General features: G+C 52.7%; 8 protein-coding genes and 2 long non-coding RNA genes across 10 annotated transcripts; all 10 read right to left on the bottom strand.

The window, feature by feature from the left end:
* Nucleotides 1-1,631: 1,631 nt before the first annotated feature.
* LOC149995204 (sialic acid-binding Ig-like lectin 13) lies at nucleotides 1,632-7,594 on the bottom strand. Its single transcript, XM_090259150.1, is given in 9 exon segments — nucleotides 1,632-2,960; nucleotides 3,785-3,839; nucleotides 4,181-4,277; nucleotides 4,579-4,869; nucleotides 4,956-5,207; nucleotides 6,355-6,468; nucleotides 6,614-6,895; nucleotides 7,103-7,486; nucleotides 7,554-7,594. Coding segments are annotated over 9 exon segments (1,677 nt in total). The 5' UTR covers nucleotides 7,588-7,594; the 3' UTR covers nucleotides 1,632-2,792.
* An 8,554-nt stretch (nucleotides 7,595-16,148) lies between these two features.
* Nucleotides 16,149-21,208, bottom strand: LOC149995203 (sialic acid-binding Ig-like lectin 13). The gene is made up of 8 exons (XM_090260345.1): nucleotides 21,175-21,208; nucleotides 20,724-21,107; nucleotides 20,237-20,518; nucleotides 18,570-18,863; nucleotides 18,183-18,483; nucleotides 17,796-17,888; nucleotides 17,391-17,445; nucleotides 16,149-16,354 (listed from the first exon to the last, which is right to left on the bottom strand). The coding sequence occupies exons 1-8, from the start codon at nucleotides 21,206-21,208 to the stop codon at nucleotides 16,190-16,192; spliced, it is 1,608 nt and encodes a 535-aa protein (XP_090116471.1). The 3' UTR covers nucleotides 16,149-16,189.
* A 7,534-nt stretch (nucleotides 21,209-28,742) lies between these two features.
* LOC149995202 (uncharacterized) lies at nucleotides 28,743-30,938 on the bottom strand. Its single transcript, XR_016507664.1, has 4 exons — nucleotides 30,808-30,938; nucleotides 30,410-30,506; nucleotides 30,005-30,065; nucleotides 28,743-29,198 (listed from the first exon to the last, which is right to left on the bottom strand). It is a non-coding gene; the product is annotated as an uncharacterized LOC149995202 (long non-coding RNA).
* An 88-nt stretch (nucleotides 30,939-31,026) lies between these two features.
* Nucleotides 31,027-33,639, bottom strand: LOC149995201 (sialic acid-binding Ig-like lectin 13). Its single transcript, XM_090259149.1, has 5 exons — nucleotides 33,329-33,639; nucleotides 32,845-33,120; nucleotides 32,585-32,629; nucleotides 31,175-31,434; nucleotides 31,027-31,098 (listed from the first exon to the last, which is right to left on the bottom strand). Exons 2-5 carry the CDS (start codon nucleotides 33,044-33,046, stop codon nucleotides 31,027-31,029), a joined length of 579 nt encoding a protein of 192 aa, XP_090115275.1. The 5' UTR covers nucleotides 33,047-33,120; nucleotides 33,329-33,639.
* A 7,396-nt stretch (nucleotides 33,640-41,035) lies between these two features.
* LOC149995200 (sialic acid-binding Ig-like lectin 13) lies at nucleotides 41,036-45,887 on the bottom strand. Its single transcript, XM_090259881.1, has 9 exons — nucleotides 45,806-45,887; nucleotides 45,297-45,738; nucleotides 44,865-45,151; nucleotides 44,602-44,649; nucleotides 43,194-43,445; nucleotides 42,805-43,107; nucleotides 42,408-42,504; nucleotides 42,003-42,063; nucleotides 41,036-41,244 (listed from the first exon to the last, which is right to left on the bottom strand). Exons 1-9 carry the CDS (start codon nucleotides 45,837-45,839, stop codon nucleotides 41,080-41,082), a joined length of 1,689 nt encoding a protein of 562 aa, XP_090116007.1. The 5' UTR covers nucleotides 45,840-45,887; the 3' UTR covers nucleotides 41,036-41,079.
* A 7,395-nt stretch (nucleotides 45,888-53,282) lies between these two features.
* LOC149995199 (uncharacterized) lies at nucleotides 53,283-54,766 on the bottom strand. Its single transcript, XR_016507908.1, has 2 exons — nucleotides 54,547-54,766; nucleotides 53,283-53,740 (listed from the first exon to the last, which is right to left on the bottom strand). It is a non-coding gene; the product is annotated as an uncharacterized LOC149995199 (long non-coding RNA).
* A 658-nt stretch (nucleotides 54,767-55,424) lies between these two features.
* On the bottom strand, nucleotides 55,425-58,355 carry LOC149995198 (sialic acid-binding Ig-like lectin 13). The gene is made up of 6 exons (XM_090259147.1): nucleotides 58,322-58,355; nucleotides 57,871-58,254; nucleotides 57,387-57,662; nucleotides 57,128-57,172; nucleotides 55,726-55,977; nucleotides 55,425-55,639 (listed from the first exon to the last, which is right to left on the bottom strand). Exons 1-6 carry the CDS (start codon nucleotides 58,353-58,355, stop codon nucleotides 55,425-55,427), a joined length of 1,206 nt encoding a protein of 401 aa, XP_090115273.1.
* A 7,059-nt stretch (nucleotides 58,356-65,414) lies between these two features.
* LOC149995196 (sialic acid-binding Ig-like lectin 5) lies at nucleotides 65,415-82,555 on the bottom strand. Its single transcript, XM_090259145.1, has 9 exons — nucleotides 82,494-82,555; nucleotides 82,043-82,426; nucleotides 81,556-81,645; nucleotides 81,303-81,347; nucleotides 79,901-80,152; nucleotides 79,514-79,814; nucleotides 78,718-78,778; nucleotides 77,643-77,917; nucleotides 65,415-65,621 (listed from the first exon to the last, which is right to left on the bottom strand). The coding sequence occupies exons 1-8, from the start codon at nucleotides 82,525-82,527 to the stop codon at nucleotides 77,753-77,755; spliced, it is 1,332 nt and encodes a 443-aa protein (XP_090115271.1). The 5' UTR covers nucleotides 82,528-82,555; the 3' UTR covers nucleotides 65,415-65,621; nucleotides 77,643-77,752.
* Nucleotides 65,732-70,514, bottom strand: LOC149995197 (sialic acid-binding Ig-like lectin 13). The gene is made up of 9 exons (XM_090259146.1): nucleotides 70,463-70,514; nucleotides 70,012-70,395; nucleotides 69,522-69,803; nucleotides 69,262-69,306; nucleotides 67,853-68,104; nucleotides 67,477-67,695; nucleotides 67,079-67,175; nucleotides 66,684-66,744; nucleotides 65,732-65,872 (listed from the first exon to the last, which is right to left on the bottom strand). The coding sequence occupies exons 1-9, from the start codon at nucleotides 70,494-70,496 to the stop codon at nucleotides 65,732-65,734; spliced, it is 1,515 nt and encodes a 504-aa protein (XP_090115272.1). The 5' UTR covers nucleotides 70,497-70,514.
* Nucleotides 82,556-89,906: 7,351 nt separating the features above from the next.
* On the bottom strand, nucleotides 89,907-94,698 carry LOC149995195 (sialic acid-binding Ig-like lectin 5). Its single transcript, XM_090259144.1, has 9 exons — nucleotides 94,622-94,698; nucleotides 94,171-94,554; nucleotides 93,690-93,965; nucleotides 93,433-93,477; nucleotides 92,030-92,281; nucleotides 91,653-91,943; nucleotides 91,260-91,350; nucleotides 90,854-90,914; nucleotides 89,907-90,047 (listed from the first exon to the last, which is right to left on the bottom strand). The coding sequence occupies exons 1-9, from the start codon at nucleotides 94,653-94,655 to the stop codon at nucleotides 89,907-89,909; spliced, it is 1,575 nt and encodes a 524-aa protein (XP_090115270.1). The 5' UTR covers nucleotides 94,656-94,698.
* Between the last annotated feature and the right edge of the window lie 8,273 nt (nucleotides 94,699-102,971).

The raw sequence follows: 102,971 nt of genomic DNA, 5'->3' as shown, positions 1-102,971 counted from the left end.
CAGAGTGGGTGCATCTGCAGACATTCTAGGACCATGGGGGCCGTTTAAACAAGCAGACAGGCAGTTTCTGCCTGCACCCCAACCCCCGCTGGTCTGCGCAGTCAGAAGCAATGAGGCTTGCTTTTCCCCGGTGCTGTGATCATGAGCTGCGAGGTCCCATGAGGAACTGGGAACGCTCCCCAGGTGTTCCTCCTGACTTTTTAAAACGTGCGACAACGCTTCTCGCTGCCCTGCCACTGCTGCCACTGCTGCAGCCACCACAGCATGTCCTCTCTGCCTCGGGTCCACCCTCCTACCTGTCTGGATGAGTATTTCTTCTTCATATCTTTATTTGCTGGACTTCCATGCACGTTCATTTTCTGGAACTTCTGGTTGTTTCTAGTTTTGAAGTAGTTGTATTCCTTCTTAGTTTTGGAGGGAGACACAGCATGTCTGTCTATGCCTCCATCTTGGCTGGAAGATTTGAAGAGTTTAAAAGATTGTTTTAAATAAAGGGGAAATACAATGGGCTAAACAAACAAATGAGCAAAATGGAACCAGAGGCGTGGGAACAAGGAACAGACTGACAGTGACCACAATGATGGGGGGGAAGGATAAGGAGGGAAAGAAGGGGAAGGGCCTAATCAAGGAACTGTATACAGGACCCAAGGGCATGGCCAACAGGGTGGGGACTGACTGTGGGGGCTGGGGAGGGGCAGGGGAGAGCAATGGGGCAAAATGGAGACACCTGTAAGTGCCCAAAAAGAGTAATAAAAAAACAGTAGCGCTTCTCTCTAAAAGAGCACAAATCACAAGTATTTTACTAAAATATGTTTAATAGAGTCCTGACTGGATGGCTCTGTTTTGTTGGTGCATCACCTGGCACGCCTAAATGTTCTGGGTTTGATTTCCAGTCAGGGCACATACCTGGGTTGCAGGTTCAGTCTTGTTGTATGGGAGGAAACTGATTGGTGTTTCTGACTCATATCGACGTTTCTCTCTCTCTCTCTCTCTCTCTCTCTCTCTCTCTCTCTCTCTCTCTCTCTCCCTTCCTCTCTAAAAATCAATAAGCAGATCTTCAGGTGAGGATAAAAATAAATAAATAAAATGTTTCATAAAGTGAATACATATGAGCAATCAGTGCCTAGATCAAGAAACAGATCCTTATCAGAACCCCTAGAAAGTCCCCACTAACCCCTTCCAGTTTTATCTGTTTCCGAACCTCATATCGATGGTATCACATAGTACATACTCATTGTGTCTGGGCTTTTACTCAACATAATGTTTGCAGGATTCACATACATTGTGCGGAGTTTTTATTTGCTTTTTCCGTTGCATAAATAATCTGCCATATATTGACCTGTTGTTGGGAATTTGGGGAGGTTCCATTGTTCAGCCATCACGAGAAGTGCTGCTGGGGACATCCTTGTATAGGTTTCATGGGCATTTGCACTTATTTCTGTTGGGGACGCCCCTGTGGAGTGGAAATGCTGGCTCCTGTGCTCAGTGTTTTCCAAGTGGTGGCCCGATTCTCCTTCCCACCAGCAGTGTCTCAGAATTCCAGTTGCTCCACATTCTAACCTACACTTGATTGTCTTTAAAAAACAATTATTGATATAAAGCATACACAACATAAAACTTACTCTCTTAACTATTTTTTAAAAGACTTTGTTCATTTATTTTCAGAGAGAGGGGATGGGAGAAAGAAAGAGAGGGAGAGAAACATAAACCTGTGGTTGCCTCTCACACGCCCCCAACCAGGGACCTGGCCCACAACCCAGACATGTGCCCTGAGTGGGAATCAAACCCGTGACCCTTTACTTCACAAGCCCATGCTCAATCCACTGAGCCAGACCAGCCAAGACCCTTTCTGCCCCTTTTAATACCACTACTAAAAAGTTTTAAGATATATATGTTGTTCGTATCGTATTTCTGTTTGACTCGCTGATCTAAATGGTGGGGAGCATAATAGCTGTTTGGGGACTCTTGGGGGAGGAGAGATGAGTCAGTGACCCCAGAGAGACAGCATTTGTCTTTTTGTGACTGGCTGTTTTCACTGACTGCAATGTTCTCAACACTTGATATTCTTAATTTTTTTTTTTATTATTTTCAACAGTATACTATAGCATTGCAAGTTTTATTTGCATTTCCCTGACAGCTACAGAAGCCTGCCACCTCTCTGTGTGCTTAGTGGCCCTTATTGGGTTGTCCGCCTCTTTTCCTCAAAGATTTTTGGAAGATCTTTATATAGTCTTTGTAAACTCAGGGTACGTCCTTTGTTAGGTACATGCATTGGGAAATATCTTCTCCTGCCAAAGAGTTTTATTTAGAGATAGAAATATTTTAAACTGTTTTTATTAAAATATTTTAAAATGTTTCCCCTCCCCCCAAATGAAAATAATACATATTCTTAAAAATAGTCAAGCAGACTAGAAGGTAGTCGTAGATCCAAAACAGACATCTCTCTCCCTGCTGACGTAAAGTCAATACACAACAATATATTTAGCGCCAATGGTTTATGTTTTCTTACTTAACAGTGTACCTAATCAAATTGTCCCCCATGTTACAGAGGAAGAAACTGAGGCACATAGAGGTAAAGTGACTTGCTTGATATAACACCCTCAGTAAGTCGCTGAGCCTGGCTTTGAACCCAGGAATCTCTGTGACGTCAGCCACTCTAAGGAACTTCATGTTTCCATTTATGACCTTCGGCTCAGAGGGCTGTGAACTGTTTAAGAATCGGTCCCTGACACACCTTTCTTTTCGAAGATGCCTTTTCTGGGCTCCAGCCAGCTCCTGCGGGCGGGAGTGCATCATCTTTTCTGGATCTTGATCTCAGAGTATGTGGTGGCCTCCTCGGCCTGAGGGTTGTGTGGCTTCATGTTGTGGAAACTGAGCCCAGCGTAATGGAGCTCGTCCTCTGACGTGGGGGCGGCTGCTGCTGGGGGCAGGTGGCTGCAGGAGGATTTGTTCAGGTGACTCTGAGTGGGACGAGAGGAGGGTGTCAGCGCCGGCCTTTGGGGTCTGGAGAGGGGAACTTGGGGGCTTGAGAGGGTCCTATTCATCTATTGAATTTCACACCAATTTCCTGAGGATTCACGCACTCCCTCCCTCACTCACTCATTCACTCCCTCTCTCCCTCCCTCGTAATAGCTTCTTCTTATTACTCATCTCACTTAATCCCTATGACCTCTCTCCATGGATATAACTGTTATCTGTGTGGTAGGAAAGCTGATCTCATGTTCCTTTATACTTTTATTTTTAAGAGAGGGAAAGAAACATCGATGTGTGGTTGCCTCTCACATGCCCCAACAGGGGACCTGGCCCGCATCCCAGGCATGTGCCCTGACTGGGAATCGAACTGGCGCCCCTTTGGTTTGCAGGCTGGAGCTCCATCCACTGAGCCACACCTGCCAAGGACCTTTCTGCTTTTTTTTATTGCCACTACTGGAAAGTTTTAAGGTACATATGTTGTGCGTATCGTATTTCTGTTAGACTTGCTGATCTAAAGGGTGGGGAGCATGCTGCTGTTTGGGGAATGTTTAGGGAAGGAGAGATGGAGTCAGTCACTCCAGAGCGACAGTGAGGGCCCAACTGGAAAGGAACAAATGGAGAAAAGCTTTGCTACAAGGGAAATGGGACAGGACTTGGTCAATTACTGGCTATGGAAGATGGAGGGGAGGATAATTCTCAGATCTGAGAGACTGTGCTGGGAATCCGGGGAAGGACCACGTTTGGGGCGGAGATGAGGAACTCATATTTTCACCACAGGGACACTGGATGGATCACTGCCCACAACACTCACTTGGGAGATGTCTTCCTGGCTCTCTGCCTTCTCTGCCCATTTCTTCCTGTAGGTCCTTCCTCTGAGGAGAGAGACGGGGCCTTTCAGCCCAGCTGGCTGGCAGCTGGGAGCCCGGAAGGCCTTACTGGGGCAGGGCACGTGGGCTGCTGTCTCGGTGCAGGGGCTGTGACGGGAACATACGTCCCTCCTCGCAGACAGCGGGAACCAGATGTTGGGAACACACTCAACACCTGGCCAATAGTCAGGAAGCTAACTTCCTGATGCCGCCTCACCTTGTCCTTTTCCTGGTTTTATCACGTATCAGGGCTCTGGGCTTTCAATTTGTGAGATTCTTTGAGTCCCCGCCCACACACACCACCGATGCCTTCGCCCAGGCTGGGGCTGCCCCTCACTCACATGATGAGGCCGAGGCTGAGGCAGACAGCGAGCAGGGCTGTGACACCAGCTCCTCCGATGGCCCCCTGAATCACACCTGTCATGTCTCCTGGTCTCCCTGCAGACATGAGACACACTGGGGTGAGCTCCTGTTTCCCTAGGCAGGCACCAGAGCACCCCACCTTCTGGGATCCGTGCCGACGAGAGTGCCCATTCGATCCAGGACGCCTCTGCCCCCCACCCCTTCACATGGTTGCAGCCTCCAGGGCCCCAGCCCCCTCCCCAGCCAAAAGGCTCAGGGGCCTGGACTCCATTCCACCTTCGCCGCAAGTCAGGCCTCTGTCTCTCCCACTCCGTGTCTTCTAGGACCCAGGCGTGTGCACCCCCTTCCCTGGGCACCGCCCCTCACGCCCCCTGACCTGGCAGCCACAGGACAGTCACTGTTCGTTCCCCGTGGGCATTCTGGGCCTCACATGCGAGCCTGAGGCTGGAGCTAAGGTCCCCGCTGAGGCTCAGGGAGCTGTGGGCCCAGGGCCCCGCTGAATGGAAGGCGACCGTGTGGGCGTGGGAGGTGTCGCTGTGGTTTCCCTCCAGCAGCCGCTCCCCCAGCCGCCAGCGCAGCGAGGGGCCCGGCTGGGCTTGGAAGGAGCAGTTGCAGCGCAGACTCTTGCCCTCCCAGGAGCAGGTGGGTCCCAGCAGCTGTGGGGGGTCTGCGGGGAGAAACAGGAGAGGAATCAGAGGAGCCTCCCTCCTCCCCAAGACCCACGGGTCCTGCCCCAGGTGTGTTCCAACTCACCTTTCACAAGGAGGGTCAGGGAGGCTTCCAGGGAGGCCCCCCGATGCTGCTGAGCTCGGCAGACGTATTCCCCATGGTCCCCCAGTTCCACCCGCGGCAGCTGCAGGACCCCAGGCTCCGGGGGGCTCAGGTCCAGGCTCCCCCGGATCCACCTTACTCTGCTGGGGGGGTTGCTGTCGGCCTTACAGACAAGGCGCAGCCCCTGGCCCTCCTGGGCTCGGAGAGATGAGCCGTTGGGCAGAAGTTCACGTCCTGGCAAGACAGACAGAGTTCGGCCCCAGCTCCCAAGGTGCCCCTGCTCCCCCGTCTGTGCGTCTGTCCCTCTGCAGCTCTAGCTCTCCCTTCACCGCCCGGGCTCTCTGCCTGTCAGCCTATCTCTCTTGGTCTACATGTGTCTGTCTCTCCTTCCCTCCTCCCTTCTTACATTACATAGAACAGTTTCTTCTCTTCCATGATCTGATGGGCATATTCTGTGTAGGCTCAGACCCAAAGGGATGGGGGTAGGAGCAGACATTACGGCCTCTCCAGGAGGTGTCCCAGCATTTGTCTGAACTCCCTGGTCCCCATTCCTCCTGCCTTGGCCAACACTGCCCGTGCAGATCCCGGAGTTTTCTGTACAAGCCTTGCCATCTTTGCCTGTCCATAATGATTCCCTAAGACCTGTCTAATTCAGCTGTGACCGAGAGCTCACAGTCTCATGGACGAGACACCCCAAAGCAGGTGCTCACAGAGCCAGAAGACGTGTTTTGTGACGGGATGTTCATTGGGTTGAGGGAGCCCTGAGGACAGGACTTCAGTGAGACTATCAGGGCAGGGAGGGCTTCCTGGAGGAGGAGAGGCTTAAGCCGACCATGAGAACGGGGTGGGGGAGGAGCTGGCCAGGGGATGGTGCTGGCATGGAGGGACCTTGTGGGAGGAAGGACAGAGAGCAGCTACAGCTGGGGTGTCGTCCGGCCTGGCCTGCTCCATGAGAAGCTAACAGGCCTTGAGGCCCGAGTGAGTGGCCATTTTTTTGGAGGTGCTGTTGACATGAGGCTACTACTAGGAGAAATTAAGGGAGATTTTAAAAGTAATATTACACATTGGCAGTTATAATATTGTAATAACTGTGGATGGTGCCGGGTGGGGACCAGACTTATCGAGAAGATTGCGTTGTAAGTTCTATAAATGTCTACCTACTATGCTGTACCCCTGAAACTAATCAAGTATTGAATGTCACGCGGTTTCCCGTGGGAGGGTCAGGATGGGGGAGGCCAGTTTGTAGGCTGAGGAGTAAGGCCTCTCAGCTGGCCTCAGTCTGTCTCCGAGCTGATGCCTGAAACCCCAGCTCTGCTCTGAAGGGCACAGGGAGACAGACCCCACCTCCTCCACCTCCCGGACCGGAGAGGTTGCACCCTACCTCTGCCTTCTCTGGACACGCTGATGGTCAGGTTCCGGAGTGCATCAGCACAGGGAGACATAATTGTTCCCTTTTCAGCGGCAGAGAGGCAGGTGTTGATCCTTCCACCCAAAACTTAAACACAGGAAGGGGGTGAAACCAAGTATCCTCTTGTCTTCCTCCACCGCTCCGGCTTGCAGGGCCCATCACCCAGTTTCCCAGGCCCTACGCCCCCAACTCCCACCGCCTGAGGGACCCGGTGTCCTGCCTGGACACTCACAGGACACGTTGAGCTGGATGGTCTTCTCCACAATCACAGCATCTCGCAAGGTCACTCGACAGGTGAGGTTGGTGCCGTGGTGCTGGGGCCCTGGGGTGAAGGTGACTGTGGAGGAGTTGGGGGTCCTGAGACCCAATAAGCTGTCTGTGACCCCAATCCAGGAGAAGATGGGTGGTGCCTCTGTGTCACAGGCCCATGACACTGTACAGGTAATGTTCTTGGGGTGGCCAGATTCTAGGGTCCCCTGGACGTGGACATCAGGTGTTGGTTTTGAAGTCAGAGCTGCAGAGGAGAGAGACAGAGACCCAGGCCCTGGAGGTGGGGTCCTGAGTGCACCCCTAACTGCAGCCTCTGTGCCAAGCCAGCCCCAAGGTCTAGTCCCCATTGATCCCCTTGAGTCCTTCTGAGAATGAGAAGAAGGAGGTTCAGTCCCAGCCCGGGAGCCCTCAGGACCCGTCCATGTGTCCTCTCCTTGACCCCATTCCTTACCTGTCACACGTAGAGAGAGCTGGTTCTGTCGGTAATTATATCTCACATAGGACCCTCGCTCGATCCTAAAGAAGTATCTCCCCGTGTCCCTTTTCTATGCGTCTCTGATGAACAGGGAGCAGTTGAAGGTTGTGGGGCTCCCAACGAGGTGGAATCGGCCCTGGGTCTCCTTCTTCACTTTACGATCGGGGTTGTTCGTGGCCACTGGAGCATCCTGGTTTGTATTGGCCCCTTCCCGGAACCAGTAGCCATGAGCTGGGGTAGAGTCGGTCCAGCCGACCTGGGGGTAGGACACAGTGCAGGGCACGGAGACACACTGGCCCTCCTGCACTGTCACGGACTCCTGCACTTGCAGCTGGAATCCGTCATCCTGGGCCAGGGACCCTGTGGGAAAAGGTGAGTCAGCCGCAGCTGCCACCCCAGCCCACAGGCTCTCCCCTCGGGCACTCACCTGCCCACAGCAGGGCCAGCAGCAGCCGCAGCATCTTTGGGGTACGTTTCGGTGACCTCGGTGTCACAGGACTGAGAGGAAGCCCAACAGGAAGCCAGAGTGAAGTGAGGAAAATGATGATCACGGAGGAGGAAGTGGGCGGCCATGTGGTGGAGCTGGCCTGGCCCTTTGAGAACAAGTGCTTCCACTTTCCAGATGGGGTCCTGGTGAGGGCCCCCCACGCTTGGGAGGACCCGACCCCCCTTCTGGCTCCCTGTCCTCTCTTTTCCCTCGGGCACTACTGCCCGCACAGGAAAGCAAGCACTGCCTGGCCAGTCACAGCTTCTATATGGTGCAGAGGATCAGTCCCTCGAGTGCGGGACTCAGGAGGGGCTGCTGGGGGACCGGCAAGGCAGCAAATCTGATGTAGGTCCTCGAGGTGGACCGGTGGGGATGAACAAATGAATAAACTCACAGCCCACCAGTTAGAGCACCTACTCCCTCAAGCGTGTGGGATCCAAGGGGAGACTGTGGCCGGCTTTGTCCCTGTCCCTGAGAATGTCCCTAATGCCATAGGAGGAGGCAGAGGGGCCCAGGCCATTCCAGCTGCCTGTGGTCCAGGGTGTGAGGGTCGATCACAGGCAGGAGCTTATAGGAAACCTGGCTGCTCTGGGCAGGAGACGGTGAGTTCCCAGGTATGAATGGCCAGAGCAGGTGGGACCAGGAGACCGAGGGCGTCACCAGCATTGACACTGCAGGAGATCCTGGGCTTCCTGGCTTGCTCTAAGCCCCCCGGCCCAGGCGTCGCTGGTGTTGATTCAGAGGAAGACATTAGGAGGAAGTCCAGTTTTGGAGTCAGGTGAGCCTGGCTCTCCTGCCCTCCAAGCCTCGGTTTCCTCATCTGTCACAGGGAGGCATCACGATTCTCAGCCCTCGTCTGTGGGAGACTCCTCTGTAAGCTCAGGTGCCTGGCCCTGCCCACCCCTCAGGGGTCATTCTGAGCCCAGCCTTTGGGGAAAAGCTCCTGGTGGCTCCTGGTGGCCGGCTCTGCCCTGCGGCTTCCTCGTGGGAGGCCTCCGATGCGGGGTCAGGGGCGGGGACTCTGCAGCCAGACAGCCCCAGGCTCCAGCTCACGGTGCTTCCTCGGGAAGGGGCATAACCACCCTGGACTTAGTCGGGTGCCAATGCTCACAAGGTGTTGAGAACTGAATGGTGTCCCCCCCAAAATTCACATGTTCATGTCCTAACGCCCAGTGCTTCCAAATGTGACCGGTTTACAAGACGGCATCTTTTAAGGGTGATGAAGGTAGCACGAGGTCGTTAGGTTGGGCCGTGATCCGACGGGACTGGTGTGCTTATAAGAAGACACGAGGACGCAGGCGCCCACAGAGAAGAGACCGCAGGGGAAGGGCCGTCTTCAGAGGAAGGAGAGAGGCCGCAGAAGGAACCAGTCCCACCAGCACCTTGATGCTGAGCTTCCAGCCTCCAGAGTCCTGAGAACACGACTTTCCGATGCGTGAGCCCCCTGGCGGCGGCCCTTGGCTATGACAGCCCGAGCGCGCGCGCCCGTGGGGCTGCCGAGGAGACGGGCAGGTTCATGCGAGTCAAGTGCGCAGAGCGCCCGGCCCGGCCCACCGCGGACACAGCCCACACGGTGGCTGGTCTGCGGGACGCGGCCACCTGCGGATGGGAGGAGGGGAAGGGGGAAGGATGTGCTCACTGGCCGAGACCTCCACTGTCCTAGACACCGGCTCTGTGCTCTGCAGCGCTGTCACCCCAGCCTGGCCTCGCTTCTCCTGCTCTCCCAGGACAGGACAAGCCCCACGGCCTCTGCTCAGGCTGCTCCCTCGGCTGGATGAGCCCATCGGTGCATCTGACGCTGGGCACCTGCCTCCCATCTGCTGAGCGGGGTGTTCTGGGGGCTGCGCTGGGCTGAGGTGAGGCAGACCCCGCGGGACTGGAGGAGTGGGGGGCAGAGCCGCAGTCCCAGCCTGGCTGGTCAGGGCCGATGCAGTGGGGAGGGCAGGGCTGGGGGAGTCCCAAGGGGAGTGAGGGCGGGGCTGGAGGATGGGGCAGGAGAGCCCGGATGTGAAAGGTTTGCAGCGTGTATGGGAGGCAAGGTCAGCCCCGTTCACAGAGCAGGGCCTGAGAACCAGGCCTGAGACTTCCCAGGGCCACGCTCCCGTGCGAGGGCCCAGGTGGCTGCTGACCGTTGTGTGTACGTGTGTGTCCTTCACAAGGTGTGCACATTTGTGGTATGTGCGTCTGTATTTGTGTGTGTGTGTCTGAGTCTAGGTGTGTGTCAGGTGTGTGTGTGTGTATGTCTGTGGGTGTTTGTGTGCACACCTGAGTTGTGTGTCTGAGTCTCTGTGTGTCTGTGTTTTGGTCTCTGTGCCAGGTGTTTTTTTCTGTGTGTGTATTTGAAGTATGTATGTGTTCATATATATTTGTGTGCATGTATATGTGTGTGTATATGGTCTCTACGTTTGTGTCTGAGGTGTGTGTGTGTATCTGGTACGTGCATGTCTCTTTTCTGTGTTATGTCTGAGGTTTCTGTGTGTGTGTGTTTTCAGGTGTGTGTGTACGTGAGTGTGGGGCATCTCTGTACATGTGTATGTATGTGTGTATATGTGTGTCTGTGGTCTCTGTGTATGCATGTGCATATCTGAATTGTGCGTGTGTCTGTGAAGCACCGTGTGTGTATATGTGTGCGTACTCAAAGGTTGGTTTCTTAATGACTATGTTCACACACAACACAGTGAGAAAATATAATCTATTCGATATTTTCTATATGCCTTTCCTTCTTTGTTTTTCTCAAGACTCTTTATCCCCAATCAATATACCATATAATCTACTGAATTATTCTTTGTCTGTCTTTTCTGCCATTAAATGTAAGGGTCTTGTATTTCTTCTTACTGCTGAATCCACATGCTTAGAAACATGCTTGGCATATATGAGGTGATCGATAAACATTTGCTTTCATAATTGTAAGGAAATTTAGAACAGACAAATATGAGATTACAGGCAGTCTGCAATGGAAAGTATGCAATCTTTTCTTTTTTTAAGATTTTTTTAAAAGTATAGTTTATTGATTTTGTTGTTACAGTAGTTTCAATTTATCCCCCTTTTTCCCCTCTGCCCAGTACCCCCCTTAGCTCCAGCAATCCCACCACACTTAGTTCATGTCCATGGGTCGTGCATGTAAGTTCTTTGGCTTCACCTTTTCCTATGTTATTCTCAACTTTCCCCTGTCTATTTAGTACCAACCGATTATGCTTCTTAGTCCCTGCACCATTTCCCCATTTTCCCCCTCTACCTCCCAACTGATACCCTCGTCAGCAGCCGTCCGTCTCGAGAGACGATGGTGTAGCTTCTTAAGAGTCTATCTGCACCGCCGAGAATGGTTGTGCAGTCCGACTCGGGAGTGACACGGTATCTGTCTCCTCCCGTGTTGAATCGACATCTTGCGATGACGCTGGAGTGTCCTCTCCAGTGAAGCTGAAGCTACAGAGCCTGGGCAGGGTGATATGGAGGGTCTGCTGTTGCCCATGCAGCAGACCCCCCCTCTCTTCGCAGCTGAAGGGCCCAAGGGAAAGACGGAGTCAATACAGCTTGGCTTCAGGTGCGTCGCAGGAGTTGCCGGTGTTGACTACAACGTCAAACCGCCTTAGGGACTCGGGCTCCGGATTTTCTGTCGGGGTTTACTCCCTTAGCCTTTCCCCTGAAGAGGTATGCCGCAAGGCAGCGGAGGTTTTTTGGAATCAGAGTTTTCCTTCTCTGTCCCAACTGATAACCCTCCAAATAATCTCCATACTTATGATTCTGTTCCTATTCTGGTTTGCTTAGTTGGATTTTGGTTTTATTTTTTAGATTCAGTTGTTGATAGTTGTGAGTCTGTTGTCATTTTAGTGTTCATAGTTTTGATCTTCTTTTTCTTAAGTAAGTCCCTTTGACATTTCATATAATAATGGCTTGGTAATGATGAACTCCTTTAGTTTCACCTTGTCTGGGAAGACTTCATCTGCCCTTCCATTCCAAATGATAGCTTTGCTGGATAGAGTAGTCCTGGTTGCAGGTTGCCTTTCATCACATTGAATACTGCTTGCCAGTTCCTTCCTGCCTGCAAAGTGTCCTCTGAGAAATCAGCTGATAGTCCTACAGGCACCCCCGTGTAGGCAACTCCCTGCCTCTCCATGCTGCTTCCAGGACTCTGTCTTTGTCTTTCGCCTTTGGCATCTCAGTCATGATGTGTCCTGGTGTGGTCCCCTCTGGGTCCAGCTCGCCTGGGACCCTCCATGTTTCCCGGACCTGTATGTCCATCTCCTTCAGAAAATTTGGGAAGTTTTCCTCCTCTTTTTCAATTCTTGCTTCCTCATTCTGCTCTGGCTGATTGTATTTTTATCCCTTATGTTCCAAATCATTGATTTGAACCCCAGTTTTCTTCCCTTTACCATGGGTTTTTTGTGGATTTTCCTTCATTTCACTTAGCATAGCCTTCACTTCTCTTATGCGCTTGCCATACCCAAGCATATCTGTCAAACCTGTGAGCACCTTTATCACCAGTGTTTTCAATACTGCGTCTGTTAGGTTGTCTGGCTCCTCATCTGTTAGGTTGGCTACCTCCTCGTCGCTTAGTTCTCCCACTGGAACCTTGATCTGTTCCCCCTTTTGAGCCATACTTCTCTGTCTCCTCATTCTGACAGGCTCCTGTGTTTGTTTGTTTCTGTCTTAGGTAGAGCTGTTCCACCTGTTATGTTGTAAGGGGCGGAGCCTTAGGGAATCGTCAGTACAGGGTGATTATTTAAACACGTTGTGGTGCTGTATGGGGGAGAGGTCCAAGAGGGAACAATGCCACTTGCTCAGCACTCATCCCTGTTCCAGGAACCTCTCCCACTTCCACACCACACCTCTAGCTGCTGCCCTGGCCATTGTTCCCAGAGTGGGTGCATCTGCAGACATTCTAGGACCGTGGGGGCCCTTTAAACAAGTGAACTCTGCTGTGAGACCAGTAGTTTCTGCCTCTGCCCCAAACCCCACTGGTCTGCAAGTCAGAAGCTATGAGGCTTGATGTTCCCCTGTGCTGGGACCATGAGCTGCAAGGTCCCGTGAGGAGCTAGGATCGCTCCCCAGGTGTCCCTCCTGAGTTTTTAAATGTGTGACTGTGCTTTACGATGGCCTTCTGCTGCTGCCACTGCTGCCGCCGCCACCACACTGCATCCTCTCTGCCCCGGCTCTGCCCCTCCTACCTGTCTGGATGAGTATTTCTTCTTAATATCTTTGTTTGATGGACTTCCATGCACTTTCATTTTCTGGAACTTCTGGTTGTTTCTAGTTTTGAGGTAGTTGTATTCCTTCTTAACTGTGGAGGGAGACGCAGCATGTCTGTCTATGCCTCCATCTTGGCCGGAAGACTTGAAGAGTTTAAATGATTGTTTTAAATAAAGGGGAAATACAATGCGCTAAACAAACAAATGATCAAATTAGAACCAGTGGCATGGAAAGAAGGAACAGACTGACAGTGACCAGAGTGGTGGTGGGGAGGGATAAGGAGAGAAAAAAGGGGAAGGGCCTAATCAAGGAACTGTATACAGGACCCAAGGGCACGGCCAACAGGGTGGGGACTGACTGTGGGGGCTGGGGAGGGGCAGGGAGAGCAATGGGGCAAAATGGAGACACCTGTAAAGGCCCAAAAAGAGTAATAAAAAAACAGTAACATTTCTCTGTAAAAGGGCACAAATCACAAGTATTTTACTAAAATATGTTTCATGGAGCCCTGACTGGCTGGCTCAGTTTGTTGGGTACATCAGAGAAGGAAAACTCTGACTCCAAAAAACCTCCGCTGCCTTGCGGCATACCTCTTCAGGGGAAAGGCTAAGGGAGTAAACCCCGACAGAAAATCCGGAGCCCGAGTCCCTAAGGCGGTTTGACGTTGTAGTCAACACCGGCAACTCCTGCGGCGCACCTGAAGCCAAGCTGTATTGACTCCGTCTTTCCCTTGGACCCTTCAGCTGCGAAGAGAGGGGGGGGTCTGCTGCATGGGCAACAGCAGACCCTCCATATCACCCTGCCCAGGCTCTGTAGCTTCAGCTTCACTGGAGAGGACACTCCAGCGTCATCGCAAGATGTCGATTCAACACGGGAGGAGACAGATACCGTGTCACTCCCGAGTCGGACTGCACAGCCATTCTCAGCGGTGCAGATAGACTCTTAAGAAGCTACACCATCGTCTCTCGAGACGGACGGCTGGCGACGATGACCCGGTACTCCTAAATGTTGCAGGTTTGATCCCCTGTCAGAGCACATACTTGCGTTGCAGGTTCAGTCTTGGTGTATGGGAGGCAACTGATTGATGTTTCTCTCTCTCTCTTTCTCTCTCTCTCTCTCTCTCTCTCTCTCTTTCTCTCTTCCTCTCTAAAAATCAAGAAGCAGATCTTCAGGTGAGGATAGAAGTAAATAAATAAAATATCTCATAGAGTGAGTACATACGAGCCATCAGTGCCTAGATCAAGAAACAGATCCTTATCAGAACCCCCAGAAGGTCCCCACTAACCCCTTCGAGTCCCTCCCCCCTGAGGATGACCAGTATCCAGATTTCTGATACCAAAGATTAGTTTTATCTGTTTCCGAACCTCATATCGATGGTATCACATAGTACATACTTGTTGTGTCTGGGCTCTTACTCAACATAATGTTTGCAGGATTCACATACATTGTGCGGAGTTGTTATTTGCTTTTTCCGTTGCATAAATAATCTGCCATATATTGACCTGTTGTTGGGAATTTGGGGAGGTTCCATTGTTCAGCCATCACGAGAAGTGCTGCTGGGGACATCCTTGTTGCAGGAAGACAGATCTCTGGGTAGGGGCATTCTCATGCCCCACCACCCAGGTGATATCCCATGACTCAGGAGACGATGAGCAACTCTCGTCTCCGCCTTCGGCTTTAGGCTGTCGAGGCCACTGAGTCGTGGAATCCTGGGTAGAACAGGTTCTGTTGTGTACTCCGTCTGCTTCCTTGTTAATGAAGTCTTGATATGGAGCTGGCTTTGAAGATTAGAGTGTCTGCCTTGCTTCCCTGATAGGTGCTAGACATATCAATGATAGTATCACTTGTAAAATTCTCCTGTTGTTGGCTGTAAAGCTCATACCCCCTGTTCTATTTTTAGTAACTTTTGAAACCCTAATAAAAGGAGGATGAGGCTTCCCGCTCTCCGCTGATGGTCTGAGCAAGCCACAGCCCTCCGTTCGTTACTGGCCAATCATCCTGCCTGCCGGATTTATTTCAGCGTCCGAAATCACAACCAACGCAACACATCCTTGTATAGGTTTCATGGGCATTTGCACGTATTTCTGTTGGGGACGCCCCCGTGGAGTGGAAATGCTGGGTCCTGTGCTCAGTGTTTTCCAAGTGGTGGTCCGATTCTCCTTCCCACCAGCAGTGTCTCAGAATTCCAGTTGCTCCACATCCTAACCAACACTTGATTGTCTTTAAAAAACAATTATTGATATAAAGCATACGCAATATAAAATTTACTCTCTTAACTATTTTTTAAAAAGACTTTATTTATTTGTTTTCAGAGAGAGGGGAAGACAGGGAGAGAATCATTAATGTGTGGTTGCCTCTCACACGCCCCCAACCAGGGACCTGGCCCACAACCCAGGCATGTGCCCTGACTGGGAATCAAATCCGTGACCCTTTACTTCACAAGCCCATGCTCAACCCACTGAGCCAGACCAGTCAAGACCCTCCCTGCCCCTTTTAATACCACTACTAAGAAGTTTTAAGGTATATACGTTGTTCGTATTGTATCTCTGTTCGACCTTCTGATCTAAATGGTGGGGAGCATAATAGCTGTTTGGGGACTCTTGGGGGAGGAGAGATGAGTCAGTGACCCCAGAGAGACAGCATTTGTCTTTTTGTGACTGGCTGTTTTCACTGACTGCAATGTTCTCAACACTTAATATTCTTAATTTTTTAAAAATTATTTTCACCAGAGTGGTATAGCATTGCAAGTTTTATTTGCATTTCCATGTCAGCTACGGAAGCCTCCCACCTCTCTATGTGCTTAGTGGCCCTTATTGGGTTGTCCGCCTCTTTCCCTCATTGATTTTTGGAAGATCTTTATATAGTCTTGATAAACTCTGGGTAAGTCTTTTGTTAGGTACACACATTGGGAAATATCTTCTCCTGCCAAAGAATTTCATTTAAAATATTTAAAAATGTTCCCCCCCAAATGAAAATAATACATGTTCTTCAAAATAGTCAGGCAGATAGAAGGTAGTGGTAGAACCAAACCTGACAGCTCTCTCCCTGCTGAGGTAAAGTCAATACACAACAATATATTTAGCGCCAATGGTTCATGTTTTCTCACTTAACAGTGTACCTAATCAAATTGTCCCCCATTTTACAGAGGAGGAAATTGAGGCACATAGAGGTAAAGTGACTTGCTTGATATAACACCCTCAGTAAGTCACTGAGCCTCGATTTGAACCCAGGCATCTCTGTGACGTCAGCCACTTCAAGGAACTTCATGTTTCCATTCATGACCTTCAGCTCAGAGGACTGTGAACTTTTTAGTAATCGGTCCCTGACACACCTTTGTTTTCGAAGATGCCCTTTCTGGGCTCCAGCCAGCTCCTGCGGGCGGGGGTGCGTCATCATTTCTGGATCTTGATCTCAGAGTATGTGGTGGCCTCCTCGGCCTGAGGGTTGTGTGGCTTCATGTTGTGGAAACTGAGCCCAGCGTAATGGAGCTCGTCCTCTGACGTGGGGGTGGCCGCTGCTGGGGGCAGGTGGCTGCAGGAGGATTCGTTCAGGTGACTCTGAGTGGGACGAGAGGAGAGTGTCAGCGCCGGCCTTTGCGGTCTGGAGAGGGGAACTTGGGGCTTGAGGGCGTCCTATTCATCTATCAAATTTCACACCAATTTCCTGAGGATTCACTCACTCCCTCACTCCCTCGTAGTAAGTTCTTCTTCCTTTTTTTAAAATTAATTAACTTGTTTATTTGTTTATTTATATTTAGAGAGCGTGGAAAGGAGAAAGAGAGGGAGAGAAACATTACTGTGTGGTTGCCTCTCACTCGCGCCCCCGACGGGGGACCTGACATGCAACCTAGTCATGTGCCCTGACTGGGAATCAAACCAGCGACACTTGTATCGCAGGCTGACGCTCAATCCACTGAGCCACAGCAGCCAGGGCTCAAGAGCTTCTTCTTATTACTCATCTCACTTAATCCTTATGACCTCTCTCCATGGATATAACTGTTACCATTGTGGTAGGAAAGCTGATCTCATGTTCCTTTATACTTTTATTTTTTTAGAGAGGGAGAGAAACATCGATGTGTGGTTGCCTCTCACATGCCCCCAACTGGGGACCTGGCCTGCAACCCAGGCATGTGCCCTGACTGGGAATCAAACTGGCACCCCTTTGGTTGCAGGCTGGAGCTCCATCCACTGAGCCACACCAGCCAGGCCCTTTCTGCTTTTTTTTAATGCCACTACGGGAAACTTTTGAGGTACATGTGATGTGCGTATCATATTTCTGTTACACTTGGTGATCTAAAGGGTGGGGAGCACACTACTGTTTGGGGAATGTTTAGGGGAGGAGAGATGGAGTCAGTTGCCCCAGGGAGACAGTGAGAGCCCAACTAGAAAGGAACAAATGGAGAAAAGCTTAGCTACAAGGGAAATGGGACAGGACTTGGTCAATTACTGGCTATGGGGGACGGAGGAGAAGGCAGTTCTCAGATCTGAGAGACTGTGCTGGGAATCTGGGGAAGGACCAAGTTTGGGGGCGGAGATGAGGAACTCAGTTTTTCACCACAGGGACACTGGATGGAACTCTGCCCATGACACTCACCTGGGAGATGTCTTCCTGACTCTCTGCCTTCTCTGCCCATTTCTTCCTGTAGGTCCTCCCTCTGAGGAGAGAGACGGGGCCTTTCAGCCCAGCTGGCTGGCAGCTGGGAGCCGGGAAGGGCTTACTGGGGCAGGGCACGGGGGCTGCTGTCTGGCTGCGGGGGCTGTGACGGGAACATACGTCCCTCCTCGCAGACAATGGGAACCAGATATTGGGAACACACTCAACACCTGGCCAAGAGGTCAGGTGCTAACTTCCTGATGCCGCCTCACCTTGTCCTTTTCCTGGGTTTATCACGTGTCAGGGCTCTGGGCTTTCAGTTTTGGAGATTCTTTGGGTCCCCGCCCACACACACAACGGCCGCCTCCTGAGCCTTCGCCCGGACTGGGGCTGCCCCTCACTCACATGACGAGGCCCACACCAAGGCAGACAGCGAGCAGGGCTGTGACAGCAGCTCCCCTGATGGCTCCCTGAATCACACCTGTCATGTCTCCTGGTCTCCCTGCAGACATGAGACACCCTGGGGTGAGCTCCTGTTTCCCTAGGCAGGCTCCTGAGCACCCCACCTTCTGGGATCTATGCCGACGAGTGTGCCCATTCCATCCAGGGTGCCTCTGCCCCCCACCCCTTCACATGATTGCAGCCTCCAGGGCACCAGCCCCCTCCCCAGCCAAATGGCTCAGGGGCCTGGACTCCATTCTGCCTTTGCCCCAAGTCAGCCTCTGTCTCTCCCACTCCGTGTCTTCTAGGACCCAGGCGTGTGCGCCCCCTTCCCTGGGCACCGCCCCTCACACCCCCTGACCTGGCAGCCACAGGACAGTCACTGTTCGTTCCCCGTGGGCATTCTGGGCCTCACACGCGAGCCTGCGGCTGGAGCTAAGGTCCCCGCTGAGGCTCAGGGAGCTGTTGGCCCAGGGCCCCGCTGAATGGAAGGCGACCGTGTGGGCGTGGGAGGCGTCGCTGTGGTTTCCCTCCAGCAGCTGCTCCCCCAGCCGCCAGCGCAGCGAGGGGCCCGGCTGGGCTAGGAAGGAGCAGTTGCAGCGCAGACTCCTGCCCTCCCAGGAGCAGGCGGGTCCCAGCAGCTGTGGGGGGTCTGCGGGGAGAAACAGGAGAGGAATCGGAGGAGCCTCCCTCCTCCCCAGGACCCGACGGTCCTGCCCCAGGTGTGTTCCAACTCACCTTTCACAAGGAGGGTCAGGGTGGCTTCCAGGGAGGCCCCCCGATGCTGCTCAGCTCGGCAGACGTATTCCCCATGGTCCCCCAGTTCCACCCGCGGCAGCTGCAAGACCCCGGGCTCCGAGGGGCTCAGGTCCAGGCTCCCCCGGGTCCACCTTACTCTGCTGGGGGGGTTGCTGTCGGCCTTACAGACAAGGCGCAGCCCCTGGCCCTCCTGGGCTCGGAGAGATGAGCCGTTGGGCAGAAGTTCAGGTCCTGGCAAGACAGACAGAGTGAGGCCCCAGCTCCGAGGCGCCCCTGCTCCCCCATCTGTACGTCTGTCCCTCTGCAGCTCTAGCTCTCCCTGCACCGCCCGGGCTCTCTGTCTGTCAGCCTCTCTCTCTTGGTCTACATGAGTCTGTCTCTCTCTCCTCCCCTCCTCCTTTCTTACATCACGTAGAACAGTTTCTTCTCTTCCATAATCTGATGGGCATATTCTGTGTGGGCTCAGACCGAAAGGGACGGGCGTGGGAGCAGACACTACGGCCTCTCCAGGAGGTGTCCCAGCATTTGGTTGAACTCCCTGGTCCCCATTCCTCCTGCCTTGGCCAACACTGCCCGTGCGGATCCCGGAGTTTTCTGTTCAAGCCTTGCCATCTTTGCCTGTCCATAACGATTCCCTAACACTTGTCTAATTCAGCTGTGACCGAGAGCTCACAGTCTCATGGACGAGACACCCCAAAGCAGGTGCTCACAGAGCCAGAAGACGTGTTTTGTGACGGGGTGTTCGTTGGGTTGAGGGAGCCCTGAGGACAGGACTCCAGTGAGACTCTCAAGGCAGAGAGGGCTTCCTGGAGGAGGAGAGGCTTAAGCAGAACATGAGAACGGGGTGGGGGAGGAGCTGGCCAGGGGATGGTGCTGGCATGGAGGGACCATGTGAGAGGAAGGAACAGAGAGCAGCTACAGCTGGGGTGTGGTCTGGCTTGGCCGGCTCCGTGGGAAGCTAACAGTCCTTGAGGCCCGAGCGAGTGGCCATTTTTTTGGAGGTGCTGTTGACATGAAGCTACTACTAGGAGAAATTAAGGGAGATTTTAAAAGTAATATTACACATTGGCAGTTATAAAAACAATATTGTAATAACTGTGGATGGTGCCAGGTGGGGACCAGACTTATCTATGGGGATCGCGTTGTAAGTTCTATAAATGTCTACCCACTATGCTGTACCCCTGAAACTAATCAAGTATTGGATGTCACGCGGTTTCCCGTGGGAGGGTCGTGGTGGGGGAGGCCAGTTTGTAGGCTGAGGAGTAAGGCCTCTCAGCTGGCCTCAGTCTGTCTCCGAGCTGAGCCCTGAAACCCCAGCTCTGCTCTGAAGGGCACAGGGAGACAGACCTCACCTCCACCTTCCGGGTCGGAGAGGTTGCATCCTACCTCTGCCTTCTCTGGACACGCTGATGGTCAGGTTCCAGAGTGCATCTGCACAGGTAGACATAGTTGTTCCCTTTTCAGCAGCAGAAAGGTGGGTGTTGACCCATTCCACCCAAAACTTAAACACAGGAAGGGGGTGAAACCAAGTGTCCTCTTGCCTTCCTCCCCCGCTGCGGCTTGCAGGGCCCAGCACCCAGTATCCCAGGCCCTATGCCCCCAACTCCCACCGCCTGAGGGACCCGGTGTCCTGACCGGGCACTCACAGGACACGTTGAGCTGGATGGTCTTCTCCACGATCCCAGCATCTCGAAAGGTCACTCGACAGGTGAGGTTGGTGCCGTGGTGCTGAGGCCCTGGGGTGAAGGTGACCGTGGAGGAGTTGGGGGTCCTGGGACCCAGTGAGCTGTCTGTGACCCCAATCCAGGAGAAGATGGGTGGTGCCTCTGTGTCACAGGCCAGTGGCACTGTACAGGTAATGTTCTTGGGGTGGCCAGATTCTAGGGTCCCCTGGATGTGGACATCAGGTGTCGGTTTCGAAGTCAGAGCTGCAGAGGAGAGAGACAGAGACCCAGGCCCTGGAGGTGGGGTCCCTGAGTGCACCCCTAACTGCAGCCTCTGTGCCAGGCCAGCCCCAGGGTCCAGTCCCCATTGATCCCCGTGAGTCCTTCCCAGAATGAGAAGGAGGTTCCGTCCCAGCCCGGGAGCCCTCAGGACCCGTCCATGCGTCCTCTCCTTGGCCCCATTCCTTACCTGTCACACGTAGAGAGAGCTGGTTCTGTAGGTAATTATATCTCACAAAGGACCCTCGCTCGATCCTAAAGAAGTATGTCCCCGTGTCCTTTTTCTTTGCGTCTCTGATGAACAGGGAGCAGTCGGAGGTTGTGGGGTTCCCAACGAGGTGGAATCGATGCTGGGTCTCCTCCTTCACTTTCCTACTATGCTTGTTCGTGGCCACTGGAGCATCCTTGTCTGTATTGGCCTCTCCCCGGAACCAGTAGCCATGAGCTGGGGTAGAGTCGGTCCAGCCATCCTGGGGGTAGGACAGAGTGCAGGGCACGGAGACGCAGAGGCCCTCCTGCACCGTCACGGACTCTGGCACTTGCAGCTGGAATCTGTCATCCTGGGCCAGGGACCCTGTGGGAAAAGGTGAGTCAGCCGCAGCTGCCACCCCAGCCCACTGGCTCTTCCTTCGGGCACTCACCTGCCCACAGCAGGGCCAGCAGCAGCCGCAGCATCTTTGGGGTCCGTGTCGGTGACCTCGGTGTCACAGGACTGAGAAGAAGCCCAACAGGAAGCCAGAGTCGAGTGAGGAAGATGATGATCACGGAGGAGGAAGTGGGCGGCCATGTGGTGGAGCTGGCCTGGCCCTTGGAGAACAAGCGCTTCCACTTTCCAGATGGGGTCCCGGTGAGGGCCCCCCACACTTGTGTGGACCTGAACCCACCCCTTCTGGCTCCCTGTCCTCTTGTCCCTCAGGCACTACTGCCCGCACAGGAAAGCAAGCACTGCCTGGCCAGTCACAGCTTCTGTATGGTGCAGAGGATCAGTCCCTCGAGTGTGGGACTCAGGAGGGGCTGCTGGGGGACCGGCAAGGCAGCAAATATGACGTAGGTCCTCCAGGTGGACCGGTGGGGATGAACGAATGAATGAACACATAGCCCACCAGTCAGAGCACCTACTCCCTCAGGCGTGTGGGGTCCAAGGGGAGACTGTGGCAGGCTTTGTCCCTGTCCCTGAGAATGTCCTTAACACCATTGGAGGAGGCAGAGGGACCCAGGACATTCCAGCTGACGATAGTCCAGGGTGTGAGGATGGGAGCTTATAGGAAACCTGGCTGCTCTGGACAGGAGACGGTGAGTTACCAGGTACAAATGGCCAGAGCAGGTGGGACCAGATGTCCGAGGGGGTCACCAGCATGTGACCCCGAAAGTGGTCTTGGGCTCCCTGGCCTGCTCTAAGCTCCCCAGCCCAGGCATCGCTGGTGTTGATTCAGAGCAAGATGTTGGGAGGAGGTCAAGCTTTGGAGTCATGTGGGCCTGCTCTTCTTCCCTCCAAGCCTCGGTTTCCTCATCTGTCACAGGGAGGCATCACGATTCTCAGCCTTCGTCTGTGGGAGAATCCTCTGTAAGCTCAGGTGCCTGGCCCTCCCCACCCCTCAGGGGTCATTCTGAGCCCAGCCCTTGGGGAAAAGCTCCTGGTGGCTCCTGGTGGCCGGCTCTGCCCTGCGGCTTCCTCGTGGGAGGCCTCCGATGCGGGGTCAGGGGCGGGGGCTCTGCAGCCAGACAGCCCCAGGCTCCAGCTCACGGTGCTGCCTCGGGAAGGGGCGTAACCACCCTGGACTTAGTCGGGTGCCAATGCTCACAAGGTGTTGAGAACTGAATGGTGTCACCCCCAAAATCCACATGTTCATGTCCTAACGCCCAGTGCTTCCAAATGTGACCGGTTTAGGAGACGGCGTCTTTAAGGGTGATGAAGGTAGCACGAGGTCGTTAGGTTGGGCCGTGATCCGACGGGACTGGTGTGCTTATAAGAAGACACGAGGACGCAGGCGCCCACAGAGAAGAGACCGCAGGGGAAGGGCCGTCTTCAAAGGAAGGAGAGAGGCCGCAGAAGGAACCAATCCCACCAACACCTTGATGCTGAGCTTCCAGCCTCCAGAGTCCTGAGAACACGACTTTCCGATGCGTGAGCCCCCTGGCGGCGGCCCTTGGCTATGACAGTCCGAGCGCGCGCGCCCGTGGGGCTGCCGAGGAGACGGGCAGGTTCATGCAAGTCAAGTGCGCAGAGCGCCCGGCCCGGCCCACCGCGGACACAGCCCACACGGTGGCTGGTCTGCGGGACGCGGCCACCTGCGGATGGGAGGAGGGGAAGGGGGGAAGGATGTGCTCACTGGCCGAGACCTCCAGTCTCCTCGGCCACCGGCTCTGCGTTCTGCAGGGCTGTCACCCCAGCCTGGCCTCGCTTCTCCTGCTCTCCCAGGACAGGACAAGCCCCACGGCCTCTGCTCTGGCTGCTCCCTCGGCTGGATGAGCCCATCGGTGCACCTGACGCTGGGCACCTGCCTCCCATCTGCTGAGCGGGGTGTTCTGGGGGCTGCTCTGGGCTGAGGTGAGGCAGACCCTGCGGGACTGGAGGAGTGGGGGGCAGAGCCACAGTCCCAGCCTGGCTGGTCAGGGCGGATGCAGTGGGGAGGGCGGGCTGGGGGAGCCCCAATGGGAGTGAAGGCGGGGCTGGAGGATGGGGCAGGTGAGCCCGGATGTGAAAGGTGAGCAGGGTGTATGGGAGGCAAGGTCAGCCCCGTTCACAGAGCATGACCTGAGAACCAGGCCTGACTCTTCCTAGGGCCATGCTCCCGTGCGAGGGCCCAGGTGGCTGCTGCCTGTTGTGTATACGTGTGTGTCCTTCACAAGGTGTGCACATCTGTGGTGTGTGTGTCTGTATGTGTGCGTGTGTGTGTGTGTCTTAGTCTAGGTGTGTGTCAGGTGTGTCTGTGTGTATGTCTGTGAGTCTGTGTGCACACCTGAGTTGTGTGTGTGTGTATGTGTGTGTCCTGCACAAGGTGTGCACATTTGTGGTGTGTGTGTCTGTATGTGTGCGTGTGTGTGTGTGTCTTAGTCTAGCTGTGTGTCAGGTGTGTCTGTGTGTATGTCTGTGAGTCTGTGTGCACACCTGAGTTGTGTGTGTGTGTATGTGTGTGTGTGTCCTGCACAAGGTGTGCACATTTGTGGTGTGTGTGTCTGTATGTGTGCGTGTGTGTGTGTGTCTTAGTCTAGGTGTGGGTCAGGTGTGTCTGTGTGTATGTCTGTGAGTCTGTGTGCACACCTGAGTTGTGTGTGTGTGTATGTGTGTGTCCTGCACAAGGTGTGCACATTTGTGGTGTGTGTGTCTGTATGTGTGCGTGTGTGTGTGTGTCTTAGTCTAGGTGTGTCAGGTGTGTCTGTGTGTATGTCTGTGAGTCTGTGTGCACACCTGAGTTGTGTGTGTGTGTATGTGTGTGTGTGTCCTGCACAAGGTGTGCACATTTGTGGTGTGTGTGTCTGTATGTGTGCGTGTGTGTGTGTGTCTTAGTCTAGGTGTGTGTCAGGTGTGTCTGTGTGTATGTCTGTGAGTGTTTGTGTGCACACCTGAGTTGTGTGTCTGTGTGTCTGAGTCTCTGTGTGTCTGTGTTTTGGTCTGTGCCACGTGTTTGTGTTGTGGGCGTATTTGAAGTATGTATGTGTCCATATATCTTTGTGTGCATGTAGATGTGTGTGTATGGTCTCTATGTATGTGTCTGAGGTGTGTGTATGTGTGTGTCTGGTACATGCATGTTTCTCTTCTGTGTGTATGTCTGAGGTGTCTGTGTGTGTTTTCAGGTGTGTGTGTACATGAGTGTGGGGGATATCTGTACATGTGTATGTATGTGTGTATATGTGTGTCTGTGATCCCTGTGTGTATGCATGTGCATATCTGAATGGTGCGTGTGTCTGTGAAGCACTGCGTGTGTATATGTGTGCGTACTCAAAGGTCGGTTTCTTAATGACTACATGCACACACAACACAATGAAGAATATAATCCAGTCCATATTTTCTATATGCCTTTCCTGCTTTGTTTTTCTCCAGACTCCTTATCCCCAATCAATATAACATATAATCTACTGAATTATTCTTTGTGTGTCTTTTCTGCCATTAAAATGTAAGGGTCTTGTAGTTTTTCCTGCTGAGCCCACATGCTTAGAAACATGCTTGGCAGATATGAGGTGATCCATAAACATTTGCTTTCATAATTGTAAGGAAATTTAGAATAGACTAAGATGAGATTACTGGCTGCCTGCAATGGGAAGTGTGCATTCTTTTTATTTTTTAAAGATATTTTAAAAGTATATTTTATTGATTATGTTGTTACAGTAGTTCCAATATTTTCACCTTTGCTCCCCTCTGCCCAGTACCCCCGTTACCTCCAGCAATCCCACCACACTTAGTTCATGTCCATGGGTTGTGCATATAAGGTCTTTGGCTTCACTCTTTCCTATATTATTCTCAACTCCCCCTGTCTATTTTGTAACAACCGATTATGCTTCTTAGTCCCTGTACTATACCCCCCTTCCCCCCTCCCAGCTGATAACCCTCCAAATAATCCCCATACCTATGATTCTGTTTCTTTTCTTGTTTGTTTAGTTGAATTTTGGTTTTATTTTTTAGATTCAGTTGTTGATAGTTGTGAGTCTGTTGTCATTTTAGTGTTCATAGTTTTGATCTTCTTTTTCTTAAGTAAGTCCCTTTGACATTTCATATAATAATGGCCTGATGATGATGAATTCCTTTAGCTTCACCTTGTCTGGGAAGCACTTCATCTGCCCTTCCATTCCAAATGATAGCTTTGCTGGATAGAGTAGTCCTGGTTGCAGGTTGCGTTTCATCGCATTGAATACTGCTTGCCAGTCCCTTACTGCCTGCAAGGTGTCCTCTGAGAAATCAGCTTGATAGTCCTATAGGCACCCCCCTGTAGGCATCTCTCCACCTCTCCCTTGTTGCCCCCAGGACTCTGTCTTTGTCTTTCACCTTTGGCATCTCAATCGTGATGTGTTCTGGTGTGGTCCCCTCTGGGTCCAGCTCGCCTGGGACCCTCCGTGCTTCCCGGACCTGTATGTCCATCTCCTTTGCAAAATTTGGGAGGTTTTCCTCATGTTATTCAATTCTTGCTTCCTGATTCTGCTCTGGTTGATCGGTTATTTTTTTCCATTTGTTTCAAATCATTGATTTGAACACCGGTTTCCTTCCCTTCACCATTGGTTTTGTGTGGATTTTCCTTCATTTCACTTAGCATAGCCTTCACTTCTTCTCTTATGCGCTTGCCATACTCAAGCATATCTGTCAAGCCTGTGAGCATCTTTATCACCAGTGTTTTCAGTACTACGTCTGTTAGGTTGTCTGGCTCCTCATCTGTTAGGTTGGCTACCTCCTCGTCGCTTAGTTCTCCCACTGGAACCTTGATCTGTTCCCCCTTTTGGGCCATACTTCTCTGTCTCCTCATTCTGACAGGCTCCTGTGTTTGTTTGTTTCTGTCTTAGGTAGAGCTGTTCCACCAGTTATGTTGTAAGGGGCGGAGCCTTAGGGAATCGTCAGTACAGGGTGATCCATTTAACCACTGTTGTGGCGCTGTATGTGGGGGAGAGGTCCAAGAAGGAACAATGCCACTTGCTCAGCACTCACCCCTGTTCCAGGCACTTCTCCCACTTCCACACCAGATTGGTGCCCCTCTAGCTGCTGTCCTGGCCGTCATTCCCAGAGTGGGTGCATCTGCGAACATTCTAGGACCATGGGGACCCTTTAAACAAGGGGACTCTGCTGAGAGACTGGGAGTTCTGCCTCCGCCCAGACCCCCACTGGTCTGCACAGTCAGAAGCAATGAGACTTGATTTTCTCCGGTGCTGGGACCATGAGCTGCAAATTCTGGTGAGGAGCTGGTAACGCCCCCCAGGTGTCCCTCCTGACTTTTTAAAATGTGTGAGTGTGCTTTCTGCTGGCCCGCCTCTGCCACCGCTGCTGCCGCCACCACACTGAATTTTCTCTGCCCCGGCTCCACCCTTCCTGCCATTCTGGATGAGTATTTTTTCCTTATATCTTTGTTTGCTGGACTTCCATGCACTGTCATTTTCTGAAACTTCTGGTTGTTTTTAGTTTTGAGGTAGTTGTATTCCTTCTTAATTGTGGAGGGACACACAGCATGTCTGTCTACGCCTCCATCTTGGCCAGAAGACTTGAAGAGTTTAAATGATTTTTTTAAAGAAAGGGGAAATACAATGGGCTAAACAAACAAATGAGCAAATTAGAACCAGAGGCATGGAAAGAAGCAACAGACTGACAGTGACCAGAGTGTGGGGGGAAAGGATAAGAAGAGAAATAAGGGGAAGGGCCTAATCAAGGAACTGTATACAGGACCCAAGGGCATGGCCAACAGGGTGGGGACTGACTGTGGGGCTGGGGAGGGGCAGGGGAGAGCAATGGGGCAAAATGGAGACACCTGTAAAGGCACAAAAAGAGTAATAAAAAAACAGTAGCGTTTCTCTCTAAAAGAGCACAAATCACAAGTATTTTACTAAAATATGTTTATAGAGCCCTGTCTGGGTAGCTCTGTTTTGTTGGTGCATCACCTGGCGCACCTAAATGTTGCAGGTTTGATCCCCAATTAGGGCACATACCTGGGTTGCAGGTTCAGTCTTGTTGTATGGGATGAAACTGATTGATGTCTCTCTCTCTCTCTCTCTCTCTCTCTCTCTCTCTCTTTCTCTTTCTCCCTTCCTCTCTAAAAATCAGTAAGCACATCTTCACATGAGGATAAAAATAAATAAACAAAGTGTTTCATAGAGTGAATACATATGAGCAATCAGTGCCTAGATCAAGAAACAGATCCTTATCAGAACCCCTAGAAAGCCCCCACTAACCCCTTCCAGTCCCTTCCCCCTGAGGGTGACCAGTATCCAGATTTCTGATACCAAAGATTAGTTTTATCTGTTTCCGAATCTCATATCGATGGTATCACATAGTACATACTCATTGTGTCTGGGCTCTTACTCAACATAATGTTTGCAGGATTCACATACATTGTGCGGAGTTGTTATTTGCTTTTTCCGTTGCATAAATAATCTGCCATATATTGACCTGTTGTTGGGAATTTGGGGAGGTTCCATTGTTCAGCCATCACGAGAAGTGCTGCTGGGGACATCCTTGTATAGGTTTCATGGGCATTTGCACGTATTTCTGTTGGGGACGCCCCTGTGGAGTGGAAATGCTGGGTCCTGTGCTCAGTGTTTTCCAAGTGGTGGCCCGATTCTCCTTCCCACCAGCAGTGTCTCAGAATTCCAGTTGCTCCACATCCTAACCAACAGTTGATTGTCTTTAAAAAACAATTATTGATACAAAGCATACACAATATAAAACTTACTCTCTTAACTATTTTTTAAAGACTTTATTTATTTGTTTTCAGAGAGAGGGGAAGACAGGGAGAGAATCATTAATGTGTGGTTGCCTCTCACATTCCCCCAACCAGGGACCTGGCCCACAACCCAGACATGTGCCCTGAGTGGGAATCAAACCCGTGACCCTTTACTTCACAAGCCCATGCTCAATCCACTGAGCCAGACCAGCCAAGACCTTCCCTGCCCCTTTTAATACCACTACTAAAAAGTTTTAAGCTATGTACATTTTTTGTATCGTATTTCTGTTGGACTCACTGATCTAAATGGTGGGGAGCATAATAGCTGTTTGGGGGCTCTTGGGGGACGAGAGATGAGTCAGTGACCCCAAAGAGACAGAATTTGTCTTTTCGTGACTGGCTGTTTTCACTGACTGCAATGTTCTCAACACTTGATATTCTTAAAATTTTTTATTATTATTTTCACCAGAGTGGTATAGCATTGCAAGTTTTATTTGCATTTCCCTGACAGTTACGGAAGTCTGCCACCTCTCTATGTGCTTAGTGGCCCTTATTGGGTTGTCTGCCTCTTTTTCTCATTGATTTTTGGAAGATCTTTATATAGTCTTGATAAACTCTGGGTAAGTCCTTTGTTAGGTACACACATCGGGAAATATCTTCTCCTGCCAAAGGGTTTCATTTATAAATAGAAATATTTTAAACTATTTCTATTAAAATATTTTAAAATGTTCCCCTCCCTCCCCAAATGATAATAATACATGTTCTTCAAAATAGTCAAGCAGATAGAAGGTAGTGGTAGAACCAAACCTGACAGCTCTCTCCCTGCTGAGGTAAAGTCAATACAGAACAATATATTTAGCGCCAATGGTTCATGTTTTCTCACTTAACAGTGTACCTAATCAAATTGTCCCCCATGTTACAGGGGAGGAACCTGAGACACAAAGCGGTAACGTGCCTTGCTTGATATAACACCCTCAGTAAGTCGCTGAGCCTGGCTTTGAACCCAGGAATCCCTGTGACATCAGCCACTCCAAGGAACTTCATGTTTCCATTGATGACCTTGGGTTCAGAGGGCTGTGAACTGTTTAAGAATCGGTCCCTGACACACCTTTCTTTTCGAAGATGCCTTTTCTGGGCTCCAGCCAGCTCCTGCGGGCGGGAGTGCATCATCATTTCTGGATCTTGATCTCAGAGTATGTGGTGGCCTCCTGCGTCTGAGGGTTGAGCGCCGCATAAAGGAGCTCATCCTCTGATGTGGGGGCGGCCACTGCTGGGGGCCTGTGGCTGAAGGACGATTTATTCAGGTGACACTGAGTGGGACGAGAGGAGGGTATCAGAGTCAGCCTTTGGCGTCTGGAGAGGGGAACTTGGGGCATGAAGCGGTCTTACCCATGTATCGATTTTCACACCCATTTCCTGAGGTTCATTCACTAACTCACTCTTTCCCTCCCTCATAATAGCTTCTTCTTATTACTCATCTCACTGAATCCTTATGACATCTCTCCATGCATATAACTGTTATCCGTGTGGTAGAAAAGCTGATCTCCTGTTTCTTTCTACTATTTTTTTTTTTTAAGAGAGGGAGAGAGACATTGATGTGTGGTTGCCTCTCACACACCCCCCAACTGGGACCTGGCCCGCATCCCAGGCATGTGCCCTGACTGAGAATTGAACCAGCGCCCCTTTGGTTTGCAGGCTAGAGCTCCATCCACTGAGCCAACCAGCCAAGACCCTTTCTCCTTCTTTTTATTGCCACTACTGGAGAGTTTTAAGGTACGTATGTTGTGCGTATCGTATTTCTCTTGGACTTGCTGATCTAAAGGGTGGGGAGCACGTTGCTGTTTGGGGAGTGTTTAGGGGAGGAGAGATGGAGTCAGTGACCCCAGAGAGACAGTGAGGGCCCAACTGGAAAGGAACAAATGGAGAAAAGCTTTGCTACAAGGGAAATGGGACAGGACTTGTTCAATTACTCGCTATGGGGGACGGAGGAGAAGACAGTTCTCAGATCTGAGAGACTGTGCTGGGAATCCGGGGAAGGATAAAGTTTGGAGGGGAGATGAGGAACTCAGGTTTTCACCACAGGGACACTGGATGGAACTCTGCCCATGACACTCACCTGGGAGATGTCTTCCTCGTTCTCTGCCTTCTCTGCCCATTTCTTCCTGTAGGTCCTCCCTCTGAGGAGAGAGACGGGGCCTTTCAGCCCAGCTGGCTGGCAGCTGGGAGCCGGGAAGGCCTTACTGGGGCAGGGCACGGGGGCTGCTGTCTGGCTGCGGGGGCTGTGACGGGAACATACGTCCCTCCTCCCAGACAGCGGGAACCAGATGTTGGGAACACACTCAACACCTGGCCAATAGTGAGGAGGCTAACTTCCTGATGTCGCCTCACCTTGTCCTTTTATTGGGTTTATCATGTGTCAGGGCTCTGGGCTTTCAATTTGTGAGATTCTTTGGGTTCCTGCCCACACACACCATGGCCTCCTCCTGAGCCTTCGCCCAGGCTGGGGCTGCCCCTCACTCACATGACGAGGCCCACACCAAGGCAGACAGCGAGCAGGGCTGTGACACCAGCTCCCCTGATGGCCCCCTGAATCACACCTGTCAGGTCTCCTGGTCTCCCTGCAGACATGAGACACCCTGGCGTGAGGTCCTGTTTCCCTAGGCAGGCACCTGAGCACCCCACTTTCTGGGATCCATGCCGACAAGTGTGCCCATTCCATCCAGGGTGCCTTTGCTCCCCACCCCTTCACATGATTGCAGCCTCCAGGGCCCCAGCCCCCTCCCCAGCCAAATGGCTCAGGGGCCTGGACTCCATTCTGCCTTTGCCCTAAGTCAAGCCTCTGTCTCTCCCACTCCGTGTCTTCTAGGACGCAGGCGTGTGCGCCCCCTTCCCTGGGCACCGCCCCTCACACCCCCTGACCTGGCAGCCACAGGACAGTCACTGTTCGTTCCCCGTGGGCATTCTGGGCCTCACACGTGAGCCTGAGGCTGGAGCTAAGGTCCCCGCTGAGGCTCAGGGAGCTGTGGGCCCAGGGCCCCGCTGAATGGAAGGCGACCCTGTGGGCGTGGGAGGCGTCGCTGTGGTTTCCCTCCAGTATCCGCTCCCCCAGCCGCCAGCGCAGCGAGGGGCCCGGCTGGGTTAGGAAGGAGCAGTTGCAGCGCAGACTCTTGCCCTCCCAGGAGCAGGCGGGTCCCAGCAGCTGTGGGGCGTCTGCGGGAAAAACAGGAGAGGAATCAGAGGAGCCTCCCTCCTCCCCAAGACCAAGGGTCCTTCCCCAAGTGTGTGCCAACTCACCTTTCACAAGGAGGGTCAGGGAGGCTTCCAGGGAGGCCCCCCGATGCTGCTCAGCTCGGCAGACGTATTCCCCATGGTCCCCCAGTTCCACCCTCGGCAGCTGCAGGACCCCAGGCTCCGGGGGGCTCAGGTCCAGGCTCCCCCGGGTCCACCTTACTCTGCTGGGGGGGTTGCTGTCGGCCTTACAGACAAGGCGCAGCCCCTGGCCCTCCTGGGCTCGGAGACATGAGCCGTTGGGCAGAAGTTCAGGTCCTGGCAAGACAGACAGAGTGAGGCCCCAGCTCCGAGGTGCCCCTGCTGCCCCGTCTGTACGTCTGTCCCTCTGCAGCTCTAGCTCTCCCTGCACCGCCCGTGCTCTCTGCCTGTCAGCCTCTCTCTCTTGGTCTACATGAGTCTGTCTCTCTCTCCTCCCCTCCTCCCTTCTTACATTACATAGAACAGTTTCTTCTCTTCCATAATATGATGGGCATATTCTGTCTGGGCTCAGACCCAAAGGGTCAGGGGTGGGAGCAGACACTCCGGCCTCTCCAGGAGGTGTCCGAGCGTTTGTCTGAACTCCCTGGTCTCCACGCCTCCTGCCTTGGCCAACACTGCCCGTGCGGATCCCGGAGTTTTCTGTTCAAACCTTGCCATCTTCGCCTGTCCAGAATGATTCCCTAAGACCTGTCTAATTCAGCTGTGACCGAGAGCTCACAGTCTCATGGACGAGACACCCCAAAGCAGGTGCTCACAGAGCCAGGAGACGTGTTTTGTGACGGGGTGTTCGTTGGGTTGAGGCTGCCCTGAGGACAGGACTTCAGTGAGACTGTAAAGGCAGAGAGGGCTTCCTGGAGGAGGAGAGGCTTAAGCAGACCATGAGAACGGGGTGGGGGAGGAGCTGGCCAGGGGATGGTGCTGGCATGGAGGGGCCTTGTGAGAGGAAGGACAGAGAGCAGCTACAGCTGGGGTGTGGTCTGGCTTGGCCGGCTCCATGAGAAGCTAACAGTCCTTGAGGCCCGAGCTAGTGGCCATTTTTTTGGAGGTGCTGTTGACATGAGGCTACTACTAGGAGAAATTAAGGGAGATTTTAAAAGTAATATTACACATTGGCAGTTATAATATTCTAATAACTGTGGATGGTGCCGGGTGGGGACCAGACTTATCGAGGGGATCACGTTGTAAGTTCTATATATGTCTACCTACTATGCTGTACCCCTGAAATTAACCAACTATTGGATGTCACGCGGTTTCCCGTGGGAGGGTCGGGGTGGGGGAGGCCACTTTGTAGGCTGAGGAGTAAGGCCTCTCAGCTGGCCTCAGTCTGTCTCCGAGCTGAGCCCTGAAACCCCAGCTCTGCTCTGAAGGGCACAGGGAGACAGACACCACCTCCTCCACCTCCCGGGCCGGAGAGGTTGCACCCTACCTCTGCCTTCTCTGGACACGCTGATGGTCAGGTTCCGGAGTGCATCTGCACAGGCAGGCATAGTTGTTCCCTTTTCAGCAGTAGAAAGTTGAGTGTTGACCCATTCCACCCAAAACTTAAACACAGGAAGGGGGTGAAACCAAGTGTCCTCTTGCCTTCCTCCCCCGGTCCAGCTTGCAGGGCCCAGCACCCAGTATCCCAGGTCCTATACCCCCAACCCACACTGCCCGAGGGACCCGGTGTCCTGACCGGGCACTCACAGGACACGTTGAGCTGGATGGTCTTCTCCACGATCCCAGCATCTCGCAAGGTCACTCGACAGGTGAGGTTGGTGCCGTGGTGCTGGGGCCCTGGGGTGAAGGTGACCGTGGAGGAGTTGGGGGTCCTGGCACCCAGTGAGCTGTCTGTGACCGCAATCCAGGAGAAGATGGGTGGTGCCTCTCTCTCACAGGCCCATGACATTGTACAGGTAATGTTCTTGGGGTGGCCAGATTCTAGGGCCCCCTGGATGTGGATGTCAGGTGTCGGTGTCAGAGCTGCAGAGGAGAGAGACAGAGACCCAGGCCCTGGAGGTGGGGTCCCTGAGTGCACCCCTAAGTGCAGCCTCTGTGCCAGGCCAGCCCCAGGGTCCAGTCCCCATTGATCCCCGTGAGTCCTTCCCAGAATGAGAAGAAGGAGGTTCCTTCCCAGCCCGGGAGCCCTCAGGTCCCGTCCATGCGTCCTCTCTTTGGCCCCATTCCTTACCTGTCACACGTAGAGAGAGCTTGTTCTGTAGGTAATTATATCTCACATAGGGCCATCGCTCGATCCTAAAGAAATATCTCCCCGTGTCCTTTTTCTTTGCGTCTCTGATGAACAGGGAGCAGTCGGAGGTTGTGGGGTTCCCAACGAGGTGGAATCGACCCTGGGTCTCCTCCTTCACTTTCCTACTATGGTTGTTCGTGGCCACTGGAGCATCCTGGTTTGTATTGGCCCCTTCCCGGAACCAGTAGCCATGAGCTGGGGTAGAGTCGGTCCAGCCGTCCTGGGGGTAGGACAGAGTGCAGGGCACGGAGACTCACTGGCCCTCCTGCACCGTCACGGACTCCGGCACTTGCAGCTGGAATCTGTCATCCTGGGCCAGGGACCCTGCGGGAAAAGGTGAGTCAGCCGCAGCTGCCACCCCAGCCCACAGGCTCTCCCCTGGGGCACTCACCTGCCCACAGCAGGGCCAGCAGCAGCTGCAGCATCTTTGGAGTCCGTGTCGGTGACCTTGGTGTCACAGGACTGAGAGGAAGCCCAACAGGAAGCCAGAGTGAATTGAGGAAGATGATGATCACGGAGGAGGAAGTGGGCGGCCATGTGGTGGAGCTGGCCTGGCCCTTGGAGAACAAGCGCTTCCGCTTTCCAGATGGGGTCCCGGTGAGGGCCCCCCGCGCTTGGGAGGACCCGACCCCCCCTTCTGGCTCCCTGTCCTCTCTTGTCCCTCGGGCACTACTGCCCGCACAGGAAAGCAAGCACTGCCTGGCCAGTCACAGCTTCTGTATGGTGCAGAGGATCAGTCCCTCGAGTGTGGGACTCAGGAGGGGCTGCTGGGGGACCGGCAAGGCAGCAAATATGACGTAGGTCCTCCAGGTGGACCGGTGGGGATGAACGAATGAATGTACACACAGCCCACCAGTCAGAGCACCGACTCCCTCAGGCGTGTGGGGTCCAAGGGGAGACTGTGGCAGGCTTTGTCCCTGTCCCTGAGAATGTCCTTAACACCATTGGAGGAGGCAGAGGGACCCAGGACATTCCAGCTGACTATAGTCCAGGGTGTGAGGATGGGAGCTTATAGGAAACCTGGCTGCTCTGGACAGGAGACGGTGAGTTCCCAGGTACAAATGGCCAGAGAAGGTGAAACCAGGAGTCTGAGGGGATCACCAGCATGTGACCCAGCAGCAGGTCCTGGGCTTCCTGGCTTCCTCAAAGCCCACCAGCCCAGGCGTCGCTGGTGTTGATTCAGAGCAAGACATTAGGAGGAAGTCCAGCTTTGGAGTCAGGTGGGCCTGCTCTTCTTCCCTCCAAGCCTCAGTTTCCTCATCTGTCACAGGGAGGCGTCACGATTCTCAACCCTCATCTATGGGAGAATCCTCTGTAAGCTCAGGTGCCTGGCTCTGCCCACCCCTCAGGGGTCATTCTGAGCCCAGCCCTTGGGGAAAAGCTCCTGATGGCTCCTGGTGGCCGCTCTGCCCAGCGGCTTCCCCGTGGGAGGCCTCCGATGCGGGGTCAGGGGCGGGGGCTCTGCAGCCAGACAGCCCCAGGCTCCAGCTCACGGTGCTGCCTCGGGAAGTGGCGTAACCACCCTGGACTTAGTCGGGTGCCAATGCTCACAAGGTGTTGAGAACTGAATGGTGTCACCCCCAAAATTCACATGTTCATGTCCTAACCCCCAGTGCTTCCAAATGTGACCGGTTTTGGAGACGGCGTCTTTAAGGGTGATGAAGGTAGCATGAGGTCGTTAGGGTGGGCCGTGATCCGATGGGACTGGTGTGCTTATAAGAAGACACGAGGACGCAGGCGCCCACAGAGAAGAGACCGCAGGGGAAGGGCCGTCTTCAGAGGAAGGAGAGAGGCCGCAGAAGGAACCAGTCCCACCAACACCTTGATGCTGAGCTTCCAGCCTCCAGAGTCCTGAGAACACGACTTTCCGATGCGTGAGCCCCCTGGCGGCGGCCCTTGGCTATGACAGCCCGAGCGCGCGCGCCCGTGGGGCTGCCGAGGAGACGGGCAGGTTCATGCAAGTCAAGTGCGCAGAGCGCCCGGCCTGGCCCACCGCGGACACAGCCCACACGGTGGCTGGTCTGCGGGACGCGGCCCCTCTGCGGATGGGAGGAGGGGAAGGGGGGAAGGATGTGCTCACTGGCCGAGACCTCCACGCTCCTCAGCCACCGGCTCTGCGTTCTGCAGCGCTGTCACCCCAGCCTGGCCTCGCTTCTCCTGCTCTCCCAGGACAGGACAAGCCCCACGGCCTCTGCTCAGGCTGCTCCCTCGGCTGGATGAGCCCATCGGTGCACCTGACGCTGGGCACCTGCCTCCCATCTGCTGAGCGGGGTGTTCTGGGGGCTGCGCTGGGCTGAGGTGAGGCAGACCCTGCGGGACTGGAGGAGTGGGGGGCAGAGCCGCAGTCCCAGCCTGGTTGGTCAGGGCTGATGCAGTGGGGAGGGCAGGGCTGGGGGAGTCCCAAGGGGAGTGAGGGCGGGGCTGGAGGATGGGGCAGGTGAGCTGGGACGTGAAAGGTGAGCAGGGTGTATGGGAGGCAAGGTCAGCCCCGTTCACAGAGCAGGACCTGAGAACCCAGCCTGAGACTTCCCAGGGCCTCGCTCCCGTGCGAGGACCCAGGTGGCTGCTGCCTGTTGTGTGTACCTGTGTGTGTCCTTCACAAGGTGTGCATATTTGTGGTGTGTGCATCTGTATATGTGTGTGTCTGAGTCTAGGTGTGTGTCAGATATGTCTGTGTGTATGTCTGTGAGTCTTTGTGTGCACACCTGAGTTGTGTGTCTGTGTGTCTGAATCCCTGTGTGTCTGTGTTTTGGTCTGTGCCACGTGTTTGTGTCTGTGTGCGTATTTGAAGTATGTATGTGTCCATATATCTTTGTGTGCATGTAGATGTGTGTGTATGGTCTCTATGTATGTGTCTGAGGTGTGTGTGTGTATCTGGTACATGCATGTCTCTCTTCTGTGTGTATGTCTGAGGTGTCTGTGTGTGTTTTCAGGTGTGTGTACATGAGTGTGGGGAATCTCTGTACATGTGTATGTATGTGTGTATATGTGTGTCTGTGATCCCTGTGTGTATGCATGTGCATATCTGAATGGTGCGTGTGTCCGTGAAGCACTGCGTGTGTATATGTGTGCGTACTCAAAGGTCGGTTTCTTAATGACTACATGCACACACAACACAATGAAGAATATAATCGAGTCCATATTTTCTATATGCCTTTCCTGCTTTGTTTTTCTCCAGACTCCTTATCCCCAATCAATATAACATATAATCTACCGAATTATTCTTTGTCTGCCTTTTCTGCCATTAAAATGTAAGGGTCTTCTAGTTCTTACTGCTGAGTCCACATGCTTAGAAACATGCTTGGCAGATATGAGGTGATCAATAAACATTTGCTTTCATAATTGTAAGGAAATTTAGAATAGACTAAGATGAGATTACTGGCTGTCTGCAATGGGAAGTGTGCATTCTTTTTATTTTTTAAAGATATTTTAAAAGTATATTTTATTGATTATGTTGTTACAGTAGTTCCAATTTTTTCACCTTTGCTCCCCTCTGCCCAGTAACCCCCTTCCCTCCAGCAATCCCACCACACTTAGTTCATGTCCATGGGTTGTGCATATAAGGTCTTTGGCTTCACTCTTTCCTATATTATTCTCAACTCCCCCTGTCTATTTTGTACCAACCAATTATGCTTCTTAGTCCCTGCACTATATCCCCCCTTCTCCCCTCCCAGCTGATAACCCTCCAAATAATCCCCATACCTATGATTCTGTTCCTTTTCTTGTTTGTTTAGTTGAATTTTGGTTTTATTTTTTAGATTCAGTTGTTGATAGCTGTGAGTCTATTGTCATTTTAGTGTTCATAGTTTTGATCTTCTTTTTCTTAAGTAAGTCCCTTTGACATTTCATATAATAATGGCCTGATGATGATGAATTCCTTTAGTTTCACCTTGTCTGGGAAGCACTTCATCTGCCCTTCCATTCCAAATGGCAGCTTTGCTGGATAGAGTAGTCCTGGTTGCAGGTTGCGTTTCATCGCATTGAATACTGCTTGCCAGTCCCTTCCTGCCTGCAAGGTGTCCTCTGAGAAATCAGCTTGATAGTCCTATAGGCACCCCCTGTAGGCATCTCTCCACCTCTCCCTTGTTGCCCCCAGGACTCTGTCTTTGTCTTTCACCTTTGGCATCTCAATCGTGATGTGTCCTGGTGTGGTCCCCTCTGGGTGCAGCTCCCCTGGGACCCTCTGTGCTTCCTGGGCCTGTATGTCCATCTCCTTTGCAAACTTTGGGAAGTTTTCCTCCTCTTTTTCAATTCTTGCTTCCTCATTCTGCTCTGGTTGATTGTTTTTTTTTCTTCCATTTGTTCCAAGTCATTGATTTGAACACCGGTTTCCTTCCCTTCACCATGGGTTTTGTGTGGATTTTCCTTCATTTCAATTAGCATAGCCTTCACTTCTCTTATGCGCTTGCCATACTCAAGCATATCTGTCAAGCCTGTGAGCATCTTTATCACCAGTGTTTTCAGTACTACGTCTGTTAGGTTGTCTGGCTCCTCATCTGTTAGGTTGGCTACCTCCTCGTCGCTTAGTTCTCCCACTGGAACCTTGATCTGTTCCCCCTTTTGGGCCATACTTCTCTGTCTCCTCATTCTGACAGGCTCCTGTGTTTGTTTGTTTCTGTCTTAGGTAGAGCTGTTCCACCTGTTATGTTGTAAGGGGCAGAGCCTTAGTGATTCGTCAGTACAGGTGATCCATTTAAGCAGTGTTGTGGCACTGTATGTGGGGGAGAGGTCCAAGAAGGAACAATGCCACTTGCTCAGCACTCACCCCTGTTCCAGGCACTTCTCCCTCTTCCACACCAGATTGTTGCCCGTCTAGCTGCTGTCCTGGCCGTCATTCCCAGAGTGGGTGCGTCTGCAGACATTCTAGGACCATGGGGACCCTTAAAACAAGGGGACTCTGCTGAGAGACTGGGAGTTCCTGCCTCCGCCCAGGCCCCCACTGGTCTGCACAGTCAGAAGCAATGAGGCTTCATTTTCTCTGGTGCTGGGACCATGAGCTGCAAATTCTGGTGAGGAGCTGGGAACGCCCCCGAGGTGTCCCTCCTGACTTTTTAAAATGTGTGACTGTGCTTTCTGCTGGCCCGCCTCTGCCACCGCTGCTGCCGCCACCACACTGAATTTTCTCTGCCCCGGCTCCACCCTTCCTGCCATTCTGGATGAGTATTTCTTCTTTATATCTTTGTTTGCTGGACTTCCATGCACTTTCATTTTCTGAAATTTCTGGTTGTTTCTAGTTTTGAGGTAGTTGTATTCCTTCTTAATTGTGAAGGGACACACAGCATGTCTGTCTACGCCTCCATCTTGGCCAGAAGACTTGAAGTGTTTAAGTGATTGTTTTAAATAAAGGGGAAATACAATGGGCTAAACAAACAAATGAGCAAATTAGAACCAGAGGCATGGAAAGAAGGAACAGACTGACAGTGACCAGAGTGGTGGTGGGGAGGGATACGGAGGGAAAGAAGGGGAAGGGCCTAATCAAGGAACTGTATACAGGACCCAAGGGCATGGCCAACAGGGTGGGGACTGACTGTGGGGGCTGGGGAGGGGCAGGGAGAGCAACGGGGCAAAATGGAGACACCTGTAAAGGCCCAAAAAGAGTAATAAAAAAACAGTAGCATTTCTCTCTTAAAGAGCACAAATCACAAGTATTTTACTAAAATAAGTTTCATGGAGCCCTGACTGGGTGGCTCTGCTTTGTTGGTGCATCACCTGGTACTCCTAAATGTTGCAGGTTTGATCCCCAATCAGGGCACATACCTGGGTTGCAGGTTCAGTCTTGTTGTATGGGAGGAAACTGATTGATGTCTCTGACTCATATCGATGGTTCTCTCTCTCTCTCTCTCTCTCTCTCTCTCTCTCTCTCTCTCTCTCTCTCTTTCTCTCTCTCCCTTCTTCTCTAAAAATCAGTAAGCAGATCTTCAGGTGAGGATAAAAATAAATAAACCAAGTGTTTCATAGAGTGAATACATTTGAGCAATCAGTGCCTAGATCAAGAAACAGATCCTTATCAGAACCCCTAGAAAGTCCCCACGAACCCCTTCCAGTCCCTTCTCCCTGAGGGTGACCAGTACCCGGATTTCTGATACCAAAGATTAGTTTATCTGTTTCTGAACCTCATATCAATGGTATCACATAGTACATACTCATTGTGTCTGGGCTCTTACTCAACATAATGTTTGCAGGATTCACATACATTGTGCGGAGTTGTTATTTGTTTTTTCCGTTGCATAAATAATCTGCCATATATTGATCTGTTGTTGGGAATTTGGGGAGGTTCCATTGTTCAGCCATCACGAGAAGTGCTGCTGGGGACATCCTTGTATAGGTTTCATGGGCATTTGCACGTATTTCTGTTGGGGACGCCCCTGTGGAGTGGAAATGCTGGGTCCTGTGCTCGGTGTTTTCCAAGTGGTGGCCCGATTCTCCTTCCCACCAGCAGTGTCTCAGAATTCCAGGTGCTCCACATCCTAACCAACACTTGATTGTCTTTAAAAAACAATAATTGATATAAAGCATACGCAATATAAAATTTACTCTCTTAACTATTTTTTAAAAAGACTTTACTTGTTTTCAGAGAGAGGGGAAGACAGGAAGAGAATCATTAATGTGTGGTTGCCTCTCACACGCCCCCAACCAGGGACCTGGCCCACAACCCAGACATGTGCCCTGAGTGGGAATCAAACCCGTGACCCTTTACTTCACAAGCCCATGCTCAATTCACTGAGCCAGACCAGCCAAGACCCTTTATGCCCCTTTTAATACCACTACTAAAAAGTTTTAAGATATATACTTTGTTCCTATTGTATCTCTGTTAGACCTGCTGATCTAAATGTTGGGGAGCATAATAGCTGTTTGGGGACTCTTGGGGGAGGAGAGATGAGTCCGTGACCCCAGAGAGACAGTATTTGTCTCTTTGTGACTGGCTGTTTTCACTGACTGCAATGTTCTCAACACTTGATATTCTTATTTTTTTAAAAATTATTTTCACCAGAGTGGTATAGCATTGCAAGTTTTATTTGCATTTCCCTGACAGTTACGGAAGTCTGCCACCTCTCTATGTGCTTAGTGGCCCTTATTGGGTTGTCTGCCTCTTTTTCTCATTGATTTTTGGAAGATCTTTATATAGTCTTGATAAACTCTGGGTAAGTACTTTGTTAGGTACACACATCGGGAAATATCTTCTCCTTCCAAAGGGTTTCGTTTATAAATAGAAATATTTTAAACTATTTCTATTAAAATATTTTAAAATGTTCCCCTCCCTCCCCAAATGATAATAATACATGTTCTTCAAAATAGTCAAGCAGATAGAAGGTAGTGGTAGAACCAAACCTGACAGCTCTCTCCCTGCTGAGGTAAAGTCAATACACAACAATATATTTAGTGCCAATGGTTCATGTTTTCTCACTTAACAGTGTACCTAATCAAATTGTCCCCCATTTTACAGAGGAGGAAATTGAGGCACATAGAGGTAAACTAACTTGCTTGATATAACACCCTCAGTAAGTCGCTGAGCCTGGATTTGAACCCAGGCATCTCTGTGACGTCAGCCACTTCAAGGAACTTCATGTTTCCATTCATGACCTTCAGCTCAGAGGGCTGTGAACTGTTTAAGAATCGGTCTCTGCCACACCCTTCTTTTTGAAGATGCCCTTTCTGGGCTCCAGCCAGCTCCTGCGGGCGGGGGTGCGTCATCATTTCTGGATCTTGATCTCAGAGTATGTGGTGGCCTCCTTGGCCTGAGGGTTGTGTGGCTTCATGTTGTGGAAACTGAGCCCAGCATAATGGAACTCATCCTCTGACGTGGGGGCGGCCGCTGCTGGGGGCAGGTGGCTGCAGGAGGATTTGTTCAGGTGACTCTGAGTGGGACGAGAGGAGGGTGTCAGCGCCGGCCTTTGCGGTTTGGAGAGGGGAACTTGGGGCTTGAGGGCATCCTATTCATCTATCAAATTTCACACCAATTTCCTGAGGATTCACTCACTCCCTCACTCCCTCGTAGTAAGTTCTTCTTCCTTTTTTCAAAATTAATTAGCTTGTTTGTTTATTTGTTTATTTATATTTAGAGAGCGTGGAAAGGAGAAAGAGAGGGAGAGAAACATCACTGTGCAGTTGCCTCTCACTCGTGCCCCCAACGGGTGACCTGACGTGCAACCTAGTCATGTGCCCTGACTGGGAATCGAACCGGCACCCTTTAGGTTTGCAGGCTGGAGCTCCATCAACTGAGCCATACCAGTGAAGGCCCTTTCTGCTTTTTTTAAAATGCCACTACTGGGAAGTTTTAAGGTACGTATGTTGTGTGTATCGTTATTTCTCTTGGACTTGCTGATCTAAAGGTTGGGGAGCACGCTGCTGTTTGGGGAGTGTTTAGGGGAGGAGAGTTGCCCCAGAGAGACAGTGAGAGCCCAACTAGAAAGGAACAAATGGAGAAAAGCTTTGCTACAAGAGAAATGGGACAGGACTTGGTCAATTACTGGCTATGGGGGACGGAGGAGAAGGCAGTTCTCAGATCTGAGAGACTGTGCTGGGAATCCGGGGAAGGACCACGTTTGGGGCGGAGATGAGGAACTCAGGTTTTCACCACAGGGACACTGGATGGAACTCTGCCCATGACACTCACCTGGGAGATGTCTTCCTGGCTCTCTTCCTTCTCTGCCCATTTCTTCCTGTAGGTCCTCCCTCTGAGGAGAGAGACGGGGCCTTTCAGCCCAGCTGGCTGGCAGCTGGGAGCCGGGAAGGCCTTACTGGGGCAGGGCACGGGGGCTGCTGTCTGGCTGCGGGGGCTGTGACGGGAACATACGTCCCTCCTCGCAGACAATGGGAACCAGATATTGGGAACACACTCAACACCTGGCCAAGAGGTCAGGTGCTAACTTCCTGATGCCGCCTCACCTTGTCCTTTTCCTGGGTTTATCACGTGTCAGGGCTCTGGGCTTTCAGTTTTGGAGATTCTTTGGGTCCCCGCCCACACACACAACGGCCGCCTCCTGAGCCTTCGCCCGGACTGGGGCTGCCCCTCACTCACATGACGAGGCCCACACCAAGGCAGACAGCGAGCAGGGCTGTGACACCAGCTCCCCTGATGGCCCCCTGAATCACACCTGTCATGTATCCTGGTCTCCCTGCAGATATGAGACACCGTGGGGTGAGCTCCTGTTTCCCTAGGCAGGCTCCTGAGCACCCCACCTTCTGGGATCCATGCCGACGAGTGTGCCCATTCCATCCAGGACGCCTCTGCCCCCCACCCCTTCACATGATTGCAGCCTCCAGGGCACCAGCCCCCTCCCCAGCCAAATGGCTCAGGGGCCTGGACTCCATTCTGCCTTTGCCCCAAGTCAGCCTCTGTCTCTCCCACTCCATGTCTTCTAGGACCCAGGGATGTGCACCCCCTTCCCTGGGCACCGCCCCTCACACCCCCTGACCTGGCAGCCACAGGACAGTCACTGTTCGTTCCCCGTGGGCATTCTGGGCCTCACACGCGAGCCTGAGGCTGGAGCTAAGGTCCCCGCTGAGGGTCAGGGAGGTGTTGGCCCAGGGCCCCGCTGAATGGAAGGCGACCGTGTGGGCGTGGGAGGCGTTGCTGTGGTTTCCCTCCAGCAGCCGCTCCCGCAGCTGCTCCCCCAGCCGCCAGCACAGCGAGGGGCCCGTCTGGGCTTGGGAGGAGCAGTTGCAGCGCAGACTCCTGCCCTCCCAGGAGCAGGCGGGTCCCAGCAGCTGCGGGGGGTCTGCGGGGAGAAACAGGAGAGGAATCAGAGGAGCCTCCCTCCTCTCCAGGACCCGAGGGTCCTGCCCCAGGTGTGTTCCAACTCACCTTTCACAAGGAGGGTCAGGGTGGCTTCCAGGGAGGCCCCCCAATGCTGCTGAGCTCGGCAGACGTATTTCCCATGGTCCCCCAGTTCCACCCGCGGCAGCTGCAGGACCCCAGGCTCCGAGGGGCTCAGGTCCAGGCTCCCCCGGGTCCACCTTACTCTGCTGGGGGGGTTGCTGTTGGCCTTACACACAAGGCGCAGCCCCTGGCCCTCCTGGGCTCGGAGAGATGAGCCGTTGGGCAGAAGTTCAGGTCCTGGCAAGACAGACAGAGTGAGGCCCCAGCTCCGAGGTGCCCCTGCTGCCCCGTCTGTACGTCTGTCCCTCTGCAGCTCTAGCTCTCCCTGCACCGCCCGGGCCCTCTGTCTGTCAGCCTCTCTCTCTTGGTCTACATGAGTCTGTCTCTCTCTCCTCCCCTCCTCCCTTCTTACATTACATAGAACAGTTTCTTCTCTTCCATAATCTGATGGGCATATTCTGTGTGGGCTCAGACCCAAAGGGACGGGGGTGGGAGCAGACACTACGGCCTCTCCAGGAGGCGTCCGAGCGTTTGTCTGAACTCCCTGGTCTCCACGCCGCCTGCCTTGGCCAACACTGCCCGTGCGGATCCCGGAGTTTTCTGTTCAAGCCTTCCCGTCTTTGCCTGGCAATAATGATTCCCTAACACTTGTCTAATTCAGCTGTGACCGAGAACTCAGAGTCTCATGGATGAGACACCCCAAAGCAGGTGCTCACAGAGCCAGGAGACGTGTTTTGTGACGGGGTGTTCGTTGGGTTGAGGGAGCCCTCAGGACAGGACTTCAGTGAGACTGTCAGGCAGGGAGGGCTTCCTGGAGGAAGGGAGGCTTAAGCAGAACATGAGAACGGGGTGGGGGAGGAGCTGGCCAGGGGATGGTGCTGGCATGGAGGGGCCTTGTGAGAGGAAGGAACAGAGAGCAGCTACAGCTGGGGTGTGGTCTGGCTTGGCCGGCTCCATGAGAAGCTAACAGTCCTTGAGGCCCGAGTGAGTGGCCATTTTTTTGGAGGTGCTGTTGACATGAGGCTACTACTAGGAGAAATCAAGGGAGATTTTAAAAGTAATATTACACATTGGCAGTTATAAAAACAATATTGTAATAACTGTGGATGGTGCCGGGTGGGGACCAGACTTATCGAGGGGATCACGTTGTAAGTTCTATAAATGTCTACCCACTATGCTGTACCCCTGAAACTAATCAACTATTGGATGTCACGCGGTTTCCCGTGGGAGTGTCGGGATGGGGATGGCCAGTTTGTAGGCTGAGGAGTAAGGCCTCTCAGGTGGCCTCAGTCTGTCTCCGAGCTGAGCCCTGAAAGCCCAGCTCTGCTCTCAAGGGCACAGGGAGACAGACCCCACCTCCTCCACCTCCCGGGCCGGAGAGGTTGCACCCTACCTCTGCCTTCTTCCCCAGAAACGCTGATGGTCAAGTTCCGGAGTGCATCTGAACAGGCAGACATAATTGTTCCCTTTTCAGCAGTAGAAAGTTGGGTGTTGACCCATTCCACCCAAAACTTAAACACAGGAAGGGGGTGAAACCAAGTGTCCTCTTGCCTTCCTCCCCCGCTGCGGCTTGCAGGGCCCAGCACCCAGTATCCCAGGCCCTAAACCCCCAACCCCCACTGTCCAAGGGACCCGGTGTCCTGCTTGGAAACTCACAGGACACGTAGAGCTGGATGGTCTTCTCCACGATCCCAGCATCTCGCAGGGTCACTCGACAGGTGAGGTTGGTGCCGTGGTGCTGGGGCCCTGGGGTGATGGTGACCGTGGAGGAGTTGGGGGTCTTGGCACCCAGTGAGCTGTCTGTGACCCCAATCCAGGAGAAGATGGGTGGTGCCTCTGTGTCACAGGCCAGTGGCACTGTACAGGTAATGTTCTTGGGGTGGCCAGATTCTAGGGTCCCCTGGATGTGGACATCAGGTGTCGGTTTCGAAGTCAGAGCTGCAGAGGAGAGAGACAGAGACCCAGGTTCTGGAGGTGGGGTCCCTGAGTGCACCCCTAAGTGCAGCCTCTGTGCCAGGCCAGCCCCCGGGTCCAGTCCTCATTGATCCCCCTGAGTCCTTCCCAGAATGAGAAGAAGGAGGTTCCGTCCCAGCCCGGGAGCCCTCAGGACCCGTCCATGCGTCCTCTCCTTGGCCCCATTCCTTACCTGTCACATTTACAGAGAGCTTGTTCAGTAGGTAATTATGTCTCACATAGGACCCTCGCTCGATCCTAAAGAAGTATGTCCCCGTGTCCTTTTTCTTTGCGTCTCTGATGAACAGGGAGCAGTCGGAGGTTGTGGGGCTCCCAACGAGGTGGAATCGGCCCTGGGTCTCCTCCTTCACTTTCCTACTATGGTTGTTCGTGGCCACTGGAGCAACCTGGTTTGTATTGGCCCCTTCCCGGAACCAGTAGCCATGAGCTGGGGTAGAGTTAGTCCAGCCGACCTGGGGGTAGGACACAGTGCAGGGCACGGAGACACACTGGCCTTCCTGCACCGTCACGGACTCCGGCACTTGCAGCTGGAATCTGTCATCCTGGGCCAGGGACCCTGTGGGAAAAGGTGAGTCAGCTGCAGCTGCCACCCTAGCCCACAGCATCTCCCCCCGGGCACTCACCTGCCCACAGCAGGGCCAGCAGCAGCCGCAGCATCTTTGGGGTACGTGTCGGTGACCTCGGTGTCACAGGACTGAGAGGAAGCCCAACAGGAAGCCAGAGTGAAGTGAGGAAGATGATGATCATGGAGGAGGAAGTGGGCGGCCATGTGGTGGAGCTGGCCTGGCCCTTGGAGAACAAGTGCTTCCACTTTCCAGATGGGGTCCTGGTGAGGGCCCCCCATGCCTGGGAGGACCCAACCCCCCCTTCTGGCTCCCTGTCCTCTCTTGTCCCTCGGGCACTACTGCCCGCACAGGAAAGCAAGCACTGCCTGGCCAGTCACAGCTTCTATATGGTGCAGAGGATCAGTCCCTCGAGTGTGGGACTCAGGAGGGGCTGCTGGGGGACCGGCAAGGCAGCAAATATGACGTAGGTCCTCCAGGTGGACAGGTGGGGATGAACGAATGAATGTACACACAGGCCACCAGTCAGAGCACCTACTCCCTCAGGGGTGTGGGGTCCAAGGGGAGACTGTGGCAGGCTTTGTCCCTGTCCCTGAGAATGTCCCTAACGCTGTTGGAGGAGGCAAAGGGGCCCCGGCCATTCCAGCTGCCTGTGGTCCAGGGTGTGAGGGTGGGAGCACAGGCAGGAGCTTATAGGAAACCTGGCTGCTCTGGGCAGGAGACGGTGAGTTCCCAGGTACAAATGGCCAGAGAAGGTGAAACCAGGAGTCTGAGGGCGTCACCAGCATGTGACCCCGCAGGCGTTCCTGGGCTTTTTGGCTTCCTCAAAGCCCACCAGCCCAGGCGTCGCTGGTGTTGATTCAGAGCAAGACATTAGGAGGAAGTCCAGCTGTGGAGTCAGGTGAGCCTGGCTCTCCTGCCCTCCAAGCCTCGGTTTCCTCATCTGTCACAGGGAGGCATCACGATTCTCAGCCCTCGTCTGTGGGAGAATCCTCTGTAAGCTCAGGTGCCTGGCCCTGCCCACCCCTCAGGGGTCATTCTGAGCCCAGCCCTTGGGGAAAAGCTCCTGATGGCTCCTGGTGGCCGGCTCTGCCCTGCGGCTTCCTCGTGGGAGCCCTGCGATGCGGGGTCAGGGGCGGGGGCTCTGCAGCCAGACAACCCCAGGCTCCAGCTCACGGTGCTGCCTCGGGAAGGGGCGTAACCACCCTGGACTTAGTCGGGTGCCAATGCTCACAAGGTGTTGAGAACTGAATGGTGTCACCCCCAAAATTCACATGTTCATGTCCTAACGCCCAGTGCTTCCAAATGTGACCGGTTTTGGAGACGGCATCTTTTAAGGGTGATGAAGGTAGCACGAGGTCGTTAGGTTGGGCCGTGATCCGACGGGACTGGTGTGCTTATAAGAAGACACGAGGACGCAGGCGCCCACAGAGAAGAGACCGCAGGGGAAGGGCCGTCTTCAGAGGAAGGAGAGAGGCCGCAGAAGGAACCAGTCCCACCAGCACCTTGATGCTGAGCTTCCAGCCTCCAGAGTCCTGAGAACACGACTTTCCGATGCGTGAGCCCCCTGGCGGCGGCCCTTGGCTATGACAGCCCGAGCGCGCGCGCCCGTGGGGCTGCCGAGGAGACGGACAGGTTCACGCAAGTCAAGTGCGCAGAGCGCCCGGCCCGGCCCACCGCGGACACAGCCCACACGGTGGCTGCTCTGCGGGACGCGGCCCCTCTGCGGATGGGAGGAGGGGAAGGGGGGAAGGATGTGCTCACTGGCCGAGACCTCCACGCTCCTCAGCCACCGACTCTGCGTTCTGCAGCGCTGTCACCCCAGCCTGGCCTCGCTTCTCCTGCTCTCCCAGGACAGGACAAGCCCCAGGGCCTCTGCTCAGGCTGCTCCCTCGGCTGGATGAGCCCATCGGTGCACCTGACGCTGTGCACCTACCTCCCATCTGCTGAGCAGGGTGTTCTGGGGGCTGCGCTGGGCTGAGGTGAGGCAGACCCTGCGGGACTGGAGGAGTGGGGGGCAGAGCCACAGTCCCAGCCTGGCTGGTCAGGGCCCATGCAGTCGGGAGGGCAGGGCTGGGGGAACCCCAAGGGGGTGTGAGGGTGGGACTGGTGGATGGGGCAGGTAAGCCTGGATGTGAAAGGTGAGCAGGGTGTATGGGAGGCAAGGTCAGCCCCTTTCACAAAGCATGACCTGAGAACCAGGCCTGAGACTTCCCAGGGCCACGCTCCCGTGCGAGGGCCCAGGTGGCTGCTGCCTGTTGTGTGTACGTGTGTGTCCTTTCAAGGTGTGCACATTTGTGGTGTGTGTGTCTGTATGTGTGCGTGTGTGTGTGTCTTAGTCTAGGTGTGTGTCAGGTGTGTCTGTGTGTATGTCTGTGAGTGTTTGTGTGCACACCTGAGTTGTGTGTCTGTGTGTCTGAGTCCCTGTGCGTCTGTGTTTTGGTCTGTGCCACGTGTTTGTGTTGTGGGCGTATTTGAAGTATGTATGTTTCCATATATCTTTTGTGTGCATGTAGATGTGTGTGTATGGTCTCTATGTGTCTGAGGTGTGTGTATGTGTGTATCTGGTACATGCATGTCTCTCTTCTGTGTGTATGTCTGAGGTGTCTGTGTGTGTTTTCAGGTGTGTGTGTACATGAGTGTGAGGGATCTCTGTACATGTGTATGTATGTGTGTATATGTGTGTCTGTGATCCCTGTGTGTATGCATGTGCATATCTGAATGGTGCATGTGTCTGTGAAGCACTGCGTGTGTATATGTGTGTACTCAAGGGTCGGTTTCTTAATGACTATATTCACACACAACACAATGAAGAATATAATCCAGTCCATATTTTCTATATGCCTTTCCTGCTTTGTTTTTCTCCAGACTCCTTATCCCCAATCAACATAACATATAATCTACCGAATTATTCTTTGTGTGTCTTTTCTGCCATTAAAACGTAAGGGTCTTGTAGTTCTTCCTGCTGAGTCCACATGCTTAGAAACATGCTTGGCAGATATGAGGTGATCAATAAACATTTGCTTTCATAATTGTAAGGAAATTTAGAATAGACTAAGATGAGATTACTGGCTGCCTGCAATGGGAAGTGTGCATTCTTTTTATTTTTTAAAGATATTTTAAAAGTATATTTTATTGATTATGTTGTTACAGTAGTTCCAATTTTTTCACCTTTGCTCCCCTCTGCCCAGTACCCCCGTTACCTCCAGCAATCCCACCACACTTAGTTCATGTCCATGGGTTGTGCATATAAGGTCTTTGGCTTCACTCTTTCCTATATTATTCTCAACTCCCCCTGTCTATTTTGTACCAACCGATAATGCTTCTTAGTCCCTGCACTATATCCCCCCTTCCCCCCTCCCAGCTGATAACCGTCCAAATAATCCCCATACCTATGATTCTGTTCCTTTTCTTGTTTGTTTAGTTGAATTTTGGTTTTATTTTTTAGATTCAGTTGTTGATAGTTGTGAGTCTGTTGTCATTTTAGTGTTCATAGTTTTGATCTTTTTCTTAAGTAAGTCCCTTTGACATTTCATATAATAATGGCTTGATGATGATGAATTCCTTTAGTTTCACCTTGTCTGGGAAGCACTTCATCTGCCCTTACATTTCAAATGATAGCTTTGCTGGATAGAGTAGTCCTGGTTGCAGGTTGCGTTTCATCGCATTGAATACTGCTTGCCAGTCCCTTCCTGCCTGCAAAGTGTCCTCTGAGAAATCAGCTTGATAGTCCTATAGGCACCCCCCTGTAGGCAGCTCTCCGCCTCTCCCTTGTTGCCCCTAGGACTCTGTCTTTGTCTTTCACCTTTGGCATCTCAATCATGATGTGTTCTGGTGTGGTCCCCTCTGGGTCCAGCTCGCCTGGGACCCTCTGTGCTTCCCGGGCCTGTATGTCCATCTCCTTTGCAAAATTTGGGAGGTTTTCCTCATGTTATTCAATTCTTGCTTCCTGATTCTGCTCTGGTTGATCGGTTATTTTTTTCCATTTGTTCCAAATCATTGATTTGAACACCGGTTTCCTTCCCTTCACCATTGGTTTTGTGTGGATTTTCCTTCATTTCACTTAGCATAGCCTTCACTTCTTCTCTTATGCGCTTGCCATACTCAAGCATATCTGTCAAGCCTGTGAGCATCTTTATCACCAGTGTTTTTAATACTGCGTCTGTTAGGTTGTCTGGCTCCTCATCTGTTAGGTTGGCTACCTCCTCATCGCTTAGTTCTCCCACTGGAACCTTGATCTTTTCTCCCTTTTGGGCTATACTTCTCTGTCTCCTCATTCTGACAGGCTCCTGTGTTTGTTTGTTTCTGTCTTAGGTAGAGCTGTTCCACCTGTTATGTTGTAAGGGGCGGAGCCTTAGGGAATCGTCAGTACAGGGTGATCCATTTAACCACTGTTGTGATGCTGTATGTGGGGGAGAGGTCCAAGAGGGAACAATGCCACTTGCTCAGCACTCACCCCTGTTCCAGGCACTTCTCCCACTTCCACACCAGACTGGTGCCTCTCTAGCTGCTGCCCTGGCCGTCGTTCCCAGAGTGGGTGCGTCTGCAGACATTCTAGGACCATGGGGACTCTTTAAACAAGGGGACTCTGCTGAGAGACTGGGAGTTCCTGCCTCCGCCGAGGCCCCCACTGGTCTGCACAGTCAGAAGCAATGAGGCTTGATTTTCTCCGGTACTGGGACCATGAGCTGCAAATTCTGGTGAGGAGCTGGGAACGCCCCCGAGGTGTCCCTCCTGACTTTTTAAAATGTGTGACTGTGCTTTCTGCCGGCCCGCCTCTGCCACCGCTGCTGCCGCCACCACACCGAATTTTCTCTGCCCCGGCTCCACCCCTCCTACCTGTCTGGATGAGTATTTCTTCTTTATATCTTTGTTTGCTGGACTTCCATGCACTTTCATTTTCTGAAACTTCTGGTTGTTTTTAGTTTTGAGGTAGTTGTATTCCTTTTTAATTGTGGAGGGACATACAGCATGTCTGTCTACGCCTCCATCTTGGCCAGAAGACTTGAAGGGTTTAAATGATTTTTTAAATAAAGGGGAAATACAATGGGCTAAACAAACAAATGAGCAAATTAGAACCAGAGGCATGGAAAGAAGGAACAGACTGACAGTGACCACAGTGGTGGTGGGGAGGGATAAGGAGAGAAAGAAGGGGAAGGGCCTAATCAAGGAACTGTATACAGGACCCAAGGGCATGGCCAACAGGGTGGGGACTGACTGTGGGGGCTGGGGAGGGGCAGGGAGAGCAACGGGGAAAAATGGAGACACCTGTAAAGGCCCAAAAAGAGTAATAAAAAAACAGTAGCGTTTCTCTCTAAAAGAGCACAAATCACAAGTATTTTACTAAAATATGTTTCATGGAGCCCTGACTGGGTGGCTCTGTTTTGTTGGTGCATCACCTGGTACTCCTAAATGTTGCAGGTTTGATCCCCAATTAGGGCACATACCTGGGTTGCAGGTTCAGTCTTGTTGTATGGGAGGAAACTGATTGGTGTTTCTGACTCATATCGATGGTTCTCTCTCTCTCTCTCTCTCTCTCTCTCTCTCTCTCTCTCTCTCTCTCTCTCTCTCTTTCTCTTTCTCCCTTCCTCTCTAAAAATCAGTAAGCAGATCTTCAGGTGAGGATAGAAGTAAATAAATAAAATATCTCATAGAGTGAGTACATATGAGCAATCAGTGCCTAGACCAAGAAATAGATCCTTATCAGAACCCCTAGAAAGTCCCCACTAACCCCTTCCAGTCCCTTCTCCCTGAGGGTGACCAGTACCCGGATTTCTGATACCAAAGATTAGTTTTATCTGTTTCCGAATCTCATATCGATGGTATCACATCGTACATACTCGTTGTGTCTGGGCTCTTACTCAACATAATGTTTGCAGGATTCACATACATTGTGCAGAGTTGTTATTTGTTTTTTCCGTTGCATAAATAATCTGCCATATATTGACCTGTTGTTGGGAATTTGGGGAGGTTCCATTGTTCAGCCATCACGAGAAGTGCTGCTGGGGACATCCTTGTATAGGTTTCATGGGCATTTGCACGTATTTCTGTTGGGGACGCCCCTGTGGAGTGGAAATGCTGGGTCCTGTGCTCGGTGTTTTCCAAGCGGTGGCCCGATTCTCCTTCCCACCAGCAGTGTCTCAGAATTCCAGTTGCTCCACATTTTAACCAACACTTGATTGTCTTTAAAAAACAATTATTGATATAAAGCATACGCAATATAAAATTTACTCTCTTAACTATTTTTTTAAAGACTTTATTTATTTGTTTTCAGAGAGAGGGGAAGACAGGGAGAGAATCATTAATGTGTGGTTGCCTCTCACATTCCCCCAACCAGGGACCTGGCCCAAAATCCAGACATGTGCCCTGAGTGAGAATCAAACCCATGACCCTTTACTTCACAAGCCAGTGCTCAATTCACTGAGCCAGACCAGCCAAGACCTTCCCTGCCCCTTTTAATACCACTACTAAAATGTTTTAAGCTTTGTACATTTTTTTTTTTTTTTTTTTTGGTCAGAGAAGGAAAACTCTGACTCCAAAAAACCTCCGCTGCCTTGTGGCATACCTCTTCAGGGGAAAGGCTAAGGGAGTAAACCCCGACAGAAAATCCGGAGCCGGAGTCCCTAAGGCGGTTTGACGTTGTAGTCAACACCGGCAACTCCTGCGGCGCACCTGAAACCAAGCTGTATTGACTCCGTCTTTCCCTTGGACCCTTCAGCTGCGAAGAGAGGGGGGGTCTGCTGCATGGGCAACAGCAGACCCTCCATATTACCCTGCCCAGGCTCTGTAGCTTCAGCGTCATCTCAAGATGTCGATTCAACACGGGAGGAGACAGATACCATGTCACTCCCGAGTCGGACTGCACAGCCATTCTCGGCGGTGCAGATAGACTCTTAAGAAGCTACACCATCGTCTCTCGAGATGGACGGCTGCCGCCGACGCCGACGCCGACATTTTTTGTATCGTATTTCTGTTGGACTCGCTGATCTAAATGGTGGGGAGCATAATAGCTGTTTGGGGACTCTTGGGGGAGGAGAGATGAGTCAGTGACCCCAGAGAGACAGTATTTGTCTTTTTGTGACTGGCTGTTTTCACTTACTGCAATGTTCTCAACACTTGATATTCTTAAATATTTTTATTATTATTTTCACCAGAGTGGTATAGCATTGCAAGTTTTATTTGCATTTCCCTGACAGCTACGGAAGCCTGCCACCTTTCTGTGTGCTTAGTGGCCCTTATTGGGATGTCTGGCTCTTTTTCTCATTGATTTTTGGAAGATTTTTATATAGTCTTGATAAACTCTGGGTAAGTCCTTTGTTAGGTACACACATCGGGAAATATCTTCCCCTGCCAAAGGGTTTCATTTATAAATAGAAATATTTTAAACTATTTCTATTAAAATATTTTAAAATGTTCCCCTCCCTCCCCAAATGATAATAATACATGTTCTTCAAAATAGTCAAGCAGATAGAAGGTAGTGGTAGAACCAAACCTGACAGCTCTCTCCCTGCTGAAGTAAAGTCAATACACAACAATATATTTAGCGCCAATGGTTCATGTTTTCTCACTTAACAGTGTACCTAATCAAATTGTCCCCCATGTTACAGGGGAGGAACCTGAGACACACAGCGGTAATGTGACTTGCTTGATACAACACCCTCAGTAAGTCGCTGAGCCTGGCTTTGAACCCAGGAATCCCTGTGACATCAGCCACTCCAAGGAACTTCATGTTTCCATTGATGACCTTCGGTTCAGAGGGCTGTGAACTGTTTAAGAATCGGTCCCTGACACACCTTTCTTTTCAAAGATGCCTTTTCTGGGCTCCAGCCAGCTCCTGCGGGCGGGAGTGCATCATCATTTCTGGATCTTGATCTCAGAGTATGTGGTGGCCTCCTGAGTATGAGGGTTGAGCGCAGCATAAAGGAGCTCATCCTCTGATGTGGGGGTGGCCACTGCTGGGGGCCGGTGGCTGAAGGACGATTTATTCAGGTGACACTGAGTGGGACGAGAGGAGGGTATCAGAGCCAGCCTTTGGCGTCTGGAGAGGGGAACTTGGGGCATGAAGGGGTCTTACCCATTTATCGATTTTCACACCCATTTCCTGAGGTTCATTCACTAACTCACTCTTTCCCTCCCTCATAATAGCTTCTTCTTATTACTCATCTAACTGAATCCTTATGACATCTCTCCATGCATATAACTGTTATCCGTGTGGTAGAAAAGCTGATCTCCTGTTTCTTTCTACTATTTTTTTTTTTTAAGAGAGGGAGAGAGACATTGATGTGTGGTTGCCTCTCACACACCCCCCAACTGGGACCTGGCCCACATCCCAGGCATGTGCCCTGACTGGGAATTGAACCAGCGCCCCTTTGGTTTGCAGGCTGGAGCTCCATCCACTGAGCCAACCAGCCAAGACCCTTTCTGCTTCTTTTTATTGCCACTACTGGAAAGTTTTAAGGTACGTATGTTGTGTGTATCGTATTTCTCTTGGACTTGCTGATCTAAAGGTTGGGGAGCACACTGCTGTTTGGGGAGTGTTTAGGGGAGGGGAGATGGAGTCAGTCGTCCCAGAGCGACAGTGAGGGCCCAACTGGAAAGGAACAAATGGAGAAAAGCTTTGCTACAAGGGAAATGGGACAGGACTTGGTCAATTACTCGCTATGGGGGATGGAGGAGAAGACAGTTCTCAGATCTGAGAGACTGTGCTTGGAATCTGGGGAAGGACCACGTTCGGGGCAGAGATGAGGAACTCAGGTTTTCACCACAGGGACACTGGATGGAACTCTGCCCATGACACTCACCTGGGAGATGTCTTCCTGGCTCTCTGCCTTCTCTTCCCATTTCTTCCTGTAGGTCCTCCCTCTGAGGAGAGAGACGGGGCCTTTCAGCCCAGCTGGCTGGCAGCTGGGAGCCAGGAAGGCCTTACTGGGGCAGGGCACGGGGGCTGCTGTCTGGCTGCGGGGGCTGTGACGGGAACATACGTCCCTCCTCGCAGACAGCGGGAACCAGATGTTGGGAACACACTCAACACTTGGCCAAGAGGTCAGGAGGTTAACTTCCTGATGCCGCCTCACCTTGTCCTTTTCCTGGGTTTATCTCGTGTCAGGGCTCTGGGCTTTCAATTTGTGACATTCTTTGGGTTCCCGCCCACACATACCACGTCCACCTCCTGAGCCTTCGCCCAGGCTGGGGCTGCCCCTCACTCACATGATGAAGCCGAGGGCGAGGCAGACAGCGAGCAGGGCTGTGACACAAGCTCCCCTGATGACCCCCGGAATCACACTTGTCATGTCTCCTGGTCTCCCTGCAGACATGAGACACCCTGGGGTGAGCTCCTGTTTCCCTAGGCAGGCTCCTGAGCACCCCACCTTCTGGGATCCGTGCCGACGAGTGTGCCCATTCCATCCAGGACGCCTCTGCCCCCCACCCCTTCATATGATTGCAGCCTCCAGGGCCCCAGCCCCCTCGCCAGCCAAATGGCTCAGGGGCCTGGACTCCATTCTGCCTTTGCCCTAAGTCAGGCCTGTGTCTCTCCCACTCCGTGTCTTCTAGGACCCAGGCGTGTGCACCCCCTTCCCTGGGCACCGCCCCTCACGCCCCCTGACCTGGCAGCCACAGGACAGTCACTGTTCGTTCCCCGTGGGCATTCTGGGCCTCACACGCGAGCCTGAGGCTGGAGCTAAGGTCCCCGCTGAGGCTCAGGGAGCTGTGGGCCCAGGGCCCCGCTGAATGGAAGGCGACCGTGGGCGTGGGAGGCGTCGCTGTGGTTTCCCTCCAGCAGCCGCTCCCCCAGCCGCCAGCGCAGCGAGGGGCCCGGCTGGGCTAGGAAGGAGCAGTTGCAGCGCAGACTCTTGCCCTCCCAGGAGCAGGCGGGTCCCAGCAGCTGTGGGAGGCCTGCGGGGAGAAACAGGAGAGGAATCGGAGGAGCCTCCCTCCTCCCCAGGACCCGAGGGTCCTGCCCCAGGTGTGTTCCAACTCACCTTTCACAAGGAGGGTCAGGGAGGCTTCCAGGGACGCCCCCCGATGCTGCTCAGCTCGGCAGATGTATTTCCCATGGTCCCCCAGTTCAACCCGCGGCAGCTGCAGGACCCCAGGCCCCGAGGGGCTCAGGTCCAGGCTCCCCCGGGTCCACCTTACTCTGCTGGGGGGGTTGCTGTCGGCCTTACAGACAAGGCTCAGCCCCTGGCCCTCCTGGGCTCGGAGAGATGAGCCGTTGGGCAGAAGTTCAGGTCCTGGCAAGACAGACAGAGTGAGGCCCCAGCTCCGAGGTGCCCCTGCTGCCTGTCTGTACGTCTGTCCCTCTGCAGCTCTAGCTCTCCCTGCACCGCCCGGGCCCTCTGTCTGTCAGCCTCTCTCTCTTGGTCTACATGAGTCTGTCTCTCTCTCCTCCCCTCCTCCCTTCTTACATTACATAGAACAGTTTCTTCTCTTCCATAATCTGATGGGCATATTCTGTGTGGGCTCAGACCCAAAGGGACGGGGGTGGGAGCAGACACTACAGCCTCTCCAAGAGGTGTCTGAGCGTTTGTCTGAACTCCCTGGTCCCCATTCCTCCTGCCTTGGCCAACACTGCCCGTGCGGATCCCGGAGTTTTCTATTCAAGCCTTGCCATCTTTCATGTCCATAACGATTCCCTAAGACCTGTCTAATTCGGCTGTGACCGAGAGCTCACAGTCTCATGGACGAGACACCCCAAAGCAGGTGCTCACAGAGCCAGGAGACGTGTTTTGTGACGGGGTGTTCGTTGGGTTGAGGGAGCCCTGAGGACAGGACTTCAGTGAGACTGTCAGGGCAGGGAGGGCTTCCTGGAGGAGGAGAGGCTTAAGCAGAACATGAGAACGGGGTTGGGGAGGAGCTGGCCAGGGAATGGTGCTGGCATGGAGGGACCATGTGAGAGGAAGGACAGAGAGCAGCTACAGCTGGGGTGTGGTCTGGCTTGGCCGGATCTGTTTGAAGCTAACAGTCCTTGATGCCCGAGCGAGTGGCCATTTTTTGGAGGTTCTGTTGACATGAGGCTACTACTAGAAGAAATTAAAGATTTTAAAAGTAATATTATACATTGGCAGTTATAAAAACAATATTGTAATAACTGTGGGTGGTGCCAGGTGGGGACCAGACTTATCAAGGGGATCACGTTGTAAGTTCTATAAATGTCTACCCACTATGCTGTACCCCTGAAACTAATCAACTATTGGATGTCACGCGGTTTCCCGTGGGAGGGTCGGAGTGGGGGACGCCAGTTTGTAAGCTGAGGAGTAAGGCCTCTCAGCTGGCCTCAGTCTGTCTCCGAGCTGAGCCCTGAAACCCCAGCTCTGCTCTGAAGGGCACAGGGAGACAGACCCCACCTCCTCCACCTCCCGGGCCGGAGAGGTTGCATCCTACCTCTGCCTTCTCTGGACACGCTGATGGTCAGGTTCCGGAGTGCATCTGCACAGGCAGACATAATTGTTCCCTTTTCAGCAGCAGAAAGGCGGGTGTTGATCCTTCCACCCAAAACTTAAACACAGGAAGGGGGTGAAACCAAGTGTCCTCTAGCCTTCCTCCCCCGCTCCGGCTTGCAGGTCCCTGCACCCAGTATCCCAGGCCCTATGCCCCCAACCCCCACCGCCCGAGGGACCCGGTGTCCTGACCGGGCACTCACAGGACACGTTGAGCTGGATGGTCTTCTCCACGATCACAGCATCTCGCAAGGTCACTCGACAGGTGAGGTTGGTGCCGTGGTGCTGAGGCCCTGGGGTGAAGGTGACCATGGAGGAGTTGGGGGTCCTGGGACCCAGTGAGCTGTCTGTGACCCCAATCCAGGAGAAGATGGGTGGTGCCTCTGTGTCACAGGCCCATGGCACTGTACAGGTAATGTTCTTGGGGTGGCCAGATTCTAGGGTCCCCTGGAAGTGGATGTCAGGTGTCGGTGTCAGAGCTGTAGAGGAGAGAGACAGAGACCCAGGCCCTGGAGGTGGGGTCCCTGAGTGCACCCCTAACTGCAGCCTCTGTGCCAAGCCAGGTCCAAGGTCCAGTCCCCATTGGTCCCCCTGAGTCCTTCCCAGAATGAGAAGAAGGAGGTTCCTTCCCAGCCCGGGAGACCTCAGGACCCGTCCATGCGTCCTCTCCTTGGCCCCACTCCTTACCTGTCACACGTAGAGAGAGCTGGTTCTGTAGGTAATTATATTTCACATAGGACTCTCGCTCTATCTTAAAGAAGTATCTCCCTGTGTCCCTTTTCTGTGCGTCTCTGATGAACAGGGAGCAGTCGAAGGTTGTGGGGCTCCCAACGAGGTGGAATCGGCCCTGGGTCTCCTCCTTCACTTTACGATCGGGGTTGTTCGTGGCCACTGGAGCATCCTTGTCTGTATTGGCCCCTTCCCGGAACCAGTAGCCATGAGCTGGGGTAGAGTCGGTCCAGCCATCCTGAGCGTAGGACACAGTGCAGGGCACGGAGACGCACAGGCCTTCCTGCACCGTCACGGACTCTGGCACTTGCAGCTGGAATCCATCATCCTGGGCCAGGGACCCTGTCGGAAAAGGTGAGTCAGCCGCAGCTGCCACCCCAGCCCACTGGCTCTCCCCTCAGGCACCCACCTGCCCACAGCAGGGCCAGCAGCAGCCGCAGCATCTTTGGGGTACATGTCGGTGACCTCGGTGTCACAGGACTGAGAGGAAGCCCAACAGGAAGCCAGAGTGAATTGAGGAAGATGATGATCACGGAGGAGGAAGTGGGCGGCCATGTGGTGGAGCTGGCCTGGCCCTTGGAGAACAAGCGCTTTCGCTTTCCAGATGGGGTCCCGGTGAGGGCCCCCCGTGCTTGTGTGGACCTGAACCCACCCCTTCTGGCTCCCTGTCCTCTCTTGTCCCTCAGGCACTACTGCCCGCACAGGAAAGCAAGCACTGCCTGGCCAGTCACAGCTTCTATATGGTGCAGAGGATCAGTCCCTCGAGTGTGGGACTCAGGAGGGTATGCCCGGGGACCGGCAAGGCAGCAAATATGACGTAGGTTCCCCAGGTGGACAGGTGGGGATGAACGAATGAATGAACACACAGCCCACCAGTCAGAGCACCTACTCCCGCAGGCGTGTGGGGTCCAAGGGGAGACTGTGGCAGGCTTTGTCCCTGTCCCTGAGAATGTCCCTAACGCTGTTGGAGGAGGCAGAGGGGCCCAGGCCATTCCAGCTGCCTGTGGTCCAGGCTGTGAGGGTGGGAGCTTATAGGAAACCTGGCTGCTCTGGGCAGGAGATGGTGAGTTCCCAGGTATGAATGGCCAGAGCAGGTGGGACCAGGAGTCTGAGGGGGTCACCAGCATGTGACCCCGCAGGAGATCCTGGGCTTCCTGGCTTGCTCAAAGCTCCCCGGCCCAGGCATTGCTGGTGTTGTTTCAGAGCAAGATGTTGGAGGAGGTCCAGTTTTGGAGTCATGTGGGCCTGCTCTTCTTCCCTCCAAGCCTCAGTTTCCTCATCTGTCACAGGGAGGCATCACGACTCTCAGCCCTCGTCTGTGGGAGAATCCTCTGTAAGCTCAGGTGCCTGGCCCTGCCCACACCTCAGGGGTCATTCTGAGTCTGGCTCTTGGGGAAAAGCTCCTGATGGCTCCTGGTGGCCGGCTCTGCCCTGCGGCTTCCTCGTGGGAGGCCTCCGATGCGGGGTCAGGGGCGGGCTCTGCAGCCAGACAGCCCCAGGCTCCAGCTCACGGTGCTGCCTCGGGAAGGGGCATAACCACCCTGTGCTTAGTCGGGTGCCAATGCTCACAAGGTGTTGAGAACTGAATTGTGTCACCCCCAAAATTCACATGTTCATGTCCTAACCCCCAGTGCTTCCAAATGTGACCGGTTTAGGAGACGGCGTCTTTAAGGGTGATGAAGGTAGCACGAGGTCGTTAGGTAGGGCCGTGATCCGATGGGACTGATGTGCTTATAAGAAGACACGAGGACGCAGGCGCCCACAGAGAAGAGACCGCAGGGGAAGGGCCGTCTTCAGAGGAAGGAGAGAGGCCGCAGAAGGAACCAGTCCCACCAACACCTTGATGCTGAGCTTCCAGCCTCCAGAGTCCTGAGAACACGACTTTCCGATGCGGGAGCCCCCTGGCGGCGGCCCTTGGCTATGACAGCCCGAGCGCGCGCGCCCGTGGGGCTGCCGAGGAGACGGGCAGGTTCATGCAAGTCAAGTGCGCAGAGCGCCCGGCCCGGCCCACCGCGGACACAGCCCACACGGTGGCTGGTCTGCGGGACGCGGCCACCTGCGGATGGGAGGAGGGGAAGGGGGGAAGGATGTGCTCACTGGCCGAGACCTCCAGTCTCCTCGGCCACCGGCTCTGCGCTCTGCAGGTCTGTCACCCCAGCCTGGCCTCGCTTCTCCTGCTCTCCCAGGACAGGACAAGCCCCACGGCCTCTGCTCTAGCTGCTCCCTCGGCTGGATGAGCCCATCGGTGCACCTGACGCTGGGCACCTGCCTCCCATCTGCTGAGCGGGGTGTTCTGGGGGCTGCGCTGGGCTGAGGTGAGGCAGACCCTGCGGGACTGGAGGAGTGGGGGGCAGAGCCACAGTCCCAGCCTGGCTGGTCAGGCCGATGCAGTGGGGAGGGCAGGGCTGGGGGAGCCCCAAGGGGAGTGAGGGCGGGGCTGGAGGATGGGGCAGGTGACCCTAGATGTGAAAGGTGAGCAGGGTGTATGGGAGGCAAGGTCAGCCCCGTTCACAGAGCAGGGCCTGAGAACCAGGCCTGAGACTTCCCAGGGCCACGCTCCCCATGTGAGGACCCAGGTGGCTGCTTCCTGTTGTGTGTACGTGTGTGTCCTTCACAAGGTGTGCACATTTGTGGTGTGTGTGTCTGTATGTGTGCGTGTGTGTGTGTGTCTTAGTCTAGGTGTGTGTCAGGTGTGTCTGTGTGTATGTCTGTGAGTCTGTGTGCACACCTGAGTTGTGTGTGTTTGTGTATGTGTGTGTGTGTGTCCTTCACAAGGTGTGCACATTTGTGGTGTGTGTGTCTGTATGTGTGCGTGTGTGTGTGTGTGTCTGAGTCTAGGTGTGTGTCAGGTGTGTGTGTGTGTATGTCTGTGGGTGTTTGTGTGTGCACCTGAGTTGTGTGTCTGAGTCTCTGTGTGTCTGTGTTTTGGTCTCTGTGCCAGGTGTTTGTGTCTGTGTGTGTATTTGAAGTATGTATGTGTTCATATATATTTGTGTGCATGTATATGTGTGTGTATATGGTCTCTACGTTTGTGTCTGAGGTGTGTGTGTGTACCTGGTACGTGCATGTCTCTTTTCTGTGTTATGTCTGAGGTTTCTGTGTGTGTGTGTTTTCAGGTGTGTGTACGTGAGTGTGCGGCATCTCTGTACATGTGTATGTATGTGTGTATATGTGTGTCTGTGGTCTCTGTGTATGCATGTACATATCTGAATTGTGCGTGTGTCTGTGAAGCACCGTGTGTGTATATGTGTGCGTACTCAAAGGTTGGTTTCTTAATGACTATGTTCACACACAACACAGTGAGAAATATAATCTATTCGATATTTTCTATATGCCTTTCCTTCTTTGTTTTTCTCAAGACTCCTTATCCCCAATCAATATGACATATAATCTACTGAATTATTCTTTGTCTATCTTTTCTGCCATTAAATGTAAGGGCCTTGTATTTCTTCTTACTGCTGAATCCACATGCTTAGAAACATGCTTGGCATATATGAGGTGATCGATAAACATTTGCTTTCATAATTGTAAGGAAATTTAGAACAGACAAATATGAGATTACAGGCAGTCTGCAATGGAAAGTATGCAATCTTTTCTTTTTTTAAGATTTTTTAAAAGTATACTTTATTGATTTTGTTGTTACAGTAGTTCCAATTTATCCCCCTTTTTCCCCTCTGCCCAGTACCCCCCTTAGCTCCAGCAATCCCACCACACTTAGTTCATGTCCATGGGTCGTGCATGTAAGTTCTTTGGCTTCACCTTTTCCTATGTTATTCTCAACTTCCCCCTGTCTATTTTGTACCAACTGATTATGCTTCTTAGTCCCTGCACCATTTCCCCATTTTTCCCCTCCACCTCCCAACTGATAACCCTCCAAATAATCTCCATACCTCTGATTCTGTTCCTATTCTGGTTTGCTTAGTTGGATTTTGGTTTTATTTTTTAGATTCAGTTGTTGATAGTTGTGAGTCTGTTGTCATTTTAGTGTTCCTAGTTTTGATCTTCTTTTTCTTAAGTAAGTCCCATTGACATTTCATATAATAATGGCCTGGTGATGATGAACTCCTTTAGTTTCACCTTGTCTGGGAAGAACTTCATCTGCCCTTCCATTCCCAATAATAGCTTTGCTGGGTAGAGTAATCCTGGTTGCAGATTGCCTTTCATCACATTGAATACTGCTTGCCAGTTCCTTCCTGCCTGCAAGGTGTCCTCTGAGAAATCAGCTTGATAGTCCTACAGGCACCCCTGTGTAGGCAACTCCCTGCCTCTCGATGCTGCCCCCAGGACTCTGTCTTTGTCTTTCGCCTTTGGCATCTCAGTCATGATGTGTCCTGGTGTGGTCCCCTATGGGTCCAGCTCGCCTAGGACCCTTCATGTTTCCCGGACCTGTATGTCCATCTCCTTCGGAAAATTGGGGAAGTTTTTCTCCTCTTTTTCAATTCTTGCTTCCTCATTCTGCTCTAGTTGATTGTTTTTTTATTCCTTATGTTCCAAATCATTGATTTGAACACCAGTTTCCTTCCCTTTACCATAGGTTTTGTGTGGATTTTCCTTCATTTCACTTAGCATAGCCTTCACTTCTCTTATGCGCTTGCCATACCCAAGCATATCTGTCAAACCTGTGAGCATCTTTATCACCAGTGTTTTGAATTATTTGTCTGTTAGGTTGTCTGGCTCCTCCTCATCTGTTAGGTTGGCTACCTCCTCGTCGCTTAGTTCTCCCTCTGGAACCTTGATCTGTTCCCCCTTTTGGGCCATACTTCTCTGTCTCCTCATTCTGACAGGCTCCTGTGTTTGTTTGTTTCTGTGTTAGGTAGAGCTGTTTCACCTGTTATGTTGTAAGGGGCGGAGCCTTAGGGAATCGTCAGTACAGGGTGACTATTTAAACACGTTGTGGCGCTGTATGGGGGAGAGGTCCAAGAGGGAACAATGCCACTTGCTCGGCACTCATCCCTGTTCCAGGAACCTCTCCCACTTCCACACCACACCTCTAGCTGCTGCCCTGGCCATTGTTCCCAGAGTGGGTGCATCTGCAGACATTCTAGGACTCTGGGGGCCCTTTAAACAAGTGAACTCTGCTGTGAGACCAGTAGTTTCTGCCTCTGCCCCAAACCCCACTGGTCTGCACAGTCAGAAGCTATGAGGCTTGATTTTCCCCTGTGCTGGGACCATGAGCTGCAAGGTCCCGTGAGGAGCTAGGATCGCTCACCAGGTGTCCCTCCTGAGTTTTTAAATGTGTGACTGTGCCTTCTGCTGCTGCCAGTGCTGCTGCCACCACACTGTATCCTCTCTGCCCCGGCTCTGCCCCTCCTACATGTCTGGATGAGTATTTCTTCTTAATATCTTTGTTTGATGGACTTCCATGCCCTTTCATTTTCTGGAACTTCTGGTTGTTTTTAGTTTTGACGTAGTTGTATTCCTTCTTAACTGTGGAGGGAGACGCAGCATGTCTGTCTATGCCTCCATCTGGGCCGGAAGACTTGAAGAGTTTAAATGATTGTTTTAAATAAGGGAAATACAATGGGCTAAACAAACAAATGAGCAAATTAGAACCAGAGGCATGGAAAGAAGGAACAGACTGACAGTGACCAGAGTCGTGGTGGGGGGGGATAAGGAGAGAAAGAAGGGGAAAGGCCTAATCAAGGAACTGTATACAGGACCCAAGGGCATGGCCAACAGGGTGGGGACTGACTGTGGGGGCTGGGGAGGGGCAGGGAGAGCAACGGGGCAAAATGGAGACACCTGTAAATGCCCAAAAAGAGTAATAAAAAAACAGTAGCGTTTCTCTCTAAAAGAGCACAAATCACAAGTATTTTACTAAAATATGTTTCATGGAGCCCTGACTGGGTGGCTCTGTTTTGTTGGTGCATCACCTGGCGCACCTAAATGTTGCAGGTTCGATCCCCAGTCAGGGCACATACCTGGGTTGCAGGTTCAGTCTTGGTGTATGGGAGGAAACTGATTGATGTTTCTGACTCATATCGATGGTTCTCTCTCTCTCTCTTTCTCTTTCTCCCTTCCTCTCTAAAAATCAGTAAGCAGATCTTCAGGTGAGGATAAAAATAAATAAACAAAGTGTTTCATAGAGTGAATACATTTGAGCAATCAGTGCCTAGATCAAGAAACAGATCCTTATCAGAACCCCTAGAAAGTCCCCACTAACCCCTTCCAGCCCCTTCCCCCTGAGGATGACCAGTACCCAGATTTCTGATACCAAAGATTAGTTTATCTGTTTCCGAACCTCATATCGATGGTATCACATAGTACATACTCGTTGTGTCTGGGCTCTTACTCAACATAATGTTTTCAGGATTCACATACATTGTGCGGAGTTGTTATTTGCTTTTTCCATTGCATAAATAATCTGCCATATATTGACCTGTTGGTGGGAATTTGGGGAGGTTCCATTGTTCAGCCATCACGAGAAGTGCTACTGGGGACATCCTTGTATAGGTTTCATGGGCATTTGCACGTATTTCTGTTGGGGACGCCCCTGTGGAGTGGAAATGCTGGGTCCTGTGCTCAGTGTTTTCCAAGCGGTGGCCCGATTCTCCTTCCCACCAGCAGTGTCTCAGAATTCCAGTTGCTCCACATCCTAACCTACACTTGATTGTCTTTAAAAAACAATTATTGATATAAAGCATACGCAACATAAAACTTACTCTCTTAACTATTTTTTAAAAAGACTTTATTTGTTTTCAGAGAGAGCGGAAGACAGAGAGAGAATCATAAATGTGTGGTTGCCTCTCACACGCCCCCAACCAGGGACCTGGCCCACAACCCAAGCATGTGCCCTGACTGGGAATCAAACCCGTGACCCTTTACTTCACAAGCCAGTGCTCAATCCACTGAGCCAGACCAGCCAAGACTCTTTATGCCCCTTTTAATACCACTACTAAGAAGTTTTAAGGTATATACGTTGTTCGTATCGTATTTCTGTTGGACTCGCTGATCTAAATGGTGGGGAGCATAATAGCTGTTTGGGGGCTCTTGAGGGAGGAGAGATGAGTCAGTGACCCCAAAGAGACAGAATTTGTCTTTTTGTGACTGGCTGTTTTCACTTACTGCAATGTTCTCAACACCTGACATTCTTAAAAATTTTATTATTATTTTCACCAGAGTGGTATAGCATTGCAAGTTTTATTTGCATTTCCCTGAGAGCTACGGAAGTCTGCCACCTGTCTATGTGTTTAGTGGCCCTTATTGGGTTGTCTGCCTCTTTTTCTCATTGATTTTTGGAAGATCTTTATATAGTCTTGATAAACTCTGGGTAAGTCCTTTGTTAGGTACACACATTGGGAAATATCTTCTCCTGCAAAAGGGTTTCATTTATAAATAGAAATATTTTAAACTATTTCTATTAAAATATTTTAAAATGTTCTCCTCCCCCCCAAAATGATAATAATACATGTTCTTCAAAATAATCAAGCAGATAGAAGGTAGTGGTAGAACCAAACCTGACAGCTCTCTCCCTGCTGAGGTAAAGTCAATACAGAACAATATATTTAGCGCCAATGGTTCATGTTTTCTCACTTAACAGTGTACCTAATCAAATTGTCCCCCATGTTACAGGGGAGGAACCTGAGACACACAGCGGTAACGTGACTTGCTTGATATAACACCCTCAGTAAGTCGCTGAGCCTGGTTTTGAACCCAGGAATCCCTGTGACATCAGCCACTCCAAGGAACTTCATGTTTCCATTCATGACCTTGGGTTCAAAGGGCTGTGAACTGTTTAAGAATCGGTCCCTGACACACCTTTCTTTTCAAAGATGCCTTTTCTGGGCTCCAGCCAGCTCCTGTGGGCGGGAGTGCATCATCATTTCTGGATCTTGATCTCAGAGTATGTGGTGGCCTCCTGCGTCTGAGGGTTGAGTGCAGCATAAAGGAGCTCATCCTCTGATGTGGGGGCGGCCACTGCTGGGGGCCGGTGGCTGGAGGAGGATTTGTTCAGGTGACACTGAGTGGGACGAGAGGAGGGTATCAGAGCCAGTCTTTGGCGTCAGGAGAGGGGAACTTGGGGCATGAAGGGGTCTTACCCATTTATCGATTTTCACACCCATTTCCTGAGGTTCATTCACTAACTCACTCTCTCCCTCCCTCATAATAGCTTCTTCTTATTACTCATCTCACTGAATCCTTATGACATCTCTCCATGCATATAACTGTTATCCGTTTGGTAGAAAAGCTGATCTCCTGTTTCTTTCTACTATTTTTTTTTTAAGAGAAGGAGAGAGACATTGATGTGTGGTTGCCTCTCACACACCCCCCAACTGGGACCTGGCCCGCATCCCAGGCATGTGCCCTGACTGGGAATTGAACCAGCGCCCCTTTGGTTTGCAGGCTGGAGCTCCATCCACTGAGCCAACCAGCCAAGACCCTTTCTGCTTCTTTTTATTGCCACTACTGGAAAGTTTTAAGGTACGTATGTTGTGCGTATCGTATTTCTCTTGGACTTGCTGATCTAAAGGTTGGGGAGCATGTTGCTGTTTGGGGAGTGTTTAGGGGAGGAGAGACGGGGTCAGTTGCCCCAGAGAGACAGTGAGAGCCCAACTGGAAAGGAACAAGTGGAGAAAAGCTTTGCTACAAGGGAAATGGGACAGGACTTGGTCAATTACTCGCTATCGGGGACGGAGGAGAAGACAGTTCTCAGATCTGAGAGACTGTGCTGGGAATCCGGGGAAGGACCACGTTTGGGGATGGGCGTGGAGATGAGGAACTCAGGATTTCACCACAGGGACACTGGATGGAACTCTGCCCATGACACTCACCTGGGAGATGTCTTCCTCGTTCTCTGCCTTCTCTGCCCATTCCTTCCTGTAGGTCCTCCCTCTGAGGAGAGAGACGGGGCCTTTCAGCCCAGCTGGCTGGCAGCTGGGAGCCAGGAAGGCCTTACTGGGGCAGGGCACGGGGGCTGCTGTCTGGCTGCGGGGCTGTGAAGGGAACATACGTCCCTCCTCGCAGACAGCGGGAACCAGATGTTGGGAACACACTCAACACCTGGCCAATAGTCAGGAGGCTAACCTCCTGATGCCGCCTCACCTTGTCCTTTTCCTGGTTTTATCACGTGTCAGGGCTCTGTGCTTTCAATTTGTGAGATTCTTTGGGTCCCCGCCCACACACACCACCGATGCCTTCGCCCAGGCTGGGGCTGCCCCTCACTCACATGACGAGGCCCACACCAAGGCAGACAGCGAGCAGGGCTGTGACACCAGCTCCCCTGATGGCCCCCTGAATCACACCTGTCAGGTCTCCTGGTCTCCCTGCAGACACGAGACACTCTGGGGTGAGCTCCTGTTTCCCTAGGCAGGCACCTGAGCACCCCACCTTCTGGGATCCATGCCGACGAGTGTGCCCATTCCATCCAGGACGCTTCTGCCCCCCACCCCTTCACATGATTGCAGCCTCCAGGGCCCCAGCCCCCTCCCCAGCCAAATGGCTCAGGGGCCTGGACTTCATTCCGCCTTTGCCCCAAGTCAGGCCTCTGTCTCTCCCACTCCGCGTCTTCTAGGACCCAGGCGTGTGCGCCCCCTTCCCTGGGCACCGCCCCTCATGGCCCCTGACCTGGCAGCCACAGGACAGTCACTGTTCGTTCCCCGTGGGCATTCTGGGCCTCACACGCGAGCCTGAGGCTGGAGCTAAGGTCCCCGCTGAGGATCAGGGAGCTGTGGGCCCAGGGCCCCGCTGAATGGAAGGCGACCGTGTGGGCGTGGGAGGTGTCGCTGTGGTTTCCCTCCAGCAGCTGCTCCCCCAGCCGCCAGCGCAGCGAGGGGCCCGGCTGGGCTAGGAAGGAGCAGTTGCAGCGCAGACTCCTGCCCTCCCAGGAGCAGGCGGGGCCCAGCAGCTGCGGGGGTCTGCGGGGAGAAACAGGAGAGGAATCGGAGGAGCCTCCCTCCTCCCCAGGACCCGAGGGTCCTGCCCCAGGTGTGTTCCAACTCACCTTTCACAAGGAGGGTCAGGGAGGCTTCCAGGGAGGACCCCCGATGCTGCTGAGCTCGGCAGACGTATTCCCCATGGTCCCCCAGTTCCACCCGCGGCAGCTGCAGGACCCCGGGCTCCGAGGGGCTCAGGTCCAGGCTCCCCCGGGTCCACCTTACTCTGCTGGGGGGGTTGCTGTCGGCCTTACAGACAAGGCGCAGCCCCTGGCCCTCCTGGGCTCGGAGAGATGAGCCGTTGGGCAGAAGTTCAGGTCCTGGCAAGACAGACAGAGTGAGGCCCCAGCTCTTGAGGTGCCCCTGCTCCCCCATCTGTACGTCTGTCCCTCTGCAGCTCTAGCTCTCCCTGCACCGCCCGGGCTCTCTGCCTGTCAGCCTCTCTCTCTTGGTCTACATGAGTCTGTCTCTCTCTCCTCCCCTCCTCCTTTCTTACATCACGTAGAACAGTTTCTTCTCTTCCATAATCGGACGGGCATATTCTGTGTGGGCTCAGACCCAAAGGGTCGGGGGTGGGAGCAGACACTACGGCCTCTCCAGGAGGCGTCCGAGCGTTTGTCTGAACTCCCTGTTCTCCATTCCTCCTGCCTTGGCCAACACTGCCCGTGCGGATCCCGGAGTTTTCTGTTCAAGCCTTGCCATCTTTGCCTGTCCATAATGATTCCCTAAGACCTGTCTAATTCAGCTGTGACCGAGAGCTCACAGTCTCATGGACGAGACACCCCAAAGCAGGTGCTCACAGAGCCAGAAGACATGTTTTGTGATGGGGTGTTCATTGGGTTGAGGGAGCCCTAAGGACAGGACTTCAGTGAGACTGTCAGACCGGGTAGGGCTTCCTGGAGGAGGAGAGGCTTAAGCAGAACATGAGAACGGGGTGGGGGAGGAGCTGGCCAGGGGATGGTGCTGGCATGGAGGGACCTTGTGAGAGGAAGGACAGAGAGCAGCTACAGCTGGGGTGTGGTCTGGCTTGGCCGGCTACGTGGGAAGCTAACAGTCCTTGATGCCCGAGTGAGTGGCCATGTTTTTGGAGGTGCTGTTGACATGAGGCTACTACTAGGAGAAATCAAGGGAGATTTTAAAAGTAATATTACACATTGGCAGTTATAAAAACAATATTGTAATAACTGTGGATGGTGCCAGGTGGGGACCAGACTTATCGAGGGGATCACATTGTAAGTTCTATAAATGTCTACCCACTATGCTGTACCCCTGAAAATAATCAACTATTGGATGTCACGCGGTTTCCCGTGGGAGTGTCGGGATGGGGGAGGCCAGTTTGTAGGCTGAGGAGTAAGGCCTCTCAGCTGGCCTCAGTCTGTCTCCGAGCTGAGCCCTGAAACCCCAGCTCTGCTCTGAAGGGCACAGGGAGACAGACCCCACCTCCTCCACGTCCCGGGCCGGAGAGGTTGCACCCTACCTCTGCCTTCTGTGGACACGCTGATGGTCAGGTTCCGGAGTGCATCTGCACAGGCAGACATAGTTGCTCCCTTTTCAGCAACAGAAAGGTGGGTGTTGACCCATTCCACCCAAAACTTAAACACAGGAAGGGGGTGAAACCAAGTGTCCTCTTGCCTTCCTCCCCCGCTGCGGCTTGCAGGGCCCAGCACCCAGTATCCCAGGCCCTATGCCCCCAACGCCCACCGCCCGAGCGACCCGGTGTCCTGACCGGGCACTCACAGGACACGTTGAGCTGGATGGTCTTCTCCACGATCCTAGCATCTCGCAAGGTCACTCGACAGGTGAGGTTGGTGCCGTGATGCTGAGGCCCTGGGGTGAAGGTGACCGTGGAGGAGTTGGGGGTCCTGGGATCCAGTGAGCTGTCTGTGACCCCAGTCCAGGAGAATATGGGTGGTGCCTCACTCTTGCAGGCCCATGAAACTGTACAGGTAATGTTCTTGGGGTGGCCAGATTCTAGGGTCCCCTGGATGTGGACGTCAGGTGTCGGTTTCGAAGTCAGAGCTGCAGAGGAGAGAGACAGAGACCCAGGCCCTGGAGGTGGGGTCCCTGAGTGCACCCCTAACTGCAGCCTCTGTGCCAGGCCAGCCCCAGGGTCCAGTCCCCATTGGTCCCCGTGAGTCCTTCCCAGAATGAGAAGAAGGAGGTTCCGTCCCAGCCCGGGAGCCCTCAGGACCCGTCCATGCGGCCTCTCCTTGGCCCCATTCCTTACCTGTCACACGTAGAGAGAGCTGGTTCTGTAGGTAATTATATCTCACATAGGACCCTCGCTCGATCCTAAAGAAGTATCTCCCCGTGTCCTTTTTCTGTGCGTCTCTGATGAACAGGGAGCAGTCGGAGGTTGTGGGGCTCCCAACGAGGTGGAATCGGCCCTGGGTCTCCTCCTTCACTTTCCTACTATGGTTGTTCGTGGCCACTGGAGCATCCTTGCCTGTATTGGCCCCTTCCCGGAACCAGTAGCCATGAGCTGGGGTAGAGTCGGTCCAGCCGACCTGGGGGTAGGACACAGTGCAGGGCACGGAGACGCACTGGCCCTCCTGCACCGTCACGGACTCCGGCACTTGCAGCTGGAATCTGTCATCCTGGGCCAGGGACCCTGTGGGAAAAGGTGAGTCAGCCGCAGCTGCCACCCCAGCCGACAGGCTCTCCCCCCGGGCACTCACCTGCCCACAGCAGGGCCAGCAGCAGCCGCAGCATCTTTGGGGTACGTGTCGGTGACCTTGGTGTCACAGGACTGAGAGGAAGCCCAACAGGAAGCCAGAGTGAATTGAGGAAGATGATGATCACGGAGGAGGAAGTGGGCGGCCATGTGGTGGAGCCGGCCTGGCCCTTGGAGAACAAGCGCTTCCACTTTCCAGATGGGGTCCCGGCGAGGGCCCCCCGTGCTTGTGTGGACCTGAACCCACCCCTTCTGGCTCCCTGTCCTCTCTTGTCCCTCGGGCACTACTGCCCGCACAGGAAAGCAAGCACTGCCTGGCCAGTCACAGCTTCTATATGGTGCAGAGGATCAGTCCCTCAAGTGTGGGACTCAGGAGGGGCTGCTGGGGGACCGGCAAGGCAGCAAATATGACGTAGGTCCCCCAGGTGGACAGGTGTGGATGAACAAATGAATGAACTCACAGCCCACCAGTCAGAGCACCGACTCCCTCAGGCGTGTGGGGTCCAAGGGGAGACTGTGGCAGGCTTTGTCCCTGTCCCTGAGAATGTCCTTAACACCATTGGAGGAGGCAGAGGGGCCCAGGACATTCCAGCTGCCTGTGGTCCAGGGTGTGATGGTGGGAGCACAGGCAGGGGCTTATAGGAAACCTGGCTGCTCTGGGCAGGAGACGGTGAGTTTCCAGGTATGAATGGCCAGAGCAGGTGGGACGAGGAGTCCGAGGGGGTCACCTGCATGTGACCCCACAGGGGGTCCTGGGCTTCCTGACCTGCTCTAAGCTACCTGGCCCAGGCATCGCTGGTGTTGATTCTGAGGAAGACATTAGGAGGAAGTCCAGCTTTGGAGTCAGGTGGGCCTGGCTCTTCTGCCCTCCAAGCCTCAGTTTCCTCATCTGTCACAGGGAGGCATCATGATTCTCAGCCCTCGTCTGTGGGAGAATCCTCTGTAAGCTCAGGTGCCTGGCCCTGCCCACCCCTCAGGGGTCATTCTGAGCCCAGCCCTTGGGGAAAAGCTCCTGATGGCTCCTGGTGGCCGGCTCTGCCCTGCGGCTTCCTCATGGGAGGCCTCCGATGCGGGGTCAGGGGCGGGGGCTCTGCAGCCAGACAGCCCCAGGCTCCAGCTCACGGTGCTGCCTCGGGAAGGGGCGTAACCACCCTGGACTTAGTCGGGTGCCAATGCTCACAAGGTGTTGAGAACTGAATGGTGTCACCCCCAAAATCCACATGTTCATGTCCTAACGCCCAGTGCTTCCAAATGTGACCGGTTTACAAGACGGCATCTTTTAAGGGTGATGAAGGTAGCACGAGGTCGTTAGGTTGGGCCGTGATCCGATGGGACTGGTGTGCTAATAAGAAGACACGAGGACGCAGGCACCCACAGAGAAGAGACCGCAGGGGAAGGGCCGTCTTCAGAGGAAGGAGAGAGGCCGCAGAAGGAACCAGTTCCACCAACACCTTGATGCTGAGCTTCCAGCCTCCAGAGTCCTGAGAACACGACTTTCCGATGCGTGAGCCCCCTGGCGGCGGCCCTTGGCTATGACAGCCCGAGCGCGCGCGCCCGTGGGGCTGCCGAGGAGACGGGCAGGTTCATGCGAGTCAAGTGCGCAGAGCGCCCGGCCCGGCCCACCGCGGACACAGCCCACACGGTGGCTGGTCTGCGGGACGCGGCCACCTGCGGATGGGAGGAGGGGAACGGGGGAAGGATGTGCTCACTGGCCGAGACCTCCAGTCTCCTGGGCCACCGGCTCTGCGTTCTGCAGGGCTGTCACCCCAGCCTGGCCTCGCTTCTCCTGCTCTCCCAGGACAGGACAAGCCCACGGCCTCTGCTCAGGCTGCTCCCTCGGCTGGATGAGCCCATCGGTGCACCTGACGCTGGGCACCTGCCTCCCATCTGCTGAGCGGGGTGTTCTGGGGGCTGCGCTGGGCTGAGGTGAGGCAGACCCTGTGGGACTGGAGGGGTGGGGGGCAGAGCCACAGTCCCAGCCTGGCTGGTCAGGGCCGATGCAGTGGGGAGGGCTGGGCTGGGGGAGCCCCAAGGGGAGTGAGGGCGGGGATGGAGGATGGAGCAGGTGAGCTCTGATGTGAAAGATGTGCAGAGTATATGGGAGGCAAGGTCAGCCCCTTTCACAGAGCAGGGCCTGAGAACCCGTCCGGCCTGAGACTTCCCAGGGCCACGCTCCCATGGGAGGACCCAGGTGCCTGCTGCCTGTTGTGTGTACATGTGTGTCCTTCACAAAGGTGTGCACATTTGTGGTGTGTGTGTCTGTATGTGTGCATGTGTGTGTGTTTCTGGGTCTAGGTGTGTGTCAAGTGTGTCTGTGTGTATGTCTGTGAGTCTTTGTGTGCACACCTGAGTTGTGTGTCTGTGTGTCTGAGTCCCTGTGTGTCTGTGTTTTGGTCTGTGCCAGGTGTTTGTGTCTGTGTGTGTATTTGAAGTATGTATGTGTCCAGATATCTTTGTGTGCATGTATATGTGTGTGTATGGTCTCTATGTATGTGTCTGAGGTGTGTGTATGTGTGTATCTGGTACAGGCATGTCTCTCTTCTTTGTGTATGTCTGAGGTGTCTGTGTGTGTTTTCAGGTGTGTGTACATGAGTGTGGGGGATCTCTGTACATGTGTGTGTATGTGTGTATATGTGTGTCTGTGATCCCTGTGTGTATGCATGTGCATATCTGAATGGTGCGTGTGTCTGTGAAGCACTGCGTGTGTATATGTGTGCATACTCAAAGGTCGGTTTCTTAACGACTACATGCACACACAACACAATGAAGAATATAATCCAGTCCATATTTTCTATATGCCTTTCCTGCTTTGTTTTTCTCCAGACTCCTTATCCCCAATCAATATAACATATAATCTACCGAATTATTCTTTGTGTGTCTTTTCTGCCATTAAAATGTAAGGGTCTTGCAGTTCTTCCTGCTGAGTCCACATGCTTAGAAACATGCTTGGCAGATATGAGGTGATCAATAAACATTTGCTTTTATAATTGTAAGGAAATTTAGAATAGACTAAGATGAGATTACTGGCTGCCTGCAATGGGAAGTGTGCATTCTTTTTATTTTTTAAAGATATTTTAAAAGTATATTTTATTGATTATGTTGTTACAGTAGTTCCAATTTTTCCCCTTTGCTCCCCTTTGCCCAGTACCCCCCTTACCTCCAGCAATCCCACCACACTTAGTTCATGTCCATGGGTTGTGCATATAAGGTCTTTGGCTTCACTCTTTCCTATATTATTCTCAACTCCCCCTGTCTATTTTGTACAAATCAATTATGCTTCTTAGTCCCTGTACTATACCCCCCCTTCCCTCCTCCAGCTGATAACCCTCCAAATAATCCCCATACCTATGATTCTGTTCCTTTTCTTGTTTGTTTAGTTGAATTTTGGTTTTATTTTTTAGATTCAGTTGTTGATAGTTGTGAGTCTGTTGTCATTTTAGTGTTCATAGTTTTGATCTTCTTTTTCTTAAGTAAGTCCCTTTGACATTTCATATAATAATGGCCTGATGATGATGAACTCCTTTAGTTTCACCTTGTCTGGGAAGACTTCATCTGCCCTTCCATTCCAAATGATAGCTTTGCTGGATAGAGTAGTCCTGGTTGCAAGTTGCGTTTCATCGCATTGAATACTGCTTGCCAGTCCCTTCCTGCCTGCAAGGTGTCCTCTGAGAAATCAGCTTGATAGTCCTATAGGCACCCCCTGTAGGCATCTCTCCGCCTCTCCCTTGTTGCTCCCAGGACTCTATCTTTGTCTTTCACCTTTGGCATCTCAATCGTGATGTGTTCTGGTGTGGTCCCCTCTGGGTCCAGCTCGCCTGGGACCCTCTGTGCTTCCCGGGCCTGTATGTCCATCTCCTTTGCAAAATTTGGGAAGTTTTCCTCCTCTTTTTCAATTCTTGCTTCCTCATTCTGCTCTGGTTGATTGTTATTTTCTTCCATTTGTTCCAAATCATTGATTTGAACACCGGTTTCCTTCCCTTCACCATGGGTTTTGTGTGGATTTTCCTTCATTTCACTTAGCATAGCCTTCACTTCTTCTCTTATGCGCTTGCCATACTCAAGCATATCTGTCAAGCCTGTGAGCATCTTTATCACCAGTGTTTTCAATACTGCGTCTGTTAGGTTGTCTGGCTCCTCATCTGTTAGGTTGGCTACCTCCTCGTCGCTTAGTTCTCCCACTGGAACCTTGATCTGTTCCCCCTTTTGGGCCATACTTCTCTTTCTCCTCATTCTGAGAGGTTCCTGTGTTTGTTTGTTTCTGTCTTAGGTAGAGCTGTTCCACCTGTTATGTTGTAAGGGGTGGAGCCTTAGGGAATCGTCAGTACAGGGTGATCCATTTAACCAGTGTTGTGGCACTGTATGTGGGGGAGAGGTCCAAGAAGGAACAATGCCACTTGCTCAGCACTCACCCCTGTTCCAGGCACTTCTCCCACTTCCACACCAGAGTGGTGCCCCTCTAGCTGCTGCCCTGGCTGTCGTTCCCAGAGTGGGTGCATCTGCAGACATTCTAGGACCATGGGGACCCTTTAAACAAGGGGACTCTGCTGAGAGACTGGGAGTTCCTGCCTCCGCCGAGGCCCCCACTGGTCTGCACAGTCAGAAGCAATGAGGCTTGATTTTCTCCGGTGCTGGGACCATGAGCTGCAAATTCTGGTGATGAGCTGGGACCGCCCCCCAGGTGTCCCTCCTGACTTTTTAAAATGTGTGCTTTCTGCTGGCCCTCCTCTGCCACCGCTGCTGCCGCCACCACACCGAATTTTCTCTGCCCCGGCTCCACCCTTCCTGCCATTCTGGATGAGTATTTCTTCTTAATATCTTTGTTTGCTGGACTTCCATGCACTTTCAATTTCTGGAACTTCTGGTTGTTTCTAGTTTTGAGGTAGTTGTACTCCTTCTTAATTGTGGAGGGACACACAGCATGTCTGTCTATGCCTCCATCTTGGGCAGAAGACTTGAAGTGTTTAAATGACTTTTTTAAATAAAGGGGAAATACAACGGGCTAAACAAACAAATGAGCAAATTAGAACCAGAGGCATGGAAAGAAGGAACAGACTGACAGTGACCAGAGTGTGGGGGGAAAGGATAAGGAGGGAAAGAAGGGGAAGGGCCTAATCAAGGAACTGTATACAGGACCCAAGGGCATGGCCAACAGGGTGGGGACTGACTGTGGGGGCTGGGGAGGGGCAGGGAGAGCAATGGGGCAAAATGGAGACACCTGTAAAGGCACAAAAAGAGTAATAAAAAAACAGTAGCGTTTCTCTCTAAAAGAGCACAAATCACAAGTATTTTACTAAAATATGTTTATAGACCCCTGTCTGGGTAGCTCTGTTTTGTTGGTGCATCACCTGGTACTCCTAAATGTTGCAGGTTTGATCCCCAATTAGGGCACATACCTGGGTTGCAGGTTCAGTCTTGTTGTATGGGAGGAAACTGATTGATGTCTCTCTCTCTCTCTCTCTCTCTCTCCCTCCCTCCCTCCCTCCCTCTCTCTCTCTCTCTCTCTCTCTCTCTCTCTCTCTCTCTTTCTCCCTTCCTCTCTAAAAATCAAGAAGCAGATCTTCAGGTGAGGATAGAAGTAAATAAAGAAAATATCTCATAGAGTGAGTACATACGAGCAATCAGTGCCTAGATCAAGAAACAGATCCTTATCAGAACCCCCAGAAGGTCCCCACTAACCCCTTCCAGTCCCTTCCCCCTGAGGGTGACCAGTATCCAGATTTCTGATACCAAAGATTAGTTTTATCTGTTTCTGAACCTCATATCGATGGTATCACATAGAACATACTCGTTGTGTCTGGGCTCTTACTCAACATAATGTTTGCAGGATTCACATACATTGTGCGGAGTTGTTATTTGTTTTTTCCGTTGCATAAATAATCTGCCATATATTGACCTGTTGTTGGGAATTTGGGGAGTTTCCATTGTTCAGCCATCACGAGAAGTGCTGCTGGGGACATCCTTGTGTAGGTTTCATGGGCATTTGCACGTATTTCTGTTGGGGACGCCCCCGTGGGGGGAAAATGCTGGGTCCTGTGCTCAGTGTTTTCCAAGTGGTGGCCCGATTCTCCTTCCCAACAGCAGTGTCTCAGAATTCCAGTTGCTCCACATCCTAACCAACACTTGATTGTCTTTAAAAAACAATTATTGATATAAAGCATACGTAACATAAAACTTACTCTCTTAACTATTTTTTAAAAAGACTTTATTTGTTTTCAGAGAGAGGGGAAGACAGGGAGAGAATCATAAATGTGTGGTTGCCTCTCACACACCCCCAACCAGGGACCTGGCCCACAACCCAGGCATGTGCCCTGACTGGGAATCAAACCCGTGACCCTTTACTTCACAAGCCCATGCTCAACCCACTGAGCCAGACCAGCCAAGACCCTCCCTGCCCCTTTTAATACCACTACTAAGAAGTTTTAAGGTATATACGTTGTTCGTATCGTATTTCTGTTGGACTCGCTGATCTAAATGGTGGGGAGCATAATAGGTGTTTGGGGACTCTTGGGGGAGGAGAGATGAGTCAGTGACCCCAGAGAGACAGAATTTGTCTTTTTGTGACTGGCTGTTTTCACTGACTGCAATGTTCTCAATACTGAATATTCTTAATTTTTTTAAAATTATTTTCACCAGAGTGGTATAGCATTGCAAGTTTTATTTGCATTTCCATGTCAGCTACGGAAGCCTCCCACCTCTCTATGTGCTTAGTGGCCCTTATTTTGTTGTCCGCCTCTTTCCCTCATTGATTTTTGGAAGATCTTTATATAGTCTTGATAAACTCTGGGTAAGTCCCTTGTTAGGTACACACATTGGGAAATACCTTCTGCCAAAGAATTTCATTTAAAATATTTAAAAATGTTCCCCCCCAAATGAAAATAATACATGTTCTTCAAAATAGTCAAGCAGATAGAAGGTAGTGGTAGAACCAAATCTGACAGCTCTCTCCCTGCTGAGGTAAAGTCAATACACAACAATATATTTAACGCCAATGGTTCATGTTTTCTCACTTAACAGTGTACCTAATCAAATTGTCCCCCATTTTACAGAGGAGGAAATTGAGGCACATAGCGGTAAACTGACTTGCTTGATAATAACACCCTCAGTAAGTCCCTGAGCCTGGATTTCAACCCAGGCATCTCTGTGACGTCAGCCACTTCAAGGAACTTCATGTTTCCATTCATGACCTTCAGCTCAGAGGGCTGTGAACTGTTTAAGAATCGGTCCCTGCCACACCTTTCTTTTCGAATATGCCTTTTCTGGGCTCCAGCCAGCTCCTGCGGGCGGGGGTGCGTCATCATTTCTGGATCTTGATCTCAGAGTATGTGGTGGCCTCCTTGGACTGAGGGTTGTGTGGCTTCATGTTGTGGAAACTGAGCCCAGCATAATGGACTTCATCCTCTGACGTGGGGGCGGCCGCTGCTGGGGGCAGGTGGCTGCAGGAGGATTCGTTCAGGTGACTCTGAGTGGGGTGAGAGGAGGGTGTCAGCACCGGCCTTTGGGGTTTAAAGAGGGGAACTTGGGGCTTGAGGGCATCCTATTCATCTATCGAATTTCACACCAATTTCCTGAGGATTCACACACTCCCTCCTTCCCTCACTCGTAATAGCTTCTTCTTATTATTCATCTCACTTAATCCTTATGACCTCTCTCCATGGATATAACTGTTACCATTGTGGTAGGAAAGCTGATCTCATGTTCCTTTATACTTTTATTTTTTAAGAGAGGGAGAGAAACATCGATGTGTGGTTGCCTCTCACATACCCCCACCTGGGGACCTGGCCTGCAACCCAGGCATGTGCCCTGACGGGGAATCAAATTGGCACCCCTTTGGTTTGCAGGCTGGAGCTCCATCCACTGAGCCACACCAGCCAGGCCCTTTCTGCTTTTTTTTATTGCCGCTACTGGAAAGTTTTGAGGTACATGTGTTGTGCGTATCATATTTCTGTTAGACTTGCTGATCTAAAGGGTGGGGAGCACACTGCTGTTTGGGGAATGTTTAGGGGAGTGGAGATGGAGTCAGTCACCCCAGAGAGACAGTGAGGGCCCAGCTGGAAAGGAACAAATGGAGAAAAGCTTTGCTACAAAGGAAATGGGACAGGACTTGGTCAATTACTCGCTATGGGGGACGGAGGAGAAGGCAGTTCTGAGATCTGAGAGACTGTGCTGGGAATCCAGGGAAGGACCACGTTTGGGGCTGAGATGAGGAACTCAGTTTTTCACCACAGGGACACTGGATGGAACTCTGCCCATGACACTCACCTGGGAGATGTCTTCCTGGCTCTCTGCCTTCTCTGCCCATTTCTTCCTGTAGGTCCTCCCTCTGAGGAGAGAGACGGGGCCTTTCAGCCCAGCTGGCTGGCAGCTGGGAGCCGGGAAGGGCTTACTGGGGCTGGGCACGGGGGCTGCTGTCTGGCTGCGGGGGCTGTGACGGGAACATATGTTCCTCCTCCCAGACAGCGGAACCAGATGTTGGGAACACACTCAACACCTGGCCAATAGTCAGGAGGCTAACCTCCTGATGCCGCCTCACCTTGTTGCTCCTTTTCCTGGGTTTATCAGGCATCAGGGCTCTGGGCTTTCAGTTTGTGAGATTCTTTGGGTCCCTACCTACATACACCATGGCCGCCTCCTGAGCCTTCGCCCAGGCTGGGGCTGCCCCTCACTCACATGACGAGGCCGAGGCCGAGGGAGACAGCGAGCAGGGCTGTGACACCAGCTCCTCCGATGGCCCCCTGAATCACACCTGTCATGTATCCTGGTCTCCCTGCAGACATGAGACACCATGGGGTGAGCTCCTGTTTCCTTAGGCAGGCTCCTGAGCACCCCACCTTCTGGGATCCAGGCCGACGAGTGTGCCCATTCCATCCAGGATGCCTCTGCCCCCCACCCCTTCACATGATTGCAGCCTCCAGGGCCCCAGCCCCCTCCCCAGCCAAATGGCTCAGGGGCCTGGACTCCATTCCGCCTTCGCCCCAAGTCAGGCCTCTGTCTCTCCCACTCCGTGTCTTCTAGGACCCAGGCGTGTGCGCCCCCTTCCCTGGGCACCGCCCCTCACACCCCCTGATCTGGCAGCCACAGGACAGTCACTGTTCGTTCCCCGTGGGCATTCTGGGCCTCACACGCGAGCCTGAGGCTGGAGCTAAGGTCCCCGCTGAGGCTCAGGGAGCTGTGTGCCCAGGGCCCCTCTGAATGGAAGGCGACCGTGTGGGTGTGGGAGGTGTCGCTGTGGTTTCCCTCCAGCAGCTGCTCCCCCAGCCGCCAGCGCAGCGAGGGGCCTGGCTGGGCTTGGAAGGAGCAGTTGCAGCGCAGACTCTTGCCCTCCCAGGAGCAGGCGGGGCCCAGCAGCTGTGGGGGGTCTGCGGGGAGAAACAGGAGAGGAATCGGAGGAGCCTCCCTCCTCCCCAGGACCCGAGGGTCCTGCCCCAGGTGTGTTCCAACTCACCTTTCACAAGGAGGGTCAGGGAGGCTTCCAGGGAGGCCCCCCGATGCTGCTGAGCTCGGCAGATGTATTTCCCATGGTCCACCAGTTCCACCCGCGGCAGCTGCAGGACCCCGGGCCCCGAGAGGCTCAGGTCCAGGCTCCCCCGGGTCCACCTTACTCTGCTGGGGGGGTTGCTGTCGGCCTTACACACAAGGCGCAGCCCCTGGCCCTCCTGGGCTCGGAGAGATGAGCCGTTGGGCAGAAGTTCAGATCCTGGCAAGACAGACAGAGTGAGGCCCCAGCTCCGAGGTGCCCCTGCTCCCCGTCTGTGCGTCTGTCCCTCTGCAGCTCTAGCTCTCCCTTCACCACCCGGGCCCTCTGTCTGTCAGCCTCTCTCTCTTGGTCTACATGAGTCTGTCTCTCTCTCCTCCCCTCCTCCCTTCTTACATCACGTAGAACAGTTTCTTCTCTTCCATAATCTGATGGGCATATTCTGTGTGGGCTCAGACCCAAAGGGTCGGTGGTAGCAGCAGACACTACGGCCTCTCCAAGATGCGTCCGAGCGTTTGTCTGAACTCCCTGGTCTCCACGCCTCCTGCCTTGGCCAACACTGCCCGTGCGGATCCCGGAGTTTTCTGTACAAGCCTTGCCATCTTTGCCTGTCCAAAATGATTCCCTAAGACCTGTCTAATTCAGCTGTGACCGAGAGCTCAGAGTCTCATGGACGAGACACCCCAAAGCAGGTGCTCACAGAGTCAGAAGACGTGTTTTGTGATGGGGTGTTCGTTGGGTTGAGGGAGCCCTGAGGACAGGACTTCAGTGAGACTGTCAGGCAGGGAGGGCTTCCTGGAGGAGGGGAGGCTTAAGCAGACCATGAGAACGGGGTGGGGGAGGAGCTGGCCAGGGGATGGTGCTGGCATGGAGGGACCATGTGAGAGGAAGGAACAGAGAGCAGCTACAGCTGGGGTGTGGTCCGGCTTGGCCGGCTTCATGAGAAGCTAACAGGCCTTGAGGCCCGAGTGAGTGGCCATGTTTTTGGAGGTGCTGTTGACATGAGGCTACTACTAGGAGAAATCAAGGGAGATTTTAAAAGTAATATTACACATTGGCAGTTATAATATTGTAATAACTGTGGATGGTGCCGGGTGGGGACCAGACTTATCTATGGGGATCGCGTTGTAAGTTCTATAAATGTCTACCCACTATGATGTATCCCTGAAACTAATCAAGTATTTGATGTCACGTGGTTTCCCGTGGGAGGGTCGGGGTGGGGGAGGCCAGTTTGTAGGCTGAGGAGTAAGGCCTCTCAGCTGTCCTCAGTCTGTCTCCGAGCTGAGCCCTGAAACCCCAGTTCTGCTCTGAAGGGCACAGGGAGACAGACCCCACCTCCTCCACCTCCTGGGCTGGAGAGGTTGCACCCTACCTCTGCCTTCTCTGGACACGCTGATGGTCAGGTTCCGGAGTGCATCTGCACAGGCGGACATAATTGTCAGCAGCAGAAAGGCGGGTGTTGATCCTTCCACCCAGAAACTTAATACACAGGAAGGGGGTGAAACCAAGTGTCCTCTTGCCTTCCTCCCCAGCTCCAGCTTGCAGGGCCCAGGACCCAGTATTCCAGGTCCTACACCCTCAAGCCCCACTGCCTGAGGGACCCGGTATCCTGACCGGGCACTCACAGGACACGTTGAGCTGGATGGTCTTCTCCACGATCCTAGCATCTCGCAGGGTCACTCGACAGGTGAGGTTGGTGCCGTGGTGCTGGGGCCCTGGGGTGAAGGTGACCGTGGAGGAGTTGGGGGTCCTGGGACCCAGTGAGCTGTCTGTGACCCCAATCCAGGAGAAGATGGGTGGTGCCTCTCTCTCACAGGCCCATGGCATTGTACAGGTAATGTTCTTGGGGTGGCCAGATTCTAGGGTCCCCTAGATGTGGATGTCAGGTTTCAGTGTCAGAGCTGCAGAGGAGAGAGACAGAGACGACCCAGGCCCTGGAGGTGGGGTCCCTGAGTGCACCCCTAACTGCAGCCTCTGTGCCAGGCCAGTCCCAGGGTCCAGTCCCCATTGATCCCCGTGAGTCCTTCCCAGAATGAGAAGAAGGAGGTTCCGTCCCAGCCCGGGAGCCCTCAGGACCCGTCCATGCGGCCTCTCCTTGACCCCATTCCTTACCTGTCACATTTACAGAGAGCTTGTACTGTCGGTAATTATATCTCACAGAGGACCCTCGCTCGATCCTAAAGAAGTATCTCCCCGTGTCCCTTTTCTGTGCGTCTCTGATGAACAGGGAGCAGTCGAAGGTTGTGGGGCTCCCAACGAGGTGGAATCGGCCCTGGGTCTCCTTCTTTACTTTACGATCGGGGTTGTTCGTGGCCACTGGAGCATCCTTGTCTGTATTGGCCCCTTCCCGGAACCAGTAGCCATGAGCTGGGGTAGAGTCGGTCCAGCCGACCTGGGGGTAGGACACAGTGCAGGGGACAGAGACGCAGAGGCCCTCCTGCACCGTCACGGACTCCGGCACTTGCAGCTGGAATCTGTCATCCTGGGCCAGGGACCCTGTCGGAAAAGGTGAGTCAGCTACAGCTTCCACCCCAGCCCACTGGCTCTTTCCTCGGGCACTCACCTGCCCACAGCAGGGCCAGCAGCAGCCGCAGCATCTTTGGGGTACGTGTCGGTGACCTCGGTGTCACAGGACTGAGAGGAAGCCCAACAGGAAGCCAGAGTGAAGTGAGGAAGATGATGATCACAGAGGAGGAAGTGGGCGGCCATGTGGTGGAGCTGGCCTGGCCCTTGGAGAACAAGTGCTTCCACTTTCCAGATCAGGTCCCGGTGAGGGCCCCCCACGCCTGGGAGGACCCGACCCCCTCTTCTGGCTCCCTGTCCTCTCTTGTCCCTCGGGCACTACTGCCCACACAGGAAAGCAAGCACTGCCTGGCCAGTCACAGCTTCTATATGGTGCAGACCATCAGTCCCTCGAGTGTGGGACTCAGGAGGGGCTGTTGGGGGACCGGCAAGGCAGGAAATATGACGTAGGTCCCCCAGGTGGACAGGTGGGGATGAATGAATGAATGAACACATAGCCCACGAGTCAGAGCACCTACTCCCTCAGGCATGTGGGGTCCAAAGGGAGACTGTGGCAGGCTGTGTCCCTGTCCCTGAGAATGTCCCTAACGCTGTTGGAGGAGGCAGAAGGACCCAGGCCATTCCAGCTGCCTGTGGTCCAGGGTGTGAGGGTCGAGCACAGGCAGGGGCTTATAGGAAACCTGGTGGCTCTGGGCAGGAGACGGTGAGTTCCCAGGTACAAATGGCCAAAGCAGACGGGACCAGGAGTCTGAGGGCGTCACCAGCATGTGACCGCACAGGGGGTCCTGGGCTTCCTGGCCTGCTTGAAGCTCCCCGGCCCAGGGGTCGCTGGTTTTGATTCACAGCAAGACGTTGGAGGAGGTCCAGCTTTGGAGTCAGGTGGGCCTGGCTCTCCTGCCCTCCAAGCCTCGGTTTCCTCATCTGTCACAGAGAGGCATCACGATTCTCAACCCTCGTTCTTTGGAGAATCCTCTGTAAGCTCAGGTGCCTGGCCCTGACCACCCCTCAGGGGTCATTCTGAACCCAGCCCTTGGGGAAAAGCTCCTGATGGCTCCTGGTGGCCGCTCTGCCCTGCGGCTTCCTCATGGGAGGCCTCCGATGCGGGGTCAGGGGCGGGGGCTCTGCAGCCAGACAGCCCCAGGCTCCAGCTCATGGTGCTGCCTCGGGAAGGGGCGTAACCACCCTGTACTTAGGCGGGTGCCAATGCTCACAAGGTGTTGAGAACTGAATGGTGTCACCCCCAAAATTCCCATGTTCATGTCCTAACACCCAGTGCTTCCAAATGTGACCGTTTTTTCGAGACGGCATCTTTTAAGGGTGATGAATGTAGCACGAGGTCGTTAGGTAGGGCCGTGATCCGATGGGACTGGTGTGCTTATAAGAAGACACGAGGACGCAGGCACCCACAGAGAAGAGACCGCAGGGGAAGGGCCGTCTTCAGAGGAAGGAGAGAGGCCGCAGAAGGAACAGGTACCACCAGCACCTTGATGCTGAGCTTCCAGCCTCCAGAGTCCCGAGAACACGACTTTCCGATGCGTGAGCCCCCTGGCGGCGGCCCTTGGCTATGACAGCCCGAGCGCGCGCGCCCGTGGGGCTGCCGAGGAGACGGACAGGTTCATGCAAGTCAAGTGCGCAGAGCGCCCGGCCCGGCCCACCGCGGACACAGCCCACACGGTGGCTGGTCTGCGGGACGCGGCCACCTGCGGATGGGAGGAGGGGAAGGGGGAAGGATGTGCTCACTGGCCGAGACCTCCACGCTCCTCAGCCACTGGCTCTGCGTTCTGCAGGGCTGTCACCCCAGCCTGGCCTCGCTTCTCCTGCTCTCCCAGGACAGGACAAGTCCCACGGCCTCTGCTCAGGCTGCTCCCTCGACTGGATGAGCCCATCGGTGCATCAGACGCTGGGCACCTGCCTCCCATCTGCTGAGCGGGGTGTTCTGGGGCTGCTCTGGGCTGAGGTGAGGCAGACCCTGCGGGACTGGAGGAGTGGGGGGCAGAGCCACAGTCCCAGCCTGGCTGGTCAGGGCCGATGCAGTGGGGAGGGCGGGGCTGGGGGAGCCCCAAGGGGAGTGAGGGCGGGGCTGGAGGATGGGGCAGGTGAGCTGGGACGTGAAAGGTGAGCAGGGTGTATGGGAGGCAAGGTCAGCCCCGTTCACAGAGCAGGGCCTGAAAACCAGGCCTGAGCCTTCCCAGGGCCACGCTCCCGTGCAAGGACCCAGGTGGCCGCTGCCTGTTGTGTGTACCTGTGTGTGTCCTTCACAAAGGTGTGCACATTTGCAGTGTATGCGTCTATGTGTGCATGTGTGTGTGTGTCCTTCACAAAGGTGTGCACATTTGCAGTGTATGCGTCTATGTGTGCATGTGTGTGTGTGTCTTAGTCTAGGTGTGTGTCAGGTGTGTCTGTGTGTATGTCTGTGAGTCTTTGTGTGCACACCTGAGTTGTGTGTCTGTGTGTCTGAATCCCTGTGTGTCTGTGTTTTGGTCTGTGCCACGTGTTTGTGTCTGTGTGCGTATTTGAAGTATGTATGTGTCCATATATCTTTGTGTGCATGTAGATGTGTGTGTATGGTCTCTATGTATGTGTCTGAGGTGTGTGTATGTGTGTATCTGGTACATGCATGTCTCTCTTCTTTGCGTATGTCTGAGGTGTCTGTATATGTTTTCAGGTGTGTGTGTACATGAGTGTGGGGGATCTCTGTACATGTGTATGTATGTGTGTATATGTGTGTCTGTGATCCCTGTGTGTATGCATGTGCATATCTGAATGGTGTGTGTGTCTGTGAAGCACTGCGTGTGTATATGTGTGCGTACTCAAAGGTCGGTTTCTTAATGACTACATGCACACACAACACAATGAAGAATATAATCCATTCCATATTTTCTATATGCCTTTCCTGCTTTGGTTTTCCCCAGACTCCTTATCCCCAATCAATATAACATATAATCTACCGAATTATTCTTTGTCTGTCTTTTCTGCCATTAAAATGTAAGGGTCTTGTAGTTCTTCCTGCTGAGTCCACATGCTTAGAAACATGCTTGGCAGATATGAGGTGATCAATAAACATTTGCTTTCATAATTGTAAGGAAATTTAGAATAGACTAAGATGAGATTACTGGCTGCCTGCAATGGGAAGTGTGCATTCTTTTTATTTTTTAAAGATATTTTTAAAAGTATATTTTATTGATTATGTTGTTACAGTAGTTCCAATTTTTTCACCTTTGCTCCCCTCTGCCCAGTAACCCCCTTACCTCCAGCAATCCCACCACACTTAGTTCATGTCCATGGGTTGTGCATATAAGGTCTTTGGCTTCACTCTTTCCTATATTATTCTCAACTCCCCCTGTCTATTTTGTACCAACCGATTATGCTTCTTAGTCCCTGTACTATACCCCCCTTCCCCCCTCCAGCTGATAACCCTCCAAATAATCCCCATACCTATGATTCTGTTCCTTTTCTTGTTTGTTTAGTTGAATTTTGGTTTTATTTTTTAGATTCAGTTGTTGATAGTTGTGAGTCTGTTGTCATTTTAGTGTTCATAGTTTTGATCTTCTTTTTCTTAAATAAGTCCCTCTAACATTTCATATAATAATGGCTTGGTGATGATGAACTCCTTTAGTTTCACCTTGTCTGGGAAGACTTCATCTATCCTTCCATTCCAAAGGATAGCTTTGCTGGATAGAGTAGTCCTGGTTGCAAGTTGTGTTTCATCGCATTGAATACTGCTTGCCAGTCCCTTCCTGCCTGCAAGGTGTCCTCTGAGAAATCAGCTTGATAGTCCTATAGGCACCCCCTGTAGGCATCTCTCCGCCTCTCCCTTGTTGCTCCCAGGACTCTGTCTTTGTCTTTCACCTTTTGGCATCTCAGTCATGATGTCTTTCACCTTTGGCATCTCAATCGTGATGTGTTCTGGTGTGGTACCCTCTGGGTCCAGCTCGCCTGGGACCCTCTGTGCTTCCCGGGCCTGTATGTCCATCTCCTTTGCAAAATTTGGGAAGTTTTCCTCCTCTTTTTCAATTCTTGCTTCCTCATTCTGCTCTGGTTGATTGTTTTTTTTCTTCCATTTGTTCCAAATCATTGATTTGAACACCGGTTTCCTTCCCTTCACCATGGGTTTTGTGTGGATTTTCCTTCATTTCACTTAGCATAGCCTTCACTTCTTCTCTTATGCGCTTGCCATACTCAAGCATATCTGTCAAGCCTGTGAGCATCTTTATCACCAGTGTTTTCAATACTGCGTCTTTTAGGTTGTCTGGCTCCTCCTCATCTGTTAGGTTGGCTACCTCCTCGTCGCTTAGTTCTCCCACTGGAACTTTGATCTGTTCCCCCTTTTGGGCCATACTTCTCTGTCTCCTCATTCTGACAGGCTCCTGTGTTTGTCTGTTTCTGTCTTAGGTAGAGCTGTTCCACCTGTTATGTTGTAAGGGGCGGAGCCTTAGGGATTCGTCAGTACAGGGTGATCCATTTAACCACTGTTGTGGCACTGTATGTGGGGGAGAGGACCGAGAAGGAACAATGCCACTTGCTCAGCACTCACCCCTGTTCCAGGCACTTCTCCCACTTCCACACCAGACTGGTGCCCCTCTAGCTGCTGCCCTGGCCGTCGTTCCCAGAGTGGGTGTGTCTGCAGACATTCTAGGACCATGGGGACCCTTTAAACAAGGGGACTCTGCTGAGAGACTGGGAGTTCTGCCTCCACCCAGACCCCCACTGGGCTGCACAGTCAGAAGCAATGAGGCTTGATTTTCTCCGGTGCTGGGACCATGAGCTGCAAATTCTGGTGAGGAGCTGGGAACGCCCCCCAGGTGTCCCTCCTGACTTTTTAAAATGTGTGACTGTGCTTTCTGCCGGCCCGCCTCTGCCACCGCTGCTGCCGCCACCACACCGAATTTTCTCTGCCCCGGCTCCACCCCTCCTACCTGTCTGGATGAGTATTTCTTCTTTATATCTTTGTTTGCTGGACTTCCATGCACTTTCATTTTCTGAAACTTCTGGTTGTTTCTAGTTTTGAGGTAGTTGTATTCCTTCTTAATTGTGGAGGGACATACAGCATGTCTGTCTACGCCTCCATCTTGGCCAGAAGACTTGAAGTGTTTAAATGACTTTTTTAAATAAAGGGGAAATACAACGGGCTAAACAAACAAATGAGCAAATTAGAACCAGAGGCATGGAAAGAAGGAACAGACTGACAGTGACCAGAGTGTGGGGGGAAAGGATAAGGAGGGAAAGAAGGGGAAGGGCCTAATCAAGGAACTGTATACAGGACCCAAGGGCATGGCCAACAGGGTGGGGACTGACTGTGGGGCTGGGGAGGGGCAGGGAGAGCAATGGGGCAAAATGGAGACACCTGTAAAGGCCCAAAAAGAGTAATAAAAAAACAGTAGCGTTTCTCTCTAAAAGAGCACAAATCACAAGTATTTTACTAAAATATGTTTAATAGAGTCCTGACTGGGTGGCTCTGTTTTGTTGGTGCATCACCTGGTACTCCTAAATGTTGCAGGTTTGATCCCCAATTAGGGCACATACCTGGGTTGCAGGTTCCGTCTTGGTGTATGGGAGGAAACTGATTGATGTTTCTCACTCATATCGATGTCTCTCTCTCTCTCTCTCTCTCTCTCTCTCTCTCTCTCTCTCTCTCTCTCTCTCTCCCTTCTTCTCTAAAAATCAGTAAGCAGATCTTCAGGTGAGGATAAAAATAAATAAACCAAGTGTTTCATAGAGTGAGTACATACGAGCAATCAGTGCCTAGATCAAGAAACAGATCCTTATCAGAACCCCTAGAAAGTCCCCACTAACCCCTTCCAGTCACTCCCCCCTGAGGGTTACCAGTACCCAGATTTCTGATACCAAAGATTAGTTTTATCTGTTTCCGAATCTCATATCGATGGTATCACATAGTACATACTCGTTGTGTCTGGGCTCTTACTCAACATAATGTTTGCAGGATTCACATACATTGTGCGGAGTTGTTATTTGCTTTTTCCATTGCATAAATAATCTGCCATATATTGACCTGTTGGTGGGAATTTGGGGAGGTTCCATTGTTCAGCCATCACGAGAAGTGCTATTGGGGACATCCTTGTGTAGGTTTCATGGGCATTTGCACGTATTTCTGTTGGGGACGCCCCTGTGGAGGGGAAATGCTGGGTCCTGTGCTCAGTGTTTTCCAAGCGGTGGCCCGATTCTCCTTCCCACCAGCAGTGTCTCAGAATTCCAGTTGCTCCACATCCTAACCAACACTTGATTGTCTTTAAAAAACAATTATTGATATAAAGCATACGCAATATAAAATTTACTCTCTTAACTATTTTTTAAAAGACTTTATTTATTTGTTTTCAGAGAGAGGGGAAGACAGGGAGAGAATCATTAATGTGTGGTTGCCTCTCACACACCCCCAACCAGGGACCTGGCCCACAACCCAGACACGTACCCTGAGTGGGAATCAAACCCGTGACCCTTTACTTCACAAGCCAGTGCTCAATTCACTGAGCCAGACCAGCCAAGACCTTCCCTGACCCTTTTAATACCACTACTAAGAAGTTTTAAGCTATGTACATTTTTTGTATCGTATTTCTGTTGGACTCGCTGATCTAAATGGTGGGGAGCATAATAGCTGTTTGGGGGCTCTTGGGGGACGAGACATGAGTCAGTGACCCCAAAGAGACAGTATTTGTCTTTTTGTGACTGGCTGTTTTCACTTACTGCAATGTTCTCAACACTTGATATTCTTAAAATTTTTTATTATTATTTTCACCAGAGTGGTATAGCATTGCAAGTTTTATTTGCATTTCCCTGACAGTTACGGAAGTCTGCCACCTCTCTATGTGCTTAGTGGCCCTTATTGGGTTGTCTGCCTCTTTTTCTCATTGATTTTTGGAAGATCTTTATATAGTCTTGACATACTCTGGGTAAGTCCTTTGTTACGTACACACATCGGGAAATATCTTCTCCTGCCAAAGGGTTTCATTTATAAATAGAAATATTTTAAACTATTTCTATTAAAATATTTTAAAATGTTCCCCTCCCCCCCCAAATGATAATAATACATGTTCTTCAAAATAATCAAGCAGATAGAAGGTAGTGGTAGAACCAAACCTGACAGCTCTCTCCCTGCTGATGTAAAGTCAATACACAACAATATATTTAGCGCCAATGGTTCATGTTTTCTCACTTAACAGTGTACCTAATCAAATTGTCCCCCATGTTACAGGGGAGGAACCTGAGACACACAGCGGTAACGTGACTTGCTTGATATAACACCCTCAGTAAGTCACTGAGCCTGGCTTTGAACCCAGGAATCCCTGTGACATCAGCCACTCCAAGGAACTTCATGTTTCCATTCATGACCTTCGGCTCAGAGGGCTGTGAACTGTTTAAGAATCGGTCCCTGCCACACCCTTCTTTTCGAAGATGCCTTTTCTGGGCTCCAGCCAGCTCCTGCGGGCGGGGTGCATCATCATTTCTGGATCTTGATCTCAGAGTATGTGGTGGCCTCCTGTGTCTGAGGGTTGAGCGCAGCACAAAGGAGCTCATCCTCTGATGTGGGGGCGGCCACTGCTGGGGGCAGGTGGCTGGAGGAGGATTTGTTCAGGTGACACTGAGTGGGACGAGAGGAGGGTATCAGAGCCAGCCTTTGGCATCAGGAGAGGGGAAGTTGGGGCATGAAGGGGTCTTATCCATTTATCGATTTTCACACCCATTTCCTGAGGTTCATTCACTAACTCACTCTCTCCCTCCCTCATAATAGCTTCTTCTTATTACTCATCTCACTGAATCCTTATGACATCTCTCCATGCATACAACTGTTATCCTTGTGGTAGAAAAGCTGATCTCCTGTTTCTTTCTACTATTTTTTTTTTAAGAGAGGGAGAGAGACATTGATGTGTGGTTGCCTCTCACACACACTCCCCAACTGGGACCTGGCCCGCATCCCAGGCACGTGCCCTGACTGGGAATTGAACCAGCGCCCCTTTGGTTTGCAGGCTGGAGCTCCATCCACTGAGCAAACCAGCCAAGACCCTTTCTGCTTCTTTTTATTGCCACTACTGGAAAGTTTTAAGGTACGTATGTTGTGCGTATCGTATTTCCCTTGGACTTGCTGATCTAAAGGTTGGGGAGCACGCTGCTGTTTAGGGAGTGTTTAGGGGACGAGAGATGGAGTCAGTGACCCCAGAGAGACAGTGAGAGCCCAACTGGAAAGGAACAAGTGGAGAAAAGCTTTGCTACAAGGGAATTGGGACAGGACTTGTTCAATTACTCGCTATGGGGGACGGAGGAGAAGGCAGTTCTGAGATCTGAGAGACTGTGCTGGGAATCCAGGGAAGGACCACGTTTGGGGTGGAGATGAGGAACTCAGTTTTTCACCACAGGGACACTGGATGGAACTCTGCCCATGACACTCACCTGGGAGATGTCTTTCTGGCTCTCTGCCTTCTCTGCCCATTTCTTCCTGTAGGTCCTCACTCTGAGGAGAGAGACGGGGCCTTTCAGCCCAGCTGGCTGGCAGCTGGGAGCCAGGAAGGCCTTACTGGGGCAGGACACGGGGGCTACTGTCTGGCTGCGGGGGCTGTGACGGGAACATACGTCCCTCCTCCCAGACAGCGGGAACCAGATGTTGGGAACACACTCAACACCTAGCCAAGAGGTCAGGAGGCTAACTTCCTGATGCCGCCTCACCTTGTCCTTTTCCTGGTTTTATCACGTGTCAGGGCTCTGGGCTTTCAATTTGTGAGATTCTTTGGGTCCCCGCCCACACACACCACGATCGCCTCCTGAGCCTTCGCCCAGACTGGGGCTGCCCCTCACTCACATGATGAGGACGAGGCAGACAGCGAGCAGGGCTGTGACACCAGCTCCCCTGATGGCTCCCTGAATCACACCTGTCATGTATCCTGGTCTCCCTGCAGACATGAGATACCCTGGGGTGAGCTCCTGTTTCCCTAGGCAGGCTCCTGAGCACCCCACCTTCTGGGATCTGTGCCAACGAGTGTGCCCATTCCATCCAGGATGCCTCTGCCCCCCCACCCCTTCATATGATTGCAGCCTCCAGGGCCCCAGCCCACTCCCCAGCCAAACGGCTCATGGGCCTGGACTCCATTCTGCCTTTGCCCCAAGTCAGGCCTCTGTCTCTCCCACTCCGTGTCTTCTAGGACCCAGGCGTGTGCGCCCCCTTCCCTGGGCACCGCCCCTCACGTCCCCTGACCTGGAAGTAACAGGACAGTCACTGTTCGTTCCCCGTGGGCATTCTGGGCCTCACACGCGAGCCTGAGGCTGGAGCTAAGGTCCCCGCTGAGGCTCAGGGAGCTGTGGGCCCAGGGCCCCGCTGAATGGAAGGCGACCGTGTGGGCGTGGGAGGCGTCGCTGTGGTTTCCCTCCAGCAGCCGCTCCCCCAGCCGCCAGCGCAGCGAGGGGCCCGGCTGGGCTTGGGAGGAGCAGTTGCAGCGCAGACTCTTGCCCTCCCAGGAGCAGGCGGGTCCCAGCAGCTGTGGGGGGTCTGCGGGGAGAAACAGGAGAGGAATCGGAGGAGCCTCCCTCCTCCCCAGGACCCGACGGTCCTGCCCCAGGTGTGTTCCAACTCACCTTTTACAAGGAGGGTCAGGGAGGCTTCCAGGGAGGCCCCCCGATGCTGCTGAGCTCGGCAGACGTATTCCCCATGGTCCCCCAGTTCCACCCGCGGCAGCTGCAGGACCCCAGTCTCCGAGGGGCTCAGGTCCAGGCTCCCCCGGGTCCACCTTACTCTGCTGGGGGGGTTGCTGTCGGCCTTACAGACAAGGCGCAGCCCCTGGCCCTCCTGGGCTCGGAGAGATGAGCCGTTGGGCAGAAGTTCAGGTCCTGGCAAGACAGACAGAGTGAGGCCCCAGCTCTGAGGTGCCCCTGCTCCCCCGTCTGTGCGTCTGTCCCTCTGCAGCTCTAGCTCTCCCTGCACCGCTCGGGCCCTCTGTCTGTCAGCCTCTCTCTCTTGGTCTACATGAGTCTGTCTCTCTCTCCTCCCCTCCTCCCTTCTTATATCACGTAGAACAGTTTCTTCTCTTCCATAATCTGATGGGCATATTCTGTGTGGGCTCAGACCCAAAGGGTCGGGGGTGGGAGCAGACACTACGGCCTCTCCAGGAGGCGTCCGAGCGTTTGTCTGAACTCCCTGGTTCCCATTCCTCCTGCCTTGGCCAACACTGCCCGTGCGGATCCCGGAGTTTTCTGTTCAAGCCTTGCCATTTTTGCCTGTCCATAGCGATTCCCTAAGACCTGTCTAATTCAGCTGTGACCGAGAGCTCACAGTCTCATGGACGAGACACCCCAAAACAGGTGCTCACAGAGCCAGAAGACGTGTTTTGTGATGGGGTGTTCATTGGGTTGAGGGAGCCCTGAGGACAGGAATTCAGTGAGACTGTCAGGCAGGGAGGGCTTCCTGGAAGAGGTGAGGCTTAAGCAGAACATGAGAATGGGGTGTGGGAGGAGCTGGCCAGGGGAGGGTGCTGGCATAGAGGGACCATGTGAGAGGAAGGACAGAGAGCAGCTACAGCTGGGGTGTGGTCTCGCCTGGCCGGCTGCATGGGAAGCAAGCAGTCCTGTGAGGCCTGAGTGAGTGGCCATTATTTTTGGAGGTGCTGTTGACATGAGGCTACTACTAGGAGAAATCAAGGGAGATTTTAAAAGTAATATTATACATTGGCAGTTATAATATTGTAATAATTGTTGATGGTGCCGGGTGGTGACCAGATTTATCGAGAGGATCAAGTTGTAAGTTCTATAAATGTCTACCCTCCATGCTGTACCCCTGAAACTAATCAACTATTGAATGTCACGTGGTTTCTTGTGAGAAGGTCGGGGTAGGGGAGGCCAGTTTGTAGGCTGAGGAGTAAGGCCTCTCAGGTGGCCTCAGTCTGTCTCCGAGCTGAGCCCTGAAACCCCAGCTCTGCTCTGAAGGGCACAGGGAGACAGACCCCACCTTCTCCACCTCCCGGACCGGAGAGATTGCACCCTACCTCTGCCTTCTCTGGACACGCTGATGGTCAGGTTCCGGAGTGCATCTGCACAGGGAGACATAATTGTTCCCTTTTCAGCAGCAGAGAGGCGGGTGTTGATCCTTCCACCCAAAACTTAAACACAGGAAGGGGGTGAAACCAAGTGTCCTCTTGCCTTCCTCCACCGCTCCGGCTTGCAGGGCAGCACCCGGTATCCCAGGCCCTATGCCCCCAACTCCCACCGCCCGAGGGACCCGGTGTCCTGACCGGACACTCACAGGACACGTTGAGCTGGATGGTCTTCTCCACGATCCCAGCATCTCGCAAGGTCACTCGACAGGTGAGGTTGGTGCCGTGGTGCTGGGGCCCTGGGGTGAAGGTGACCGTGGAGGGGTTGGGGGTCCTGGGACCCACTAAGCTGTCCATGACCCCAATCCAGGAGACGATGAGTGGTGCCTCTCTCTGACAGGCCCATGACATTGTACAGGTAATGTTCTTGGGGTGGCCAGATTCTAGGGTCCCCTGGATGTGGATGTCAGGTGTCGGTGTCAGATCTGCAGAGGAGAGAGACAGAGACCCAGGTTCTGGAGGTGGGGTCCCTGAGTGTGCCCCTAACAGCAGCCTCTGTGCCAGGCCACCATAGGGTCCAGTCCCCATTGGTCCCCCTGAGTCCTTCCCAGAATGAGAAGGAGGAGGTTCCTTTCCAGCCGGGAGCCCTAGGACCCGTCCATGCGGCCTCTCCTTGGCCCCATTCCTTACCTGTCACACGTAGAGAGAGCTTGTTCTGTAGGTAATTATATCTCGCATAGGACCCTCGCTCAATCCTAAAGAAGTATCTCCCCGTGTCCTTTTTCTGTGCGTCTCTGATGAACAGGGAGCAGTTGAAGGTTGTGGGGCTCCCAACGAGGAGGAATCGGCCCTGGGTCTCCTCCTTCACTTTACGATCAGGGTTGTTCGTGGCCACTGGAGCAACCTGGTTTGTATTGGCCCCTTCCCGGAACCAGTAGCCATGAGCTGGGGTAGAGTCGGTCCAGCCGACCTGGGGGTAGGACACAGTGCAGGGCACGGAGACACACTGGCCCTCCTGCACCGTCACGGACTCCGGCACTTGCAGCTGGAATCCGTCATCCTGGGCCAGGGACCCTGTGGGAAAAGGTGAGTCAGCCGCAGGTGCCACCCCAGCCCATCGGCTCTCCCCCCGGGCACTCACCTGCCCACAGCAGGGCCAGCAGCAGCCGCAGCATCTTTGGGGTACGTGTCGGTGACCTCGGTGTCACAGGACTGAGAGGAAGCCCAACAGGAAGCCAGAGTGAAGTGAGGAAGATGATGATCACGGAGGAGGAAGTGGGCGGCCATGTGGTGGAGCCGGCCTGGCCCTTGGAGAACAAGTGCTTCCGCTTTCCAGATGGGGTCCCGGTGAGGGCCCCACATGCTTAGGAGGACCCGGCCCCTTCTTCTGGTTCCCTGTCCTCTCTTGTCCCTCGGGCACTACTGCCCGCACAGGAAAGCAAGCACTGCCTGGCCAGTCACAGCTTCTATATGGTGCAGAGGATCAGTCCCTCGAGTGCGGGACTCAGGAGGGGCTGCTGGGGGACCGGCAAGGCAGCAAATCTGATGTAGGTCCTCGAGGTGGACAGGGGGGATGAACAAATGAATAAACTCACAGCCCACCAGTTAGAGCACCTACTCCCTCAAGCGTGTGGGGTCCAAGGAGAGACTGTGGCCGGCTTTGTCCCTGTCCCTGAGAATGTCCCTAATGCCATAGGAGGAGGCAGAGGGGCCCAGGCCATTCCAGCTGCCTGTGGTCCAGGGTGTGAGGGTCGATCACAGGCAGGAGCTTATAGGAAACCTGGCTGCTCTGGGCAGGAGACGGTGAGTTCCCAGGTATGAATGGCCAGAGCAGGTGGGACCAGGAGACCGAGGGCGTCACCAGCATTGACACTGCAGGAGATCCTGGGCTTCCTGGCTTGCTCTAAGCCCCCCGGCCCAGGCGTCGCTGGTGTTGATTCAGAGGAAGACATTAGGAGGAAGTCCAGTTTTGGAGTCAGGTGAGCCTGGCTCTCCTGCCCTCCAAGCCTCGGTTTCCTCATCTGTCACAGGGAGGCATCACGATTCTCAGCCCTCGTCTGTGGGAGACTCCTCTGTAAGCTCAGGTGCCTGGCCCTGCCCACCCCTCAGGGGTCATTCTGAGCCCAGCCTTTGGGGAAAAGCTCCTGGTGGCTCCTGGTGGCCGGCTCTGCCCTGCGGCTTCCTCGTGGGAGGCCTCCGATGCGGGGTCAGGGGCGGGGACTCTGCAGCCAGACAGCCCCAGGCTCCAGCTCACGGTGCTGCCTCGGGAAGGGGCATAACCACCCTGGACTTAGTCAGGTGCCAATGCTCACAAGGTGTTGAGAACTGAATGGTGTCCCCCCCAAAATTCACATGTTCATGTCCTAACGCCCAGTGCTTCCAAATGTGACTGGTTTAGGAGACGGCGTCTTTAAGGGTGATGAAGGTAGCACGAGGTCGTTAGGTTGGGCCGTGATCCGACGGAACTGGTGTGCTTATAAGAAGACACGAGGACGCAGGCGCCCACAGAGAAGAGACCGCAGGGGAAGGGCCGTCTTCAGAGGAAGGAGAGAGGCCGCAGAAGGAACCAGTCCCACCAGCACCTTGATGCTGAGCTTCCAGCCTCCAGAGTCCCGAGAACACGACTTTCCGATGCGTGAGCCCCCTGGCGGCGGCCCTTGGCTATGACAGCCCGAGCGCGCGCGCCCGTGGGGCTGCCGAGGAGACGGGCAGGTTCATGCGAGTCAAGTGCGCAGAGCGCCCGGCCCGGCCCACCGCGGACACAGCCCACACGGTGGCTGGTCTGCGGGACGCGGCCACCTGCGGATGGGAGGAGGGGAAGGGGGAAGGATGTGCTCACTGGCCGAGACCTCCACTGTCCTAGACACCGGCTCTGTGCTCTGCAGCGCTGTCACCCCAGCCTGGCCTCGCTTCTCCTGCTCTCCCAGGACAGGACAAGCCCCACGGCCTCTGCTCAGGCTGCTCCCTCGGCTGGATGAGCCCATCGGTGCATCTGACGCTGGGCACCTGCCTCCCATCTGCTGAGCGGGGTGTTCTGGGGGCTGCGCTGGGCTGAGGTGAGGCAGACCCCGCGGGACTGGAGGAGTGGGGGGCAGAGCCGCAGTCCCAGCCTGGCTGGTCAGGGCCGATGCAGTGGGGAGGGCAGGGCTGGGGGAGCCCCAAGGGGAGTGAGGGCGGGGCTGGAGGATGGGGCAGGAGAGCCCGGATGTGAAAGGTTTGCAGCGTGTATGGGAGGCAAAGTCAGCCCCGTTCACAGAGCAGGGCCTGAGAACCAGGCCTGAGACTTCCCAGGGCCACGCTCCCGTGCGAGGGCCCAGGTGGCTGCTGACCGTTGTGTGTACGTGTGTGTCCTTCACAAGGTGTGCACATTTGTGGTATGTGCGTCTGTATTTGTGTGTGTGTGTCTGAGTCTAGGTGTGTGTCAGGTGTGTGTGTGTGTATGTCTGTGGGTGTTTGTGTGCACACCTGAGTTGTGTGTCTGAGTCTCTGTGTGTCTGTGTTTTGGTCTCTGTGCCAGGTGTTTTTTTCTGTGTGTGTATTTGAAGTATGTATGTGTTCATATATATTTGTGTGCATGTATATGTGTGTGTATATGGTCTCTACGTTTGTGTCTGAGGTGTGTGTGTGTATCTGGTACGTGCATGTCTCTTTTCTGTGTTATGTCTGAGGTTTCTGTGTGTGTGTGTTTTCAGGTGTGTGTGTACGTGAGTGTGGGGCATCTCTGTACATGTGTATGTATGTGTGTATATGTGTGTCTGTGGTCTCTGTGTATGCATGTGCATATCTGAATTGTGCGTGTGTCTGTGAAGCACCGTGTGTGTATATGTGTGCGTACTCAAAGGTTGGTTTCTTAATGACTATGTTCACACACAACACAGTGAGAAAATATAATCTATTCGATATTTTCTATATGCCTTTCCTTCTTTGTTTTTCTCAAGACTCTTTATCCCCAATCAATATACCATATAATCTACTGAATTATTCTTTGTCTGTCTTTTCTGCCATTAAATGTAAGGGTCTTGTATTTCTTCTTACTGCTGAATCCACATGCTTAGAAACATGCTTGGCATATATGAGGTGATCGATAAACATTTGCTTTCATAATTGTAAGGAAATTTAGAACAGACAAATATGAGATTACAGGCAGTCTGCAATGGAAAGTATGCAATCTTTTCTTTTTTTAAGATTTTTTTAAAAGTATAGTTTATTGATTTTGTTGTTACAGTAGTTTCAATTTATCCCCCTTTTTCCCCTCTGCCCAGTACCCCCCTTAGCTCCAGCAATCCCACCACACTTAGTTCATGTCCATGGGTCGTGCATGTAAGTTCTTTGGCTTCACCTTTTCCTATGTTATTCTCAACTTTCCCCTGTCTATTTAGTACCAACCGATTATGCTTCTTAGTCCCTGCACCATTTCCCCATTTCCCCCTCTACCTCCCAACTGATACCCTCGTCAGCAGCCGTCCGTCTCGAGAGACGATGGTGTAGCTTCTTAAGAGTCTATCTGCACCGCCGAGAATGGTTGTGCAGTCCGACTCGGGAGTGACACGGTATCTGTCTCCTCCCGTGTTGAATCGACATCTTGCGATGACGCTGGAGTGTCCTCTCCAGTGAAGCTGAAGCTACAGAGCCTGGGCAGGGTGATATGGAGGGTCTGCTGTTGCCCATGCAGCAGACCCCCCCTCTCTTCGCAGCTGAAGGGCCCAAGGGAAAGACGGAGTCAATACAGCTTGGCTTCAGGTGCGTCGCAGGAGTTGCCGGTGTTGACTACAACGTCAAACCGCCTTAGGGACTCGGGCTCCGGATTTTCTGTCGGGGTTTACTCCCTTAGCCTTTCCCCTGAAGAGGTATGCCGCAAGGCAGCGGAGGTTTTTTGGAATCAGAGTTTTCCTTCTCTGTCCCAACTGATAACCCTCCAAATAATCTCCATACTTATGATTCTGTTCCTATTCTGGTTTGCTTAGTTGGATTTTGGTTTTATTTTTTAGATTCAGTTGTTGATAGTTGTGAGTCTGTTGTCATTTTAGTGTTCATAGTTTTGATCTTCTTTTTCTTAAGTAAGTCCCTTTGACATTTCATATAATAATGGCTTGGTAATGATGAACTCCTTTAGTTTCACCTTGTCTGGGAAGACTTCATCTGCCCTTCCATTCCAAATGATAGCTTTGCTGGATAGAGTAGTCCTGGTTGCAGGTTGCCTTTCATCACATTGAATACTGCTTGCCAGTTCCTTCCTGCCTGCAAAGTGTCCTCTGAGAAATCAGCTGATAGTCCTACAGGCACCCCCGTGTAGGCAACTCCCTGCCTCTCCATGCTGCTTCCAGGACTCTGTCTTTGTCTTTCGCCTTTGGCATCTCAGTCATGATGTGTCCTGGTGTGGTCCCCTCTGGGTCCAGCTCGCCTGGGACCCTCCATGTTTCCCGGACCTGTATGTCCATCTCCTTCAGAAAATTTGGGAAGTTTTCCTCCTCTTTTTCAATTCTTGCTTCCTCATTCTGCTCTGGCTGATTGTATTTTTATCCCTTATGTTCCAAATCATTGATTTGAACCCCAGTTTTCTTCCCTTTACCATGGGTTTTTTGTGGATTTTCCTTCATTTCACTTAGCATAGCCTTCACTTCTCTTATGCGCTTGCCATACCCAAGCATATCTGTCAAACCTGTGAGCACCTTTATCACCAGTGTTTTCAATACTGCGTCTGTTAGGTTGTCTGGCTCCTCATCTGTTAGGTTGGCTACCTCCTCGTCGCTTAGTTCTCCCACTGGAACCTTGATCTGTTCCCCCTTTTGAGCCATACTTCTCTGTCTCCTCATTCTGACAGGCTCCTGTGTTTGTTTGTTTCTGTCTTAGGTAGAGCTGTTCCACCTGTTATGTTGTAAGGGGCGGAGCCTTAGGGAATCGTCAGTACAGGGTGATTATTTAAACACGTTGTGGTGCTGTATGGGGGAGAGGTCCAAGAGGGAACAATGCCACTTGCTCAGCACTCATCCCTGTTCCAGGAACCTCTCCCACTTCCACACCACACCTCTAGCTGCTGCCCTGGCCATTGTTCCCAGAGTGGGTGCATCTGCAGACATTCTAGGACCGTGGGGGCCCTTTAAACAAGTGAACTCTGCTGTGAGACCAGTAGTTTCTGCCTCTGCCCCAAACCCCACTGGTCTGCAAGTCAGAAGCTATGAGGCTTGATGTTCCCCTGTGCTGGGACCATGAGCTGCAAGGTCCCGTGAGGAGCTAGGATCGCTCCCCAGGTGTCCCTCCTGAGTTTTTAAATGTGTGACTGTGCTTTACGATGGCCTTCTGCTGCTGCCACTGCTGCCGCCGCCACCACACTGCATCCTCTCTGCCCTGGCTCTGCCCCTCCTACCTGTCTGGATGAGTATTTCTTCTTAATATCTTTGTTTGATGGACTTCCATGCACTTTCATTTTCTGGAACTTCTGGTTGTTTCTAGTTTTGAGGTAGTTGTATTCCTTCTTAACTGTGGAGGGAGACGCAGCATGTCTGTCTATGCCTCCATCTTGGCCGGAAGACTTGAAGAGTTTAAATGATTGTTTTAAATAAAGGGGAAATACAATGCGCTAAACAAACAAATGATCAAATTAGAACCAGTGGCATGGAAAGAAGGAACAGACTGACAGTGACCAGAGTGGTGGTGGGGAGGGATAAGGAGAGAAAAAAGGGGAAGGGCCTAATCAAGGAACTGTATACAGGACCCAAGGGCACGGCCAACAGGGTGGGGACTGACTGTGGGGGCTGGGGAGGGGCAGGGGAGAGCAACGGGGCAAAATGGAGACACCTGTAAAGGCCCAAAAAGAGTAATAAAAAAACAGTAACATTTCTCTGTAAAAGGGCACAAATCACAAGTATTTTACTAAAATATGTTTCATGGAGCCCTGACTGGCTGGCTCAGTTTGTTGGGTACATCAGAGAAGGAAAACTCTGACTCCAAAAAACCTCCGCTGCCTTGCGGCATACCTCTTCAGGGGAAAGGCTAAGGGAGTAAACCCCGACAGAAAATCCGGAGCCGGAGTCCCTAAGGCGGTTTGACGTTGTAGTCAACACCGGCAACTCCTGCGGCGCACCTGAAGCCAAGCTGTATTGACTCCGTCTTTCCCTTGGACCCTTCAGCTGCGAAGAGAGGGGGGGTCCGCTGCATGGGCAACAGCAGACCCTCCATATCACCCTGCCCAGGCTCTGTAGCTTCAGCTTCACTGGAGAGGACACTCCAGCGTCATCACAAGATGTCGATTCAACACAGGAGGAGACAGATACCGTGTCACTCCCGAGTCGGACTGCACAGCCATTCTCAGCGGTGCAGATAGACTCTTAAGAAGCTACACCATCGTCTCTCGAGACGGACGGCTGCCGACGATGACCCGGTACTCCTAAATGTTGCAGGTTTGATCCCCTGTCAGAGCACATACTTGCGTTGCAGGTTCAGTCTTGGTGTATGGGAGGCAACTGATTGATGTTTCTCTCTCTCTCTTTCTCTCTCTCTCTCTCTCTCTCTCTCTCTCTCTTTCTCTCTTCCTCTCTAAAAATCAAGAAGCAGATCTTCAGGTGAGGATAGAAGTAAATAAATAAAATATCTCATAGAGTGAGTACATACGAGCCATCAGTGCCTAGATCAAGAAACAGATCCTTATCAGAACCCCCAGAAGGTCCCCACTAACCCCTTCGAGTCCCTCCCCCCTGAGGATGACCAGTATCCAGATTTCTGATACCAAAGATTAGTTTTATCTGTTTCCGAACCTCATATCGATGGTATCACATCGTACATACTCGTTGTGTCTGGGCTCTTACTCAACATAATGTTTGCAGGATTCACATACATTGTGCGGAGTTGTTATTTGCTTTTTCCGTTGCATAAATAATCTGCCATATATTGACCTGTTGTTGGGAATTTGGGGAGGTTCCATTGTTCAGCCATCACGAGAAGTGCTGCTGGGGACATCCTTGTTGCAGGAAGACAGATCTCTGGGTAGGGGCATTCTCATGCCCCACCACCCAGGTGATATCCCATGACTCAGGAGACGATGAGCAACTCTCGTCTCCGCCTTCGGCTTTAGGCTGTCGAGGCCACTGAGTCGTGGATTCCTGGGTAGAACAGGTTCTGTTGTGTACTCCGTCTGCTTCCTTGTTAATGAAGTCTTGATATGGAGCTGGCTTTGAAGATTAGAGTGTCTGCCTTGCTTCCCTGATAGGTGCTAGACATATCAATGATAGTATCACTTGTAAAATTCTCCTGTTGTTGGCTGTAAAGCTCATACCCCCTGTTCTATTTTTAGTAACTTTTGAAACCCTAATAAAAGGAGGATGAGGCTTCCCGCTCTCCGCTGATGGTCTGAGCAAGCCACAGCCCTCCGTTCGTTACTGGCCAATCATCCTGCCTGCCGGATTTATTTCAGCGTCCGAAATCACAACCAACGCAACACATCCTTGTATAGGTTTCATGGGCATTTGCACGTATTTCTGTTGGGGACGCCCCCGTGGAGTGGAAATGCTGGGTCCTGTGCTCAGTGTTTTCCAAGTGGTGGTCCGATTCTCCTTCCCACCAGCAGTGTCTCAGAATTCCAGTTGCTCCACATCCTAACCAACACTTGATTGTCTTTAAAAAACAATTATTGATATAAAGCATACGCAATATAAAATTTACTCTCTTAACTATTTTTTAAAAAGACTTTATTTATTTGTTTTCAGAGAGAGGGGAAGACAGGGAGAGAATCATTAATGTGTGGTTGCCTCTCACACGCCCCCAACCAGGGACCTGGCCCACAACCCAGACATGTGCCCTGACTGGGAATCAAATCCGTGACCCTTTACTTCACAAGCCCATGCTCAACCCACTGAGCCAGACCAGCCAAGACCCTCCCTGCCCCTTTTAATACCACTACTAAGAAGTTTTAAGGTATATACGTTGTTCGTATTGTATCTCTGTTCGACCTTCTGATCTAAATGGTGGGGAGCATAATAGCTGTTTGGGGACTCTTGGGGGAGGAGAGATGAGTCAGTGACCCCAGAGAGACAGCATTTGTCTTTTTGTGACTGGCTGTTTTCACTGACTGCAATGTTCTCAACACTTAATATTCTTAATTTTTTAAAAATTATTTTCACCAGAGTGGTATAGCATTGCAAGTTTTATTTGCATTTCCATGTCAGCTACGGAAGCCTCCCACCTCTCTATGTGCTTAGTGGCCCTTATTGGGTTGTCCGCCTCTTTCCCTCATTGATTTTTGGAAGATCTTTATATAGTCTTGATAAACTCTGGGTAAGTCTTTTGTTAGGTACACACATTGGGAAATATCTTCTCCTGCCAAAGAATTTCATTTAAAATATTTAAAAATGTTCCCCCCCAAATGAAAATAATACATGTTCTTCAAAATAGTCAGGCAGATAGAAGGTAGTGGTAGAACCAAACCTGACAGCTCTCTCCCTGCTGAGGTAAAGTCAATACACAACAATATATTTAGCGCCAATGGTTCATGTTTTCTC

The sequence above is a fragment of the Furipterus horrens genome, unplaced genomic scaffold, assembly GCF_987537825.1.
Source record: "Furipterus horrens unplaced genomic scaffold, mFurHor1.1.pri manual_scaffold_13, whole genome shotgun sequence".
Classification (NCBI taxonomy): domain Eukaryota; kingdom Metazoa; phylum Chordata; class Mammalia; order Chiroptera; family Furipteridae; genus Furipterus; species Furipterus horrens.
The sequence above is the reverse complement of the archived record's forward strand: the minus strand, read 5'-3'. Positions and strand labels throughout refer to the sequence as shown.

Excerpts from the sequence above, each read along its gene's own strand:
- LOC149995203 (XM_090260345.1), bottom strand. The coding sequence starts at position 21,208 with ATGCTGCGGCTGCTGCTGGCCCTGCTGTGGGCAG. Across the intron at positions 21,108-21,174 it reads GCTGGCCCTGCTGTGGGCAG|GGTCCCTGGCCCAGGATGAC; the intron begins GTGAGTGCCCGA and ends CTTTTCCCACAG. Across the intron at positions 20,519-20,723 it reads GCTCTCTCTACGTGTGACAG|CTCTGACTTCGAAACCGACA; the intron begins GTAAGGAATGGG and ends TCTCCTCTGCAG.
- LOC149995201 (XM_090259149.1), bottom strand. The coding sequence starts at position 33,046 with ATGTCATGGGCCTGTGAGAGAGAGGCACCACCCATCTTCTCCTGGATT. Across the intron at positions 32,630-32,844 it reads CATCCAGCTCAACGTGTCCT|ATGCACTCCGGAACCTGACC; the intron begins GTGAGTGCCCGG and ends CTGCCTGTGCAG. Across the intron at positions 31,435-32,584 it reads CGTGTCCAGAGAAGGCAGAG|GACCTGAACTTCTGCCCAAC; the intron begins GTAGGGTGCAAC and ends CTGTCTTGCCAG.
- LOC149995200 (XM_090259881.1), bottom strand. The coding sequence starts at position 45,839 with ATGCTGCGGCTGCTGCTGGCCCTGCTGTGGGCAG. Across the intron at positions 43,446-44,601 it reads TTCTGGGGAAGAAGGCAGAG|GACCTGAACTTCTGCCCAAC; the intron begins GTAGGGTGCAAC and ends CTGTCTTGCCAG. Across the intron at positions 43,108-43,193 it reads CCTGACCCTCCTTGTGAAAG|ACCCCCCGCAGCTGCTGGGA; the intron begins GTGAGTTGGAAC and ends TTCTCCCCGCAG.
- LOC149995198 (XM_090259147.1), bottom strand. The coding sequence starts at position 58,355 with ATGCTGCGGCTGCTGCTGGCCCTGCTGTGGGCAG. Across the intron at positions 57,663-57,870 it reads GCTCTCTCTACGTGTGACAG|CTCTGACACCGACACCTGAC; the intron begins GTAAGGAGTGGG and ends TCTCCTCTACAG. Across the intron at positions 57,173-57,386 it reads CATCCAGCTCAACGTGTCCT|ATGCACTCCGGAACCTGACC; the intron begins GTGAGTGCCCGG and ends CTGCCTGTGCAG.
- LOC149995197 (XM_090259146.1), bottom strand. The coding sequence starts at position 70,496 with ATGCTGCGGCTGCTGCTGGCCCTGCTGTGGGCAG. Across the intron at positions 69,307-69,521 it reads CATCCAGCTCAACGTGTCCT|ATGCACTCCGGAACCTGACC; the intron begins GTGAGTGCCCGG and ends CTGCCTGTGCAG. Across the intron at positions 67,176-67,476 it reads GACTGTCCTGTGGCTGCCAG|GGAGACCAGGAGACCTGACA; the intron begins GTCAGGGGCCAT and ends TCGTGTCTGCAG.
- LOC149995196 (XM_090259145.1), bottom strand. The coding sequence starts at position 82,527 with ATGCTGCGGCTGCTGCTGGCCCTGCTGTGGGCAG. Across the intron at positions 82,427-82,493 it reads GCTGGCCCTGCTGTGGGCAG|GGTCCCTGGCCCAGGATGAC; the intron begins GTGAGTGCCCGA and ends CTTTTCCGACAG. Across the intron at positions 81,646-82,042 it reads GCTCTCTGTAAATGTGACAG|GGCCCCAGCACCACGGCACC; the intron begins GTAAGGAATGGG and ends CCTTCACCCCAG.
- LOC149995195 (XM_090259144.1), bottom strand. The coding sequence starts at position 94,655 with ATGCTGCGGCTGCTGCTGGCCCTGCTGTGGGCAG. Across the intron at positions 93,478-93,689 it reads CATCCAGCTCAACGTGTCCT|ATGCACTCCGGAACCTGACC; the intron begins GTGAGTGTCCGG and ends CTCCCTGTGCAG. Across the intron at positions 90,048-90,853 it reads GCCAGAAAGACATCTCCCAG|TGTCACCTGAACAAATCCTC; the intron begins GTGAGTGTCATG and ends CGTCCCACTCAG.